This window comes from Sebastes umbrosus, chromosome 3 (assembly GCF_015220745.1).
Source record: "Sebastes umbrosus isolate fSebUmb1 chromosome 3, fSebUmb1.pri, whole genome shotgun sequence".
Lineage (NCBI taxonomy): Eukaryota > Metazoa > Chordata > Actinopteri > Perciformes > Sebastidae > Sebastes > Sebastes umbrosus.
The window spans coordinates 32,007,444-32,134,216 of NC_051271.1; the positions used below are offsets into that span (position 1 = coordinate 32,007,444).

Consider the following 126,773-nt stretch of genomic DNA (forward strand, 5'->3'; position numbering starts at 1 on the left):
TTATTGTGGCTTATCCAAAGGCCGCGGACGTTGCTCCCTCGATGGCAAGCAGGTCGGAAGTTACTAGCACCTCGAGCCATGCTCAAACACTCACCTTAATCTTCAAAGAATGAGGAAAAAAATTAAAACAATAATTTCATTCATGAATAAACAAATCCATTTGGGTGTTCCCACGTCCTCTTCACCTCTGAGTAGCATTATTGTGGCTGATCCAAAGGCCGCGGACGTTGCTCCCTCGATGGAAAGCAGGTCGGAAGTTACTGGCACCTCGAGCCATGCTCAAACACTCACCTTAATCTTCAAAGAATAAGGAAATAAGTAAATAGAACAACATAATTAATAAAAAAACAAACCAATTTGGGTCTTCTAACGTCCTCTTCACCTCTGGTAGCATTATTGTGGCTTATCCAAAGGCCGCGGACGTTGCTCCCTCGATGGCAAGCAGGTCGGAAGTTACTAGCACCTCGAGCCATGCTCAAACACTCACCTTAATCTTCAAAGAATGAGGAAAAAAATTAAAACAATAATTTCATTCATAAATTAACAGATCCATTTGGGTCTTCCCACGTCCTCTTCACCTCTGGGTAGCATTATTGTGGCTTATCCAAAGGCCGCGGACCTTGCTCCCTCGATGGCAAGCAGGTCAGAAGTTACTGGCACCTCGAGCCATGCTCACATGTTCACGATTAATCCTTAATCTTCAAAGAATAAGGAAAAAAAATAAATACAATAACATAAAAAAACAAACCGATTTGGGTCTTCCCATGTCGTCTTCACCTCTGGGTGGCATTATTGTGGCTTACCCAAAGGCCGCGGCCGTTGCTCCCTCGTTGGCAAGCAGGTCGGAAGTTACTAGCACCTCGAGCCATGCTCAAACACTCACCTTAATCTTCAAAGAATGAGGAACAAAATTAAAATAATAATTTCATTCATAAATAAACAAATCCATTTGGGTGTTCCCATGTCCTCTTCACCTCTGGGTAGCATTATTGTGGCTTATCCAAAGGCCGCGGTCGTTGCTCCCTCGATGGCAAGCAGGTCGGAAGTTACTAGCACCTCGAACCATGCTCACATACTCACGATTAATCTTAATCTTCGAAGAATAAGGAAAAAAATGAATACATGAATAAACAAAAAAAAAAATGAAAAAATAAAAAAATGAATACATGAATAAACAAATCCATTTAGGTCTTCCCATGTCCTCTTCACCTCTGGGTAGCATTATTGTGGCTGATCCAAAGGCCGCGGACGTTGCTCCCTCGATGGCAAGCAGGTCGGAAGTTACTAGCACCTCGAGCCATGCTCAAACACTCACCTTAATCTTCAAAGAATGAGGAAAAAAATTAAAACAATAATTTCATTCATAAATTAACAGATCCATTTGGGTCTTCCCACGTCCTCTTCACCTCTGTGTAGCATTATTGTGGCTTATCCAAAGGCCGCGGACGTTGCTCCCTCGATGGCAAGCAGGTCGGAAGTTACTAGCACCTCGAGCCATGCTCACATATTCACGATTAATCCTTAATCTTCAAAGAATGAGGAGAAAAATTAAAACAATAATTTAATATATAAATAAAACAAATCCATTTGGGTCTTCCCATGTCCTCTTCACCTCTGGGTAGCATTATTGTGGCTTATCCAAAAGCCGCGGTCGTTGCTCCCTCGATGGCAAGCAGGTCGGAAGTTACTAGCACCTCGAGCCATGCTCACATACTCAGGATTAATCCTTAATCTTCAAAGAATAAGGAAAAAAAATAAATACAATAACATAAAAAAACAAACCAATTTGTGTCTTCTGACGTCCTTTTCACCTCTGGGTAGCATTATTGTGGCTTATCCGCGGACGTTGCTCCCTCGATGGCAAGCAGGTCGGAAGTTACTAGCACCTCGAGCCATGCTCAAACACTCACCTTAATCTTCAAAGAATGAAGAACAAAATTAAAATAATAATTTCATTCATAAATAAACAAATCCATTTGGGTGTTCCCATGTCCTCTTCACCTCTGGGTAGCATTATTGTGGCTGATCCAAAGGCCGCGGACGTTGCTCCCTCGATGGCAAGCAGGTCAGAAGTTACTAGCACCTCGAGCCATGCTCACATACTCACGATTAATCCTTAATCTTCAAAGAATGAGGAAAAACTTAAAACAATAATTCAATTCATAAATAAATATATCCATTTGGGTTTTCCCACGTCCTCTTCACCTCTGGGTAGCATTATTGTGGCTTATCCAAAGGCCGCGGACGTTGCTCCCTCGATGGCAAGCAGGTCGGAAGTTACTAGCACCTCGAGCCATGCTCACATACTCACGATTAATCCTTAATCTTCGAAGAATGAGGAAAAAAATGAATACAACAAAATAATTCATGAATAAAGAAATCCATTTGGGTCTTCCCACGTCCTCTTCACCTCTGGGTAGCATTATTGTGGCTTATCCAAAGGCCGCGGATGTTGCTCCCTCGATGGCAAGCAGGTCGGAAGTTACTAGCAACTCGAGCAATGCTCAAACACTCACCTTAATCTTCAAAGAATGAGGAAAAAAATTAAAACAATAATTTCATTCATGATTAAACAAATTCATTTTGTTGTTCCCACGTCCTCTTCACCTCTGGGTAGCATTATTGTGGCTGATCCAAAGGCCGCGGACGTTGCTCCCTCGATGGCAAGCAGGTCGGAAGTTACTAGCACCTCGAGCCATGCTCACATACTCACGATTAATCTTAACCTTCAAAGAATGAGGAAAAAAATTAAAACAATAATTTAATACATGAATAAACAAATCCATTTGGGTCTTCCCATGTCCTCTTCACCTCTGGGTAGCATTATTGTGGCTGATCCAAAGGCCGCGGACGTTGCTCCCTCGATGGCAAGCAGGTCAGAAGTTACTAGCACCTCGAGCCATGCTCACATACTCACGATTAATCCTTAATCTTCAAAGAATGAGGAAAAACGTAAAACAATAATTCAATTCATAAATAAATATATCCATTTGGATTTTCCCACGTCCTCTTCACCTCTGGGTAGCATTATTGGGGCTTATCCAAAGGCCGCGGACGTTGCTCCCTCGATGGCAAGTAGGTCGGAAGTTACTAGCACCTCGAGCCATGCTCACATACTCACGATTAATCCTTAATCTTCAAAGAATGAGGAGAAAAATTAAAACAATAATTTAATTTATAAATAAAACAAATCCATTTGGGTCTTCCCATGTCCTCTTCACCTCTGGGTAGCATTATTGTGGCTTATGCAAAAGCCGCGGTCGTTGCTCCCTCGATGGCAAGCAGGTCGGAAGTTACTAGCACCTCGAGCCATGCTCAAACACTCACCTTAATCTTCAAAGAATGAGGAAAAAAATTGAAACAATAATTTCATTCATGAATAAACAAATCCATTTGGGTGTTCCCACAACCTCTTCACCTCTGGGTAGCATTATTGTGGCTGATCCAAAGGCCGCGGACGTTGCTCCCTCGATGGCAAGCAGGTCAGAAGTTACTAGCACCTCGAGCCATGCTCACATACTCACGATTAATCCTTAATCTTCAAAGAATGAGGAAAAACTTAAAACAATAATTCAATTCATAAATAAATATATCCATTTGGGTTTTCCCACGTCCTCTTCACCTCTGGGTAGCATTATTGTGGCTGATCCAAAGGCCGCGGACGTTGCTCCCTCGATGGCAAGCAGGTCAGAAGTTACTAGTACCTTGAGCCATGCTCACATACTCACGATTAATCCTTAATCTTCAAAGAATGAGGAAAAACTTAAAACAATAATTCAATTCATAAATAAATATATCCATTTGGGTTTTCCCACGTCCTCTTCACCTCTGGGTAGCATTATTGTGGCTTATCCAAAGGCCGCGGACGTTGCTCCCTCGATGGCAAGCAGGTCGGAAGTTACTAGCACCTCGAGCCATGCTCACATACTCACGATTAATCCTTAATCTTCAAAGAATGAGGAGAAAAATTAAAACAATAATTTAATTTATAAATAAAACAAATCCATTTGGGTCTTCCCATGTCCTCTTCACCTCTGGGTAGTATTATTGTGGCTTATCCAAAAGCCGCGGTCGTTGCTCCCTCGATGGCAAGCAGGTCGGAAGTTACTAGCACCTCGAGCCATGCTCACATACTCAGGATTAATCCTTAATCTTCAAAGAATAAGGAAAAAAAAAAAATACAATAACATAAAAAAACAAACCAATTTGTGTCTTCTGACATCCTTTTCACCTCTGGGTAGCATTATTGTGGCTTATCCGCGGACGTTGCTCCCTCGATGGCAAGCAGGTCGGAAGTTACTAGCACCTCGAGCCATGCTCAAACACTCACCTTAATCTTCAAAGAATGAGGAACAAAATTAAAATAATAATTTCATTCATGAATAAACAAATCCATTTGGGTGTTCCCATGTCCTCTTCACTTCTGGGTAGCATTATTGGGGCTTATCCAAAGGCCGCGGACGTTGCTCCCTCGATGGCAAGCAGGTCGGAAGTTACTAGCACCTCAAGCCATGCTCACATACTCACGATTAATCCTTAATCTTCAAAGAATGAGGAGAAAAATTAAAACAATAATTTAATTTATAAATAAAACAAATCCATTTGGGTCTTCCCATGTCCTCTTCACCTCTGGGTAGCATTATTGTGGCTTATGCAAAAGCCGCGGTCGTTGCTCCCTCGATGGCAAGCAGGTCGGAAGTTACTAGCACCTCGAGCCATGCTCACATATTCACGATTAATCCTTAATCTTCAAAGAATGAGGAAAAACTTAAAACAATAATTCAATTCATAAATAAATATATCCATTTGGGTTTTCCCACGTCCTCTTCACCTCTGGGTAGCATTATTGTGGCTGATCCAAAGGCCGCGGACGTTGCTCCCTCGATGGCAAGCAGGTCAGAAGTTACTAGCACCTCAAGCCATGCTCACATACTCACGATTAATCCTTAATCTTCAAAGAATGAGGAAAAACTTAAAACAATAATTCAATTCATAAATAAATATATCCATTTGGGTTTTCCCACGTCCTCTTCACCTCTGGGTAGCATTATTGTGGCTTATCCAAAGGCCGCGGACGTTGCTCCCTCGATGGCAAGCAGGTCAGAAGTTACTAGAACCTTGAGCCATGCTCACATACTCACGATTAATCCTTAATCTTCAAAAAATGAGGAAAAACTTAAAACAATAATTCAATTCATAAATAAATATATCCATTTGGGTTTTCCCACGTCCTCTTCACCTCTGGGTAGCATTATTGTGGCTTATCCAAAGGCCGCGGACGTTGCTCCCTCGATGGCAAGCAGGTCGGAAGTTACTAGCACCTCGAGCCATGCTCACATACTCACGATTAATCCTTAATCTTCAAAGAATGAGGAGAAAAATTAAAACAATAATTTAATTTATAAATAAAACAAATCCATTTGGGTCTTCCCATGTCCTCTTCACCTCTGGGTAGTATTATTGTGGCTTATCCAAAAGCCGCGGTCGTTGCTCCCTCGATGGCAAGCAGGTCGGAAGTTACTAGCACCTCGAGCCATGCTCACATACTCAGGATTAATCCTTAATCTTCAAAGAATAAGGAAAAAAAAAAAATACAATAACATAAAAAAACAAACCAATTTGTGTCTTCTGACATCCTTTTCACCTCTGGGTAGCATTATTGTGGCTTATCCGCGGACGTTGCTCCCTCGATGGCAAGCAGGTCGGAAGTTACTAGCACCTCGAGCCATGCTCAAACACTCACCTTAATCTTCAAAGAATGAGGAACAAAATTAAAATAATAATTTCATTCATAAATAAACAAATCCATTTGGGTGTTCCCATGTCCTCTTCACCTCTGGGTAGCATTATTGTGGCTGATCCAAAGGCCGCGGACGTTGCTCCCTCGATGGCAAGCAGGTCGGAAGTTACTAGCACCTCGAGCCATGCTCAAACACTCACCTTAATCTTCAAAGAATGAGAAAAAAAATTAAAACAATAATTTCATTCATGAATAAACAAAGCCATTTGGGTGTTCCCACATCCTCTTCACCTCTGGGTAGCATTATTGTGGCTGATCCAAAGGCCGCGGACGTTGCTCCCTCGATGGCAAGCAGGTCAGAAGTTACTAGCACCTCGAGCCATGCTCACATACTCACGATTAATCCTTAATCTTCAAAGAATGAGGAAAAACTTAAAACAATAATTCAATTCATAAATAAATATATCCATTTGGGTTTTCCCACGTCCTCTCCAACTCTGGGTAGTATTATTGTGGCTTATCCAAAGGCCGCGGATGTTGCTCCCTCGATGGCAAGCAGGTCGGAAGTTACTAGCACCTCGAGCCATGCTCACATACTCACGATTAATCCTTAATCTTCGAAGAATGAGGAAAAAAATGAATACAATAATATAATTCATGAATAAAGAAATCCATTTGGGTCTTCCCACGTCCTCTTCACCTCTGGGTAGCATTATTGTGGCTTATCCAAAGGCCGCGGACTTTGCTCCCTCGATGGCAAGCAGGTCGGAAGTTACTAGCACCTCGAGCAATGCTCAAACACTCACCTTAATCTTCAAAGAATGAGGAAAAAAATTAAAACAATAATTTCATTCATGATTAAACAAATTCATTTTGTTGTTCCCACGTCCTCTTCACCTTTGGGTAGCATTATTGTGGCTGATCCAAAGGCCGCGGACGTTGCTCCCTCGATGGCAAGCAGGTCGGAAGTTACTAGCACCTCGAGCCATGCTCACATACTCACGATTAATCTTAATCTTCAAAGAATGAGGAAAAAAATTAAAACAATAATTTAATACATGAATAAACAAATCCATTTGGGTCTTCCCATGTCCTCTTCACCTCTGGGTAGCATTATTGTGGCTGATCCAAAGGCCGCGGACGTTGCTCCCTCGATGGCAAGCAGGTCAGAAGTTACTAGCACCTCGAGCCATGCTCACATACTCACGATTAATCCTTAATCTTCAAAGAATGAGGAAAAACTTAAAACAATAATTCAATTCATAAATAAATATATCCATTTGGATTTTCCCACGTCCTCTTCACCTCTGGGTAGCATTATTGGGGCTTATCCAAAGGCCGCGGACGTTGCTCCCTCGATGGCAAGCAGGTCGGAAGTTACTAGCACCTCGAGCCATGCTCACATACTCACGATTAATCCTTAATCTTCAAAGAATGAGGAGAAAAATTAAAACAATAATTTAATTTATAAATAAAACAAATCCATTTGGGTCTTCCCATGTCCTCTTCACCTCTGGGTAGCATTATTGTGGCTTATGCAAAAGCCGCGGTCGTTGCTCCCTCGATGGCAAGCAGGTCGGAAGTTACTAGCACCTCGAGCCATGCTCAAACACTCACCTTAATCTTCAAAGAATGAGGAAAAAAATTGAAACAATAATTTCATTCATGAATAAACAAATCCATTTGGGTGTTCCCACAACCTCTTCACCTCTGGGTAGCATTATTGTGGCTGATCCAAAGGCCGCGGACGTTGCTCCCTCGATGGCAAGCAGGTCAGAAGTTACTAGCACCTCGAGCCATGCTCACATACTCACGATTAATCCTTAATCTTCAAAGAATAAGGAAAAACTTAAAACAATAATTCAATTCATAAATAAATATATCCATTTGGGTTTTCCCACGTCCTCTTCACCTCTGGGTAGCATTATTGTGGCTTATCCAAAGGCCGCGGACGTTGCTCCCTCGATGGCAAGCAGGTCAGAAGTTACTAGTACCTTGAGCCATGCTCACATACTCACGATTAATCCTTAATCTTCAAAGAATGAGGAGAAAAATTAAAACAATAATTTAATTTATAAATAAAACAAATCCATTTGGGTCTTCCCACGTCCTCTTCACCTCTGGGTAGCATTATTGTGGCTTATCCGCGGACGTTGCTCCCTCGATGGCAAGCAGGTCGGAAGTTACTAGCACCTCGAGCCATGCTCAAACACTCACCTTAATCTTCAAAGAATGAGGAACAAAATTAAAATAATAATTTCATTCATGAATAAACAAATCCATTTGGGTGTTCCCATGTCCTCTTCACTTCTGGGTAGCATTATTGGGGCTTATCCAAAGGCCGCGGACGTTGCTCCCTCGATGGCAAGCAGGTCGGAAGTTACTAGCACCTCAAGCCATGCTCACATACTCACGATTAATCCTTAATCTTCAAAGAATGAGGAGAAAAATTAAAACAATAATTTAATTTATAAATAAAACAAATCCATTTGGGTCTTCCCATGTCCTCTTCACCTCTGGGTAGCATTATTGTGGCTTATGCAAAAGCCGCGGTCGTTGCTCCCTCGATGGCAAGCAGGTCGGAAGTTACTAGCACCTCGAGCCATGCTCACATATTCACGATTAATCCTTAATCTTCAAAGAATGAGGAAAAACTTAAAACAATAATTCAATTCATAAATAAATATATCCATTTGGGTTTTCCCACGTCCTCTTCACCTCTGGGTAGCATTATTGTGGCTGATCCAAAGGCCGCGGACGTTGCTCCCTCGATGGCAAGCAGGTCAGAAGTTACTAGCACCTCGAGCCATGCTCACATACTCACGATTAATCCTTAATCTTCAAAGAATGAGGAAAAACTTAAAACAATAATTCAATTCATAAATAAATATATCCATTTGGGTTTTCCCACGTCCTCTTCACCTCTGGGTAGCATTATTGTGGCTTATCCAAAGGCCGCGGACGTTGCTCCCTCGATGGCAAGCAGGTCAGAAGTTACTAGTACCTTGAGCCATGCTCACATACTCACGATTAATCCTTAATCTTCAAAGAATGAGGAGAAAAATTAAAACAATAATTTAATTTATAAATAAAACAAATCCATTTGGGTCTTCCCATGTCCTCTTCACCTCTGGGTAGTATTATTGTGGCTTATCCAAAAGCCGCGGTCGTTGCTCCCTCGATGGCAAGCAGGTCGGAAGTTACTAGCACCTCGAGCCATGCTCACATACTCAGGATTAATCCTTAATCTTCAAAGAATAAGGAAAAAAAAAAAATACAATAACATAAAAAAACAAACCAATTTGTGTCTTCTGATATCCTTTTCACCTCTGGGTAGCATTATTGTGGCTTATCCGCGGACGTTGCTCCCTCGATGGCAAGCAGGTCGGAAGTTACTAGCACCTCGAGCCATGCTCAAACACTCACCTTAATCTTCAAAGAATGAGGAACAAAATTAAAATAATAATTTCATTCATGAATAAACAAATCCATTTGGGTGTTCCCATGTCCTCTTCACCTCTGGGTAGCATTATTGTGGCTGATCCAAAGGCCGCGGACGTTGCTCCCTCGATGGCAAGCAGGTCGGAAGTTACTAGCACCTCGAGCCATGCTCAAACACTCACCTTAATCTTCAAAGAATGAGGAAAAAAATTAAAACAATAATTTCATTCATGAATAAACAAATCCATTTGGGTGTTCCCACATCCTCTTCACCTCTGGGTAGCATTATTGTGGCTGATCCAAAGGCCGCGGACGTTGCTCCCTCGATGGCAAGCAGGTCAGAAGTTACTAGCACCTCGAGCCATGCTCACATACTCACGATTAATCCTTAATCTTCAAAGAATGAGGAAAAACTTAAAACAATAATTCAATTCATAAATAAATATATCCATTTGGGTTTTCCCACGTCCTCTTCACCTCTGGGTAGCATTATTGTGGCTGATCCAAAGGCCGCGGACGTTGCTCCCTCGATGGCAAGCAGGTCAGAAGTTACTAGCACCTCGAGCCATGCTCACATACTCACGATTAATCCTTAATCTTCAAAGAATGAGGAAAAAACTTAAAACAATAATTCAATTCATAAATAAATATATCCATTTGGGTTTTCCCACGTCCTCTTCACCTCTGGGTAGCATTATTGTGGCTTATCCAAAGGCCGCGGACGTTGCTCCCTCGATGGCAAGCAGGTCAGAAGTTACTAGTACCTTGAGCCATGCTCACATACTCACGATTAATCCTTAATCTTCAAAGAATGAGGAAAAACTTAAAACAATAATTCAATTCATAAATAAATATATCCATTTGGGTTTTCCCACGTCCTCTTCACCTCTGGGTAGCATTATTGTGGCTTATCCAAAGGCCGCGGACGTTGCTCCCTCGATGGCAAGCAGGTCGGAAGTTACTAGCACCTCGAGCCATGCTCACATACTCACGATTAATCCTTAATCTTCAAAGAATGAGAAGAAAAATTAAAACAATAATTTAATTTATAAATAAAACAAATCCATTTGGGTCTTCCCATGTCCTCTTCACCTCTGGGTAGCATTATTGTGGCTTATCCAAAAGCCGCGGTCGTTGCTCCCTCGATGGCAAGCAGGTCGGAAGTTACTAGCACCTCGAGCCATGCTCACATACTCAGGATTAATCCTTAATCTTCAAAGAATAAGGAAAAAAAAAAAATACAATAACATAAAAAAACAAACCAATTTGTGTCTTCTGACATCCTTTTCACCTCTGGGTAGCATTATTGTGGCTTATCCGCGGACGTTACTCCCTCGATGGCAAGCAGGTCGGAAGTTACTAGCACCTCGAGCCATGCTCAAACACTCACCTTAATCTTCAAAGAATGAGGAACAAAATTAAAATAATAATTTCATTCATGAATAAACAAATCCATTTGGGTGTTCCCATGTCCTCTTCACCTCTGGGTAGCATTATTGTGGCTGATCCAAAGGCCGCGGACGTTGCTCCCTCGATGGCAAGCAGGTCGGAAGTTACTAGCACCTCGAGCCATGCTCAAACACTCACCTTAATCTTCAAAGAATGAGGAAAAAAATTAAAACAATAATTTCATTCATGAATAAACAAATCCATTTGGGTGTTCCCACATCCTCTTCACCTCTGGGTAGCATTATTGTGGCTGATCCAAAGGCCGCGGACGTTGCTCCCTCGATGGCAAGCAGGTCAGAAGTTACTAGCACCTCGAGCCATGCTCACATACTCACGATTAATCCTTAATCTTCAAAGAATGAGGAAAAACTTAAAACAATAATTCAATTCATAAATAAATATATCCATTTGGGTTTTCCCACGTCCTCTTCACCTCTGGGTAGCATTATTGTGGCTGATCCAAAGGCCGCGGACGTTGCTCCCTCGATGGCAAGCAGGTCGGAAGTTACTAGCACCTCGAGCCATGCTCACATACTCACGATTAATCCTTAATCTTCGAAGAATGAGGAAAAAAATGAATACAATAATATAATTCATGAATAAACAAATCCATTTGGGTCTTCCCACGTCCTCTTCACCTCTGTGTAGCATTATTGTGGCTTATCCAAAGGCCGCGGACGTTGCTCCCTCGATGGCAAGCAGGTCAGAAGTTACTAGCACCTCGAGCCATGCTCACATACTCACGATTAATCCTTCATCTTCAAAGAATGAGGAAAAACTTAAAACAATAATTCAATTCATAAATTAATATATCCATTTGGGTTTTCCCACGTCCTCTTCACCTCTGGGTAGCATTATTGTGGCTTATCCAAACGCCGCGGACGTTGCTCCCTCGATGGCAAGCAGGTCGGAAGTTACTAGCACCTCGAGCCATGCTCACATACTCACGATTAATCCTTAATCTTCAAAGAATGAGGAGAAAAATTAAAACAATAATTTAATTTATAAATAAAACAAATCCATTTGGGTCTTCCCATGTCCTCTTCACCTCTGGGTAGCATTATTGTGGCTGATCCAAAGGCCGCGGACGTTGCTCCCTTGATGGCAAGCAGGTCGGAAGTTACTAGCACCTCGAGCCATGCTCACATACTCACGATTAATCCTTAATCTTCAAAGAATGAGGAACAAAATTAAAACAATAATTTTATTCATAAATAAACAAATCCATTTGGGTGTTCCCATGTCCTCTTCACCTCTGGGTAGCATTATTGTGGCTGATCCAAAGGCCGCGGACGTTGCTCCCTCGATGGCAAGCAGGTCGGAAGTTAGTAGCACCTCGAGCCATGCTCAAACACTCACCTTAATCTTCAAAGAATGAGGAAAAAAATTAAAACAATAATTTCATTCATGAATAAACAAATCCATTTGGGTGTTCCCACATCCTCTTCACCTCTGGGTAGCATTATTGTGGCTGATCCAAAGGCCGCGGACGTTGCTCCCTCGATGGCAAGCAGGTCAGAAGTTACTAGCACCTCGAGCCATGCTCACATACTCACGATTAATCCTTAATCTTCAAAGAATGAGGAAAAACTTAAAACAATAATTCAACTCATAAATAAATATATCCATTTGGGTTTTCCCACGTCCTCTTCACCTCTGAGTAGCATTATTGTGGCTTATCCAAAGGCCGCGGACGTTGCTCCCTCGATGGCAAGCAGGTCGGAAGTTACTAGCACCTCGAGCCATGCTCACATACTCACGATTAATCCTTAATCTTCGAAGAATGAGGAAAAAAATGAATATAATAATATAATTCATGAATAAAGAAATCCATTTGGGTCTTCCCACGTCCTCTTCACCTCTGGGTAGCATTATTGTGGCTTATCCGCGGACGTTGCTCCCTCGATGGCAAGCAGGTCGGAAGTTACTAGCACCTCGAGCCATGCTCAAACACTCACCTTAATCTTCAAAGAATGAGGAACAAAATTAAAATAATAATTTCATTCATGAATAAACAAATCCATGTGGGTGTTCCCATGTCCTCTTCACCTCTGGGTAGCATTATTGTGGCTGATCCAAAGGCCGCGGACGTTGCTCCCTCGATGGCAAGCAGGTCGGAAGTTACTAGCACCTCGAGCCATGCTCAAACACTCACCTTAATCTTCAAAGAATGAGGAAAAAAATTAAAACAATAATTTCATTCATGAATAAACAAATCCATTTGGGTGTTCCCACATCCTCTTCACCTCTGGGTAGCATTATTGTGGCTGATCCAAAGGCCGCGGACGTTGCTCCCTCGATGGCAAGCAGGTCAGAAGTTACTAGCACCTCGAGCCATGCTCACATACTCACGATTAATCCTTAATCTTCAAAGAATGAGGAAAAACTTAAAACAATAATTCAATTCATAAATAAATATATCCATTTGGGTTTTCCCACGTCCTCTTCACCTCTGGGTAGCATTATTGTGGCTTATCCAAAGGCCGCGGACGTTGCTCCCTCGATGGCAAGCAGGTCAGAAGTTACTAGTACCTTGAGCCATGCTCACATACTCACGATTAATCCTTAATCTTCAAAGAATGAGGAAAAACTTAAAACAATAATTCAATTCATAAATAAATATATCCATTTGGGTTTTCCCACGTCCTCTTCACCTCTGGGTAGCATTATTGTGGCTTATCCAAAGGCCGCGGACGTTGCTCCCTCGATGGCAAGCAGGTCGGAAGTTACTAGCACCTCGAGCCATGCTCACATACTCACGATTAATCCTTAATCTTCAAAGAATGAGGAGAAAAATTAAAACAATAATTTAATTTATAAATAAAACAAATCCATTTGGGTCTTCCCATGTCCTCTTCACCTCTGGGTAGTATTATTGTGGCTTATCCAAAAGCCGCGGTCGTTGCTCCCTCGATCGCAAGCAGGTCGGAAGTTACTAGCACCTCGAGCCATGCTCACATACTCAGGATTAATCCTTAATCTTCAAAGAATAAGGAAAAAAAAAAAATACAATAACATAAAAAAACAAACCAATTTGTGTCTTCTGACATCCTTTTCACCTCTGTGTAGCATTATTGTGGCTTATCCGCGGACGTTACTCCCTCGATGGCAAGCAGGTCGGAAGTTACTAGCACCTCGAGCCATGCTCAAACACTCACCTTAATCTTCAAAGAATGAGGAACAAAATTAAAATAATAATTTCATTCATGAATAAACAAATCCATTTGGGTGTTCCCATGTCCTCTTCACCTCTGGGTAGCATTATTGTGGCTGATCCAAAGGCCGCGGACGTTGCTCCCTCGATGGCAAGCAGGTCGGAAGTTACTAGCACCTCAAGCCATGCTCAAACACTCACCTTAATCTTCAAAGAATGAGGAAAAAAATTAAAACAATAATTTCATTCATGAATAAACAAATCCATTTGGGTGTTCCCACATCCTCTTCACCTCTGGGTAGCATTATTGTGGCTGATCCAAAGGCCGCGGACGTTGCTCCCTCGATGGCAAGCAGGTCAGAAGTTACTAGCACCTCGAGCCATGCTCACATACTCACGATTAATCCTTAATCTTCAAAGAATGAGGAAAAATTTAAAACAATTATTCAACTCATAATTAAATATATCCATTTGGGTTTTCCCACGTCCTCTTCACCTCTGGGTAGCATTATTGTGGCTTATCCAAAGGCCGCGGACGTTGCTCCCTCGATGGCAAGCAGGTCGGAAGTTACTAGCACCTCGAGCCATGCTCACATACTCACGATTAATCCTTAATCTTCGAAGAATGAGGAAAAAAATGAATACAATAATATAATTCATGAATAAAGAAATCCATTTGGGTCTTCCCACGTCCTCTTCACCTCTGGGAAGCATTATTGTGGCTGATCCAAAGGCCGCGGACGTTGCTCCCTCGATGGCAAGCAGGTCAGAAGTTACTAGCACCTCGAGCCATGCTCACATACTCACGATTAATCCTTAATCTTCAAAGAATGAGGAAAAACTTAAAACAATAATTCAATTCATAAATAAATATATCCATTTGGGTTTTCCCACGTCCTCTTCACCTCTGGGTAGCATTATTGTGGCTTATCCAAAGGCCGCGGACGTTGCTCCCTCGATGGCAAGCAGGTCGGAAGTTACTAGCACCTCGAGCCATGCTCACATACTCACGATTAATCCTTAATCTTCGAAGAATGAGGAAAAAAATTAATACAATAATGTAATTCATGAATAAAGAAATCCATTTGGGTCTTCCCACGTCCTCTTCACCTCTGGGTAGCATTATTGTGGCTTATCCAAAGGCCGCGGACGTTGCTCCCTCGATGGCAAGCAGGTCGGAAGTTACTAGCACCTCGAGCCATGCTCAAACACTCACCTTAATCTTCAAAGGATGAGGAAAAAAATTAAAACAATAATTTCATTCATGATTAAACAAATCCATTTGGGTGTTCCCATGTCCTCTTCACCTCTGGGTAGCATTATTGTGGCTGATCCAAAGGCCGCGGACGTTGCTCCCTCGATGGCAAGCAGGTCGGAAGTTACTAGCACCTCGAGCCATGCTCACATACTCACGATTAATCCTTAATCTTCGAAGAATGAGGAAAAAAATGAATACAATAATATAATTCATGAATAAACAAATCCATTTGGGTCTTCCCACGTCCTCTTCACCTCTGTGTAGCATTATTGTGGCTTATCCAAAGGCCGCGGACGTTGCTCCCTCGATGGCAAGCAGGTCGGAAGTTACTAGCACCTCGAGCCATGCTCACATACTCACGATTAATCCTTAATCTTCGAAGAATGAGGAAAAAAATGAATACAATAATATAATTCATGAATAAAGAAATCCATTTGGGTCTTCCCACGTCCTCTTCACCTCTGGGTAGCATTATTGTGGCTTATCCAAAGGCCGCGGACGTTGCTCCCTCGATGGCAAGCAGGTCAGAAGTTACTAGCACCTTGAGCCATGCTCAAACACTCACCTTAATCTTCAAAAAATGAGGAACAAAATTAAAATAATAATTTCATTCATAAATAAACAAATCCATTTGGGTGTTCCCATGTCCTCTTCACCTCTGGGTAGCATTATTGTGGCTGATCCAAAGGCCGCGGACGTTGCTCCCTCGATGGCAAGCAGGTCAGAAGTTACTAGCACCTCGAGCCATGCTCACATACTCACGATTAATCCTTAATCTTCAAAGAATGAGGAAAAACTTAAAACAATAATTCAACTCATAAATAAATATATCCATTTGGGTTTTCCCACGTCCTCTTCACCTCTGAGTAGCATTATTGTGGCTTATCCAAAGGCCGCGGACGTTGCTCCCTCGATGGCAAGCAGGTCGGAAGTTACTAGCACCTCGAGCCATGCTCACATACTCACGATTAATCCTTAATCTTCGAAGAATGAGGAAAAAAATGAATACAATAATATAATTCATGAATAAAGAAATCCATTTGGGTCTTCCCACGTCCTCTTCACCTCTGGGTAGCATTATTGTGGCTTATCCAAAGGCCGCGGACGTTGCTCCCTCGATGGCAAGCAGGTCGGAAGTTACTAGCACCTCGAGCCATGCTCAAACACTCACCTTAATCTTCAAAAAATGAGGAACAAAATTAAAATAATAATTTCATTCATAAATAAACAAATCCATTTGGGTGTTCCCATGTCCTCTTCACCTCTGGGTAGCATTATTGTGGCTGATCCAAAGGCCGCGGACGTTGCTCCCTCGATGGCAAGCAGGTCGGAAGTTACTAGCACCTCGAGCCATGCTCACATACTCACGATTAATCCTTAATCTTCAAAGAATGAGGAACAAAATTAAAATAATAATTTCATTCATAAATAAACAAATCCATTTGGGTGTTCCCATGTCCTCTTCACCTCTGGGTAGCATTATTGTGGCTGATCCAAAGGCCGCGGACGTTGCTCCCTCGATGGCAAGCAGGTCGGAAGTTACTAGCACCTCGAGCCATGCTCAAACACTCACCTTAATCTTCAAAGAATGAGGAAAAAAATTAAAACAATAATTTCATTCATGAATAAACAAATCCATTTGGGTGTTCCCACATCCTCTTCACCTCTGGGTAGCATTATTGTGGCTGATCCAAAGGCCGCGGACGTTGCTCCCTCGATGGCAAGCAGGTCAGAAGTTACTAGCACCTCGAGCCATGCTCACATACTCACGATTAATCCTTAATCTTCAAAGAATGAGGAAAAAATTTAAAACAATAATTCAATTCATAAATAAATATATCCATTTGGGTTTTCCCACGTCCTCTTCACCTCTGGGTAGCATTATTGTGGCTTATCCAAAGGCCGCGGACGTTGCTCCCTCGATGGCAAGCTGGTCGGAAGTTCCTAGCACCTCGAGCCATGCTCACATACTCACGATTAATCCTTAATCTTCGAAGAATGAGGAAAAAAATGAATACAATAATATAATTCATGAATAAAGAAATCCATTTGGGTCTTCCCACGTCCTCTTCACCTCTGGGTAGCATTATTGTGGCTTATCCAAAGGCCGCGGACGTTGCTCCCTCGATGGCAAGCAGGTCGGAAGTTACTAGCACCTCGAGCCATGCTCAAACACTCACCTTAATCTTCAAAGAATGAGGAAAAAAATTAAAACAATAATTTCATTCATGAATAAACAAAGCCATTTGGGTGTTCCCACATCCTCTTCACCTCTGGGTAGCATTATTGTGGCTGATCCAAAGGCCGCGGACGTTGCTCCCTCGATGGCAAGCAGGTCAGAAGTTACTAGCACCTCGAGCCATGCTCACATACTCACGATTAATCCTTAATCTTCAAAGAATGAGGAAAAACTTAAAACAATAATTCAATTCATAAATAAATATATCGATTTGGGTTTTCCCACGTCCTCTTCACCTCTGGGTAGCATTATTGTGGCTTATCCAAAGGCCGCGGACGTTGCTCCCTCGATGGCAAGCAGGTCGGAAGTTACTAGCACCTCGAGCCATGCTCACATACTCACGATTAATCCTTAATCTTCGAAGAATGAGGAAAAAAAAGAATACAATAATATAATTCATGAATAAAGAAATCCATTTGGGTCTTCCCACGTCCTCTTCACCTCTGGGTAGCATTATTGTGGCTTATCCAAAGGCCGCGGACGTTGCTCCCTCGATGGCAAGCAGGTCGGAAGTTACTAGCACCTCGAGCCATGCTCAAACACTCACCTTAATCTTCAAAGAATGAGGAAAAAAATTAAAACAATAATTTCATTCATGATTAAACAAATCCATTTGGGTGTTCCCACGTCCTCTTCACCTCTGGGTAGCATTATTGTGGCTGATCCAAAGGCCGCGGACGTTGCTCCCTCGATGGCAAGCAGGTCGGAAGTTACTAGCACCTCGAGCCATGCTCACATACTCACGATTAATCTTAATCTTCAAAGAATGAAGAAAAACATTAAAACAATAATTTAATACATGAATAAACAAATCCATTTGGGTCTTCCCATGTCCTCTTCACCTCTGGGTAGCATTATTGTGGCTGATCCAAAGGCCGCGGACGTTGCTCCCTCGATGGCAAGCAGGTCGGAAGTTACTAGCACCTCGAGCCATGCTCACATACTCACGATTAATCCTTAATCTTCGAAGAATGAGGAAAAAAATGAATACAATAATATAATTCATGAATAAACAAATCCATTTGGGTCTTCCTACGTCCTCTTCACCTCTGGGTAGCATTATTGTGGCTTATCCAAAGGCCGCGGACGTTGCTCCCTCGATGGCAAGCAGGTCAGAAGTTACTAGCACCTCGAGCCATGCTCACATACTCACGATTAATCCTTAATCTTCAAAGAATGAGGAAAAACTTAAAACAATAATTCAATTCATAAATAAATATATCCGTTTGGGTTTTCCCACGTCCTCTTCACCTCTGGGTAGCATTATTGTGGCTTATCCAAAGGCCGCGGACGTTGCTCCCTCGATGGCAAGCAGGTCGGAAGTTACTAGCACCTCGAGCCATGCTCACATACTCACGATTAATCCTTAATCTTCGAAGAATGAGGAAAAAAATGAATACAATAATATAATTCATGAATGAAGAAATCCATTTGGGTCTTCCCACGTCCTCTTCACCTCTGGGTAGCATTATTGTGGCTTATCCAAAGGCCGCGGACGTTGCTCCCTCGATGGCAAGCAGGTCGGAAGTTACTAGCACCTCGAGCCATGCTCAAACACTCACCTTAATCTTCAAAGAATGAGGAACAAAATTAAAATAATAATTTCATTCATAAATAAACAAATCCATTTGGGTGTTCCCATGTCCTCTTCACCTCTGGGTAGCATTATTGTGGCTGATCCAAAGGCCGCGGATGTTGCTCCCTCGATGGCAAGCAGGTCGGAAGTTACTAGCACCTCGAGCCATGCTCAAACACTCACCTTAATCTTCAAAGAATGAGGAAAAAAATTAAAACAATAATTTCATTCATGATTAAACAAATCCATTTGGGTGTTCCCACGTCCTCTTCACCTCTGGGTAGCATTATTGTGGCTGATCCAAAGGCCGCGGACGTTGCTCCCTCGATGGCAAGCAGGTCGGAAGTTACTAGCACCTCGAGCCATGCTCACATACTCACGATTAATCTTAATCTTCAAAGAATGAGGAAAAAAATTAAAACAATAATTTAATACATGAATAAACAAATCCATTTGGGTCTTCCCATGTCCTCTTCACCTCTGGGTAGCATTATTGTGGCTGATCCAAAGGCCGCGGACGTTGCTCCCTCGATGGCAAGCAGGTCGGAAGTTACTAGCACCTCGAGCCATGCTCACATACTCACGATTAATCCTTAATCTTCGAAGAATGAGGAAAAACTTAAAACAATAATTCAATTCATAAATAAATATATCCATTTGGGTTTTCCCACGTCCTCTTCACCTCTGGGTAGCATTATTGTGGCTTATCCAAAGGCCGCGGACGTTGCTCCCTCGATGGCAAGCTGGTCGGAAGTTCCTAGCACCTCGAGCCATGCTCACATACTCACGATTAATCCTTAATCTTCGAAGAATGAGGAAAAAAATGAATACAATAATATAATTCATGAATAAAGAAATCCATTTGGGTCTTCCCACGTCCTCTTCACCTCTGGGTAGCATTATTGTGGCTTATCCAAAGGCCGCGGACGTTGCTCCCTCGATGGCAAGCAGGTCGGAAGTTACTAGCACCTCGAGCCATGCTCAAACACTCACCTTAATCTTCAAAGAATGAGGAAAAAAATTAAAACAATAATTTCATTCATGAATAAACAAAGCCATTTGGGTGTTCCCACATCCTCTTCACCTCTGGGTAGCATTATTGTGGCTGATCCAAAGGCCGCGGACGTTGCTCCCTCGATGGCAAGCAGGTCAGAAGTTACTAGCACCTCGAGCCATGCTCACATACTCATGATTAATCCTTAATCTTCAAAGAATGAGGAAAAACTTAAAACAATAATTCAATTCATAAATAAATATATCGATTTGGGTTTTCCCACGTCCTCTTCACCTCTGGGTAGCATTATTGTGGCTTATCCAAAGGCCGCGGACGTTGCTCCCTCGATGGCAAGCAGGTCGGAAGTTACTAGCACCTCGAGCCATGCTCACATACTCACGATTAATCCTTAATCTTCGAAGAATGAGGAAAAAAATGAATACAATAATATAATTCATGAATAAAGAAATCCATTTGGGTCTTCCCACGTCCTCTTCACCTCTGGGTAGCATTATTGTGGCTTATCCAAAGGCCGCGGACGTTGCTCCCTCGATGGCAAGCAGGTCGGAAGTTACTAGCACCTCGAGCCATGCTCAAACACTCACCTTAATCTTCAAAGAATGAGGAAAAAAATTAAAACAATAATTTCATTCATGATTAAACAAATCCATTTGGGTGTTCCCACGTCCTCTTCACCTCTGGGTAGCATTATTGTGGCTGATCCAAAGGCCGCGGACGTTGCTCCCTCGATGGCAAGCAGGTCGGAAGTTACTAGCACCTCGAGCCATGCTCACATACTCACGATTAATCTTAATCTTCAAAGAATGAAGAAAAACATTAAAACAATAATTTAATACATGAATAAACAAATCCATTTGGGTCTTCCCATGTCCTCTTCACCTCTGGGTAGCATTATTGTGGCTGATCCAAAGGCCGCGGACGTTGCTCCCTCGATGGCAAGCAGGTCGGAAGTTACTAGCACCTCGAGCCATGCTCACATACTCACGATTAATCCTTAATCTTCGAAGAATGAGGAAAAAAATGAATACAATAATATAATTCATGAATAAACAAATCCATTTGGGTCTTCCTACGTCCTCTTCACCTCTGGGTAGCATTATTGTGGCTTATCCAAAGGCCGCGGACGTTGCTCCCTCGATGGCAAGCAGGTCAGAAGTTACTAGCACCTCGAGCCATGCTCACATACTCACGATTAATCCTTAATCTTCAAAGAATGAGGAAAAACTTAAAACAATAATTCAATTCATAAATAAATATATCCGTTTGGGTTTTCCCACGTCCTCTTCACCTCTGGGTAGCATTATTGTGGCTTATCCAAAGGCCGCGGACGTTGCTCCCTCGATGGCAAGCAGGTCGGAAGTTACTAGCACCTCGAGCCATGCTCACATACTCACGATTAATCCTTAATCTTCGAAGAATGAGGAAAAAAATGAATACAATAATATAATTCATGAATAAAGAAATCCATTTGGGTCTTCCCACGTCCTCTTCACCTCTGGGTAGCATTATTGTGGCTTATCCAAAGGCCGCGGACGTTGCTCCCTCGATGGCAAGCAGGTCGGAAGTTACTAGCACCTCGAGCCATGCTCAAACACTCACCTTAATCTTCAAAGAATGAGGAACAAAATTAAAATAATAATTTCATTCATAAATAAACAAATCCATTTGGGTGTTCCCATGTCCTCTTCACCTCTGGGTAGCATTATTGTGGCTGATCCAAAGGCCGCGGATGTTGCTCCCTCGATGGCAAGCAGGTCGGAAGTTACTAGCACCTCGAGCCATGCTCAAACACTCACCTTAATCTTCAAAGAATGAGGAAAAAAATTAAAACAATAATTTCATTCATGATTAAACAAATCCATTTGGGTGTTCCCACGTCCTCTTCACCTCTGGGTAGCATTATTGTGGCTGATCCAAAGGCCGCGGACGTTGCTCCCTCGATGGCAAGCAGGTCGGAAGTTACTAGCACCTCGAGCCATGCTCACATACTCACGATTAATCTTAATCTTCAAAGAATGAGGAAAAAAATTAAAACAATAATTTAATACATGAATAAACAAATCCATTTGGGTCTTCCCATGTCCTCTTCACCTCTGGGTAGCATTATTGTGGCTGATCCAAAGGCCGCGGACGTTGCTCCCTCGATGGCAAGCAGGTCGGAAGTTACTAGCACCTCGAGCCATGCTCACATACTCACGATTAATCCTTAATCTTCGAAGAATGAGGAAAAAAATGAATACAATAATATTATTCATGAATAAACAAATCCATTTGGGTCTTCCCACGTCCTCTTCACCTCTGGGTAGCATTATTGTGGCTTATCCAAAGGCCGCGGACGTTGCTCCCTCGATGGCAAGCAGGTCAGAAGTTACTAGCACCTCGAGCCATGCTCACATACTCACGATTAATCCCTAATTTTCAAGGAAACAAATGCACAAAATAATATAATTGATAAAAAAAATAATAGAGTCTTTTCACATCCTCTTCACCTCTGGGTAGCATTATTGTGGACGAAACGGAAAAGAGAAAAGTCTCTGCATGCTGTTTCAGTAGTTGTGAGCTGAAGAACTGATCTGTTCTATCAGAACTCTCTCTGCCACTCTGTGATCCCATGACACAATTGTGTTCCATTGGCACATTCTGTTCTACTTATTTTCAACATGACATCACCGCTTGAAAAGAAATGGAATGAAAACATATTTTCAAAAGGAAACAATAAATTTAATCAAAAGTGTCTCAAAATATGACAAAATGTCCCACAGCTAAATTGTGGATGTAAGACTGCACTTTAGTGACAAAATAGACTTGCATTCATTCATGTACTGAGTATCATTTTAAATAAATGCAGTCACTTTGTACATCATGGGCCTCAAAAGCTGCAGATTTATTGTTTGTCAATTTTTTTGGGGGTAATTTAACTAATTGAAACTAACTTACTTATTGAAGAGTACATATTGTGTATAACAAGTTTTTCCCTATCGTATTGTGTTTTAGTGTCCAGATCGCCATAGAAACCATACATGAGACTGTGGTATTTTAAATGAAAATACAAGTCTATACATTTAATTCAATTTTTTTTTTTTTTTTATTCATGCAATGCTATTATTAGGTTAATATTGCTAATTTAGAATTTACTGCTGTCTGACTGAGGAAACTTTTCACAGCAGTAGCCATCACCACCGCAACCTATGATTGCTGCTAGACAGACAGGTCTATAGCGCCCCCTAACGCATGGAAGGCCATAGTTTGGACAAAGTTGATCCAATATTCATGAAATTTGGTAGGCACATCCACCTCATTATTTCAGACATATTCCTCATTGGGTTTCATTAGCTCCGCTAATGTATTTTATGCATACTTTTACGAACTTCTCCTAGAGTGTTTATCGGATCCGCGTCAAATTTGGGTGGTATAATCCACCCACTACTGTGATGCTAAATTGCGAAAGAATTTTTGATCGCTCGAACGGTGATGTCATACGTCATGTGCAAAGACGCCATTTTGTCACTTTATAGGTATGGAACTTTGCGATACTCCTCCTAGAGGATTCAGGAGATCCATCTCAAAGTCGGGCAGCAGAATCTCAACACCTTCAGGATGATGAGGAAATAGGCCATTGTTCCATTCTATGGCGATATCCTGTTCCGCTAACTATTGATAAACACACAAAGACACCACACATTGAAACTTAACACAGCATTATTTATGTAGACAAAATAATTATACACTATCCTGTAAAGACATGATGCAACAATATACACCTTACACACATAAGGACAGCATGTAAGAAACACTGAACTTGCTACATACCAACAATATTGCCAGCTGTGTTCTGCTGCGCTGCCTGAGATCGACGGTTGGATCTTTTACACAGCATCTGTAAATATATAAGCACAATTGATTAATAACAACAATTTTACCCCCCGAGACAGTTCATTGTACTGATACAGTGACCCAGAGTTGCAAACAACTAAAGCAGTTGGTTTCCAAGTGGGCCAGAACCATAAATGACATGCAAATGACAACACACAGACTCATCTTTGATAGAAGATGTTCCAACACAATACAATTCATCACAATTTGTACTGTTAATAAATAAAAGTAGTAACACAAACTTACCGTAAACCAAAAGGAGCTGCTTGGAAATAAAAGCTGTAGATTCGTCAGAGGTGTCCTGAAAGCTCGATCCAATGTGTTCTACTGTTACCAGCAGATTTACCCACTTGTTAAAAAAAACAAGAGAGTGATTTGATCCTGAGGGTACCAGCCTTATATTTGCCAACATGCAGGTTTCTGTGGGCGTGTCTAAAAACAAGGAGCTAATCACAACACAGGTGGGTTTCTGTGGGCGTCGCCAGCAGCAAGGCACTAACCAACCAAAACACTGTCTTGGGGAAAAAGTTCAAATAGAAATACTACTTAAAAAGTATATAATCTTTTCTTGTTGGTTAATCAGTGATAAAAATAATATGAAAATATGAAAGATATGTATCTTTAGCCACTAATGATGAAACAGAACCATTAACTCTATACTTGTACTATATATACTGTATATATATACTGGAAAAACAAAGTTTGGAAACTTGTGTTTGGTGGATTATTTCTCTGTTGTTACAATGCTAATGGTCATTGTATTTTACATGGTTGGAAAGCCTGTTTATTTACCTTCACAATGATGTCCAACTTGTAAGGATCATGCATTTGTGGGATGAGCAGCACAGCTGATTATGTGGGGAGTGCCCAAGAAAAATTTGCCAAAATGCTCTGCCATTGGTAAACAGTGTATTCTCATAAGGCTACCAGGAAGCCTGCAACGACTGCCCTTCACCGTCAGGCCCATTTGCGCTGGTGTCGACAACACAGACAATGGAACCTGAACATGTGGGGGAATGTCATGTTCAGTGATGAGTTCAGGTTCTGTCTGCCAAAGTTGGATGGCAGGGTCAAAGTATGGAGATGACGTGGAGAACGCTGTGCTGATTGTTGCACCGATGGAGTAACAGCTTTTGGTGGGGGCAGTGTCATGGTGTGGGGGGGAGGTGGGGCATCTACCTCACTGGCAAAACAAGGTTTGTCATCATTGAAGGCCATCTCAATGCAGGGAGATATCAGGATGAGATTCTGCAGCCAGTGGCGATCCCATATCTCCACAATCTGGCACCTAACTTTATCCTCCAAGATGACAACGCTCGCCCCCACAGAGCCAGGGTTATCATAGACTACCTCCACAATGTGGGAGTAGAGAGAATGGAACGGCCTGCCAAGAGTCCACACCTCAACCCAATTCAACACTTGTACGATCAGCTTGGGCGTGCTGTACGTGTTAGAGTGACCGACACAAACACGGTGGCTGACCTGCAACGAATCCTTGTTGAGGAATGGAACGCCATCCCACAGCAACGTGTGACCAGGTTGGTGACCAGCATGAGGAGGAGGTGCCAGGCTGTTGTGGCTGCGTATGGATCTTCCACCGCTACTGAGGCTCCTGACGGTGTATTAAATGAATAAAGTGTAAAATTGCCAATATGTCTTGTTTGTTCCTTGTTACTGATAGAGAGTTCAATCATCCAATACACCAAACAACTCAAATCAAGAGTCAATACCAACAGGAGAATACACTGTTTACCATTGACGGAGCATTTTGGCAAATTTTTCTTGGGCACTCCCCACATAATCAGCTGTGCTGCTCATCCCACAAATGCATGATCCTTACAAGTTGGACATCATTGTGAAGGTAAATAAACAGGCTTTCCAACCATGTAAAATACAATGACCATTAGCATTGTAACAACAGAGAAATAATCCACCAAACACAAGTTTCCAAACTTTGTTTTTCCAGTTTATATACCATACATACTGTATATGATATTTTTACAGGTTTAATTTATAATAGTTTAACTTAGAAGCAATTCATACACTAGATAAGACCTTGGAGTGGAAAATGTAGTGTCATGTAGTGAAAGCACAAATCAAGACAACAACAGTTATTGGAGATTTGCTATTCACATAAAAAGGTTTTGCCTAACACTGAATGTGATAGTATTACATTTATACTTTTTATTGACAATAATTCATATTTACATGCAATTAAGATGAACTGACCTTAACATTCTTATTAACCTTAAAACAACCTTTGTGAAAGCAGACACACAAATCATTTCTACTGCTCTGCCAATTAATGTGTACAAATGTAATCATGATTCAGACTCAGTTTCATGATTTATACAGTATATAATGTTCCATTTTTATAATATTTACATTCACATCTGTATAACATTACACACACATGTTAAAAATAAATATATTTTATATGTTGTTACTAAATCAAACTGTTACTAAACCAAACTGCAAACTATGACACTTGTAATGTCTCATAGTTCTCCTTCACCTGCAGACCTCCTGCACCTCCAAAAACACACGCCCTTCCACAGTCATTGTCTGTATAAATACATAATAAATAAATAAATACATCTAAAACTGGTTAATGGTAAAATAGCTGAATCAGTACCAGTGTTGGTACTTTACACATTCTTGCGCCAGTTAATGGGCCATAGGTGGGTCATCATCATCCAACCCGTTTTGGTACTTCACATCATAGCTCATTGACACATTCTTGCACCAGTTAATGGGCCATAGGTAAGCCATTATCATCGTTTATAGTGAAACCTGTTTAGAGCAATCGATACCTATTGACCATTGACTGTTGCTCTTTCAAGGGGCGTGGCAGTGGTTCATTCTAACAAGTTGGAAAAATTTAGCCCCTTGCTGCGAATTCCCCTACATGTATGAAATTTGGCAGATGTGCCATGATTTAATTGCAATAAACGGAACAAAGTAATGCCGAAGACCATAACAAGACCATGATTTGTAAAAACACAACGCCTGTGTTTTGTCAAGTGTTTCCCGTTAATTATGCCCGCCACACTTTCATAATGTACCAACAATATTTGACACTTCAACAAGGGTGGGGTCATTCGATGGCTGCTAAGTCTGCCCACAGGACAGAGCTGAATGACAACTGCTCGCCCAATGTCGAAGGATCTTATCTGACCTCTCCTAACGCGTTACTACACAATCCAATATTTCTACCCCTGTTGACTAACATGTATCTTTCAAATACATCTCATACATTTTTAGAACCTTTAGTAAATGTTTACAATAAACAAAAAACACAACCACATGACAATTACTTCAAAGAGTAGTTTTTATTTGCAGAACTGACAATTTACAATAAAACACTCTGTTCTAGTGCTAATACTTTAGCAATGACATGCTGTTAAAATTCGGACTATACGCAGCCTATTTTAAATACCAAATGTCAACATTGCGCATAAAGAACTCTCACTCTACCAACTGCAAAAACATTTTTAATCAACTATACATTGTCCAGTCTGCCCCAAATTTCACAAGCTGGATAACAGTCCAGGCCAAAAGACATGTCATGCCATTATAAGTGCAAATCATAGCGCCATCTACAGGAAACTTTGACATGTTTTATAAGAGTCCCGGACTGAAGACATATACATGCCAATATTAAGTTATGGTGATAGCGCCACCTACTGGCAACAAGAAATGGTTGTAGACTGCAACCAACCCTCATAGAAGTGCCTTTAAAGGACGCCCCACATGTTCTCAACAGGTCATTTCCAGCGCCACACGCTCCAAGCAGAAAATAATCTCTAACTGTTGCGTGCAATGTCCGACTTTCATGGGAATGCACGACAGCAGGTACCCCGACGTGCGCGTTCCCCAGACGTGCCCGCGGGGGCGAGGGCCCGTTCATCACTGCTTGCAGCTTTAATTAATGTTATTAATTACACCTGTTTTCACCCTGCAATGACATGCCAAAATGGCTGCTGTGAAAAAGGCATATTATACCAGTTTTAGCTATCCTTCATTGACTACCTATCCATGACAGATCAGACTTTAAATTGTAAATGGACACGCCCCTTCCTTCCTGCCTGATCTCCTTAAACCTTATACTCCAATCAGGAATCTGTGCTCTCAGAATACAGGGCTCCTGTCCGACCCCAGAGTTAAAAGAAGCCAACAGGCCAAAGGGCCTTTTTGAGCAGTTTTTACCGCAAAGACGAGTTTTTGGATGGCCATGTTTGAAGGATAATCTTTTTTTAAATAGTTTCTAATTTACATGAATTTGTTGTATTGAGACATACTAAAACAGAAAACACAAAAAAGTACAGTAAAACAAATGTTTCAAAACCACAAATTCATGTCAATTAAGAACTATTTGGAAATGAAAAATGTAAATCCCCCCCAGCATGTCATTGGCCACACAAACACTCCATATTTTCCATAATACACAAAAACTGTTTTGGCATGGTGCAACCTTCAAGATTCAAGATTCAAGAGTTTTATTTGCCATTTGCACCTAAGTACATTGGAATTCTGAGCAGTTTACACCGAGTCAGATTTAAGAAAGGAAAAAAGGTAGAAAAGGCACAAGGTAATTACAATACAAAATAATTAGCACATTCAACTACAACACGAAAAATAAATAAATAATTAAAATATAAAACGCCCTCAGTGTAGTCAATAAATAAACTAAACTACCCTCTGCATATGGGTGTGCTCCATGACCATGTTAAAAGAACTTCTAACTCTCAAAAATATTTAAAAAAATAAATAATTAATATATTTCAGACAATTACACAGTGGAAGGCAGCATGTTGCATAGCATTACAGTCCATTCAGTTCAGGTGTGCTGTGTGTCAGTAATGGTATGGAGGTGAGGTGTGGGGTATTTGTGTCCCTCTTTAACGTCCTTTGCCACCAGTCTTATTGTAGCTGGGAAGAAGCTGTTGTGAAAGCGTGCTCTGAGAGTGGAGATGCTCTCTGGCCTGTGGTGCCTCAGGTTGTGTCCTGATTCCCTCAACCTGAACAGAGAGTGAGCTGGGTGGTGTCTGTCCCTCAGGATGCTCTGTGCCCTCCTCCTGCAGCGCTGGGTGTATATCATGTCCATGGAGGGGAGGTTAGAGCCAATGATTCTTTCTCCAGTTTTTATGACTTGCTGCAGCGATTTCCTCTCAGCCTGGGTAACGTTCCCAAACCACACCGTGATGCCGCTGGTGAGGATGCTTTCCACCAGTCCTCGGTAAGCCAGGGTGAAGGGCTGACGTCTGATTCCAGCCTTCTTCAGCAGCCTAATGAAGTGCAGCCGCCGCTGAGCTTTCTTCACTGTTTCAGTAGTGTTTTTGGCCCAGCTCAGGTTGTCAGTCAGGTGAAGGCCGAGGAACTTCAAACTGTCAGCCCGCTCCATCTCTGTGTCCTGGATGATGAGAGGCTGCAGATGGGGGGCTCTCCTCCTGAAGTCCACGATGAGTTCTTTTGTTTTTTCTATGTTGAGAACAAAGTCATTGTCCTCTCCATAGCTGATGATTTCTTTGACCTGTTCCCTGTATGCAGACTCGTCCCCACCTTGGATGAGGCCGAGGATGGTTGTGTCATCTGCATACTTAATAATGAGGTTGTTCTTCTCAGTGGAAACATTGTCATGGGTGTATAGTGCAAACAGTTTTGGGCTGAGGCAGCAGCCCTGAGGGGTTCCTGTGCTGACTGTGAGCTCACCAGAGATCTTATCTCCCATCCTCACCCCCTGTGGTCTGTCAATTAGAAAGTCCAAAATCCAGATTGCAGGTGGCTGTTGGGACCCCGAGGTTAGCTAACTTCACAGTCAGCTTCATTGGCCGGATTGTATTAAAGGCGGAGCTGTAATCCAAAAAAAGTATGCGTGCATATGTCCTGTTACTGTCCAAGTGTTGGAGTGTGGAGTGAAGTGCCAGTGCCACTGCGTCATCCACTGACCTGTTTGAGCGGTAAGCGAACTGTAGGGGGTCCAGTGAGTCAGAAATCACTACGTTAATTGATTGAAGAACCAGCTTCTCCAGGCACTTCATGGCCACTGAGGTGAGTGCCACTGGCTTGAAGTCGTTCAATGTATGTGTATCTGCTTTCTTCGGGACCGGTATGATGACAGATGACTTGAAACACCTAGGAACTGTTTCCTGTGTGAGAGAGGTGTTGAAGATGTCTGTGTACACCCCTGCCAACTGTTCAGCATAGGCCCTCAAGACTCTCGGTGACACTGCATCAGGTCCAGCTGCCATGCGTGTGTGTCACCTGTAATGCAGTCTCATCAGGGTTATGGGGGGCTTTTGAGGGGGTGTCTCCATTCAGTCTGTCAAATCTAGCGTAGAAGCTGTTGAGGTTGTCTGGAAGGGTGGTGTCCCGAGCTTCTGTCCTCGTCGTGCTTCTCCTGTAGTTAGTGACAGATTGGATTCCCTGCCACATACTATGTGTGTTGTTATCCAGGTAACAGCTCTCAAGTTTCTGGGAGTACGCCCTCTTTGCAGCTTTTATGGATTTTTGTAGCTAATATCGGGCAATTTTATACTCCACAGTGTCCCCTGACTTAAAAGCTGCACACCGTTTCCTGATCTTCAGACGAACATCTGCATTAACCCAGGGCTTTTGATTGGGAAAGACACGAATAGTCAGGGAGGGAACACACATGGAAGTGCACCAGTCAACATAGCTGCTAACAGTCTCTGTGTACTCATGGATGTTGTCTGTTGCCTCTTTAAAGGTGTTAATGTCTGTGGCCTCCAAGCAGCCTTGTAGCTCTGCCAGCGCATTGTCATTCCACCTTCTGACAGTCCTCACTGTGACAGGGTTAGCTCTTAGCTTTGTGATGTAAATGGGTTGTAGCAGGATAGCCAGGTGGTCAGATTTATCAAAATGAGGCTTGGGGACAGCAATGTAGGCCTTCTTTATGTTGCTGTAGCAACGGTCCAGTGTTTAGTCACCTCGGGTGGAGAAGTTCACAAACTGATGGAGTTTGGGCAGAGTTTTCTTCAGTTCACAGTGATTGAGATCCCCAACAACAACAAGAGCAGCATTTGGATATGTATTCTCATGTCCACTAATCATGTCATGGAGCTCCCTGAGTGCATTGCCCTCGTTGGCTAAGGGAGGGGGGGGGGGGGGGGGCGTAAACAACACTCAGGATGATACACTGCAGTTCTCTTGGTAAATAAAATGGCCTGCATCTTAGTGTAATGTATTCCACATCTGCGGAGCAGGACTGAGATATTATCTCCGCGTCAGTGCACCAAGACTGCTTGACCAGAATCGCCGTTCCCCCCCCCCCCGCGGGTTTTTCCGCAGTCCGCTGCCTTAGACAACCTACCAGTGACTGTCTAGCATATGACTGATTTTTATATGTATTATTTATTTATTTATTTTTACTTGTTACTTTTAACTATTAAAATCCCAGTGACTCTGTTCGCAAAATGCCTATTTGACATAAATATAACTGTCCCAGATGGACTGCAGTGCTGTTCTCCGGCACCTGTCCTCTACAGACCCACTGCCATCTCATTTACGCTCCATTATGTCCCCATTCTCAAGCAGGTGAAGGGAAAAAGGGCAGGCGATGATGATTTTAGAATCGGCCTTCATTTTTTGGTCCTTGAAGAAGATGGAGTGTCACTTGGTCTTGAGTAGCACACTGCTTCACCACACATTTTGGACTTGAACTGTACTTCACCTCTGATGCAATGCAGTCAGGCTTGTACTGGGCCAGTGAGCTTCAAATCATAGCAATACAATGACTATGACTTAATGTAAACCTGTTCAAGGTGAAGCTTTCAATTCTGATATAATGCTGGATAAAGAATAATAGTTAATCATATTTTAATTGTAATATTTTGTGAGTAAAATCTGAATCTGCAACGTAACCAGTAACATTTAGTTAATGTTTTAGGCTACTACAATGTTTTCCTCTGAAGTAGAAGTACTTTGGGGGCCTTTTGTAAGTAATTATAGTTAATAGTAATTATTATATTACATAATTCAATATTTGTCATATCTAAACATCATAATAAATCTTTCTAACTATCTAACTGTTTGGGCCCTTTTAGTTGAGGGCCCCAGGCAGTTGGTAGACAACTACAAACAGTAAAGTCCTGTGTCTTTTTCCTGTGGACATGAGGCTGATAACATTACATTACACCACAACCAGGAGAGTATTACACTGGTGTTTCTGACCATGAGTCTGCTACTTAGGTGTGTGACGCAACTGGGTGTTTCTGCAACTACGAGCATGTTTAAGTCCCAGCAATGAAATGTTGGATTTTGTTCAAATTTGCAGTGCAATGCTTCGTAAATATAAACACAGTATTATATCCTATCTTGACATGAAAATAATTACTAAATAATGTGATTTAATACATTTTATGAGGCATTTTATGGGTCCAAACACCACTTTTCTTTGTGTCCCACAACTGTGGTCTCAATATTGAGATACGTTAAATGAGGTAATTCAATTACAATATGACATTATTTCAAATGGCATTGTTTTATGTACATTACTTTACACCATATACAAATTATTTATTTGTTTACAAATCATTTATATGATTTTTTTCATTAAAATGCGCCTGTCCCACACTTCTGAGTCCTTACCACAACACTGAACAAATGCCATATCAAAAGTTTTATTCAAAGTCAAACAAATCTAGTTTCCATGGAACCAGAAGTTATAGTCAATGAGCACATGGATGACAGGTTGGGCCGCCCACATAGGGGGACCTTCCAGATCAAGAAAAATAAGTTTAAGATCACTTTTTCTTCTCAAGTATTTATTATGTGTCCTTATACCATACAGCTTAGTAATTGTGTACTTGAACTACATTTAAAAATAACTTAATAATACATTTGAATTCATGTATATTAGATGCTAAGAGTCAAAGCTTACCATTTATCTGCAATAGCAACAAAAATGTATTTTCTGCAACATGTCCTTATAGCAACGACTTTAGGTGTTGCGGTAAAGACATTAGACATTAGAATTGCAATATCTGTCATAAACAATAACATATTATATGTTTGTTTGTGTATGAAGACTGACATCTATGGTTATGGTCTACATTTTTCAGGGTGAAGAGCAAATCATTAAATCCACTATTTTTAAGATTTTTTTATATCAATATTTACAATGATGCACAAAGCTTGATAAAAAATAATTTAAATATCTTAAAAATATCATAGAATATAAAAAAGGAAAATGTATAAAATGAACATTATTATTCATATTCACTAAATGTTCTTCACTAAGAACATTTAGTGAAAACAAGTGATGAAAACCATAAAAAATCAACATGTTACAGATTAAAATCTTAACGACTGTATGTCATTTTGTGTACCTGTTTATATGTATTACATATTCTGATGTTAAAAATTAAAATTCATAGAGGTAAACTTTTTTAATTAGAGTCAAAAGGGACCGTAGTTGCAGAAACACCCACCTATGTCATGGCAGGTGTATTGCTGGGTCTAAGAACCCAAAGAAGTGCAGTGTTTGTTTTTTTTGTAAAACTTTTATTGACAAATAGCAAAGTGAACGTAGAACAAATACAATGACATATAATGCCAGGGGATCAATTCATAAAAATGTTATACAGGGAACATAGATTTATGGTTTTGATAGCCTTTCAAATTTTGAATATAAGACTGATGCCATGTATTGTTTGAGTTAATTTTGAAGGATGAAAAACGATGGCTTATGATCGCAAGATTTTGATTTATGAATATGAGATTTTGCAAGTAATAAGATCAAATTAATAGTATAATATTGCTATAGATTTTCTTTGGTGAAAGGGTAAGAAAAGAAGCCAGATAATACATTTTCACAGGAGAGGGAAATGTTTTAATCAAAATATTGGAAAATAAAAGTGCAAATGTGTGGCCAAAAAATACAAGAGTGGGGACAAGACCAAAATAGGTGGTCACATAAATCTTCTGGAACTAGTTGACAAATTGAGCTGTCCACAACAATGTTCTTTTTTACATCTTTGTAGAAATACCTTGGAGGGATAAAAGCGATGAATCATTTTAAAAGTCACTTATTTAAAATCAGAGACACCAGGTCTGATTTTAGGTTATTCCAGTAGGAAACAGCAAAGTTGTTAGTATGAGGGGTTCTCAAGAAAGCTGCACGCCAAGCATTGGACCCATTCTGCAGTATTCAGAAACATGTAGGAGCTGGTGGAAAGCAACCATGTTCTCATAGAGTGCAACAAATATGACGAAGAAAGAAGGGAATTGCTATCAGGAGTAGATGATGGAAATATTATAATGGTGAATCTGCTAGGAAAGACATCTAAGAAAGTACACAATGGAGAGAATTTTATTATTATTATTATTATTATTATTTTATTTTAGTTAGTTATTATTATTATTATTATTATTATAAGTAATTTTATATATTTTTATTTTTATTTTTTCCTTTTACATATTTATTTTTTCCTGCCAATCTACTGATCCACACTCCAGTCCAGCAGGTGGCGGTAATGCACCGATAAGCTGGTTTGCCAACCGCAAATAAACACCAAATAAGAAGAAGAAGAAAAAGAAGAAGAAGAAGAAGAAGAAGAAGAAGAAGAAGAAGGGCCCATTCTGAACAGGCATATCAAGGGGCACTGCAGTATAGCATGTAACCCTGCAGTTGAACAAATATAAATATAGTTATAAACAACTGAACTAATGACTTCAGTTTTATGTAAATGCTTTTATTTTTATTAGACACTACAGTTGTGATAACTTTGACAGTTGTCAAATCTTTAGTTTCATCCATTCCCATCCCTTACTAACATGAACAGGACGTTTTGCAGTGCAGTTTGCGAGCACGAGGGGGGGTTTGGCGATGCCTAGTAGTTGCTCTCCGTGTTACAACATTGAGCTTCACAGAAGTTGAGAAACAGTAGGAACTAGGTTACAGTCAGGTTACAGTCATTGACGTCGAGCAGTTATCAGATGACAGTGATATGGTTTCCCAGCAGAAGCCAGAAGTGGTTTACGTTCTTCTTATGCCTCGGTGATCTAACGTTAGCTTCTCACTTCTGTTCTGCTAGTTTTGTTATGTTAGCAACAAAGTTATTTCCATGTAAAGCCATTCTAGCATTTCACTGTCTGTGAATATCAAGTGTCTAAAGGGAAATGCATTTGATGTTTAAAGTGTAAGTTTCTTAGTAATATTCAATATGTCACTAGGAGGAAGACATGGGAAGATGCTGATGCACAAACACATACATATAAAGTGTATTTTTTTTCACTATTGTTCATTTGTTTGTCACTTCAAAACCGTGATCTGGCTTCAGACTGTAGCACTATAACATTAATTGGACCCAGTCATTAGGTTACTATTGCCATCTAGTGGTCATACAGTATGCATGACCACTAAAATATCTATCCATTTCGATGCCTCTCATCTTTTTTTTCAGGATTGAGTCGGCTTTAATGAGCTTTTAATTTTTAGGAAGCTATATTTCAAGAATACAACTGGTAATAAACTGTTAATTTGACCTGCATTTATGGGAAATGTGGGTAAAATCCTACCTGTAGTGTACCATAGAAGCACAAATTCATGTTTCTGGACAAATTCTTGAGTGTATGTGTATATACCTTTACACTAGCCGTCAGGTACAGAGCTGTTGTGGCAGGTTAAACTGGGCCATTATCTGATGTTTGACTCAAATGATTTTGAAAGAAATGCTTGACTGATTGTTTGAATCAGATCCAGGCTGCTGTCATGATTTATCAGTAAAGTGGTAGGTGTTGTTTGCGTCGAGAATCAGCTAATCCGCTTAATCCGAGTGAAACACTTCCAAAACATGTAAATGTAATCAGCTACCCTGAAATATCGTGCCAATATTGAAAATAGATTAATTTTATGGACTGCCTTTCAGAGACACTCCCTCCATTGCCACCTGAAGTGAACTTGCTGCTGTTTGAGTTCTTGAATGTGTGCACACATCAGTAAACAGATATATGATGATACATAGCTTTTGGTTCATACATCATACTCAATCACAATCACACTTTAGTTTGTCTTTGGATCTGTCTGCCTTAAGTTGTTATAATTCCTATTTCTTGAGTTGCCAGTGCTGAGGGTTCTGTTGCTGGTTGCTGCTGCTGGAGGGACGTCTTTGCAGGCTGGCACAAAGAATGCTGTCCCTGAAGCAGAGCCTTTAAATAAAGGTGGTGGCCAATTGGAAGGTACCAAGTGTCTGCCACATCATGGAGGGGATTGAAAGCTATAGGTTTGAGATTTTCTTTATTTCTTTAGAGTAGAGTGTTGGTCTTTGTTGTTTCAAAAATGGTCTGATCAGCCATTATATGGCTGGGCGATATGGTTTATAAATAATATCTTGATAATTTTAGGCTATATCATGATATACAATATATATCTGACCAATAACCGATAAATTATTGAGAGCATTTCTATTTTAGTCGGCACAGCTTTTCTAGTCTTTACAGCACTGGTTTAGTGGCCCAGGAAACTCTTCTCACCTAATGCTGCTCAGCCAATCTGTGCATTCCCATAAGCATTGTGACTTGCGTCAGTGTGAGATACACACATGTCAGAGGTGAGACGATAGACAACAGTTGGAGGAATAAGTGGCATGCTTTAAAAAGAGAAAAGTAGACAGCGAAAAACAGAGCTTTTTTTTTCACAGTGCAATACAGACCACTGTAGCACCTTTAAAATATGTTGAGTGTAATGGAAAATTACATTGTATGTAGCGATGTCTCTCTATGCAACAGTGGAAAGTTACTGTCTGTGTGCTCTTTGTCTCATGTGGTTGGAAAGTACTGAGTGTTGACTTTTACTGGGACACTGTCTGAGTAAAACAACTCCTTATCTGCGTAAAACAACTCCTTTTCTCACAGTCCCTGTTGTAGATTTCTATATAATCACATTGTAATAATCTCCTGCAGTGCAAGAATAAAATACAACAGAGACATTTCATCTGTTTGAGATCTTTATTTCAACGTTCATTAGGACTCATCTTGGAATATTGACAGAATTTCCATTACATGAGTGACCTGGAAACCTTTGAAGAATACAATCCAAAGATTCTATATAACAGAAAAAATAAATAAAAACTAACTAATAAAATATATATATACATATTGCCTTGCTTATGTAGCATTTGTGTCCTTTTATATGTAGGCTACAAGAGGTAAGATATTATGAAGCAAATTATTTTCTAGCCATGAAACTATAAACACTTACAGTATGCAAAAATAATTAAACTCCCATAAAAGGTCAAAGAAAGTTACACACGTTTGGAAGCACATGCCGCAAAAACCCAAGTTAGTGTGATGATGTAAGAGCACAGAAGGAGGACTAAATTCAGGGGAAAAGCTCTGGGGCTTTGATGGCTGTGACATATTACACTTGTTACCCCTCTGTGCATGTGTGTGTGCCTTTGCCTGCTTAACTACATCAGTGCTTTTTTCCTGGACTTATGTATTCCATATTGATAGTGTCCTACAACACCTGTAGCTACAAGGTATTTACCGTAAAACTGCAATTAATAGCACAGGCTTTAATTTGCTGCAGTCACTGAACTCAACCTCTATGGAACAGGCCTTTGCTCAGCAAAGATGGGAAATACTATCAAATTGTTTTTCAAACCAGTATGAATATTACTTGTAAATAATTAGGCTATCGAATAACACTGAATATAAATTATGAATCATGCATTTGATTTAGCTCCAAGACAGTCAACGGCACTCGTTAAGAAAACAAGCACAGGCCTACCCAACAACATGGAGCAGGACGAGCAAAATTAATATTTCAGCAAACTGTTTGAATTGCAATGTTTCAAAAGACACCCTAACCCCTGTGCGTAATTATTCAATTTCTGTAGTTGCAAAACGAAAGTTTACAGTCATGTCTAATCTGGATAAATGTGTGCTGCACAGTGTAGAATATCGTTGTGATGAGAGAGATAAATGTCTGTGTTCTTTCATGTAAAATACGATCGATGGTAGATAGCCTACAGATGTTGTATCACAAGTTAATCAGAGCGGATCCCAGTTTGCCAGAAGAAAGCTATCTCCTGCGTTCCAGCTGGGTGTAAACAACTCAGACTGTATATTCCACTTACAGGCTGTATTAAAGTATAAACAGGTCTCAAATCGACTTGACATCAGATTAATAACGATATATGATACACATAGACATGACAACAAGAACATTTTGTAAAGGATTTATTGACGTGTGTTTTGACCAGAGATTTTTATGTCTTATATATTTTAACGCAGCCGGTTTATAATATAAAACACATGTATTGAAACGCTCAATCCACGGAGAAATACACACAGCCTGTATTCAGAAACGGCCTTTGAAACATTTCTGTCCATTTGTGATGTCACAAATATACAATATTTAGAACATTTCACAGTTTTAGGTAAACATTCTAAATGTGTTCCAGTTTATTTCCGGTTGCAGTGTTTATGTGAATGACATCAGCTGACAGGAAGTAAACATGAACCCAAACTGTTGCCTAGCAACGCATTTCCGTTGCAGTTCTGTTGAAATGAACAACAGCTGTCAGTGTGTCAGTGTGCCCCTTTAAGGGACAGACTGACACTGGTATAAATTTACTCATGTTCTGTTTAATAGACAAGAAGAAGAGATGGATTTCTCTCCCTGCGTTTAGTCAGAGTAGCTAGGTTTTCTTTTTTTTTTTACTCTAGATCTCTGTATTAGAAGGATTTTTAGGATGCTTTTTTGAGAGTTGACTATTACTATTTTCTTGGAGAATGAGCCGTTCATTGGCTAACATTAGCACACTGACCCATGTGTGAGTGTGTGCGACTGGAGTGTGTTTATGAATGGGAAGGGAGGTTGTTTGTTGCAAGCTCAGCAATCTTTCCAACATGCCCACTCAGCAGCCCTTATCTGGATAAATAAAGATTAAAAACCAACAAGCATAGAGCTCTAACAGTAACTCCTCCTCTGTGTAATAAGTTGATATATTGGTCCCAGCAAACACAGTGTGTCCTGACTATAAATATATAAATGTGTCAGGTATCATCTTGCGCCTGTTATTTAGCAGCCTGTGTGAGAGAGAAAGGTAGTGATGGAGCAGTGGAGTTAGAGAGGGAGGGTGTTGGGAATTGCCCTAAGCTGTGGCGCCCTCGTGCCAGTTTTACTTGACTGAAGCAGACACACACTACCATTATGGCGGATTGAAAGTCCACTGGGCCGTGTAAAGGAGTAATGTGTTAGTTATATGGCCTGGACTGTGAGGGATTTATGCACATGCTAAAGCCGTAAATAATGTAAATGTGTGAATCACTCGTCTGTCCTTGTTTTTATATCATTTTTTTTCAGTTTTAGGCATTAGGGATTTTTTTTTTACATATCCTGCTTGTGCATTGTATGTTTTATTGAATCTAAAAAAACGAAACAAAGGCCAAACCTCTGGATCCCCCTGGCCAAGAGGAATCCATCCTTGCGACTGTAAGCCGCTGAATCTGCAATGTGTTATTCATGAGCGACACGCAGAAATATCTAAAAACGGTGCGGCCTGTTCATGTCTTCTCCTCGTTATTGCTTTCACACCCAAACCTTTCTCTCTTTTCACTGTGACTTGTGCAGCAGAGTGGCCTGCGACATGACTCTCCTCTTAGCGTGATGGCAAATCATAGCCATGTGCAAGCCGATCCAACTGTTAAAAATACTCTTGGCGTGACTATAAAGGCAAGCCCACACACATATGCAATATAACTGAGCACTCTGTATCTGATTGTAGATGATGTAGGATAGTAAGATGAACTGGAGACATTAGCTCCTCTATAGAGGAGTGTCTTTTAACCCTCTAGAACCCACAATAGACCCATTGTTGTTCTTTTACGGAGGGACAGGGGGTCTTTAGGGGGAGATAGCAGGTAAACAGTGTACATCATCTGAAAGCTGGGAACCTGAGGATTAATTGGAGATGTAGATGCAGCACGATGTGTCAAGTTGTTCTAGTCATAAATCAGAAATAAACAAGAATTAATTAATTAGAATATATTGTGAAAGTGTATAAGGATTTAGAACATTATGATAGAAGATGTATATGATGGTCATCCCCATGATCTATTATGACTCATAAGTTTTGCAGCAATTTTTGGGTTGATACCTTTTGTTACACAGATTTGGTGCTAAATTTAACCATTTTTTACTACTCGAGAATTGATGAAAATCATCAATAATCCCTCCAAAATACCAAATTAAGACACCAAGACCTTGAGGAACACCATAGAAAAATCTGTGATTTAATATAAAAAAACTTTTGACATTTGGAGATTTCTGTAAGAATTGCATTTTTCAGCGATTGGATGGCAAGCAGTTCTGTTCTGGAAACTGCTCAGAAACACCCTTATTGTCTTTATAGCTAGGAAAGCCATCCATACTCTGAATGCCCTAAGTCTTTAGTTTGTGGTTGTAAAGTTTCATGAGGCTGTGATTATCCTAGAGGTCACCACAGGTCATTTTATACAGTGAGGTCAAGTTTAAAAACAATGGTCTCACCATATGAAATGTCCACTATCGGGACTAACATCATAACACTTGAACACAATTGGGCTCATTGGATCCACAAGAGTCTCAGCTTTAAAGTCATACCCAATTTATGTAATTCCAAGACTGTTTAGGGACCCTACTGCATGTGATTATCATAAAGTTGGCATGTCTGTAAATGGGAGACTCGTGGGTACCCATAGAACCCATTTTCATTCACTTATCTGGAGGTCAGAGGTCAAGGGACACCTGTGAAAATGGCCATGCCAGTTTTTCCTCGCCAAAAGAGCCGCCTTCACGACAAGCTAACATGACCTGATTGGTACCAATGGATTCCTTAGGTTTTCTAGTTTCACGTGGTATCAGTTGCTGCTACAACCTCTGAAAGACAGTGAAGTCGGCAGGTCTCAGGGGGTTAACAGAACCCATACAATAAGTTTGTGAGTAAATTTTCTCTCAATGGCAGGATGATGCAGAGTTTGACGCTAAGGCTGTTTTCCCCTTCATCTGCTGAAGGGAGAACGTTTCCATGTGTTCACCCTAAATCTCAGTTAAAGAGATATGTAGACAAGCGTGGCCCAGTATGCAACTTACACAATGTGAAGTGGAAACTTGAAACCTCCAATACACATCTACCAAGAATGGACTTTTCAATGAAGGAGACAGATTGTCTCCAGCACTATTGAAATGAACAATATTTCCATACTCATATAGATTTTCAGTGAGGGAGAAGGAATATAGGTGAATTTATGAAATTTTAATTGTCATTTAATTTTTCGTGTGGGGAAAAAACGTATTAGACCCAAATTATTATTCATTATCTGAGGATAAAGATTCTTATTTTTTCAGATGCAATCAAACTGTGGATCAGTGGCTGCTTGTGTGGAATGTTGTGTTCAGTGACGCTTTGGCAGCGTGAGATGCTGTTATGGGGATCAACCAGATTTGTTAATTTTATTAGGATCCCAATTTGATGTTACCAGCGCAACAGCGACACTTCCTAGGGTCCATAAAAAAACAATAATACAATTTCATATGATAATGTAAATCAAAAGTTAGTGAAAGTGATATTACTAGTGCTGTAACGCGTTAACGCAAATTCGTTTTAAGGCCACTAATTTCTTCAATGCATTAATGAAATTTGCGATGTTTAGGTTGTAGTGTTTGCTCAGTTTTAAAGCTATAGAAAAGAAGATACTAACCTGTCGAGAAGGTTCTAAACGTACGCTAAATTTTGGCGAGGAAAAACTGACATGGCCATTTTCAAAGGGGTCCCTTGACCTCTGACCTCCAGATATGTGAATGAAAATAGGTTCAATGGTTACCCACTAGTCTCCCCTTTACAAACATGCCCACTTTATGATGATCACATGCAGTTTGGGGCAAGTCATAGTCAAGTCAGCACACTGACACACTGACAGCTGTTGTTGCCTGTTGGGCTGCAGTTTGCCATGTTATGATTTGAGCATATTTTTTTATGTTAAATGCAGTACCTGTGAGGGTTTCTGGACAATATTTGTCATTGTTTTGTGTTGTAAATTGATTTCCAATGATAAATATATACATACATTTGCTTAAAGCAAGTATATTTGCCCACTCCCATGTTGAGAAGAGTATTAAATACTTGACACATCTCCCTTTAAGCTACATTTTGAGCAGATAAAAAATGTAAGATTCATTTGTTATTAATCGTGATTAACTATGGACAATCATACGATTAATCGCAATTAAATATTTGAATCGATTGACAGCCTTAAACATTACATATACATGCATATGCACATAGGCTACTGAATACATTACACTGCATATAAAACTTAGGTATAGCCTAAATAAAAAAAACTCTGACTTTTTGCAGCACCAGTTTTTTATTACATGTTGTATTTTGCGCTTCTTTTTTTTAATTCCATTTCCCGTGCTTATTTCCCACAGAGCAACGGACATAAGTCCCTTATTCCCTCTCTCATTATAAAATGTGTTCACAGTTTGCACTCATGCTTCTATCTTCAAACTCGGCTCATTTTGAGTGAACTTGTGTCTAAACAATCAGCTCTCTTTCTTCTCTGTATTGTTCAAGTTTGGGTTCGCTTAGTGTCACGAAAAGTAAAGTAGGCTATCAAAGCACCACTGGCAGAAACAGAGGCCATCCAGAGCAGACTGGCAGCTGAACTGAACATCAGTTCAAGCCGTGACGCGGATCTTTTCCACTCCGGTCCGAAGCTCAAGGCTCACACACACACACACCTCTCTCCTCTCTCCTCTCGCTACTCCTCCTGGCTTCACCTCCGGGCAACACGGACTTCCATGGAACATCGTCCCTTCCCTCTTCATGGACTTTAACTGCGAGTAATCACCCCTAAGGTAACAAACGCACAAGACGCGTCTCGTCAGTGCGCCCTCTCCACTTTCTGCAACTGCAGCCAATATCTTTACGAACTGGAACTTGTCTGCGCTGCGTCAGAGGAGAGCGAATTTAACGCAGGTGGAGGTTTAATCCAACAGAAGGAGAAGTTAAATGAGGATTTGTTTTTTGGGACGACAAACAACAACAACCTTGCACTCATTTGGACTGCTGGATCTGGATCACCGTGGCTGGTTTGTGGCTGATGGGCAGCCCAGCTCCTCTAGTACTCGGCTATACAAATAAAATACCAACATGTTGACTTCGACAAATAAACGTTTTCTACAAATAACCTGTTTATTATATTAGAGAATTTTCTTCTTTCGTATATTTTTTTCGCTGCTGAATATTCCGGCAACAAGACGACCAACCAACCGGACCAGGTGCGCGTCAAACCAGCGCAGAGAAGAGAAGCGAAGAGAAGCGAAGGGAGTTGTAACAAAGAAGGCTGAAACTGTATCACGACAGAATACACTATTGACATTCAAGGTACTTCTTTTTTTTCTGGAGGAAAATATAACAAAAGCAGCAAGTTTGTCCGGAGAAGTAGAGAGGAGATGACTGCCAACAGCGTCCTCCTGCTCTTCATTCTCTCTCTCACAAGTGAGTTCTTCCATATTCTTTATACATTTGACTAAAGTATTGATGTGTGTTGTATTTAAGGGTACAGTAATGGCGTTTTCTGCGCTGTGACTAAGACATTAAGACGCTGTCCATGGTGCTGATGTACACACAACTTTTGCCATCATGCAAAAATCTGTCAAAAAGATGATTACAAATAAACAGTCTCTCTCTCTCTCTCTCTCTCTTTCTCTCTCTCCCTCCCTTCACCCCCTCCACACACGCACACACACGCACACAGAGAGAGAGAGAGAGGAAGTTGAGTTAATTCGGTCTAAGTGAGCTGCAGAAGAGATAACACACCCATAGATGAATACATGTAGTGTCCTGTGTGATCATGCACAGGTCACATTAACCATATTTGTGCTCAAAGATTATAAGTCTTTGTCATATATACTGTATATTTGTATTCTGGGGGTTCCCTTTGCAGAGGGTGGTTTAGTTTATTTATTGACTACACTGAGGGCGTTTTATGTTTTAATAATTTATTTATTTATTGTGTTGAGTTGAATGTGCTACCTATTTTGTGCCTTTTCTACCTTTTTTCTTTTCTTAAAGCTGACTGTGTGAACTGCCTCAGAATTCCAATGTACTTATATACTCATTAGGTGCAAATGGCAAATACAATTCTTGAATCTTGAATCTTTAAGTAATATAATAAGGAAAAATGCCACAACTTTTGTTCTGATTGGTCAACATTTTTGACATTTAGAATGGACACACTTTGAGCAAGTATATGTAACAGTACAACTTTGACATTTGTTTTATATCGTGTGAAAAATCACATTTTATTAACAGTCAAAATTAGGATTTTTGAAAAACGCCAACATTGTGTTTATTAAATGTTTTCCATATGACTTTTTTTACGTTGCCTATGTGTGCATATCATTGATATTCAACTTGTTATGAGTTCATAGATTACAAATACTTGATGGTGCTCCTTGTAGTTTCTGAGATACAGTCATTTTCTTATCATACTATACAGTATCTAGTCTTTGGGCACATTTAACTACTGTTTTTTCCTAAAATATAATGGAGTCTATTCCAAAAACAGTAGTGTCATGAACCCAAAGACTACATATAGTATGATAAGAAAAACTCACTTTTCAAACAAACGGTATGAACATTTATTCATATTTGTGCTTAGGCAAGCCCAGAAAAAACACTAAAAATGTCAGTTGTGGGCACAAATGGGTTAAAGGTGGCATTCATTTGATATTGACTTTTAATCAAATTCTGAGCAATATTCCACATGTCTTTGCTGTCAGTGGTTCATTAAATCTTTCTGTGAGAAATCTTCAAGCAGGTAGACTGAATGAATTGCTGCATTTTTTTGGCATGTATACGTCATTACTCGTTAAATTTTTACAGCACTAACTGCTGTAATATGTGTCACTTTAAATAAACAGGTGGGGCTTCAGTGTAGCCTACTGGAAATATTCCTTTATACAAGCAGTGCTAACCTCCTTCTCTATAGCGCTACCAAAGAGACATCTTGTCATTGTCTATCAGTGTAGCTAGGTGGGCCATTCTTAGACAATTTGACTCTAGGGAGCATACAAGGCAGTGACCTTGTCTATCTCTTTTTTTTCTCCATTCAATTATTCATTTGACCATTTATATCTCTGTGATGGTTAAATGCTATTTCAGTTGCGTTGCAGTTGCCCTTATATAAACATAAAGAAATGTAAGAAAAATAGAAATAAAGGAGTATGTAACATACGTAATACTACAACATTGTACATAATGCTACAGTATAAACACAATATATGTAAAGAAATATAAATAAGTAATACAATTATAAATGAGAATATAAGAAATATGAAATACGTACAAATATTTGCATTAACACGTGCAATATATAACAAATAACCACAGTGCAAAAAAAGTAAATACAAAATCCTTAGATGCTAGATGCTATTTAAACTCCTCTCCACATGCCAGGAATATCATTGTGGTGGAAAACCACTAAATCACATTCTTTTATTGAAGTGACATTACGTTGACTTCATTTCTTAACAGAAACAGCCACATTTGAACGTGCCAAAGGATATCACAGTCAACATGAAATAACCCATCGTGACATGACCTCAGTGTCCTTGAAAGTAGGCACATCACTGAGTGTAGCTTAGCCGCACCCTGTGCTTATTGTTGTTGTTGTTTTTTATCATATTATTCCTGTAAATGGTATAACAACATACACCGTTTTCAATAATTGTTCATGTTGCCTTGGAAAGCATTGTAGAAATGATCTTATTCAACCTGTCTTACCTATATTTGTATTAATCTGTGACATCTGATTTACATTGTTGTTTATACTAAAGAAAGAGACACAGACTCAGAGGACCCCCGTGTATCCCAAAAGAGGAGGGTGTGTTATTTCTTTGACAACAACGTTTTTTAATCAAAAGCAGCAACTTTTGCCTCACAGACGGGGTTTTAAAAACTGTGTGTAGTATTTTTAAAATTCTTGTAAGTAAAAGCAGATGGGCTCTGAATAATTTACAGAAGGCTATTTTATACCAACCGCCAAGAAAGCACCATCTCCTGTCTTTTATGCAGAACACTTTGATGTCTCCACCACTGTCCTTGAAGAATAGCTTCCTTTTAGTAACCTGACCTTGATTCAGGTTTTCTTCTATGGAGTTTTGACTTCTGCATCTTTTTCTGTATTAGCTCGTAAACTCGGCTTTAGATTTAGCTCGTAGGCTGGACTTATGTTTCCATAGGACAAAATTAACGAGACGGAAAAAAAAAATCTGAGCCATCAATGGTCGTATCTGCTCTACAAAAACAAGTGGACTCTAACAAAGATCAGGTATGACAGGCAAACATAGTCAGGCATTATTCTGTAAAATCCATCAAGGCAAAGATACCCTGAAATCTAGGTTTGAATTATTTAAACGATGTAATACACCAAGTAGGCACATAGCACTTTGCTGTGTCTTCCGCCATGTTGTTGTAAGTGTTTGTATTTCCCTGAAGGCCTGAAGACTTGACCAAACCTTGGCTAGGCAATGATGTTTGGCACCATTCCGTAGTCACAACATCTGTGTTTTAACTGAAGCTATCATGAAATATATAGAGATTGAAAAACACATCAGTCCCAATATAATAAACAATTCTATCAATTTTATATATCGAAGTCTGTTTACAGGTCTTGGGAAGGTCTATTAACCCTTTTGTGGCTCCAGAGGGAGCTGTGTGAAATCTGATAAATTGTAAGATGTGTCACTTGAGTTCAGCGTCGGTCGGGTCCGAAGACTGCAAGTTTGAAACAAGACTTGTTCAAAACCGAGTATATGGCTGGACCGTGTGTGGTCAGTCTGTGAATTTGTGTCTAAATTGTCACACAAATAGTCAGTGGTCATGTCTATAATGTTAAATCCAGCAGTACATGTCCACCAGGTCCGGCGAGGACACTAGGGGACGCGCTGCTCCACTCAACTGGCCGTTCAAGCGGTGACGTACCGTATCGTTGAACGCACCTGATTGGTCGCTGGTTTTCTGCTTGCCATTTCAAACAGGAAACAACATGGTGGCCTGCTCGTAAACTTTCTGTTATTCCGTCTAAATAATCCACCAAAATCTACTTCTGAAAACATTTTAAGTTAGAAATAGGCCATGCCACTGTTGAATCTCATTTCATTTAAGAACTAGATCACCTAGTTTGACAGCTTGGTCCAAGTTTCGTGAGACGGACGCGTCACGCTGGACAGGCTCATTTGCATAAAGGACTGTTTCCCGCCTTTTCATTTTGAAAGAGTAACAGCCAACAGGAAAATCGAACACTCGGCCGACCAATCGTGTAACTTCATCACTCAGTCAAACACTCATTCATTCACTCAGTCACTCATTGACAGACTTTTGCGTTTGTAGATCTAGCCCTCTGCGGTTTATGACTGAACTGACCTGCAGGTGGTCAAGTTGCATTGTGATTAAGAAGAATGCATGGAATAAAAGAGATAGTAAAAGCGATGTCTCTGGTTCTGCTGCATCAACTTTGATACTTTTTTTTACTGTCCATCGTGAGTTGGATAATATTATAGGAGTGCAATGCTCAATTAGTTGAGTACTCGTAAAAGTAATAGCTATTACCTCAGCTGGAATTACTCATGCATACATTAAAAAAGTATGTGGTCCAATAAATCTCAGAAAAGTTAGCTGGGACCAGCTGCCAGGCGACATGCAGAGACTCCAGGAAGCTACTGCTCCTGGCCAAGAAATAGTCATATTATCCCCCAAAACCAGCAAATTTTCATTTATACTAATAAGTTAAACAAACAAGATACTGTATATCGTGGTAATCTGTTAGCGTTAGAGGTATGGTAGGTGGATTTTGTTACCTTCAGATAGAGCCAGGCTAACTCTTCTTCTGTTTCCAGTCTTTATGCTTAGCTAAGCTGCTGTTGGCTCCTGCTACATATTTACTATACAGACATGAGAGTATTTATCTTCTCATCTAACGCTCAGCAATGAAGCAAATAAGCGTATTTCTCAAAATGTCGAGCACTTCCTTTTAAGCAACTACAACAAACATTTTTATTTTGTGTTGATTTTGGCGACCCCTGTGGACAAAGGCGGTAGTGTTTCCATGAGCACCACCGCCTCATGTCGTAAAGATCTTGATCTGGCTAGCGCGTGCAATTGATTTAGAAGCGAGTGAAAGAAAGATGCAACTTATTTTTAATACCATGTTTCTTTTTTAAACAGCTGTAGGATGCAAACGATGAGGTAGTGTATCTATTTGTGGCTATGTAAGATTGAAACTGTAATATGACGATGGTGAAACAAAGTAAACTTTGTTTTAGCCACCAGCATATATTGATGTACAACCACGTCTCATATATAAGATATGAAGAGATAAGAGGAGGAAGAAGGCCAATTCAGGTTTGGTTTTGATTCCTTTCAAATCCAGCAATTCACTCCATCTGTTGTATTACTGACCAAGGTTGACTCTTGTTTTCGCCCATGCTTTATCACTATCTCTTTTAGCTTTTTTTGTTCAATTCTTTTCTTTTTCTTTTGCCAGCCTCAGTATCAGCCATAACCACAAAATATAAAGTCAAAGGGCTGGCAGCAAAACATATTTTAGCCACCTAAAAGAAAGGCTCACCTAAAAAAATTCCATATCGGTTTAAGTGTACACTATATTCAGAATATTGTCACTTGTTTACCTTGCCGTCAGACAGCCCTTTCTGACCTGGAACTGAAAGTGTTACATCGATCTATGCTCTCCCCAAAGCCACAAGACTCCATTGAAAAAAATCTGTATTTTTAACCTCATAGAACATGGGGGTTGCTAAACAAACAAACTAACTGATCGAGGCAGCGGTAGACCAACAACTCCTATGTCCTGTGAGGTAAGATTACTGTTTTTTTCAATGGAGTCTGGTTGCTTTGGCGAGAGCATAGATAACGGCTAAATATCGCCGCTTTTTGGCCGCATAATGTTTGCATTCTGTGTCAAAGTATTCATGACAAAAACAACAGTTGAAAAAAATATATTGATGTGCGAATTACACAAATAGACTACTGAGGTTCTTACTTTATTGTAAGTCATTTATTCTCTGAAGTTAAATTTAACTGTAAAGTGAAGTTCCATTAAGTTCTAATTGATTCCCTTGCCTCTCTTGCTTTCAAGTAGCTGAAAACTCTGGTGTTCACAGTGACATGGAAACTTGAAGCAGCAGGGTGCTGTTGTAAAAAGGAGAACACCCATGCTCATTCAGCCTTCCCTTCATGTAATCTTACAAAAACAGACAATTCATGTGGCACAGAGGGGGTGAAGCATTCCAGATATTAAACGCTCTCTGCACTGTTGTCAGTTTGTTTGACAATGTAGACATAATGGCTGTGGAAGAGTGGGTAAAAAAACATTGTGCTTCTGACTTATTCATACGATCACTTTTACGTAACCAATAATTTAGGGCTGAGGAAACACAAAGCTTCAGGGTTCCTCTCACAGGGACGGATGCATGACTGGATTTTTGTTTGTTCTTTTGCTCTAAAACCCTGCAGTAAAGTGTGAGATGTGCGTCTTGCAGTCTCACACACTCACATTTTAAAGAGAACACGTTAATGCCCTCTGGTAAATTTACTTTATTTACAGCCAACTTGTTTATTGTTCATCATTTATGGTGACACTGGACTGAAGACATACTGTGATAGAGAGGACATCACGCTAGGAACTGCAACACACATGCACACATTATGTTTGACATGTCAAACCCAAAAATCAATTCATAAATGTGACATTTTTGTATTCAATGTTACAATGAAAGGGAGACACGCTCCCCTAAACAAATACAGAGCAGTAAAGCATGCAAGTGTACCCGCACTGCTGATTTGAAATGGTTTTAAAGCACTTTAAAAATAAAATGTTTTCCTGGTGTGTAGGCAGCAGGGCAGAGAATGCAGAAGAGCGGCTGGTGAACTACCTGTTGGGTCCAGAGCGCTACAACAAACTGATCAGACCAGCCGTCAACAAGAGCCAACAGGTCACCATCTCCATACAGGTGTCTCTGTCACAGCTCATCAGTGTAGTAAGTATGTTTAAATACAAAAATGTAAAAGAAAGATACTGTTTTCTGTATACCTGATAAATGACTTGACCCCATACTTCTACACAAAGATGCTCAACATTTGAATTGTATTTGATTTTAACTGGTTACATGCCAAGTCACTTTGTATTTAAGCAGTTTTCAAGAACATTTTAAGAAGTATTTAATAATTGTGAAGCCGTAAGAGAAGGGGTTATCTTCCTAAACCGGAGCTAAACTGCGTCAGAGTCATAGACTGTATATAAGAAGTGGAGGTAGTCACCGTGATGTCATCCATTGGTTTGTGGACTGCTGTTTTGGAGCCTCGAGTTCGGCGTTTTGGTCGTCGCCATCTTGGTATTTGGCTGTCGCCCTCTTGGTTTTTTGCAACCAGAAGTGACACGAGAGGGCGGAGCTAAGTACAACCATGCGCTGAATTAGACATTTTTAGGCGACCAAAAAGGTTCTAATTACCTTTTATCAACTGAAAACACACTGTGAAAGGGTTAAAGTTTTTAAGACAAAAAAATGGACAACTCCCAGACCGGACAACGCCGTGGTAGCAACCTGTCAATCAGAAGGTAGCCATGCCCTAAAGCATCCCCTGCTTTATGGTCTATTTGACTCTAAATGGGACCATCATTTACTAAATGAACATCATGCTGTATTGAAGAAGACTTGAAACTAGAGATTGAGACCATAAACTCATGTTTACAATGTTTACTGAGGTAATAAATCAAGTGAGAAGTAGGCTCATTTTCTGATAGACTTCTATACTATCAGACTTCTTTTTGCAACCAGAGGAGTCGCCCCCTGCTGGCTATTAGACAGAATGTAAGTTTAAGGCACTAAGGTATTGGCTTCACCTCTCAAACCTGGAGGTAGCCCACTACTTGTAACATGTAGTAACATTTTATACTTAAAAATGTAGTGTCATGGTCCTCATTAAAGGTGCTCCATACGATATCCAGAACATTAATATAGCATCAAACAACTATTTGCTATGTAAAGATATAGAGGAATAATGTCTACCTAAGCAGAGAATGAAATCGCTCTCCCTCTGTATGGGTTGTAATCCAAGCTTCTCCTTGCTTCGTTTACATAGCTGGGACAGCCATGGATGCTTTTAGTGCATGTTCGTGCATGTGAGCGCGTCCCACTGGCTAGCTCATGGCTGCCGCTCTGCACTGCTCTCATACGATGGTTACAACTGATAACGCCATCCTGACAGACGGTACCGTGGTGGGAGCGTAGCACCCACCCTCCGGTTCCCCCCCCACGTTAACACTGTTAGCTCTGTCAGCAGGTAGTCACTGGACCAATCATACATATTTAACATCTGTAATTAATGTAAATTTGACAATTTATAATGTGTTCTATTCTCTGAACTTTTGACCGCACGTATTTACTCAGGGTGTACACTGAAACTTATGCTTGATAAAATACATTTCAGCTCTGTATGAAGTCTACCTTTGTGACATTTGTGAAGGTGTTGGAAGGGATGCTATTTTGCCCCGAAATGTTTATGCTATTGCGTCCACTCCCTTAAGGTCTGCTTTGATATTTGGATTTGACATTTAGTGTGTTGTGCTAAACCCACTGCCAGTAGACAGCATTATAATAATTCAACCATTTATAAGTAAGGTGAAATGTTATTGAAATAATCCTCGTTGTATGACAAGCTGACTATTGTTTTCTTATAGAATGAGAGGGAACAGATAATGACGACCAACTTGTGGCTGTTTCAGGTACAGTACAGTATTTCTAACTGCCCAATGCACGTACAGTGTTAAATACAGTATGTGTTTGTCAGTAAGGGAGTTTATAAACTCTCTCTCTATGCAGGAGTGGAATGATTACAGGCTGAGATGGGACCCAGAGAAGTACGAAGGCATTAAGAAACTACGAATACCATCCAAACACATCTGGCTTCCTGATATAGTGCTCTACAACAAGTAAGTATGTGCATGTCATCCCACCATATTTGATTTAGGTTCAGCCTTTCAAAAACAACAGTTTCACCGTTACTCTCCCGCACGCACCTGTAACGGGGCGGTTTAGCAGCAATCCAACAGCACCATAAATTACATTTATATAAATATACTGTAGATAATAATGAAGGCAGTGGGAGATGAGGACAGACCAGTGTGTATGGCAGCTGACAGTACGAGACCCAACAAATTAAGAAGACCTTTAGAAACATTACATCCCAGTCACGTCAATAAACAAAGTACTATATATATATATATGTATATATATATATAGCAACACAGTCTCACGGCAGTTCATGAAATAGTCACGAAATTTTATCAATTTGATTCTTGTACATAGACACAAATTTCCCTATTTTTTTCATGACGCTCAGCATGACTTTCAACAACATAGTTTTTGTGCGTTTTCCTACAAATGTCCAGCAACACGTGACTCACTTAAATAAAACGACTTGGTTAGGTTTAGGAATAGATTGATTTGCTTAGGCATCAAACTACTTATTTAGGTTTAGGAAAAAATCGAGTTTTGGGTTAAAAATAACTCCAGTTGTGCTGTAACTTAAGTACGGACGTTACGTGACAAATAAATCAACTTTGACTTGTGGATTCACATGGGACACAAACACCAGTCTCCTGTATGAGCGTCCTGTGTTTTTTCCATCCACCCTGAACTCCTCCCTACTCGGCGTTCGCCGCTCTCTATATTGCCCGGTTCACGATTACAAGTCATCACGAAAAAAAAATTGAAATTCATGTCTATGTACACAAGTCAATACATTAAGTTTTGTGACTATTTCATGAACTGCTGTGCGACTGGGCTGTATATAATTAATGTCATCTGAAGAAATAGATTATTATTTTACTACTTTTTTTTCCTCCAAAGGGGGGAATGACAGGAAAAGTTTGAGAACCACTGGTGTAATGAAAGAATGCAACTACATGTACAGCCTGTTTGTATGTGTGTGTGGATATTAGCGGATTACAGTATGGAATTAATGGAGTTACAATGATCATTCTACAGTAATAAGAGCTTTTCCAACAGGGTGTTACAAGCAGAAAATCTGATGCTAAAATAAGCAGGTTTTTCTATGGGGATTTTGTAATTAAAATGTTATGCATTTGCTCTCTTCCAAGCCCTGGTTTTTGCTGAGGTGAAGGGGATTAGTGAGTGCTTAATCAATGTCTGCTTTTAATATGACTTCAGACAATCATGGGAGAGAGTTTGGGTTTGTCTGATTATTATTATTACAGTGAAGGGAAAAAAAAAATCTACAGTGCTTCCTCAAAAGTTAGCTGCCTTCAAATATGTCTTAATTGCAATCCATCCTCTTTCTAATGTTCCATCTCACCCACAACCTCTCACAGTGCTGATGGCGTGTACGAGGTTTCCTTCTATTGCAATGCTGTGGTCTCCAACACAGGAGACATCTTCTGGCTTCCCCCGGCCATCTACAAGTCGGCCTGCGCCATCGAGGTGCAGAACTTCCCCTTCGACCAACAGAACTGCACCCTCAAGTTCCGCTCCTGGACCTACGACTACACAGAAGTGGATCTAATCCTCACGAGCGACTTTGCCAGCCGTGACGACTTCACGCCAAGCGGAGAGTGGGACATCGTCTCGCTCCCGGCGCGCAAAAACGAAGACCCCCATGACATCACCTACCTGGATATCACCTATGATTTTGTGATCAAGAGGAAGCCGCTGTTTTACACCATTAACCTGATCATCCCGTGTGTGCTGATCACGTCGCTGGCCATCCTGGTGTTCTACCTGCCGTCAGATTGCGGGGAGAAGATGACGCTGTGTATCTCAGTGCTGCTGGCACTCACTGTGTTCCTGCTGCTGATATCAAAGATAGTGCCACCCACCTCTCTCGCAGTGCCACTCATAGGTCAGTCATATTTATGTGTGTCTATGTGCATCTGTATGTAGTTAGGGGTGTGAACCATTACCTACAGATGAGGCGACTGTGGCTCAGAGGTAGAGCAGGTCATCCAGCAATCGAAAGGTCGGTGGAAGTATCCTTGACTCATAGGTCATTCATATTTATGTCCCGAAGGCTGTGCCGTCGGGGTGTGAATGAGTATTTAGATTTGATCCTGATGGAAATGGCAGCCTTTGCCATCAGTGTATGAATGGGTGTGCGAATGGGTGAATGCCGACATGTAGTGTAAAGCGCTTTGAGTGGTCGAAAGACTAGAAAAGCGCTATATAAGTGCAAGGCCATTTACCATTTACCATTACAGATGAGTCATGTCAGATGAGAATTAAATCAATTGGAAAAACCTCCAAACAAATGTAAAATATCTCAAGATCTCAGCTATGCTCCAATACAATTTTAGTAAGTAACTTTTTGATTTCTTTATCGAAGACACTGTTTAAGATGTTAAGACCAGAACCAAACATAATAAACATATCCTTCAGTGAGATTTTGCTTAAAGAAACCAATATTGTTAAGCTATTATCAGTGGTGATTTTGACTGCTTTTTGGGGTGCTTAATCACCCCTAAATAATGTTCCAAAGTTAGGCAAAATTTCGGTGAGGGGAAAACTGGCATGGTCAATTTCAAAGGGGTCCCTTGATCTCTGACCTCAAGATATGTGAATGAAAATGGGTTCAATCTCATCTTTTCTCTCTTTAAGGTAAATACTTGATGTTCACCATGGTGCTGGTCACTTTCGCCACTGTGACCTCGGTCTGCGTCCTCAATGTGCATCACCGCTCCCCATCCACCCACCACATGCCCGACTGGGTCAAACGCTTCTTCTTAGTCCGCCTCCCCACCTTCCTCTTCATGAGGCGTCCAGGCTCTTCCAATGTCCATGATAAACTCCGCAGGAAGTACGCCAACCGGAGTACCGTCGGGAAAAACAATTCCCAGAGCGGCACCGGCAAGAGGCAGTATTCCAACATCGGACTCGGTGGGGTCCGAACAGATGCCGACTCTTTCTACGTGAATGAAGACTTGGCACGCAAGTTTTGCTGGAAGGTGGACGATATCCCAGATGGGGGCGGCGGGTTTTCAGACTTCCGGAAGCCTTTGGCTGTTCAGTGGGATGCAGATGTGGAGGAGGCAGTGGATGGAGTGAGATACATCGCTGAACACATGAAGACAGAAGACTACGATGAACGGGTGAGGAGATAAAGCCATGGTTAAAGGAATAAATAAGTGATGATGAGCAGGAAGAGATAGGATCAAAGGATGAAAGAAAGGGAAGACAGAATATATTATTGGGAAGAATGAGGGAAGAAAAGAACTTTAAAAACAGATTATGGAGATGGATGATGACAAAGATGCAACAGGGAGGAATAAGGAGATTTGCACAAGAAATGAAGAGGTTATCAGGGCCAGATAAGACACGAAACATGCCATGTCTTAAATCATTCAGTGTTTGCTTTTGTTCTTCTGTGACATGTTTCCAACCTGTCAACCATCGAATTCTTTCTGAAAATATCAGATAACCTCAAAAAGCCCTCGTACAAACACAAACTGACTGACTAACCCCAGATTTGTGGCTCTGGGCTTCTAAACTTCCACCAAACTCCCACACTTAATAAATATTACAAACAAGATTTGCAGTTTTAATTGCTCATGGCGAATTCTTCATTAAAGCTGCCTCTCTTCCTTTCGACTGCAGTGCAGTTAAAATTATACCCTGATATGCATTTGATGTCCTAGAAGCTTCATAGACGCAGCAGCAGTTAATACAACACTGCTTCTAATCATTAATGCTAAGCTAAAAGAGTTAGCTCCTTGTTTTGGTTAAAAACGCAGTCACCGGCTGACTTTATGGTCTCCAGCTGACTTGTATTAAAACGAGAACCCAATAACAGTGGTCTTAAATGTGCACTTGATGGCTGCATATGATATTGTTCTAAAAGATTGAAGATAAAGCTAGATGTCCCAGGCAATAAGAAGCAATGGAAATAAAGTGGCAGCATTGTTCTTACATTGCAGTGGTTAGTCTTAGAATTATGCGTATGATAAGGGAAAATGTAATATCAATAACCCTGTCTGACTGCTTAGCTTACATGGTTGCTCGTATTTTTTTCTTTTAATATTACAAGAGACAATTTCAGAATTAGGACTAACCGATGTGTTTAGCAAACATGAGGCTGTCTCATGGTAATGTTGGCTGGGGCTGCTGCAGTTTAAACATTCAGGACAGAGCTTCTAACATTACGTTAAACTCTGACAGCAACCAGAACCGGCTTTCAGACAGTGGGGAAACAACACCTAGTTGATGTTGCTGTAACGGGTCTTTTATATTTTACATCAAACTAAATCCAACTAAAGTTGTTTAGATGAGCGATTCTCGAGAAAGCTTCAAGCCTTGGACCTGGGAAGAAATGCTAGGTTACTACTGTGGGTAGGAAGCTATTTACTGTGCAGTTGCTAAGCTATCATTGGATGGTCACAGTTTGGGGGAAGGGTCTAGCAAACGATCAATTGTAAAATAGGTGGATTGTGAGCACACAAACCTTTAGAGACCCCTCACCGAACTCATGTTTTTCTTACCCAATGACTTAATATATGGTGTTTCCCTGAAGGTCTGTTCCTAAACGCACATGGGCCTATAGTTTATAGTCATGATTTGATCTGTGTCAATGACCTGTAATAGTCTAAACTGGTTGGTTTGGTTCCAGATCATTCAAGACTGGAAGTACGTAGCCATGGTGATAGACCGTCTGTTCCTGTGGATCTTCATCCTGGTGTGTGTGGTGGGAACTCTGGGGCTCTTCATGCAGCCGCTGTTCCAAAGCTATAACACACCCAATGCTGATGACACAGAGTGAGTCACATACACACTGAAACACACTTTAATATACATCGCAACACACCTCTTACAGTAAGTTGGCAAAGATTGTCATTTAATTGTCAAAAATGTAAAAAGAAAGATACTGTTTTCTGTATACCTGACCCCATGCTTCTACACAAAGATGCTCAACATTTGTATTGTATTTGATTTTAATTGGTAGCATGCCAAGTCACTTTGTATTTAAGCAGTTTTTAAGAATATTTTAATAAGTATTTAATAATTGTGAAGCCGTAAGAGAAAGCGTTATCTTCCTAAACTGGAGCTAAACTGCGTCAGAGTCATAGACTGTATATAAGAAGTGGAGGTAGTCACCGTGACGTCACCCATTGGTTTGTGGACTGCTGTTTTGGAGCCTCGAGTTCGGCGTTTTGGTCATCGCCATCTTAGTATTTGGCCGTCGCCCTCTTGGTTTTTTGAAACCCGAAGTGACACGAGAAGGTGGAGCTAAGTACAACCGAACGCTGAAGTAGACATTTTTAGGCGACCAAAAAGGTTCTAATTACCTTTCATCAACTGAAAACACACTGTGAAAGGGTTAAAGTTTTTAAGACAAAAAAATTGACAACTCTCAGACCGCACAACGCTATGGTAGCAACCTGTCAATCACAAGGTAGCCACTCTCTAAATCATACCCCGCTTTATGGTCTATTTGACTCTAAATGGGACCATAATTTACTAAATGAACATCAATCTTTATTGAAGAAGACTTGAAACTAGCGATTGAGACCATAAACTCATGTTTACAATGTTTACTGAGGTAATAAATCAAGTGAGAAGTAGGCTCATTTTCTCATAGACTTCTATACTATCAGACCTCTTTATGCAACTAGAGGAGTCGCCCCCTGCTGGCTATTAGAAAGAATGCAAGTTTAAGGCACTTCCACATTGGCTTCACTCAGACCCGCTGGCCACTGGTCAACTCCCAGCAAAGTGGATGAGATAATGGCGGGTTTTCAACCTTTATTGTTGCCTGATTGCTGATGCAGATTAATTGGTCCTTGGTTGTGATACAGTATGGTGGAATCATAAAACATCTTGTCATTTATGATAAATGATTGTTTATGGCAGCCTAAATCAGATGAAAAAGTGTTGATTATTGCTTTGACATTTTACAGTTTGTTTTCACCCTCTAACAATTTGCTGACAATTGCAGGAATTGATAAGAACCAGAATCAATGTGCAAAATCAGAAGTGATAATGTCTAAACTATAGAGTGCTACAGGAATGAGTCCTAAAACCAGGAAATGAGTTCGCATTTTAGCACTTCCAGTTCCCTCGTCTGGAAATCAATGGGTCTTTTCAATGGGTTTTTAGTTAGACGCCTGAAATAAGGTCTGTGGTTAACACAAGCTGAAGAGATTTTAACGTTTTGTTCTATGACATAAAATACATTAATAAATACCCCACTTGTGAATTTTGAAGCCTTTATGTGTCTTAAAAAACAATTGGCTAAATGAGACCAAAACGTCATCACGCCGACTCGTCCGCCTTTACAGCCTCATTGTGTACACTTGCGCTCATGCGACCGTGGTGTAGTTTCTTCATAGCCTAACATTAGCTTTTTACTTCTGGCGGTTCCATTTACACTTCAAGAAATCATAGAAGTGGTGTTCATTTGTGGAGATTATCTTGCTGAACAAAATGTGTATCATAAGCGTGTGTTTGCCACAGAGCTTATTTTCAGCAACAATCCAAAAATCAATGGAAAAATCCAATTGTTTTTTTTGTCGAGGGAACCAGGGCAATGCTAACTTCCTGGTTGACCTACAAAAATACTTCAACCCTGTAGTAGTTATTTCTGGTCATGCTAACTAAAAAAATCTCTTCAAACATTTCCTGGGTGCTTTTTGCAGAATACAATATATCTTTGTTTCTCTTTCTATTTACTATTTTGTGTTTTTCTTTTCATAGGTATGGAGATTTCTAGGATTTCTGTGACATGAGATAGAAAAACCGACGAATATTCATCTCTCGTTTAACTGTAACTTAGAAGCTGCACAGGTCTGGCTCTGATCGGTCTTTGCTGGTTGGATCTGATACCAGCCTAATCAATGCAGCCAGCTACATTGGTTGCGTTTGCAACAGTGGAACTCAAATAAAAAATCATACTGGGACACTTTTTTTTTTTTTTTAAACTGCATGGCTTCTATTTCTGATGGACTACGCCTCCATCCATGCTCCGCCATCATCACAGGCATGGCAATCTTGATTTACTTTTTATAACTCAAAATCTGTGCAACGTCTAACAAGATGACATTGTCATGGAGCCAAGATGGTGCCTGTGCACAGTTTCTGACACAACATACAAGACAGTTGCGGACTATTCTCCCAAGAACAACCACAAACCACAAAAAATGCTGGTAATTTGTTGTCTTTGTTTCATTTTGGACTGTCTGTGCTGCGGATGGAACAGTTGGAGCTCTTATGTGAAATGGAGGCACAAAGGTTCATTACACATAACAGCGACTATAAGACCACCAGGTCTTCTCTCCTCAGCAGCACCACTGGTGTGAACAAAAAGAAGAAGAAATTATACCATTTGTTCTTGTTGGAACAGTACAATGGACCATAATTTCTCCTTTTTCAAACCAAGCTTTCTTGTAACAACGCAAGGACAACTTGTCCTATCCACTTTTTCTCTTCATGAAAATATTAATGCATCATCTCTCTTGCTATGTCCTTTTCCATGTTCTGCTTCAGAGCTTTGTGCCTCATATCCAGCATCCACCTCCCAAGCACTGTTGTAATCCTTAATGCATTGTCTTATTTTGAAGAATGTGTATTCTCTTCTTGCTTTCTCTCTCACATGTTTGGTTATTCTCCCATTTTATCTCTTTTGTGTTCCATATCATATCACACACAGTGTTAAGAATAAATATGACACTGACTGTACTGTATTACATGTTGAATAAAAAGCTCTGTATTTTATGTGTTTGGCCAGTGCTGTTCCCTCAGTCACATGTTCTCCATGGTTTCTTCCTCACATCTTGTCTCTTTATTACTTAAGGCCCTGACACATTGACATTCAGCATGTTGAATCGGTGGCGGAGCTCGTCAGTGAGAGAAATCCGTCTGATTGGCTGTTCAGCTTAAGCGAATCAGTGCACGAAAAGAGAAATGGAAGTGAAGAAAGCAAGCCAATGAGTAAAGTCAAGAGGACACACACAGAAGGCTCTTGTCATTCTTCATTTTCATCTCATCTCATCATTCTAATACACAGATATTTTCACATATACATGGCCAACTGGAATGAAGCTACAGTAAGTGGTGAGTGAGAGTGGAGTTTCATGTACGTATCATAACCATATATCCGCCGTCCTCTGTCTTCCGGTTTCCCTTTTTGAATGACGAATACAGACAGAGTTATTTCATCTCACGCAGACGCAGAACGTACGTGGTAGTTGGCCGTCGGCTGTAGTCTTTGCGGTGTGTTCGAGTGCAACCTTTTGGCCAAGACAAAGGCGACGTGAGGCGATTCAACGCTCGGCCTTCGTTGTCGCTAGTTCGTTGATGTTGAGTTGGTGTGTCTGGGCCTTTAAAGGACCTGACCCACCAGGTGATTTGTTACTAGGGCAATCAAAGTTAACTCGATAATAACGCATTTGCACAAATTAATTTTAACAGTACTAATTTCTTTAACACATTAACGCAAATTGCGATTTTTTATGTTGTAGCGGGCTCAGTTTTAAAGCTAGAATGAAGATACTGGCATCATATGAAACTAGAAAACCATGTCATACTAGTTTGCCGTGAAGGAGGATATATAACGCTCTGAACTTATGTTAAATTTTGATGAAGAAAAGCTGGCATGGTCATTTTTAAAGGGGTACCTTGACCTCTGACTTCAAGAAATGTGGACGAAATGGGTTCTAAAATTTATAAACTAAATATTTTATAATTCACAAAAAATTATGAAATAACATCAATTATAGCGTTACTAATAATTAGTAAACTTTATTAATTATTTCATTGTTTGTTAACAGTAAAATATTAACTAAGTTTGATTAATTATCAATTTACCATTTATAAATGATGGTTATTAAAAAGTGTTACCATTATATTTATATATTTTTTTCATACATTATTTTGTCGTCACAGAATTTTTTTAAAAATATATTTTTTTTAAATTTAATTTTATATTTTGCACACCCTTTTTGACATAGAGCATCATTTTACAAGATCAGAATCTTTTAGACCTTGCCCTCATGTTACACCCAAAGGCGAGTCTATGTGCTATATAGCACACAATTCAGCTGTCTGGCCAGACTCACTCTGAGCTGAACACTGACAGCAGGAGCTCTGCACTTGAGGGTAAATATAGTTGAACCACTCTCTCAGTAAGAGAGAGGAGGGGAGAAACTATTAGTGGAAGAGAAATCATTTTATTGCTTTTGTGGACGGGATAACTGACATTGTTAAAAGACTCGGCTGAGTCCTGACAGGACGGGATAAAAGGAGGTGCTCAGTACTCAGAAGGGGGCAGACGGGGTTGGCAGAAAGCAGCACAAGTATTTTTATACTTTTCAAAAGTCGGTATAATGACACTAATGTGTCATGTGCTTTATCTGGATGACCTCAAATACATTTTTAACTTTTTCCCAAACTTGTTTTCATCATGTGTTGATCAAACAGCATCGGCAGACAAGCAGTTGTGTGTGTTTTGCGCGTGTGTGTGAGGTCTTGTGAAGAATGTATGTGTTGCTTTGAAGTACATATCCAGACAGCATGCATTTGTCCTGTTTAAAAATGTATTAACGTTGGTCTGCATTACTGGTGAGTTAAAATGAGCCACAGGAACAATGTATGGATATGTTTTTGTTTTGCGAGAGTGCGCACACACACACACACACACACACACAAAACCCCCTTTTAAGCCTTTCCACTGGTCAGTGGATCTATATCTGAAGTGGAAAGAAGGTTGAATCCACATGCAGGGTCACATCCTGTTAATGGACATTCTGGTTATTATGTGTCTATGTGTGCGTACGAGAAAGCATCCTTCCTCAGTCTGACAGAAGGGGAAATGTGCTCGACAGCACTAATGCGCTTTTCTTCCATTGGAGGCGTGTGTGTGTGTGTGTGTCCGTGTATTTGCGAGTGCATGTGCCCAAATTTGTGAAGTCCATCTGCCAACGAAAAGGTGATATCAGGTGAAAATAACATCACCCTCCAACTGTCAGCAGCCTCCGAAGACAGAGCACACTGTTACTTTTTATGTACTACTGCTGAATGAACACGCACACACATAATACACTATGATTTAACTGGCCCAAATCCTTTATCTCAGCAAAAGTGAAGCACTGATTCCTGAAGTCAGCACATCAGCAAAAATACTGTGAGCCTCTGCTGCGGTGGACAGCTATCGACAAAACGCATATTTACTGTGCCCCATCTGGTTTGCGTGTGTGTGTGTGGGTGGCTGATATTTACCAGGTGTCCCACCCTATCAATATGAGGTCGACTGGAGCATAAAGGTGACAGATGTGACGTTAGTGTGTCTGGCAGAAAGGCAGAAGAGGTCAGAGCAGGCCAGCTGTCATACTGTAGTATTACATTGTTTAATGTAATGTTGTGTGCAACTTAGCCAATACATCAGAAACACATTACCAAGCTGGCCCTTGGATTATCATAGGCTATTTTATCCATGAGTACGACAAAAAAGGTAACAAAATATGCAAGTAAATCTGTAACTACATATTTTTCACAAGAAAATGTGTTAAAATCATATGTGCAATTCATATAAGGAGAATACTGTTGGCTGTAAATGCTTGATTGCCATTCTGTATTGCTGTAAGTCGGAAAACAGTAAGAATTTATGAATGCCTTTAAAACTCACTCGTAAAGAAATGAGGCTTGCAAATCAGTCACTTAAACAATGCAAATCATTATTTAGTATATATTTGTAAAATATGAGCAATAGTTTAACACTGTGATTCCCAACCAGGAGTAATTGTAACCTTACCCCAGCGTGTACCTCTGTGCAACGATTGTGGAATAGCTCAACAAAGGAAAATGATAGAGGAATTATGATTTGATTAAACAAATGTATAGAATAAACAGGTTCCTCTATGGCCTCCGGTGCTCCTAATAACATCTGCAAGATTTCAACGTGCCCAAAGGAAAACAACCAATCAGAGCAGAGGATTCTCTAATGCAGCTGTAAATCTAAACAGTACACTGAAATATGATTCTGAAAACATTTGAGGAGAGAAATAAGCATTACAGTAACTGAATCTTGATTCATATTTAATCAGCGCTGCCTAGTTTGACCGTTTGATCAGAGTTTGACTTTCACGGTGATATTTTGCAAATGCCATTAAGAGCACAGGAGGACACAGAGGGTCGTGATTTTTCCACAGATTATCTGTCTCATGCACTACTTGTCAGGATATATGACAGTTTTATAAAAATAACTTTGTATTATATTTGCTCAAAGTTACCAACTGCAGCTTTAAGTGTTATGTGCGAAACTAACAACAACAATAAGCTAACTTGAGTCACTGCATTAATTTCTCTTCCTACTGTGACTCTGATTTCTGAATGGTGTCACCGTTTTTCACAGAGCAGCACTTTTCCAGGACACTGCTTTTTAACTGATCTCTCTCCATCACTCCTTCCCCTTGTACACTCGCCCATCTGATCTCTGCTGCAGCATTAATTTAAGTGAACCCAGCTTTTCAGATCAGCAGTTTTTGTCCAACACACACATGTAGGCTACGCACTGAGCCTTTTATCCATTTGTTAAGGTACAGTAGCTGTGGTGACTGAAGTGCATTTGCCACTTTGTCAATGGCTATATCTCCCGGTGAATATCCAGCATGCTGTCACGCAATAACGCAAACTGCTTTCAAATTCCAATGATTAGCTCTGTGGAAAATAAAGCACTGGTATAAGCCAAATATTACCTGAAGGGGTCATGACTAGACATGGGCAGCTTAAAGGGATAGTTGGGGTGTTTTGAAGTGGGGTTGTATGAGGTACTTATCCATAGTCAGTAGATGACGGTCGGCACTTCCCCAGTTTGGAGAAACAGAGGGCACGGATCCAAAGTAATATACTGCTGTGGACGGGGCTGGCTGCAAAATGTATTTTAGCCACCTAAATGAAAGGCCCACCTAAAAAAATCAATATCAGTTTAAGTGTACGCTATATTTAGAATAGTTTCACTAGTTTACCTTGCCGGGAGACAGCTAAACAGTCTATGTTTCTGACAGGGAACTGAAGTTGTTATTTCTACTCTCGCCAAAGCAACCAGACTCTGTGAGGTATTAATTTGACCTCACAGAACACGGGGGTTGCTGGTCTACCGCTGCCTCAGTTGGTTAGTCTGTTTTTTTGTTATTGTGTGACATTGGATAGTTTGGATTCACCAAAGTCACAAGTCACAACAAACACAAGACATTCATCCAGGAGACCACTGTTCGTATCCGTGCATTAAGTTTCAACTTTCACGTCACAATCAGATGTTCGTTCGTGTCTCGTGTTCACAACGTTCAGTTTCATTTTCACTGTATAAACGTAGTAGTTTTAAGCCCAACCATGTATTTTTTTCCTAAACCTAACTAAACGGTCTTGTTGCCTAATCCTAAAGGAACACCAACGGGCGTGACAAAGTGTCGGTATGTGACGAGTTAGTATATGTTTCATTGTTTCATTTGCCTTAAAAGAATAGTTGAAGGAATATGCTTTTAGCCTTCTTGCCAAGAGTTAGATGAGAAGGGCGATAGGCTACCACTCATGTCTGTGTGTTGAATATGAAGCTACAGCTTGGGGACGGCTAGCATAGCTTAGCATAAGAGCGAAAGCGGGGGGAAACAGCTAGCTCGGCTCAGTCTGAAGGTACGCAACCTCTCGTAAAACAACAACGTGTCGATTTGTGTACAGATGGAACAAACAAGATAAAACGTGTTGATTAGTGATCTTTATTGGTGGTGGTGGACAGATTTTGTTACCTCTGGACAGAGCCAAGCTAGCCGTTTTTCCCCGTTTCCAGTCTAAGCTAAGCTAACCACCTGGCTGTAGCTTCATATTTAACGGACAAACATCGAGAGTGGTATTGATCTTCTCATTGGCATGAAAGTGAATAAGCGTAATTCCCAAAATGTCGAACTATTCCTAGTATTCCCTATTATTTTAACTTGAACAATAATCTTAAGCAAAGCCGTTATTATCAACTTATCTTATGTAGGCATCCAACTTATGCTATTGTCAAATAATGCAACACAATCTCACAGTTCGTGAAATAGTCACGAAATTTAATTTATTTGATTCGTGTACATAGACATGAATTTCCCTTTATTTTCATGACGCTCAGCACGGCTTTCAACACCGTATTTTTACTACTTAGTTAGGTTTAGGAATAGATCGACTTGGTTAGGCTTAGGCAACAAAAGTTAAGTTTAGGAAAAGATTGCGATTTGGGTTAAAATAACACTGTACATGGCGTAACTTAAGTACGGAAGTTACGTGACAAAAACTACTTTGTTAGCTTAAGGAAAACATCGCAGTTTGGTTTAGAATAACTCCGGAAGTGGCGTAATTTAAATACGGAAGTTACGTGAGAAACAAATCAACTTTGACTTGTGGTTTCACACGGAACACGAATACCGGTCTCATTGGCGAAAATCCAGTGTTCTTTGACCCACCTATCCAACCCGACCTCATCCCCACGCAAGCGTTCGCTGCTCTCTATACTTTCAGGTTCACAAATACATTTTGTGACTATTTCACGAACTGCTGTGCGACTGGGCTTGATAATTTTTATTTTTCTCATACGAACCACCACTTAATGGATATTCCGCCATGGAAATAATCTCCAGTACTCACTTTTAACTTTCTTCTTATCAACATGACAGGATGCCTCAAACCACACAACAGCCATCAGATTTACTGTATATTCTCATCCCTGTGATGTTTGCCAGTGTTAACAGAGGTCTGCATCGTGGTGGATAATCCGGCTCCCTGCGTTGCTAAAGTTTCCTAAGGTTGCTCTCTTAAATAAGCACGGTTTGTCAGGCACCCCTGCAGTCATCCAGAGGGCTCGTTCTGCTCCGTCTACCCGCGCTGGGGCCCGAGGGCGGAAACACTACTGCTCCTTCACTCACACTCCACCAAACCTGGACACGTGCCAGGCTGCATCTCCGTGGCCCATTCCTTCTTTGTCTTCCCTTTTATTAACCTCTCCTTCCCCTCGTTCTTATCCTCCTCCTCCTCTCTCTGTTTCTGCTCTTCCATTCCCTTACTCCCCCCGCCCCCTTTTCAGTCTGTTGTAAATTGCGTGTGGAGAAATGGAAACTAAAAATACGCCAGTGATAAACCCAATTATCTGTCCTTTTTCACGCTACACGCCCAAATAGCTTAGAACATGTGACAGGCTGTGCGCCAGATACCAGCCTTCAGTGTGCATTCCTGTGTGTTTGTGCGCCTGCACCTGAGCTGAGTGAAGTAATCTAACAGCTTCAACTCACCGCTCTTACCAGCGTGGAACTACAAATCAACTGACCGCAGCATTCACGCTCGCTGTAAGAAATTGAAATTGATTTTTGATACAATTATTATTTTGGACTAGAGAAGTTTTGTATATTCTTCAGTGTGAAAAAGCCAAGATAAAGTTGTGCCAGTGCAGCAATAGGCTACTCCCTGATGACCCTGCAGTATTTTACTTTCTGAGTTTTCGCTGTGTCTTTGTGGCTCCTCTAGATATTGCCTGCTAAGCATGATGGCTTAAGTCAGCTTGTCCCACAGGATAACCCACTTTCAGGAGCACACAATATTTGATCGCTGTGCGCGTCTGCTTGCATTTGTGTGTGTGTTCGGCCTGAAGATGACCAGAAAGGACACCAGCACAGAAACTCCGCACTGAGAAATAAATTCAAGACGGCCCGGCTTTTCCATCCTATGAACAACTTTGAATATTTAAAAGACTTATCCTTTCAGATATTTCACAGTCCGCGCAGCACTGATGCACTGTACTTGGCAGCTGAGTTTTAACTTTGGCTTTTCAGTTCCTTTCGGATAGCCAAACCATGTAGAAACATCCCCAGTGTTGACAGTACATTTGGTCTCTAATTATACTCCCCTTCCCCTTCTGCCGCCACAACGATGAATAAAAGATATCCAGCTCTGCAGACAGTAATGAGTGCGATGCTCTTAGACAGCACTTATGATGTACTAACAGAGGTTTGAGCTTGTTTAAGTATTCCTCTTGCCTGTGGCTCGAGTACGTATACGAGTGTCAGATACTCCTTCCCTCGCTATCACAAGCTGTAAGAGTCAAAGTATTGCCAGACTGGTGAGCTGCCGCATTTATTTCAGATTCATACCCATCAGTTTACAATCCCTGACTTGCAATCTCCTCGCGCTGAGACCTGTGGAGCTCAGTGATTTGCATGGCCGCGAGTGTGTGCGTGTGGAGACTATCATAAGCCACATATGGGGGAAAGAGTTCAGGACTTTAAAGTAGTAATCTGGGAGTTTTTATATATAATTTGGGGCACAAATTGGTGTCCCCAATTTGATTTAGCGCAGTTATAGTCAGCATAAACTAACCCCAATGTGGACTACATGCACCAGACCATATGACATTTACCGTCCCAGAGGAAATTAGTTTTGCAAGACCAGCGTGTGTGTGTTTCTGTGTGCATGTTCACTTTTGACTCCAGTGTAAATACCTGCTGCTGACGTAAATCATCCCTATGTACGTAGGTGTACTGCACACCCCGGTGTGTAAAAAGCTACACAACAGTACACTCACATCCTGCAGCTATAGATCTGCGTGGGCAGAGTCAATCAAATTATTGCTTACCTTAATCAGACAAATGAACAGATGTGTTTGTGTAGGTGTGTGTATGTGCTCCTCCACCTGCATGCATCAGTATGTGTGTGCATTAAGCTGATAATCCTTCGTTCAAGAACAAGATTGCATCTGTTGGCAGACCTCGTGTGATTTTATGTCGACAACCAGATGTGTTGATATAATTTATTTAAGTGCTGAGGCTGCTTCTCTTGGTCTGAATATACACTTAGCCTAATGCTTTTATTATTATTATTATTTTTTTAAATTGCTTGAGTAAAAAGCATTATAGAAAAGACTGCTTTCAGGTAAAGACTTTAGATTCAATGGCTGCGATTAAGCCATTTATTACATTAATATGGTGTTTTGTTCCCCATACACAAACATTTGGGACAGGAGAAGCCAGGGATTGCCCGTCTCCCTCTACAGTTAATGACCAACCTGCTCGGCCATTTGAGCTACAGCCACCCAATAACATTTTGTGATTGAATGCATTATCCCCTGAGACCTGCACTTCAGTTTTATAGCTTGAGTGAAGGCACAGATATATATGAAACTAGAAAACCCCAAGGAGTACCTCTATAGGTACCAACCATCATGCTAACTTGTCGGGAAGGAGGGTCAGTAATGCTCCAAAGTTAGGCTTGATTTTGGCGAGGAAAAACTGTCATGGCCATTTTCAAAGGGGTCTCTTGACCTCTGACCTCAAGATATCTGAATGAAAATGGTTTCTATGGGTACCCACGAGTCTAAACTTTACAGACATGTCCACTTTATGTTAATCACATGCAGTTCAGTAAGGGCCACTTTGGTCAAAGAAAAACTTTATTTCCATTTGCAGTAATATATGCAGTATATTTGGCAGTATGACTCTGTTCTGGGACCTCCCTGCCCATCCATGCGCATACGTGGGAGCATAAAGCAAAGAGAGCACACCAGCACACCGCAGCAGCAAAGACCCCCCTGGGTGCAGAACAGAGACAGAAATGACATTGATTAAGTCAGACACCGTATTACGAGGCACTGGTGGGGTGGATGTGGGTTGCGAGCGGCTTGTAGAGGAAGCAGCAAGGGTAGGCAGGCTGAGGCAGCTTAAATAAGGCGCCCTGTATGAGATTTGCCAGTGAATGCATAGAGGGGAATCAGCTGATGCATCACCACCAAATCCGTGTAATAACCCCAAAATTGCTGCAACAACTTATGAGACATAATGGAGCATGGGAATAACCCTCATATACTTCCATCACAATGTTCTAAGCTCTTATACACTTTCACTATATATTTTAATTAATTAATCAATTAATTAATTAATTAATGTTTATTTCCGATTACTAGACTAAAACAGCTTGACACACAGTGCTGAGCTGCACTTCAAATTTATCTTCAGGTTCCCAGCTTTCAGATGACGTACACCACTTCTATTTGACATCTACTGTTGACCTGCTATCTCCCCCTAAAAGAGACAAAAACTGGTCTATTGTGGGTCTCAGAGGGTTAAAGGAACAATATGTAACACTGACAGCTGGCGTTTAAAATGGGAAACAGCAGTCCAAATTCGAAACATTGGAGCCGTGGCCTGTCCGCTTCACATCGAGGAGATGCCCAATTACACACACATAACAAGACAGAGCTAAGCAGAGTGCAGAGGAAATGACTAGATATGGACAACAGGCCTGGCCATAAGAGCAAGTCATTGTTGATGGGAAAGATGTATTGATTTTTGTTTTTTAAAAGCTCTAAGCTCTTTTTATGACATCACAATTATGGGATGCGTGCAATAATCCTGACCTACTTTTTGTTTTCAGAACCTAAGAAAACCTTTTGGGGGGCGCAGCTTTAAGCACTAAAAGTAGAACTGTCAAAATTGTATCACATTTTCTGCTGATTCTGATTTAGTGCATGTATTGTATTGTCATGATATGCTTCATTTATGTTATGCACTGCATCAGGGTGCAGCCATTTGTAGAACAGACTGTTGTTTGGTGAGTCTGACTGGTGTGATTTCCTGGGTGCAGCAGCCCTGAACCTCTCCATTCTGCTCTGCCCATACTGCAACCCTGACCTCTTTACTCTACCACCACTCTTATTTCTTTTCTCACCATAAAAGGAAGACATGATATCCACCTCACCGCCTCCTGGAAGCTTCCAGAAGCCTCTGATCACCTCCGCTCCATTAAACCCCACCTCGGTGAGACGATCATGCCAGCGAGAATAAAAAAGGCCATCCAGATTTCATTACGCAGGGTTGAAAATAAAAGCACTTCTCTCGGGGTCAGGGGATGTGGCGCAGATATGTGGATGTGAATAATTCAGGTTGGTCTAAAAGTTCTGGCGAGGGAGATAGATATTTTTATCTGTTGTGTCTCACTTGAGGCAGAAAGATGGCACCAGTGTACGTTGTATGAATTAGAGCAGATGGGGGAAGCATGTTGAAGGTATGTGAGGTGAAAGGTGACGGAGAGCATGGAAGGAAAGATTGAGCAAGTAGGGTAAATCAAGTAAAACAAGAGGACTGAGAGGAAAAGAAAAGCACGGAAAGGAGGACGGAGATTGATAATAAAGAAAGTTGGTGTGTCGCTGCGATGACGCCTGAAAGCAGAGGAAGTGCAAATGGAGAGATGATGCGGCGGAGAGAAAAGAGGATGACACTAATGGCTTTTGGGCTCGGTGCATCCAGCTTTTACGGAAAACATGAATTAAACATCGCCATGGGGCAGAGCAGCAGCACAGGCCACGGTGTGTCACGCTAAACAGTCCTGGCAGAAACATTGATTCTCACCTAGTTCCTCCTCTGAACCGCTCCACTAATAAGACTGGCGAAGACAAGCGTGTCATGACGCCACACTGTGAGCTCAGCACATGTCAGATGGCGACACCAGCGACAGCAAAAACACATTATCCTGCTTACTCTGTTTCTCTTCATCTGTCCTTTTTATGCGGCGCTTGTCTGCGAGGATTAGACTTGGTAAAGTCCTTCCAATAGCTAAATAAGGAAGTGACAGAGAGAAATGCACAATGTTTTGATGGTTTTACTTGTGTTGAAATGAAGGGATACTGATTGTTGTGACAACACTCAGACATTGTTGTGAAAGTTGCTTGTGTTTGTCCTGGGTGATATAGCCCGGGGGTGAAGGGGAGATCCTGGCATAAAGTGTGTGTACATGTGTGTGTCTGTATAAGAACCAGTGTACACACTTACATATGCTTATGTATATTTATATCCCACATGCCACATCTGGTAGAGTTTCACCAGAGGCGAAAACACCACCTTGTTTCACTTAAATATCATAATTGCAATGTTGTAATTGTTTCATCCTACTGCAGTGTTTTCATTATCGTGGTAATTCATTTAAAAAGATAATATTAAATTAAACTAAATTGAATATGATTATAATGGGAGTATTGGATGGGTGGCACTGTGGCTCACTGATTTGTTGGTGTTGGTGGATTTTTAATATACTACATAAGGGGATGTTGATAAAAATCGTATCAACAGGACACAATTTGAAGAGATTATAGGTCACTTAAAGGTCCAGTATGTAGAATTTAGGGCATTTTATTGGCAGAAATGGAATATAATATCCATAACTATGTTGTCATTAGTGTATAATCACCTGAAACTAAGAATCGTTGTGTTTTCGTGAGCTTAGAACGAGCTCTTCATATCTACATAGGGAGCAGATCCTTTCCATGAAGTCCGCCATGTTGCTCCGCCATGTTTCTACAGTAGCCCAGAACGGACAAATCAAACACTGGCTCTGGAGAGAGCCTTTCACGTTTTTATGTTACCTGAAGGCCACCTTAATTCTCTGATACGCCTGGAAAGGGAGGGGTGAGAGGATGGGTATTAAGTTGGTTGCAACCGGCAACCTCACCGCTAGATGCCACTAAATCCTACACACCGCTCCTTTAACGAAACAGGTCAATATACTGAAACATCTACAGTGCATTTTCAAGATCTAATAAAAATAAATTAGTAGGAATGGATGGATACTTAAAGGCAGGGTCGGTGATCCTGAGAAACTAGCACTGAGTGCACTAGATTTTTAAAAATGATCCATTGATTGTTATCGAAAAAAAACAAGCCCAGTGTTGCCAGCTCTTTTCCAATGAAAGCAGCACTAGCTCCAAAGGTCCCTAAATGTACACTATAGCTAGCAGCTTGTGTAAGACTCTGGTGATGCGCAATGAGTAAAGAGTGCATGCAAATAAGCGGGCCAAATGAAGCGATTGGACAGAATTATTACAGTCCTGCGATAGCCACAGATACCATATATATACAGTATATATTTTTTTTGTCAGATTGTTTGATTTATTGATTGTTGTCAGGATGTAATGAGAATTTCAACTAATGCAACAAAAAATATTTCTACATTTTTTTTTTTTACCAACCCTGCCTTTAACAGGCCTACTGGTCAAAGGCCCAGTGACCCCTAGGGGGGGGTCAGGGAGTCCCAACACCTCTGATTGAAGTGACTGTTTTAGCATTTCTCTTTTGAAAGTCACAGTCTGTAGTAGTGTAGTAGTGTCTGTGCCCAGTGGCCTATTATGGTCTGATTGTCTGCCACTGCTGGTATAAGAACAATTAAAACAAAATGGAACAATAAAATAATTCATGAAGTTAAACAGAACTTGTTGGGTTGTGATGACAAGACAAGAGTTCACCACATGAAGCCAAACTACCATTTCCAATTCATCATGTCAACAGAAATATGCCCGTGTGTGTGTCACTCTCTCTCTCTCTCTCTCTCTCTCTCTCTCTCTCTCTCCCAGGTCACATCCTCCCAGTTGTTGTGTCTCGTTCACATTCTACCCACCCACTGATGAAGGTTTTTGTGCCGGCTCGGTTCAGTTCAGCTCAGCTAAGCATTACTGCCTTAATTACTTTGTTTGATGACGTCAAACCAAGCGTGGCAAATCTCGGGCTAAAATTAAAACATAATCAGCGCAATCTGGAGGCACCTGGGGAGCATGTAACCATAATACTGTACGAGCAGTAGCGCTTCCCAATGAGACAGAAACGATGCTGCTTCGGAGCAGCTGAACTTTCCTCCTCAGCTCAGCACAGCGCGGTGCTGCAGTTCAGTGGCGGGGGAAAGACACAGCATGCCGAAAACACTCTATAATCTGGGATTTAGCAACGCAAACAGTCTGAAGTGATGCAAAGATTGCGCTTTACCCCATCAGTTTACACTGACATAATGTTTTTCAAAATCAGAATGTAAAAGAATGGTGTAAAATGCTAACAATATATGAAAACAATCCTTCTAAATAAAGTAGGTGCACGTTAAGGACGCAGCTGAGTTCAGCACCATGGACAGCTCTCTGTCGCTGAAAGCCAGTGGCGCTGTCCGTGGTGCTGAAATCAATGCTTTTGCTGTCTCCACACACGTCATTCAGTCCTGCATTTATCATCACACCAAAACTTTCTACCAGCTGGAGATCTGGGTATAAAAGCGGAGAGACTGCCTACATGTAATTAAGTCAGACATTATCTTTTTATTATTATTGTGATTATTGACCTCATTTGGCACACACAAATGAAGCTGCATTTGAGTGTGATGATTTTACGCGATATTTCCTCTGTTTAAACCTAAAGAAAACTACACCATGATGAATGCAACACTTGCTTTTAGTTACTAGACACCAGTGCCAAGCATTCTCTCCTGGATATAGGCTTTAATGTGTTTATAGATGCATTTTCTCTCTTCCAGTCATCCACGGAATGAAATGACGCCTATTATCCTACAGAGCAAAGTGTTTCCCTCCCCGTGTGGAGTCCGTATGGATGCGCCAGAGGGGAGCTTTTTGCGCTCATAGGAGGGAGGGACGAACCAAGTCAAGTTCGGATCAGATCAGGAAGGAAGAAAGGAAGGAAGGAGCGCACCGGCACAACGAGACAGACGGCACCAGGGGAGAGACGCGCGTTTTTTTTTTTGTGCCATTACGCATTATTATTATTTTCTTTTTGCTCGCATCGATTGAACCGACAGAGTTTCCTTCAGGAAAGAAAGTGAAGAGGATCCTCAAGCGACACGGGGGGAGTGATGCAGCCGGCGGAGAGATGGAGTTTGCTGCTTCTTCTCGTGGGTTTGATGGCGCAAGGTAAGTGGGATTTATATCCAAGGTAGGCGCACATATAATGTAGATTTGATGCTTTCGGATGAATAATATGAGATGATAAGGTGTGTGAGGTCTGCGCGTCAGTGCCTGGAGTAACTTGGAGATTGTATGATGGTTCAATTAGACGCTTTTCAATAACTTTGTCTCAATCTTTCAGTGGAGTGGAGTTTCTGTACCGTGCGTAAAAGCCAAAGTAGTGCAGCAGCCGTTAGAGCTATTAGAGCATCGATCAGTCTCTTAACTTTTTCAGTTTCATTATAGTTTTGAAAATGAAATAACAGTCGTTAAAAAAGCGTCCAAAGTTATTTCAAATGTTTCCCTCTCTTTCTCTCGACATGAAAGTGTCTTAATCCTCATCCATGACTTGGTTTCGTGTTAACTAGGCCACAACAAAATGAAATGCGGAAGAAATCCGGAAAAATGAATTTTGATGAATGCAAATGTTGTTTTGTTGAGTCGTGATTTCAGGAAACCAAAACAGATTAGAATTTGTTTACCGGATCTGTTTCCCTGTTGTCGGCTGGTGAGAGAGAGAGAGTGTAGGGTTATACAGGGCCTGTGCCAACATTGTATTATTCAGACAGAGCAGAGGGCAGATAGGCGGGTATCAGGCAGACAGGGAAGATTGGCCGTCTGCAGGCATCTGATAATAACCTCTCTCATTGCCATGCGCGTCTTTGGAAAGGTCTGATAACCTTATTTTGTTTTCCCCCCAATTAGGCTGTGATTAAAAGTTGTGTTGACTCTGTATTAGTGTGTTTGCTCCTGTTCTTCTTTGTGAAAAGATAGAAGTATATTTTTAGAGCTTTAGAGTGAGGATGAGAGGGATAGAGGGAGAAAGAAGAGATTAATAGAAGGAAGGAGGACAGACAGGGAGGAATGAAGGAAGGAAGGAAGGAAGGAAGGAAGGAAGGGACAGGGGGAGAAAGACCAGATTAATGGGAGGGAGGAGGAAAGGTAGGGGGGAGGGGGGAGGAAGGAAGGAAAGGATGGAGGGAAAGATGAGAGGGATAGAGGGAGAAAGAAGAGATTAATAGAAGGAAGGAGGACAGACAGGGAGGAATAAAGGAAGGAAGGAAGGAAGGCAGGAAGGAAGGAAGGAAGAAAGGAAGGAAGAAAGGAAGGAAGAAAGGGACAGGGGGAGAATGACCAGATTAATAGAAGGAAGGAGGACAGACGGGGAGGAATGAAGGAACGGAAGGAAGTAAGGAATAAAGGGACAGGGGGAGAAAGACAGGATTAATGGGAGGATGGAGGACAGGGAGGGGGAGCAAGGAAGGAAGGAGGAGGGAAGAGAGAGAGGGATAAAGGGAGTAAGAAAAGATTAATAAGAGGAAGGAGGACAGGCAGTGGAGAGGGGAGGAAGGGAAGAAGGGAGGAAGGAAGGAAGGAAGGAAGGAAAAGAGGGACAAAGGGAGAAAGCAAAGATTAATGGGAGGAAGGTGGACAGGCAGGGGGAGGTGGGAGGATGGAAAGGAAGGGGGAAGGATGAGAGGGATAGAGGGAGAAGACAAGATTTATGGAAGGAAAGAGGACAGACAGGGGGAGGAAAGAAGGAGGGAAGGAAGGAGGGAAGGATGAGAGAGCTAGAGGGAGAAAGAAAAGATTAATAGAAGGAAGGAGGACAGACGGGGAGGAATAAAGGAAGGAAGGAAGAAGGATACAGGGAAAGAAAGACAAGATTAATGGGAGGAAGGAGGACAGACAGGGGGAGCAAGGAAGGAAGGAGGAGGGAAGGGAGAGAGGGATAGAGGGAGTAAGAAAAGATTAATAAGAGGAAGGAGGACAGGCAGTGGAGGGGGGAGGAAGGGAGGAAGGGAGGAAGGAAGGAAGGAAGGAAGGAAAAGAGGGACGAAGGGAGAAAGCAACGATTAATGGGAGGAAGGTGGACAGGCAGGGGGAGGGGGGAGGATGGAAAGGAAGGGGGAAGGATGAGAGGGATAGAGGGAGAAGACAAGATTTATGGAAGGAAAGAGGACAGACAGGGGGAGGAAGGAAGGAGGGAAGGAAGGAGGGAAGGATGAGAGAGATAGAGGGAGAAAGAAAAAATTAAAGGAAGGAAGGAGGACAGGCGATGGGAGGGGGGAAGGAAGAAAGGAAGGAAGGAAAGGAAGGAATAGAGAAGGAAGGAGGGATTTGGTATTATTGAAATGCACCCAGACTTAATCAGTGACCGCAGCTGAGGCGTAGAGCCTGGATGTGACCCGGAGCCACTCTGTGGAAGAGATGCAGGGACGGTAATTATGCCGCGGCATTTCAAAGCAGGAACGTAAACATTTGCTCCAAGGGCACAAATAGCAGCTATCTGATCTATGCAAGGTGGCAGAGAGGCTCTTTTATGGTTTATCAGGCACCACAACACATACTTCATTCCATGCATGACCCTGTTGGCTCCGAGGTGTCTGAGTGTGCGTGTCTATGCGTGTGTGTGTGTGTGTGTGTGTGTGTGTGTGTTTCTCTCACCCTCTTGTTCTCTGCATTTTCAGAAGCCAAGTTTGTACTTAAATCATTTGTAAGTGTTTGTGGAAAAGTCGTGAACCCGAGTCTCAATCTGCACATGTAAGTGTGTACTCAGACACAAAACTAAAGACAAAGAGCCTTCTGGGAAGTAAGTGGAACCATCTTGAGGTTACTGGTATTGACTGGGTGGTCAGCTTGCTGGACTGTAGCTGATATCTTCCAAACATTTACTCCGCTGCGGAGGACTTCTTTGTGTGATGAAGTTTGGAGTGGTATGTTTAATTTAGATTTTCAAATTTCAGAGTAACCAATTGTTTCACATCATTATAAATTCAAGTGCTCTCACAAATCTGATCATTTTACAAATTCACAAATCTGAGACCACTTCCAAATTTGAGTACACTTACAATTCTAAGACGTTTTACATAATCACAAATCTGAGCACACATTCACAGATCACTTCATAAATTTAAGACTACTTACAAATGTACTGCTTACTTTTAAAGGTGTTTTTACACAATCACAAGATAAGCAACCCAAACTGGCATTAATACATGTATTTTGTAAGAAATGTAAAGTCGCTATAGGGTTACTTTTTCAGCACAACATCGACATAATGAGGAAGCATTTATATTGAATATAATGGTAATACTGACCTTATGGGAAAAATGTTACATTCTTCAAATCTTTGTTTTGCCTGCAGTATCCACTAATGGCAACTAAAACATGATTCACAATTTTCTGGTTATGTTCAGGCCAACCAAAGCACCTGGTTAATGTTAAAGAAAGACCATAATCTTGGTTAAAGTGTGAAAAAAATGAACGCTGATTTTAACCACAAATTCGTTTTAATTTAAACCTAACATGCTGGACATTAACTGTCAGGGTTGTAAAACTCCTGTGCTTTGTACCTCCTCCCATGACCTCTGTGCAATAGGGATGTCACATTTCTGGTTTATTCGGCCAGTAAAAACTATGTTTGGAGAAGTCATTCTAGATCAGTGGTTCCCAACTTGGGGTTTGGGGCCCCCTCAGGGGGGAGCCAAAGATCACAGGGGGTGTGCCAGGATTTGTCTGCTCGGAGGTTGTTAAAATTAGATTTGCACATGTATAACTAAAATCATAATAACACACTTACTGGATTATTTATACAAAAGTTTGTATATAAAACTATTTAAAAAGATATATTTTTGCTACTTTGTAGGCCACATTCTGATTAAACCCAGTATTTCTTGCAGGTAAAGATCAGACTAATATTATTAGTATTATACTATTTGTAGAATTAGATTCCAGTGGTGGTTGTGCAGGATTGTTTCCGACTCGTGTGATTCAAACATTTCCAATAACTCCAGAGCATTGTCATGTCCTAAAGTCATTGGAAAAAGATTAATGTAATCATTTCTAAAACATGTTTTAATCTAACAAAATATTCTATTTCAATCCATATTTGTTGCCGTTTAGCTGACGAGTTTTATTCATTAAAGAAAGTTGATTTAATAAAATATAGTAATTTAATAATACAGTGAAACATCTTATTCATTTTGAGGGTTTTGTTGAAGGAAGGATTTGTAAATTGGTTAGCACTGTCGCCACACAGCAAGAGGGTCGCAGGTTCAAACCCGGCTTGGTGGCCCTTCTGTGTGGAGTTTGCATGTTCTCCCCGTGTTAGCGTGGGATTTCTCCAGGTTCTCTGGCTTCCTCCCACAGTCCAAAGACATACAGGTTAGGTTCATTGTTGACTCTAACTGAATACAATCAACCATTACCCACACCAGAACTGTGACATCACATCCTTTTTTGGGGTGGAATTTTGGCGAACACAAGGCTAATGTGACCTTAAGCTACAATTTTAGCCTCATACACATCTGCACATGCACATAGAGGTCCTTAGTGCCTTCAAAATACATGAAAAGACAAAGAGTGAATAGCTTGTACACATACATACAGTATATTTGTCGCTTCTGGTGGTTTCAAAATGTGCTACTACTAATGTGTTACCTCAGCCTGTAGGTATATTCATGATGCTGTCCCTTGTTTTCAAATAGAAGCAGCTCTCGTAATGCGCTTTGAATGCATGACTGATGATCCGGTCAGTGAACTGTGGTGATGTGTGTGTGTGTAGCTGCGTGGTAACAAGGCTTATATCACAGTAACATTTATAGAGCAGAACACAGAGCAGAGGGGGCGTGGCTAAACACAAACTGAGTCACACATAAATGTGTCGAGAACACCTCACACTGCAGTACTCGCTTCACAGAGGTGTTTTCCTGAAACACCCAACATATCATTAGATTTCACCGGTTTATCTGAACGCATTACGTTTGGAGGGTCTTCTTCACTTCCACAATACACACACACGGTGTCAGTCAACAGCAAAGAGATATTTGAATAATTTTTTGAACATACATGCCAACACGTTTTACTGGTTTCAACACTTTTCATAATAGCATATTTAGTGTACCATAATATGTGTACTATCCCAAAGTAGACACATTGTCAACGCCCAATTCTTCTCACTCTGTCTCATCTCAAGGTTAAGATGACATTTCCTGAACCCCAGAGAGAAGGCTATAGCCACTTCAGGGTCTCATTTGCACCCAATCACTACAAAAATGTACATTTATGGATGAGAAAGCCACTGTTGAGATATTGAACTCCAAAGGTCTTACAGCACATGAAACACATTCAAATTCATGTAACCCACTTTTTGGGGAACGCGCCTTGAGGGGAAAGATGTGCAATTCCTATTTGATCTGCTCATTTTGAACATGGAAAGAAATTTAATTTTCTTTGTGTGTGAAAAATGTGTGAGTGCGCAGATACGTGTGCGGTCTTCTGTGAATGTCATGAGGCTTTTAATAGCACCGTATTACACCTATATTAGTGCTTATATCTGCTGGAAAAAAAAAAAGACAGAATGAAAGAAAAGAAAAATGAAAGGAAGTTGTTTTGATGAGGAAGAGCATTCTGCTGTCACATGCATCGCATCTTTTTCCTGTTCCATTTACTGGACAGTCCTATCCCTGCTCCACTATCCTATCTTCCCTGGCTCTTTGCACCTGTCTCCACACTTTCCCACTCACAAATCTCTCAGGTTCTTTTGCTGTCATCAGCTTTCCACTTCATCTTACCCAGTTTTATCTCTGTCTTTTCTGCCGTCTCTCTCCCTCTCTCTTCTCCCCCCCCACCAACCCCTTTAATCTCTGTCAGTTGACTTCAGCTCATTTCAACTCAGCTTTATTGGCACAAAAGGAAAACAAACAGCACGAGCATTTCAGCTCATCGTAAAGAAGCCATTACTCTTTCATACAGTGATTACCATACAAGTATTGTGCATGATGGAGATGTAAAAGTAAAAATGCACTTTCTCCTTTACCCCCGTCTCTTTTTCCTCCCTCTCTTCCTCTCTCTCTCTCCTTTAAAAGCATTTGCATGCTCAGGGGAGAATGAAGGCTAAATGGCTCTCTAACAGTATCCTCTCATAAAATGGTCTCTTCTTCTCCATCACTCAGTATCTGTCCTTCACCCTCTCCCCTTTCCCTCTTCCTTTCCTTCTCCTCACACTCGCTCTTCATCAAAGTCCTCATTTTTTCTACAGTATGCAAGTTGACCTCCGACCCTCTTGTCTTGGGTGCATTAAATATCTCACGGGATCTATATTTTAACTAACTTGCTTTCTAAGTGGTTTTTGACAGATTCCGCACAGCTATTTGAATAATTGATACTGTACGTTTGAGTAACTGTACATGCTCCTGAGTTTACCGTAATCACAAACTCCTCTTCTTTCCACTATCATAAGCTGCAGCTGGCTTATTTATTGTTTTCTGCGCTTTGTTTTAAAAGATTGAAAAGATAAGCTCAACTAAACACTATACAGTAATGTCAAAAGACATATCAGACTGCTTCTCATGTTTGAATTATCATTATGTTTGGACAGAGGTAGTCAGTAAGCATGTTTATGTTTATGCAGTGGTCAGGAAGGAAACACTGGCAGGACACAGCTTTTACATGCTTGACATTACAGACATAGTACAAAATTAGTTGCTAAAATTATAACCATATGACTCTAAACTTCTAATCCATATAAAACACGACTTACAGTAATGACAGATGCTGATCAGGAGCCAGTCGCACCAGCTGTTCTTCAAATTAATCCTAGTTATGAAGTGAGTGTGTAAGTGGAGATTTACGCATCACTAAATTAAAGCAGGTAACTTGCACCATATAAACAAGTTCTTACGTCGAGATTAGTTGTTACTAAATATTTAACTTCCCGGTGTATCTGTTGCTTAGCTAACAGAATCACCTGACAAAACTAGCGTTAGCTTGCTGATATATGCCACAGGTAATAGGAAATATGGTCGACACATCTGACCTGACACTTTATCAAAATTCTGTTTAATGAAGATGTAAACCCAGAGATTTTTAAATGAAATTTCACAAACATAACACAATTGTCACAAAAGACAGTCTGATATTTAGTCGCAGGAAAATGACAGGTGTAAATAATAAAATAATGATGGCGGAATTCCACTTAAACCTGCAGTAGGCACAATATTGTTGGCATCATTGGGCAAAAATTCCATAATAACTTTTCAGCATATTGTAATTCAAGTGTTCTGAGAGAAAACTAGACTTCTGCACCTCCTCATGGCTCTGTTTTCAGGCCTTAAAATATGTACCCCGTGACGGGAGACTTTGGCCAATCATAGATCATTTCAGAGAGAGAGCGTTCCTATTGGCTGTTCATTCAGCGGAGGCAGCTGTCAATCAATAACAAACTCCGATCAAACGGTCAAACTAGGCAGCGCTGATCAAATATGAATCAATATTCTGTTATTGTAATGCCTATAAAATGTTTTCAAAAACATCTTGTAGTGTACTGTTTAGCTGTAAAATGGGAAAGTTTGCTCTGGCTGGTGGGCGGTGCTTGGTATTTCCTCAACTGATCTCAACATGGCTGCCGGGTCACAAACTTTCTAATTTTACAGTTAGACAGTACACTACAAGATGTTACTGAAAACATTTGAGGCAAGAAATAGGCATTACAGTAACAGAATATTGATTCATATTGGATCAGCGCTGCCTAGTTTGACCTTTTTTTTTTGTGATTGACAGCTGCTCAGAGACGGCAATCTCCAGCTCGGCTCTGATTGGTTGTTTTCCTCTGGTCTGTGAAATCTTGCAGATGCCATCAGGAGCACTATAGGAGGAGGCAGAGGATTTCACAGATTACTTGTCTCGTCCACTACTGTCAGGATATATGACAGTTTTATAAAAATAACTTCTTTTTTTTAATTATAGTTCAGTTTTAACCAAGGTCTTGTAATAAATAATTATTTTTCAGTTCAGTTCATGTTGCTTCTGAATTTGGGTCCACCTGCCTGCTTAACCGTGACAAAACTGGCGAGTGAGATTGGTAGAGTAATAATTAGAAAACACGGAGAGAGAGAGAGAGAGAGAGAGAGAGGAAATGTGACAAATTCAGATAAAAGTGGGTAGAACCCGTGGCTCATTTTCTGTCATAATTGGTTCTTTTCATGATTTTCAAAGTGAAATGCATCTGACCATGTTAAATGTGTGTGTGCACATGTGTGTGTGTGTGTGTGTGTGTGTGTGTGTGTGTGTGTGTGTCCTGTTCTGATCAAAGAGCTGGTTTAGTCAGTGGACTTGAGAGAAGCTCTGCCTTTTAATTATGCCAACAAGTAGAAGAAGCACCATGACAGTAGTCCACCATTAGTCCATCTCGTCTTTTCTTTTACCTTCTAATTAAAGTGACCTTTCTTTCATCCTTCCTTCCTCTCTTCCATTCTATTTTATTTCTTGTTCAAAAATACTACTGTCAACATTGTGTGTTGGAATATTTCCTTTTTTTGCCAAACATGGATCAGATGCCGTTGTTGTCTTCATGAACAGGGTTATCTCTAGCCTTTGAGGAAAGGATCTTGATGTAATAGGGTCAGCAGTGTTTCATCATTAGGATTTCAAGGCCTTCTCTAAAAAAGTCCATTTTAATTAAGATAATTTTCTCTCATCTATCCCAAATTCAGTTTGGCTGGTTTTAGTCAAATGATAGTATTTAAAAACAGCTTTGGGGGAAACAACAGAAATACCTCAGGGCAAACTCTGCTGGTGTTTTTGAGATGACATAAGTTCTGCAAAGTACTTAATAGTAGACATCATCTTTGTCTTACTGCTGCCTGTATAGAGTGCTCCAGGGATGACGTGTTTTTGTAGGCCAACCAGGAAGTTAACATCGCCCTGGTTCTCTCGACAAAAAGCCAATGTGATTTTTCCATTGGGTTTTGGATTATTGCAGAAAATAAGCTCTGTGGCAAACACATTTGATACTTACATGTTCTGTTCTGTAAAATAATCTTCACAAAAGAACACCACTTTTATAATTTTTGAAGTGTAAATGAAATTGGCAAAAGTAAAAAGCTAACGTTAGGCTATAAACGAACTGCACCACGGTCACATGAGTGTGAGTATACACAACGAGGCAGTAAAGGTGGACGAGTCGGCGTGATGGCGTTTAGTATTTTCATTTTGCCACTTTTTAAGACACATAAAGGCTTCAAAATTCACGAGTGGGATATTTACTGACGTATTTTATATAACAAAATGTTAAAATCTCTTCAGCTTGTGTTAATCACAGACCTTATTTCAGGTATCTAACTAAAAAACCCATTAAAAAAAAAACCTGACTTCCAGACGAGGGAACCGGAAGTGCTAAAATACTAACTCATTTCCGTATTTCAGGACTCCTGTACCTCCCTATTTCTTTGTATCTTTCTAGGATCAGACCTTAGGGGGCTCAGACCCTAATGACAGTGTGACATGTCAAGTCAAGGGCATTGTTTTCAATTCAACATTTGGGGGGGACACATATCAAGCGGTGGGCCTGGGGGTCCTCCCCCAGGACAAACACTTAATTTCCTGCATTCTGGTGAATTTTTATGTACCAATTTCTGCCTTTTTCTACATGAAGTTATGGTGGAAATGTCTTTATGTCTTGAGATGAGAGGTCAAGGGACCTCTTTGAAAATTGCCAGTTTTCCCTCACCAAAATGTTTGCCTAAATTTGGAGCATTATTTATTATTTAGTTTTCTAGTTTCATGTGATACCAATACCTTCCCTTACGACTGATCCGCTACAGCCTCTTCAAGACAGTAATGTCGGCCGGGATCACCGGCAATCCCACAGGTCTCAGAGGGTTTCAGAATTATTTTTTTGGGTTGCTGAGATGAAATTTAGGTAAGCTTGAGCACCCTTAAAACAGTCTTAAATCGACAATTGCGTGATTCCTCTCTAATCCAGCCTTCTCCTGCACCCTCTCCTCTATCCAACAACCTTGAGAGCTGCTCAGCAGAGAAGAATGTGATATTGATCTAGGAGATATTTATAGAGGGTAATGGGGAGTGAGCAGGGTTTCCGCGTGAGAACTAGGAGCACTGGGGGGGTCTTGAAGGAGGAGGAGCGGGTGATCACCTTCACAAACGGTAGCAGTTTTTCATTGTTGTGACTCAGTTGGCCTCAAGGCAGCAAACTGTGTGGGGAACTTACAACTCGTCGCTTTGATACGGTTGACTTTGAAAACGTTCGTGGCTTACACAACCAACACACGCCGGTAAAGTGAGAGTTTCATTTAAAGTTTTAATCCTACAGATTTCAGTCCCGGGTGATTTGGCAACATCTGAGGTTACCATGGTAACATAAAGTGTGGTTTAATACTACAGATCACAGTGCAGCCAAACAAACTCACTTGTTTTAATAAAGAAGTCGTCAATAATTGCCCTTTTTCCATCATACCATGAGCAACCATGATTTGATTTCATACTGCACATGGCACGAGTAGTTCTCCATACAACAGCAGAGCACAGTAAATTGGTAGCAGCTGTGGCTATTCTTTATTGTTTCATTACTGTTTCATATAATATTTGACCCGCTATCAAAAAGTTGCAGAAAATGATCGGTGTCTTGTATTATAAATGCATTTTTTAATTTTTTTTATAAACGATTGTGGACACCACAAACTGGATGTATAATGCTTTTAATGTGAAGCATCGGCAGCAGAAGATGTTTGGTTAGCATTAGCAGTAACTTAATATAGCTCTGTTGTATGATATGTTCCGAAAAAGTTATTCTACCTTTTTCGTTCGTTTCCCGATGAATGTCCAGCAACACGTGGCAATTTCGTCTCATTACATGCATACAGTCTTTTCAAAATAAATTTCCGTCTACACAGGAAATGACTTCCTTAAGTTTAGGCAATAAAACTACTTTGTTAGGTTTAGGAAAAGATCATGGTTTGGCTTAAAATAACTCTAAAAGTGGCATAACATAAGTACGTAATTTACGTGACAAATAAATCAACTTTGACTTCTGGTTTCACACGGGACACGAACGCTGATCTCCTTGGTGAATGTCCGGTATTTTTTGACCCACCCATCCACCCTGACCTCCTCCCTACGCGGCGTTCGCTACTCTTTATATTTCCTGGTTCACGATTACGTTGATTACACACAAATTGATTTCTTGGGATATACATGTACATGGATTACAGTGCTTTACTTTTCATAGGTAGGCCTGTAGCTACAAACAGTGTATGAGACTAGCCTGTAAGAGTGTGAACAGTAAAGGCTGATATCAATGAGATTAAATTTCAAACAGTAACACCGTTTCCTGTAAATCCCTCGTACGTAGGAAGGTAATTTAAACTGGGGTGGGAATGACTGCAACTAAAAGTGAAAAATGACTACATAAAGAGGTAATTACTTACTGTTAATATACTGAATGGCTATTGGTGACAAAAGGCTGACCATTAATAGTATCAAAAATGGAGTTTGATCATCTTAAGGATTACTTTAAATTAATTCACTTTTGATTTAGAGTCAATTTTGGATAAATTTAGCAACTATGGGACGTGTTCTGAATTTGCTACAGTTGGAGAGAGTGCAATGTTTCAGTAACGCTAAGGATATCGGAAAATAAATGGGAATACAGAATGGGGAAAAACACCATCGGAACCAGCAGCTCGTCTCGCAACTCGATTCCTCACCTGCACTGGAAAAAAACAAAAAACTTTCAACACTTTATCTCCTGTCCTCAGGCTACAGTCTTCAACTCCTCTGCACTAAGTTAAAATAGCTTGCCGTGCATTTTTCACTTGGTAGACATGCTGATGTTGTACCTCAGGCCTTCCAGGCTCCTTCCTGGATAATTAGTAAATAAGGCCCTTCATATTTTAGATATGTATATAGCACTTAAGCCGCAGTCCAACCAACCTAAATTTAGGTAGTAAATTGTGAACTCATACAGGATGAATCCCCTCAGCTGCCAGCACCTTCCTAGAGAAGAAGACATGCTTGTCACTCTGATCTATGTCTATTTAGATTTATTTTTTTATTTGAGCTTAAATGAAACTCTATTCTAGGATATCTTGGATATAGTAATATACCACCTGCCCATAACACTACCTAAATAAGCAGACAGCATTATTCTTGGGGCTTTTAAAGTGATACTCCTACTGCAAGTGGATTGCAGTGGTGCTCAATTCATTTAATGAATTCGGTTTCCAGTCATGACAAAGACTGTTTGGACTAAAATGAAGCAGTGAACCAATGATCCTAAAGGAAATTAGAATAAAAGACCATATATGATTACCCATATATCGTTCAGAGTGGACATGGCTGCTTTGTGCTTCCTTACATGACAATTTTCAATGCTGTGAGCGGCCCAATCCCACAAAGAAATACCCTAAAAGTTAACTCATGTCACAGACTTGTTCAAAGCAGACTTTTAATTCGGATGATCTAAGCAGAGGAGCTATAATCCTCAGAGACTTTTATACAGACGATTCATCTACAAACTCAAAAGACTTATTGATGATGTGACATTGCATCAAAACTGGAAGAGGCTGATGTCTATTTTTCTCACAGTTCTGTGATTGAAAATCTATGACTTCTTAGAGAAGATTATATTTCTACTGAAATTGTTGCATTTTTTTTTACTTCTTTTTCTTTAAGTCACTTCCTTTCTTCTTGTTCACATTCACTCATCCAGTCACTGATCACTCTGTCTGCCCCTCTCCTCTTTGTCACTCCCCTCTCCCTTTCTGTCTGTCCAGACTGCTTTTCATCCAAGGCAGAGGACCGGCTCTTCAGGAAACTGTTCAGAAGATATAACCAGTTTATCAGACCAGTGGAGAATGTCTCTGATCCCGTCACTGTGGAGTTTGAGGTCTCCATCTCGCAGCTGGTCAAAGTTGTAAGCTTTACACCCAAACACGCACACAGTAGATATTCTAATCATAACACAAAGCTTGTTAAGACTCATGATGCCAAAGGTGTTTTAAGCACCTTTCTACATTCATTTCATACCAACCTGGTCTCACTCCCAACTCCTCAAATACCGCAAATTGGGCAGCGCCCCTCGACATCGGAAACCGACATCACGTGACTCGCCGGTATCATCAGCCACGTGAGTCACGTGAGTCGTTAGTATCGTCAGTCCCATTAGTCACGTGAGTCATATGAGTCGTTAGTATCGTCAGTCCCGTGAGTCCTTAGTCGCGTGAGTCATTACTATCGTCAGTCCTGTGAGTTGTTAATATTGTCAGTCCTGTGAGGCACGTGAGTCGTTAATATTGTTAGTCGCGTGAGTCATGTGAGTCATTATTCCCATGAGTCGTTAGTATCGTCAGCCCCGTGAGTCACGTGAGTCATATGAGTCGTTAGTATTGTCAGTCCCGTGAGTCCCGTGAGTCGTTAGTCGCGTGAGTCGTTAGTATCGTCAGTATCGTCAATCCTGTAAGTCGTTAGTCACATGAGTCATTAGTATCATCAGTCCTGCGAGTCACGTGAGTTATTAATCACATGAGTCGTTACTATCGTCAGTCCTGTGAGTTGTTAATATCGTCAGTCCTGTGAGGCTTGGAGTCATTAGTATCGTCAGTCCCGTAAGTCGCTAGTCACATGTGGCGTTTGTCACGTGAGTCGTTAGTATCGTTAGTCCCGTGAGTTACATGAATCGCTAGTCAGTGAAGTTAATGTCAACCACGACCGTTGCTTAACACTAATTAAGTGGTTGTGTTGCCTAAACCTAACTTCCTGTGAAAACGGAAGTTTATTTTGAAAGGACACTATGCATGTAATGAGTGTTTATTGACACCATGTCCCTGTTCCGTCCAAAATTAACGCAAGAGGGGTACCCCCTGCATCGGTCTCCGATGCCGAGGGGCACTGACCAAGCGGAGATATCTGACAAGTTGGGGGGGTGAGAATGTGTGGTTCATACCTTTCTGTGTATGTCTCGTTTATAAGTGTGTGTGAGCAAAGGTGAATATAACCATGTTGTTTCACTAATAACGTCCTCTCAACAGTATATAAGAGTCTGTGTGAATTGAGAGCCGTCTTCATATGAGCATCTTGATCATATTTCCTACCTTTTGATACAGAAAAAGCAGCAGATAAGCTGCGGAACAAGAGAAGCGAAAGCAGAAAGTGAATGCAGTCTTTATTTAGTCTGTTCAATTTCACGGATTCCAAAAATGTCACACAGTGCTGTTATACGCTGCTGTTTTGCTTTGGCAATGTTAAGTTTCATGCGGGTGGGGGGATGGTTGGGGTTGTTGCTGCATATCCCCCGGTGAAAATAGGTTTTCAGCTCAGAATGGAAATCCTCAGATTAGGAGAAAATTGCCTGCAGGAGCCTTTTTCAAACTGGACTGATATGTAGCTATATCGGCTTGCTCGGCAAGGTGAGATTAATCTAAAGGTGAGTGTGTGGATGTGTCACAATATGTGTGTGTGTCAGTGCACACATTTTCACGTATATCTGCTCGTATGTGGCTGATGCATTTCTGTGTGTGGTTCATGTGGAATTCTTTGAATCACAGGAGTGCAAATCAAAGTGAATAGGGGTCACAGAGAGAGGTGGAGAGGAAGTGACATCTGTAACCTCTCCATCTATTATTAACTTACTCACAGTCGACCTTTTCAGTCAATCAACTCCAGCTCTAGAGGACAAAGATTAGAGGACGAATTCCATTTCTTTTTTTTTGAAAATGCTGTCAATCAAACTGTTAAATTCTTGTGTCTGATACAAAGGTCATTAGACTTTGATGTAAAAATACTAAGTAAGTAATAATGTTATATCTTCACTAGCATTCAATCAATGTTTCCCTTTTCCATATTATCTTAAAGGTACAATACACTCAGACACACACACACACACACACCGTACTGGTAGCTAATTTCTCTTCCTTCTCCTTCTTGTCTCTGCAGGATGAAGTGAATCAGATCATGGAAACAAATTTATGGCTCAGACATGTGAGTACATTCATACACACACAAACACACACCCACACACACATGTAGTGTTTCCATCACTTTAGAGGACATTACATTGAGTTACATTCATTTCCTGAAGACTTTCCTTTACCCTAACCATAACTGCTACTTGCCTAATCCTAACCTTTTCCATAACCTTAAAACCATGCCTTCACTCTAATATGTAATGATTTACGTTATGGGGACGTGCATTTTGTCTCCAAAAGAAAGGCAAGTCCCCACAATGTGACTGTGTGAACAGATTTATGTCCCTACAACATGAGTAATATACAATCAATTAGGTGATTGAGAGTCATAAATTCTTGTTGTGACTTGGCCGAGAGACGCGACAGACTACACGTCGGTCCCCGACAGACGACGTGCGTGATGTCATCAGGGGGGAAGCTGCTATAGTTGCTTCATAGACATATACACGCCTTACTCACCGGGTTGCTGAAGAGCCTCTCCTATTTCATGTCAGCTTCACATACACACACACACCATATCCATCGCACACAACCTTTATTAACTATTTCAGTGACCTGACCCCCTCTTGGGGTCTACAGAGACAGAGGTAAGTGAAGACTGAGGAGGGGTCATGTATGTTATCACATACCTATACATACTAAGCAGACATCAATATGAGATGCCACACTCTGCTTCTCCCCCTGCTGTGTTCATGTGTGTGTGTGTGTGTGGATGTCATACATCACTGAAATGTTAAACACGTCAAAAAGAAAGAAGATGAGACAAGTGAACAAGAAAACAAGGATGTCTCAGATAGACATTTGAATGCAATTAGCTATTGATCAATGGTAGCATTATGGTCAGTCACGCTCTGTCTCTCTGCAGATCTATAGCCAAGGAGGCTGAACTCCTGACCTCCTACAGCAAGCTATTCTCCCAAATAACACATTTCGTCTCTGTCCTACAAACTGCTACTTTCCTGCTACCGCTTTAATTCTTTTCTTTTTTTCCTCCTTCCTTTTCATCGTACTAAATCTGTATTTCTCTTTGAAAAACAAAAGAGTATAATTTAAGCTGCAGTTTATAGTAAGCATTAAAGAAATTGTCCTTTTTAAATCAATGACTAATTGCGGCCGAACAGCTGTTGGATGCTGATGCAATTCAATGGTGGATACGATGATACTGTGATCTCTGAGCTCTCGAATTAAAATGCATTGAAAGGCCTGTAAAGGCGGATCGTATTTGTTGTTTGTAATGGCTGAGCTGTTTATTTATAACAAGGCACCACTAATGAGAAGCTGTGTCAACACCACAGTCACTGATAAAGACTTTGAATCGCAGCCATTGGGTTTATAGTGTTTGCCATTTTAGAAAGCCCCCCCTTGATGAATTTATTACATCTGTTCTGCAGTAACACTGCAGGGGATTCCTTCTGTAACAGCATACAGAGTTTCTAAATGTGCTCACTTCAGGCTCCATTGACTACTTTTATGAAAGACATAAGCAAAGTTAATTTCAAACAGTACTAAATACTGTACAACTGCAGACAGCCGTTGTATATGATGTGAACTCTGTGGATCTGGGTGCTCGCAACACAGAGGAGGCAGAACGTAAGAATAATTTCTCTGCCTCCTTGCTCTAATTATGAAGAATATTTTTTTCTATATTTTCTATTTCTGCTCTTTATCCTGTATCCTCTTTTATTCCATGTCTGTTATTTCTGTTTGTTTTGTCATTTTACTTCTTCTTTTATCCCTCATAAGCCCGTCAATACTGATCATGTACGCTAAGGGACTGTATGAAAATTACTGGGGTGGGGAGGAGGGCTGAACCTCATGTTTTATTATTTTTTTAAGAATTGCAGGGTCATAATTGTATTAATAAAAAAAGACAATTAAATGTTGTTAGGAAATTAAATAAATACAAGTATGAATATCTCTACCTAAATTAAATTAATAAGAAGGCAATATACATAAATAAAAAATGTGATATATATGTATGTATGTATAAAAATAAATTAGTACACAGGAAATAAACAACTTATGATTGGTTGTTCTATTTCTCAGCAGAGATTCAGACAAAAGCTCACGAGTCAGGCCCTCTCACCATGGTATCTCAAAGTAATAAATTATATAGTATTGGTGCAACTTGTTTCACTATTTATAACTGAGAGAGGCAAAATATCTTTAAGGACGGAACATGACAAAATCAAAAATAAATCAATGAATAAATAAAGGACTCAATAAATAAATAAATGTCATTAAATGTAGCAAAAATAATATAAAAAATACTTGTAGCCATTAATTAATTGATAAAATGTGTCATGAATTGATATTTCTTCTTTATTATTTTATCCTTGTATCAATTCCCTATTTAATTATGCTTCATTAATTTTCCCTTTTATTTATTTATTTATTTATGTATTTCTTTTATTCATTTTAAATGTATTTCTTTATTTTTGCATTTATTATTTATTTATTTATTTGTGCTTTATTTTGTATTCATTTGTGCATTTATTTATATATATATATATATATATATATATATATATATATATGTATATATATACAGTATATATTATTCCTGCACAGTTTTCCCTTTGCATTTCACCCCTTATTTATTGCTCCAAACATATTTTTTTCTGTATACATTTCTTTACTGATTTCTTTTTACATTTCTTTATGCATTTCTGCCTCATTATGCCAGAAACGCACCACGCATGTCAATAATAATATTAATATTAATATTAATAATAATGCCCTTTTGCTCCGCTTCCCCAATATTTTTGAACAGTCCCTAACTGAGTCTGTACCAAAAATCTGTTTAAGTTTATTCATTTGTAAAAAACTCATTGTCACTTTGTTGATTGTTGTTACATTTAACAAAAATGACTCACTGTATGTTATTGTCATTGCTGTCATGATCATAGAAAGTAAATGTAAAACAATTTATATGTTGTAAACAATAATCCATACACCTCGACCTATCAGGAATTACATCTCCAGCCAATCATGTTGTAAAGTCCCTGGAAAGATAAATGAAAAAGTCAGTGTAGCATGAAGTGGTTAATTAAACAGCTCCCAGGTCATAACTGGATATTAATCCGCTTTGCTAATGAATGCATTCATCTCGAATGACGTGCAAATAGCCAAGACTAATGGCTCTACGGCTCATGAAATGTTACCTGCAGGTATGTTGACAGAATAGCAAGTGAATGCAGTCAGTGTCTGTCAGTGAGCTATTTACTCATACTATTTACCCTTCTCTCTGAGCTGCTCCTTATTCAGATGTATTGTGGATGTGTTATTATTTACTTACTGAAGCATTGTGGCTCTATTACCAGGAGGAACTGCATCAAACAAATACATGTTGGCTTGATTTTCTGTGAAAAAGCACTCATGTTTCTGTCGATAAACATTAGATTTCTTTGCAACATTATCCTGATTTGGCTTCACATTAAAACATCAAAGGAAGTTCTGCCTCCAGTATGAATATGCATTTCAAAATATCCTCATGAAGGAGAATGTCTCCAGTGACTAATACTGTCTGCAGTGTACAATGCAAAATACAAAACAGATGGTTGGCTCCCCAACACGCTCTCAATGTTTTCTTTTCTTCGCTTTCAGATTTGGAATGACTACAAGCTGCGATGGATACCAATGGAGTTCGACGGGATTGAATTCATTAGAGTTCCATCAAACAAAATCTGGAGACCCGACATTGTGCTCTACAACAAGTGAGACTGTCACCATCATTACCATTATCATTATCATTAGCTTGTTCACTCTTATTGCAATCATTATTAGATTTGAGATACCAGAAAAATAGCAGCATTAACTTAATATCAACTTAAAACAACTTTTGTTCACGTTTTCCTGACAAGTGACCTTGCGAATACTGACTGACTGACTGTAATACTGTTGTTTGTAGCATCATAGTATACTGCTGAAAATCCCCTTAAAAGGTCCAATGTGTAGGATTTCAGGGGATCTATTAGCAAAAACGGAATATCAAATTCACGACTATTTTTTCATTAGTGTATAATCACCCGAAACTAAAATCATTGTGTTTTCGTTACCTTAGAATGAACCCTTCATATCTACATAGGGAGCGGGTCCTCTTCATGGAGTCCGTCATGGTTATGGCTAGAAAGGACCTGTCTTGTGTAAAGCTCTCGTGAGAGTTTGTATGTGTTCGCGAGAGTCTGGTTCATGTATTTACCTTCAGCAGGCATTCTGTACCTCTACACTTGTAGGAAGGTTGCATTTGCAGTTCTATTTGACATTTTTACATGCTAATTTAAATGCAGTGTGTAATTTGTTTTAGATTAAGGTTCTAGTTGTGTAATGAAATCATGAAGCAAGTTCAAGATTGAGGTTAACTTTTATTATCTTAATTTTCATTTCATTTTATTGTCATTTTGTGTTGATTTTGGCGGTCCCTACAGACAAAATCGGTAGTGTTTCCGAGCACCAGAGTCCCTTTAGAAAACCACATTTTTTTACTGCATCAGGGTCTGACAGTCTGCCCCGCACAGTCCTTGTTCTGGTTCTCCAGTTCCTCTCTTCCCTCCAGCGGGCCCAGCAGTATGGCCTGGGCCTCCAGCAGCATAAAGTCTGTGTTGGCTACCTGAGGGGACCGGTGGAGCAGCGAGGTGAAGTTCGGCTCTTGGCCGGGAGGAGGAGCCGCTTCTGCCAGGCGCCGAACTCTCCACCTCCCACCGAAGCTTCGACTGCGACTGGGTCTGATCTGGCTGGTCGCTGCCAGCGGCCCCGCTGAAGTGATCTGCAGGAGTTTCTAGTGAACCTGCATGATTTCGTCTGTTTACAACATTATTACAACAGTCTTCTCCCCCCATAAAGGGCATCCGATCCCTTCCGAGTTGTTTTCCGGAGTTGTTCCGATTACAGCGAGAACGTGACGTCATATTTACACAGGACGGATCCTTTCTAGCCATAACCGTCTGTGATTTTGCTCCGCCATGTTTCTACAGTAGCCCAGAATGGACAAACCAAACACTGGCTCTAGAGAGGGCCTTTCATGTTTTTACGTTACCTGAAGGCCACCGTAGCTCTCTGACACACTTGGAAAGGGAGGAGTGAGTTGAGGGGTATTCAGTTGATTGCAATCTGCAACCTCGCCAAAAGATGCCACTAAATCCTACACACTTGACCTTTAAGGAAAGGTCAGGGGGGAAAGTGTCTGGCTTTAACACCAGAGAGTTTCTCTCAGTTCTCTGGAGTTTTTTTTTAACTTCTTTCAGCCGCAACTTACTGCTTTGGTTCACTTTCACAGCTCTCAGCAACCTTGTTTCCAGCAGGCAGCTGTTTTCAGCAAAAAAAAAAAAAGCTCTGATAAATCCACTGTATGTCACCTATTCTGCACCAAACGGTAGACAGACACAGCTAGTGACTAGCTGGGGAACATAGTGGAGCATTTAGCAACAAAAAAAAATGATATTGGGTTTACATTGTTAATTGTAAGCCAGTTGCATCGCATACTGGCGCTAAAGGGTGCCTTGTGTGGCATAATTGAACGCCAACGGTATTTGATGCCCTTGGAATGACAACAGGCTGAAATATTACATCAATGTCCAAATTCCTTGTAGCCCGAATGTCTTTTATACCTCTTGCTGCTGCACCGTGCAACAGACTGTACTGTAATTATACTGAAATATGTCAATGTGATAGTGTAATGTTCAGGGTCAGTTTGTGCTCTGTTCTAGTCTTTCAAAACCATTTCTACTTACAATAGGCAATTTTGTATTTCACAATAACGTGTAATTCAGTTTCATTGTCCTCTGTCTTTTAATCCTAATCCTCTCTTTCTTACCTCCATAACCTCACGTTTTTATCTTCTCCCCTCTCTTTTGTTCCTCGCTTTCATTTTCTCCTCGCCTTTCTTCTCATTGTTTGACGTCTCTGCCTCCCTCTAACCTTTGTGTCCTATTCAAAACCCACTTATGCTTGTATCATATCTTCTCATATCCTCTCCATGGGACTGCTTCTGCTTGATGACACACACATATACACACACACACATATACACGTCATATACAGTGCTGTAGGGGATTTCCTGGTGGAGGATAAGACCAAGGCTCTGCTGAAGTTTGATGGTACCATCACCTGGGTTCCTCCAGCCATTTTCAAATCCTCCTGCCCCATGGACATCACCTACTTCCCCTTCGACTATCAGAACTGCTCCATGAAGTTTGGCTCCTGGACCTATGACAAAGCCAAGATTGACCTGGTACTTATTGGGTCTAAGGTCAGTGTTTGTGACTGTGTCTAAGTCTGGCGTAACTATCAACTATTTACCAATTCCATTCTTTCTTTCTGTTCTACCCACAAGAAAAGCACTGCATACACCCATCCATTTAGATACTGCATGCATTTACTGTATGGATCATTATTTTTGTTTTTTATTAAAGGGTAACTCCACCGAATTTACACACAAAGGTCAGATTACAGCACTACTCAGTCTGTGAAAACAGTTATACAATGTCTTCTGTAACTCTGGAGGGAGCTTTCTTATTTATTTATTTTACCTTTATTTAACCAGATAAGTCAATTGTGAACCAATTCTCATTTACAATGATGACCTGGCCAAGAGAAGAGGCAGCGACAGAAGGCAAGTCAACATTAGACCCTAGATACAACCAGTGCAATAAAACGACATTAGAAAAATTAAAACATCACAATATATACAGCATATACAGTACAACAATAGAGATCTACGTATGTACTGTGTTCCAGAGAATTCAAAAAGCAGGTGCAGTGATCAGAAACTATCGCTTGTGATGAGTCATTGAAAGTGTGGCAATTTAGCATCTTTTGCAACTCGTTCCAGTCACTAGGAGCGGCAAACTGGACTGAGTGACAACCAAAGGAGGTGCGGACTTTAGGAGCTGTCTAAAGTCTGAGAAAATACCCCTGATGATGTCATGGTGATGTCGTTATAGGGTTACCATGAGTAAGAAAAAACCCTGCGTCATAGACTTGGGGCATGGAGTTTGAAAGAAGTGGTATTTAGGGAGCAAGGAGGATCTAGTGAAAGATGTTACTGAGTTGCATTATGGGATCTGTAGGATCCAGCGTTTATTGAAGCTTGACCCGTTTCAATCATTCTTTTTACATATTTTTTTTCAGAAGAATTAAATGATCGAAATTTAAATTTTAAAGTAAGATTTGGAACACAACCCTTTTTAAGTTTTAACAATTTGGCGTTTTTGCTTACCTACATCGGTGGCTGCACTTGCATTTTCACCTAATTTTCCTCTTCACTTCCTATTACTGTAAGATTTTCTGTAAGACTTGTAAACATCGCAAGATGGCCTTATTTACTGTAAACTATAGTGATCAGCTTCTCTTTGTAGCAACTTATAGTATAGTATTGAATGAGACCCCAGAAACGTAAAATACTACTATCTTGCAGCAACTTATAGTATAGTATTGTAGGTGCATGCTGACATGAAACCACAGGTGAAAATCAGTTTTAATTTGTTTTGCTCATTCTAACAAATCCATATTCATCAGGTAAAAACCAATACCATGAGCCTTGTACAGTATGTATTGTACTGGCAGGTGCCTTTTTAAGAATGGTAAGTTAACCTTTAATGTTGTTCTAGTATTAAATTACTGCATGATTTGATTTAAAGATCTTTATCTGTCACCTAGGTGAACCTGAAAGACTTCTGGGAGAGCGGCGAATGGGAAATCATTGACGCTCCGGGCTACAAGCATGACATCAAGTACAACTGTTGTGAGGAGATCTACCCAGACATCACCTACTCCTTCTACATTCGGCGCCTGCCACTCTTCTACACCATCAACCTCATCATCCCCTGCCTCCTCATCTCTTTCCTCACAGTGCTGGTTTTCTATCTCCCGTCCGACTGTGGAGAGAAGGTCACGCTCTGTATCTCCGTCCTGCTCTCCCTCACTGTGTTCCTGCTCGTTATCACCGAGACCATCCCCTCCACGTCGCTGGTCATCCCGCTCATTGGAGAGTACCTGCTCTTTACAATGATCTTCGTCACACTCAGCATCGTCATCACCGTGTTCGTGCTCAACGTACACTACCGCACGCCAATGACCCACACTATGCCGGATTGGGTGCGCTCGGTGTTTCTCAAAGTGCTGCCGAGGATTATGCTGATGCGGAGACCGATTGACGAAGACAGCAAGGCTGGGGGGTTGGACAGCAGTGGGGAGGCAGGAGGAGCTGGAGGGGGAGGAGGAGGCGGAGGAGGGAAAGGAGGGAAGAAAAGAAAGAATAGCTTAATGCAGGTAAGACGTCCCCATCCCAAAACATCTAGTCCACTTGAGCAAGGCTCTGAAACCAAGTGTCATGTCTGGACCTGTTATATAAACCACAGACATTTTGGGGCACTACCACACTAGGCACAGTTCAGACAGCTAACAATTACTGTATGTTATTGAATATTCCACATTTTCAGACAGTCTCTCCTGGAGAGCCTTTATCGTTTTGCAATCAGTTGTCCACATGAAAAGACAAAATTAGTTGAGAATAAAGAAAGAGAGCTACAGAGAAGTTCCAACCCTGACTCCTGTCTCACCTCCACACAGCTGGCCAATCATGGCGTGAAGTGGGTGTGAATGTCCAGTAGACTGGCCCATTAAGAATCCATAATCTACACCATATTGTACATCTACATGTTTAAAGTCAGTTTACTTCCACAGCTATCAAATGTTTGAGAGCTTCTATCAATGCAACACATTCTCACTCCCAACTCGTCAAATCCGGCCGCTTGGTCAGTGCCCCTCAGAGTTCAAAGACCGACGCATGGGGTACCCCTCTTGTGTTACTTTTTGACAGACCAGGGCCAGTGTGTCAATATACACTTGTTACATGCGTAGTGTCATTTCAAAAGAAACAGGAAGGTTTTCACAGGAAGTTAGGTTTAGGTTCACGAAACTAACAAGACTGACGATAGTAATGACTCACGTAACTCACGGGACTGGCGATACCGACGAGTCACGTGACTAATGACTCACCTGACAAAATAAATCAACTTTATTTTTAGTTTCACATGGGACACGAACACCGGTCTCGTGGTTGAAAGTCTTGTGTTTGTTTAACCCATCCACCACCGCTCCCGCCCATCCTTGGCAGACTTTCACGCTATTAATACTACATCACTTTCTCCGACCGTCAAATGGGTTTACACTGGAGTTAGTTGAAAGCCTGGTTCGTCACATACCGTCACTTAAAGGTGCCTCCGTGTGTCGCTTTCTGATGCCGAGGGGCGCTGACCAATCGGCAGTATTTGACGAGTTGGGAGTGAGACCGGGTTGATTGATGATAATGAGGAGGCAGGTGGGCTTCGACTAGTACACTATAGCTTTGACTTAATTCTGCAGCTGCAACCCTGAAAGACATCAAGTGTGTTTCAGCTGTGGGACAGGGAACAATCATACTGGTCATTGATTTTGAGCAGTGAAGAGCAGCTACTGTAGGGGAAGCAACTGAACCGTGTCCTATAGTAATACTCAAAACATATTTCTGTATAAAATATATTCCTCCTTCTGGGATGCAAACCTTGGATTACCTCCACCAACAAGTGTTTCTAACCATTCGATAGCCTGCTTGTCAGACCACACAACAGTCTTACATCTTCGAGTGCTCTTCTAAAAAACCCTTTGGGATCTAGCTACTCACTTCCTGCATGTACTGCCAGGTGAATCCACTAAAAAAACTTTTCTCTACTGGTAAAGAATTTGAACAAAGTTCGCACACACAATGTATCTACAGTGTGATCCAATATGTTCTTTATGATCAACACTGAGAGTGATGTATCTTCTGTGGTGATGCAGTTGAAGATGTTTGAAGAGAAACTCCGCCGACACTGTCTTAGTTGTATAACAAATTTATTACAATAAGTTCAGTATTGTAAACAAGTAACAAGTTACTTGGAGAGCCTCCAGCCGAATAATGAGAGAACTCTCCCGAACGTATACAGACAGCTCCTTAAATACCGAGCTTGTTCTGGTCAAACCCTTAGTTTCCTCATATGGTTTTAGGAGAGGGACAAATAAAAATAGAAACACCTCTCTTTTGCCACCATATGTCTCTTCAACTCTGACCCAGGCCTCCCAGGACCCTGCTGACTTAGCATTTGGTATATCTTTACCATGACCAGATGTCTCTTCAACTCTGACCCAGCTCTAAATCAGGAAGGCCCAAACAACAACTAACATTCCAATATACTCTCCTAATACAAACCATCTATATAAATATGCTGCATCTAACAGCAGACACCTCAAGAGCTCAGAGGAAGCACTTGAACTAAAAGTTTTACCCCCCAAAACACTGGAAAAAGTATCTCCTTCATATCACCTTGTTAAAGTTGCACCTGCTGTACAGATGTATCCCAGAAATACCAATGTTTTAGATGAAATTATTACCTGAGAATGTTGACTCTGAGTTGAAGCAGAATGTGAAACTTAATCCGAACTCTGGTTGTGATCCCCAGCAGGTCGGAGGAGGCTCCCTTAACTGTCTCGAGTTCGGGGATAGTAAGTTCTCGTCCGTGGAGGGCTGCACTGGGAAGAAATGCCCTTGCCCCTGCCAGCATGGGAATGAGGCCCCAGAAACGCCAGACATGGGGAAGATAACACGTCAGCTGAGTCCACAGAGCATCAACACGGTGGTGGCCTTTTCTGTGGTGTCGCCTGAGATCAAGCAGGCCATCGAGAGTGTCAAGTACATCGCTGAGAACATGAGGAGTCGCAACAAGGCCAAAGAAGTGAGCTGTTCTTATTTTCACTGGATTTGATCACTCTGAATATCAATGTATCATAAGCAAAATAGATCAAATGCAATGCAGGCTTTTCATCAAGAGTTCAAGTGTTCAATTGTACTCCAACAAACACAAAGTATTTTTTTTTTAGCTTACGTTTACTATCAGATTCATACTGTGTAAGCAAAGTAAAAACATAAAATTCAACAATGAATGAACAAAGGGAAAATAATGCTGTTTTCCCTACAAAAAGGTGCAAGTAAATATGGTAAAATAATTGATAATTATTCAAGCAATGCTTCATGTTGTCCATAATGATTACAATACAAATGTTTTTAAATGTGAATAAGCTTTAGTAGATACTTTAAATGAATAATAGGAGGGAGACGAATTGAAAGGTAAAGTCAAGAAAAAGAAAATCCAAACTTAAATTAAATACACTAAAATGCAGGTTTTAATCATGGAGATTGGTAGAATGAGGATTACTACCAGACAGGTGGCATGGTGTGATATTTGTAAAAAAAACAAAACAGCACCAGATTGTGTCCTACTCAGGAGAGAGGAAACCTCCACAACTACTAGACTACTAGAGTCGTTTCTTTGGGAAATATTCAGTTCCAATTTTCCAAATATCTAGCTCTTGTTTCTACGGAGTTTAAATACACTTTGGTTCCCGGTTTATTACAACAGGTTTTCAAAGTGTGGTCCAGGGACCCCCAAGGGTCCTTGAAGGGGTTCCAGGGGTTTCCCAGCAAAAAGGGGAATACTATATTTTCACCATAAATCTATCCATTAGTAACAAAATGACAGAATGTTTGACTATTATACTCTGTAATAAAACATCTAAAAGCAAAGATCCTATCAGATGGGGGTCCATAGTATAATTTGTGTCAGTTTAGGGGCCCTTGACGTGAACATTTTTTGGAACCTGTGTATTACAACAGTGGTTTTATTTTTATGCTTTTGGCTATATCAGTAATATTAACATTGCACTTATCAGGCTATTAGCTGAGATCTATAGGAACATCACTAAAAGAAGTCAACACAAGCAGACAGATAATTGGCCTTTTTCATGGCAGACATGTTGACTGGTCATAACAAGAAAAGCACAGATAATTCATAACTCTGTTCCAATCAGTTTCCCAGTCAGCCAGCCAGCATGCACCATAACAGGACTCTGAAACTGAAGCAGCTAAATGGAATTTAGCCATCATTTGATTTCATTTTTTTATACCTGTTATGACTTGTCGTAATATCTGCTGAGAAAAAGGTCTATGAGACAGATTTAAAAAAAAAAAGTCTTGGGTTAGTCAAATTTATTTAGAAGACAAAACAAAGACAAACTAAAATTATTACTCAGACTGTGTGTTGTAAACATACATCACAGCTTACAGACCATTTTTCTGATTCAATTTGGACCCACTGTACTAGCCCCTTTCCTGTTCCATGAGGGATTATTATTGACGTCAGTTTTAAAGTGGTTTAGATAATGGGGCTAAACTATTGGCCTTTTTACAACCTGTTTTACCGCTCATCTGTCTTGCCTTGTCAGACTTCATTGATAAAATACATAGTACAATGTCATAATAAAGGATAGAAATAATGGCAAACTGCAAAAATATGACCCAACTTGTAATTGCTCAGAATTATGGAAGACATAAGGTCCGTCAGGGGCCCCAAGGGCAATCACACAAGACAGCCTTCATTGCATCGTCCCATAAAGACAAAGCCCGAGTCGCTCTTGCCAACCCTCTTGATTTTCCCAGGAGACTCCCTTTTTTCATTGCCCTCTGCCGGTGTCCTCCCGGGGTCACAATTCTCCCTCATTTCTCCAGATGTATGGCAATTTTTCACACATTTTTTCCCTTTTGTCATCTCAATATGTTTCTGGCACTATACAGTGTATACAGTGTCTATAAACCATAAGCCCTACTGTTTCCACCTGGACAGCAATAGAGCTACACCAAATGTCTTTTCCCGGCAGAAGAGAACTGCTCGCAACACAGCCACACGGTTTGAGCTGTACTCGCCACACATCACAGCATCACAGCATCGCAGCAAAGCCGGCATGGCGTGACGCAAGCCTTTGGAAATAACAGGTTTCAGAGCGCAGTGGTGCTGTAGTCTCATTGTGTCTGAAAGGACCTTCAGTGAGTGATGGAAGGAGAGGGAAATGAAGAGTAATAAGAGAAAGAAATACTCAAAAAATGAATGAATGAATGAATGAAAACTGATGAATATTAGCCTAGTTTATAGCCTACCAGAGATTCACACAAGTTCATGTCAGAGAGGCAAATTATTCAGTTTTCTTTCCTGAGAATTAAAAGTAAAATTAAAAGTAGGCCTATTTAACGAAAAATTATGTTTTAGTGTACTTATTTGTTATTTTCATTCTTTAAAAGTCACCAGAATGCAGGAAACAAAGTCTCTGAAACTCAAAGTTTTGAAATCCTCCCTATTTTTGAGATCTCACAGTTGGCAAGTATGGCTCTAGTTACTGTATTGTTTGTGTTGGATTTAACGCCAACAACAATAATATGCTCATTATGCAGTCTAACTGTAAATCCAATTTGACTATTTTGAGCCTTACCATTTTAGGAAATACAGAACATTTGGATCAAGTCACAAAGGAAATATAATATTCCTGTTTCTAAAACAAAAAACCTAGAGCCACTCATAGAAAGGAAACACACAGCGAGCGTATCGATGCATAATGTATTTATGCAAAAACACTCTAAGCAACGCCGGCCTGGGAGAGCTGTACTGTGATTCTGGGCAGCATTGTTGCAGATCCTAACCTGTTCCATAAGTTAACAATAAGTTGGAACCAAATCATTTCAGATGTGAGTGCAGAGCTCTCCCTCCTCTCTCTCTTTCTCTCTGTTATGAATACAGTGGGTGAAATCTCCCGATGGGAAGAAGCAGCCTTTGATATGCAAAACTCGTGGCTCAATCAGCTTTGTCAAAACACCTGTCCTTTCTTTTGACGCTGTGGTTTGAATGTGATTATCATAGACATTTCCTCCAGTGTAAATAATGTATCAGTTTTCTGTCGGCTTCCAAGAAATGTCCAACTCTTTTTTTTCTCTTCCTCTTTTTTGTGTCTTTTCTTCTTTCCATCCTTGCTATGCAATCCTCACCTCACCTCATCGACTCCCACAAACCTGCCACCCGCTGAGATTGTGAATCACCTGTTTCCTCTCTCTGCGCACCTCCCCTCACCTGCTTTAAAAAAAATCTCATCACTTTTCATCTTTCATTTGTCACCACTGGCACTTTCCTCTGTCTTCTCACACTTGTTGTGTCCCCTCCCTCGCTCACAGGTGGAGGATGACTGGAAGTACGTTGCCATGGTGATCGACAGAATCTTCCTTTGGGTGTTTGTGACCGTGTGCGTCCTGGGAACCGTGGGCCTCTTCCTCCAGCCTCTTTGTGGCTTTGTCTCATAACTGCTAACCGATCAGGGATCACCGTCGCCCTGTGTCGACCAATCCTGAACAAGTGACTAACTCTCAGTTCTCAGTTGACCAATCAGAATACAGACTTTTGAGTGCTAAAGCACTATTTGGTGTGCTGGTTTTGCTTCTTGTCTTTTGCAGAGAGCAGTAATATGGAAACATTGAAGTTGAGGAAAAAAAAGCGTTTTTCAGACGGGCTGGTAAACAACAGATACAAAGGTTATGATGCCTTAATTGTATGCCTTTAAGACTGCTTATTTCACCAAACAATAATTGCCATAGAACCTACACAATACTTAAAAAGACATAATCTTCACAGAAACAAGGGGATATCTACAAAGTGTGTTCTTTCAGCATTTCTGACCATTTGCACAAGTTCAAGAAAATAAACTTTATTTTAATTATTTATAATTCATAGTTCACAGGAATTAAATGTATCTCTGTTTTGCAAGGTTTGTCAGTATGTGTGACAACAGGCCCAGAGATTACTGAACAGTGCAGTTACTGTAGCCTAGCCAGCAATACAAAGCAGTTACTGTGGTTTGTTGTTTTGTTTAGCTCCGTTTGTAGCAAATTTTACACTTAAATTGTTTGTATGGCATAATGGAGAGGTCCTAACTGAATTTTGACAAAATGTTTAGTTACTGTATTTTAGCCTTGTAGTGTTGATCCCTGCATCGTTTTAAAGAGATATATTCAAGTTTTTCTGGGATCAAAACTTAGCACATCCAGTAGTCCTTCAGGACTGGAACCAGAGAATTAACATCCAACAGATGTTAGCGAACTGGGAACTCTCCACATCCAGTAGACGTGACACAAACTCTCTAACACACTGAATTCAACCCTGCAGCAGCCAACTCTCCCCCCATTGAGCTGACTGATGACTGTCATACCGGCTCCCCATTCTGATTCATCAAGCTGCTCACCGTCAGAGCCGATCGCGCTCACCGCTTTTTGTGTCGTTTACGATTAGAGTTCAGAAATTCTGGCGCACCTGGCAGCGCTTTTAACAAATAAGGGCAGGCTGTTCTTTTTTTTTTGTAATTAGAAAACCATGTGTTTATAAATGTTCTCTCTGATTAATGTTCCACGAGGTAATTGGTTGGCCTGGTAAATATTGGATTAAACGGTACTTGATTAGTTTCTCCTGAAATAGCATTTCATCTATTAATTCACGAGAGGATTCTATGATCCAATTCCATGGCTATTAATTTAATCTTTTTTTTTTTTCTTGTCACTTTTGATTAAGTTTACTATAAGGAGCAAACATACAATGCACGAAACATGCATGACAGAATTTTTATTGCTTGGACCACAAATATGTCGTTCGATTACATCACTATAAAGGTACTGCTTAATATATTCAATTTCATTTATTTATTTATACGTTTTGGTTATATGATGAAGAAATGCAAAACTCATGCTGAAGGGAGCAAACATGTTTGTACAAGTGATCTTTGCCTTTTTTTTGTCTTTGAAATTAAATAAATGCAATATTTGTTCAAATAAAGTAAATAGCATTTGCTGCTAGACGTTTTAATATATGCCACTGAAAAAAAACTACCCTGTGAAGGACTTTAAACATTTTACACGCACACATGTACACATACACAATGACACAGGAGGATTGCTTTGATATTTCTGTTGCCATTATGCACAAAAACAGCCACCAGAGGTATAATTAAGCCTCCAGTTGCAACGTCTAATTAAAATCTAGACCCGTTAGTGCCATTCAGACATAATTTTAGTGTTAAGATAAAATGCATCATTATGCATGACATTGCCACATAATCACATTTATCTATCAGAGGATCGGCCTCTCAGCTGTAGAGTACATGTACAAAGATAAGTTGCAGTGGCAGAGTCAGTTGCTGTAGGTTGCAATGAGTCAGTAATTCTTGCGTATAAAAAAAAGCCACTCCTGGATTTTGCTTCAGAATATTTTCATTGGGACTGCATGTGCTATAGTATCTTCAAGCTCTCTCTCCTTATCTACAAATTACATCGTACTGTATACAACCATTTCACAGAATATACTACCTGGCCGAAGACATCCACATATTTTTGTATACTTTTGGTGTGAGGCCTACAAACTAGACCCAAGTCAAACCGGTTAGTAAAAACCTGAACTGGGTAGACCCGGCCTAACCTTGCAGGGGTCAAAAAGACAAGCAGTAGACACCCTCCACGGCACACTCCCTCCTTCACACCCTCAGGAACATGTAGGTGAAGCTGTTCAATGCGTCTGATGGGGGCAGTGTGTTCAACAATATGGTAATGCATGAACTGGGCAAAGCAGATGTAACTTTGCCTCCCTGTACCCCACATGGAGTGGAAGCCAAAAAGCATCCAGCTGTTTCAACCTCGACCGGAAAGAACTCCTTAAGTTCTTGGGAACAAAGGAGAGATTTGGTCTGGTAGCCCCACTGCGGTCACCATGAAGCAGCAAGCAATTGGGGTGCATTGACAGGGCAGTTAGTTCACACACTCTCTTAGCTGAGGTCAGTGTAAGCAGCAAAGCTGTCTTGAATGACAACGCATTCAGAGAAGAGTGCTCAAAGGGACCTTTAACCAAGGCCTCGATCACCAATGGCAGTTCTCACTGTGGGGAGGAGGAACTCATCACTGGGCGTTGTCTCCTGACCCCCTGCAAGAACCGCTTCAGAAGAGGGTGGCCTCTTGCAAAGCGTGGTTTATATGTGAATTATTGTGCATACTTTTTGTAGGTATAGCTATGAACAGTGTATGAGAATAGCCTCCCCAACTTCTGACCTCACTAATGCCCTTGCATCTGAATGAAAGCAAATCTCTGTGGCCAGGTTCCTTCCCAAATGAGTTGAGCCTGTTATAGTTGCAGATTATATATTATGGTTTTGGAATGGGATTTTCAATAATCACACATAATGTAACACAATTGTAATGTTCAGGCCTTCACATTCTTCTGCGTGTAGTATGTCAACCCGCTTGCACGAAAAGGCATATATGCCACGATAATGCACAAGGCGCTTAGCGTGCAATACGTACGCCTTTCTTGATTTCCTTGTGTCATTGGTACACCATGTATCCTGTACTGACATGATATAAAAAGCAAGAAAGACCGCTTATAGTGGGTGGGGGGTGGATGGGTCCAACAAATACCAGACTTTTAACCAGGAGACCCGTGTTCGAGACAGTTGTTGACCGGTGTTTTGTTTTATAAGTTACGTTTGTGAAGTTTGTCATGTGACGATTGTTGTCACATGTGTTTTATTAATGTTTGTGATGTGTTTTCTGTTGTACGTTGTTTCCGTACGTGTTTTACTTATTTTAAGCCCAACAATGACGATGATATTTTCCCTACCCTAACTAAGTGGTTTTCTTGTCTAAACCTAAGTTAGTGGTTTTCTTGCCTAAACCTAACTGCGTGGCGTACAAATGACAGGCGAAAAGGCTAAAATGCATACTCATTCCCCGCAAAATGTCCATGTAATGTTGTGGTATTTATAAGCCTTCCCGTAAGACCATGTCGAGTATGTCTTACAGATTTTTTTTTTACATTTTTCAACTGTAAATTTCTTTGTTACCAATATAAAGATTGTGTTAAAACATTGAAAGTTGAAAGCAAACATATAGTAGACACCCATCCACCACCGTGATCTTCACACGCTTTATGAATTCCTGCATTGATGCCGAAAATTTGACATAAATCTTTAATGCAGAATAGATGTATATGAACATAATTCATGGGAGACATGGCTGCACACACACAGACTAGGAAGAGATCAGAGAGCGGTTTGACTCACTGGATAATCTCTTCTATGGTAAGTTATGGTGCCATCAGAGCATGAAACACATGGCTGTAGCCTAGAGGCTGGAGAGGCCTCAGTGATGCAGTAACTATAGAGAGCAGAGACAGCTAACAGGGACATGGAGGCTGGTCTAGAAGAGAACACACTAGACATGCAGGGTGGGACTAAATGCTACTTTACACAACTAATTGTTGCCCAGCGGATATAGACTTAATAAAAACATCCAAATTAAAAGGCTTTTCCTGTTTTTACATTCTGCATGGACACAGTTAACATAGAAATATTAGAGATATCATCTGTTATTGGCTGAACAGCCTTCAGACAGTTACAGTAATATTGTTTCAATAACATAACTGTGTTACAAGGCTGTTAAAGTCCTGCTGTTGTTAATTATTTATAAGGGGGTTCATTTGTTTCTGTGTGTACAATGTACAGTGTGAATATAGATGATGGATTAAGAACTGGCAAATAGTCTTCACCAAGCAATACAAATTCCATACAAACAATTTAACACTCTGTGCTTGTTAAATTAAAAGAGAGGCTTTGCTTCCGGGGGCACGGTGCGACCGCAGGCCCAGTGCTTCACGATGGTGGTTTGTTTGTTACCTCTGCCAGGGCCGAAGGCCTAGGAAGGAGGTTATGTTTTCACCAGCGTTGGTTTGTTGGTTTGTCCGTTTGCAGGATTACTCCAAAAGTCAAAGATGGATTTGAATGAAATTTTTTGGAGGTTTGGGGTGTGGCACAATGAACAATCCATTAGATTTTGGTTGCGATCCGGACCATGATCCAGCTTCGGGAATTTTCTTTAATAACTCCACTCAGCCTGTGTATTAACACCACAGGCTTTAAGACAACTCTCGCCTTCTGCCAGCTTTCCTCATCAAACACGTGACATTACAGTTTACTTCGACCAAGGAACACTTGGTGATTGTTGCAAAGAGTGAGACGATGCTTTAGGTGGGTTTTATTTTGTTTCTGACCACTTCCACTGATGTGATTTTACGATGCTCCACTATGCTGCTTTGCTATGTACCGCTCATACATGATTCATTCATCATTATTTTAGTCTTGTCTAGCATTTGCATGTGTCTGATCTTGAGAGTATGCCCTAATACGTGACTTCACAATGTTTGGATTGTGATTTACATTGCGCTGCTACTGCTTTTGGCGAGTGGTGTCTCAACCAGTGGACATGACACCGCTGTAGTTACCTACACCAGAGATCAGCTGTTGACACTTCAAGCTCAAGTCAGGAATTTCAAACACCACATTCCAATGGACTGTATAGAGATCTTGAGACACACATGGCGGAGAAAAACACAGGGAAACGAAAATAAAGCCAATATGTTCAAGAGGGAGAGTGCACGAGAGATTGAGAAGACTGCTCCAAATTTCCTCTCCCTACCATTGCACTGTGAAATGTGCAATCTCTTAACAACAAAATTAAGGAGTTAACTAGCGAGACTGACCCATGAAACACACTTCAAACTGTGTAATCTCCTCTGCCTAACATAGACATGGCCAGAACAGCTTGTTCTCATTCCCAGGGCGTCAATTACCCGATGCTTTGTCACGGCCATCGGTGTTAGATACCGACGCACAAGGCCCCTCTGTATTATATTCCACCTGTTTTGATTAATAATCAGCCTGTTGAAACTGTATATGTTGTATATATACTGTTTATGTACTGTATATGGACATAGCCTAGAGATATTATAAGAAAATATAAATAAGAAATATGTATGACAACAGTGCAAATAATGCTGAAAAATATGATCTATCATCAAGTGTGTAGTAATATAAAAAAAGAATATTTGTTTAAATGTACTGCATAAATAAATTCAGTGTTAATGCCGGAGTAAACCAGATTATTGCACAGCTGAAATATTTCACTAAATTATTGTAGGCTACTGTTAAGTCAGTATTTCGCAGTTGAAGATATAATAAATTATGGGGTTCTATGTTGATAGGGATGAAAAATAGTATATCATTATTTGTAGGCCTATAAGTATACAACACTTTACAATCTAATGAACATGTCTACCGTTTTCTAGACTAGACAAGGGTATATTTGATCCTAAATATAATCTATTTACTTTAAGTTGATAACGTTTCTATGACAACAAAGTAGAATAAATTAAATATCTATCTTAGTTTGAGCATTTTCCGAGTAAATGTTTGTACCGGTAGTCGCACGGGACTTAGATTGTTCCATGACTAACACAAAACGGCGTTGCATGTCATCAGTAAGGGCAGCTGGTTAAGTCGGCATCGATGCAGGCTCGCTATTTTGAGGGTTATACAACCCACTTCCAGTCATCGTATAGTATGTCAAAAAAGGTGAAAAAAGTCATAATATAGTATGTCGAAAGTTTTTTAAAAAGTCATACTATAGTATGTCGAAAAAAATGAAAAAAAGTCATAGTATAGTACATAAAAAAAAAGAAAAAAGTCATACTATAGTATGTCGAAAAACATGATAAAAAAGTCATAGTATATTATGTTGAATAAAATCAAAATAGTCATAGTAAAGTATGTCAAAAAAAAGAAAAAAAAAAGTCATACTATAGTTATCGAAAAAAGTAATGAAAAGACATAGTATAGTATGTCGAAAAAAATGATAAAAAGTCATAGTATAATATATCAAAAAGTAATGGTAATTCATATTATAGTATGTTGTAAAAAGTCAAAGTATAGTATGTAAAGAAAAATGAAAAAAGTCATATTATAATATGACGAAAAAAATGAAAAAAAGTCAAAGTATAGTATGTCGAAAAAAGTAATGAAAAAGACATTATAGTATGTTGAAAAAAAGTCATCGTATAGTATGTCAAAAAAGGTGAAAAAAGTCACACTATAGTATGTCGAAAAAAGTGATAAAAAGGTCATAGTATAATATGTTGAAAAAAGTAATGGAAATTCATATTATAGTATGTTGGAAAATAGTCATAGTATACTATATCAAAAAAAGTGAAAAAAGTCATCGTATAGTATGAAGAAAAAAAAAAGTCATATTACAATATGTCGAAAAAGTAATGGAAATTCATATTATAGTATGTTGTAAAAGTCATAGTATAGTATGTCAAAAAAAGTGAAAAAAGTCATAGTATAGTATGTCGAAAGAAGTAATGAAAGTCATATTATAGTATGTTGAAAAAAGTGGGAAAAAAAGTCATTGTATAGTATGTTGAAAAAAGTAATGAAAAAGTCATATTCATAGGCCTCCGTCGGTCAGGGTGTGACCATGGTTGCCACATCCTACGGATCTGGCTGTCTGGTACGGCGTTTCTTGTGACTGAAAAGCCCTATGCGAGAGTGTCAGTCTCGATCACAGAGGTCGCATCTGTGTGTGGTTTCTGGTCTGCCTGCGTTGCTGCGTTCTTTCCTGCGGGCCCTCTTGTCTGCCGCTGCGTCCTTCAGTTTTTGCTCCCCTGTCATGAGGTGTTGGTGCAAGGTGCTTCTCCACCTTGTGCGGACAACCGCAAGAGCCTCCCAGGACTTGGTGTCGATGTCTAGGGCCTTCATGTCTCGCTTGCAGACATCTTTGAAGCGCAGGTGGGGGCGGCCTGTTGTTCTGCTCCCAGTTGCCAGTTCTCCATAGAGGAGGTCTTTGGGGATGCGACCATCCTCCATGCAACAGACGTGGCCCAGACAGCGCAGCATGTGCTGTCTGAGCTGAGTGTGCATGCTGGTGAGTGAATGAAAAAGTCATAGTATAGAATGTCAAAAAAAGTGATAAAAAAGTGATACTATGACTTTTCTTTGCATTTTTTTGACATACTAACTATACAATGTCTTTTTGTTGTTTTTTTCTACATACAATGCTGTAATTTTTTTGTTTGTTTTTTCGACATACTATACCATGACTTTTTTTCGACATACTGTACTATGAATTTTTTATTGGTTTAACATACTACTGTAAACTATGACTTTTTTTTTTTTTTTTTTTAATACTAAACTATGACTTTTTTTTTTTAGATATTATTCTATTCCTTCTTTTTCAACTTACTATACTATGACTTTTTTTGACAGACTATACTATAACTTTTTTATTTTTTGGACATACGATACTACTACTTTTTTTCGACTTGCTATACAATAATATTTTTGCATTCTTTTTGACATACTATATTATGACTTTTTTATTTTTACGAAATACTATACCATGACTTTGTTTTTGACATACTTTACTGTGACTTTCTTTATTTTTTCCACACATACAATATTATGATTTTTTTCCCACATACTATATTTTGACTTTTTTATTTTTTCGACATATTATACTATGATTTCTTTTCGACTTACTATGCTAAGACTTTTTAATAAACATTTTCGACATAACATAATATGACTTTTTTGACATACTATACAATAACTTTTTTATTTTTTCAACATACTATACTCTGAGTTTTTTTTCTGACAAACCATACTATGACTTTTTTTTGACACACTATACTATAACTTATTTATTTTTTCGACATACTATACTATTACATTTTTTATTTTTTCAAAATACTATGACTTAATGAGCAACTCCCACTCAAATTTTATAGAGTAGGTAACGATTACTTTAAAAAAAAGAAGAAAAGCGAATAATAATTTAACTGCTACTGAACCAAAAAAAAAAGATTTCTTCAACTCTCTGAGGCCCGCAATCCCGACGGACCTAACTGTCTTTCAGAGGCTCTAGCAGGTTCAGTTTTAGAGCTAGAGTAAAGCTACAGAAGAGAAGGAGGTTAAATAACACTAAAAAGTTGGGCTAAATTTTGGAAAAATTGTCATGGTCATTTTCAAAGGGGTCCTTCGACCTCTGACCTCTGACCTCCAGATACCGGAATGAAAATGTGTTCTATGGGTACCAACGAGTCTCCCCTTTACGGACATGCCAACCTTTATGATAATCACATGCAGTTTGGGGCAAGTCATAGTGAAGTCAGCACACTGACAGCTGTTGTTTGCCATGTTATGATTTGAGCATGTTTTTGTTATACTGAATGTGAATTGTTATTTTGTTTAATAAAGAAAGAAAGTAGAGTTAAGTATCCAACTAGTGTAAAATAACATGAAAATCAATGGAGCAAAACAACCATGTGCTTGGTTCAGTGTGAGTGGTGTAATATTTATACACGTAATACATTTCTTTATTCTGCCAACGATTTACAATAACGATTCTATTTGATGAAGAGTTTGCGGAGGGTGAATGAGAAAGTATGTTTGATAAAATGAGGGAAAGGAATGATGACAGTGTGGAAAATTGTTTTAAATGTCTTCATTTTAGCATTGCAATAAAACAAGTATACAAATGTATGACCCCAAATTGTGTTATCTGTAGCTCTGGTGCTCTCAGGGAGATTGCTCACACTGATATAGGAACTGACAGAGAGTGTAAAACAGCTGAGCATCGGTTTTACGTAAATTCATTTTGAATGGTTGGTTTAATTTTGTAAACACTGGAGTAAAGTGGTATTGAGAGCTGTGATGGAGCCAGAAATGACTCATCTCCACTCAAGAACAAACACACTTTATGAAAGCTCTGAAATTGTTTCTTTTAAGAACACACACACACACACACACATACACATACAACACGTACAATCCTAATGCAGTCAAGATAAAGATATAAAATCGTCACTTTTTCTTTTATTAATCCTGTGTTGCTGTTGGAGGTCACGTGTATTGAAACGTGCACACCGAAAACATAGAAAAGGTGTTTTTATGTGTGCAAATCCTTTCCTTACTTTTTTCAGCTGTACTTATGAGGGCGTTTCTGACTTTCCCTTTTTGAGAAATGCTTTTTTCTTGTGGGATATCGGAGGAGGAAGAGGTAGAGGAAAAGAAGAAAGACATAGATGCGGTCCACAGCAACAGAGAGGTGTTTCTTTGATGGCTGGCGGAGGCAGGAAATCACAAGATTTAATGTTCGATGTTAAACTGAGCAACTCTCACAGGCACACTTCAGACAGAACAGTGGGAGGGAGATGTACAACACTGCATATGCTGGCAATGGTATTGTGATTTCACTGCAAAAATATATTAGCCGGTATGGCTGTTGCTTCCAAATGACATTCCCACGTATAAACGAGTAAATGTATACTGAACAACAATGTAACAATTTTAGGGATAAAATAATTTCTAAGACAAAAACAGATATCTGGCACTTTGGAACTAAGTAGTTGGACAAATTCTAGCTGCACCAATCAATATGTTTATATTAACAGTTATATAAAATAATTATGTCTAATGTGAAAGAGGTCCTACGCATGACCCGCTCTGTGACAGTTACAATGTCATTCAGTGTTAAACACAAGGCGAGATAAGGCATCTCAAAGGCTATACTGTAGGATATAAGGTTCACAAGTCTGCCTACGTAAACACACCTCAATATAAAATGTCACACAAATATGCCATGGACAGGGCTTGCACACAAGCAGCAAACAACAGACACAGTTTTGTGCACACTTCAGCCTCAGATTCTGAGATCACAAGCTCATGCTGGCAGTTACCAACACCTTGACTAATGAATCAACAGTATTCGGTTCCATAGACCTAATGTTATATGAATGAGCACCTTTTGCAATTTCTGAGACCACTGTTTCCATCAGCAACGAGGAAAAAGTAACATAATGTCATCCAGCTTTCAACTGCAGAGAAAGACCACTGCAAATGGCACCAAGACCATGTATAATTCAGACATCTGAGCCTCTTTTTCCTACAAGAATCTCTACTCAACAACTCAATTTAACCAATTTCTATTGCTCTTCTTTTCTGAACACAAAGGGACACATTGCATAAATGAAAATGTCCTTTTTTTTTATATAATGTGGCACCCAGCTCCCTTGCCTTGTTTAAACGTTGGGGCTGTCAAACAATTGAAATATTGAATCAATATTAATCCCAAATTTATTGCAAATTTTTTATCTTTTCAAAATGTACCTTAACGGGAGATTTGTCAAGTTTTTAATCCTCCTATCAACATGGGCAAATATGCTTGCTTTATGCAAATGTATGTATATATTTATTATTGGAAATCAATTAACAATGCAAAACAAATATTGTCCAGAAACCCTCACAGGTACTGCATTTAGCATAAAAAATATGCTCAAATCAACTGCAGCCCAACAGGCAACAACAGCTGTCAGTGTGTCAGTGTGCTGACTTGACTATGACTTGCCCCAAACTGCATGTGATTATCATAAAGTGGACATGTATGTAAAGGGGAGACTCGTGGGTACCCATAGAACCCATTTAACGTGTTATTATTGTGTTGACAGCTCTATTCAACATACTGACACTTAACTCTCAAATGAAAAAAAACAAAAACATCTGGAAACAAGAGAACGTGCACTGTGATTCTCAAAGATTGAAACTTGGACTGAATGAGCTGTTGAGATCTGTTTTGTGTGTGCTTCTCTAAAGTAGCTTCGTCTAACTGCCTACCAGCCTGTCAACTCTATTTACTGCTCTATTCATGGTTTTAGTATGTTGTCTTGGGTCATCGAATATTCAGAACTCCTGATTTGAACCCTTTTGGCATGTGAGTGCTTGCCTTGGGATCAAACACAAGTTTGTGCTTGTGTCCCATAGGGTCCCATAGGCAGACCCACTACATCTCAGGTCACTTGTTTTCTCCGCCTACCTCTGTGACTTTTATCATCTCTTTCTGTGCATCCAACAACATCGAGAGGATGGTGGGACGAATCAGTTGGGTTAGTTGTTTTCCCTTAACTCAGCAGTCCAACTCTTAACCCATAAGGCTCTTTCTGGGTCACCAGGGAAATGTCAAGTCTTCGAGAATGTATTCCCACTGTACATGTACAGTACATAGTGGCAGGATGTTTGTATCACAGGTGCATTTGTGTGTGAAAAACACTATGTGTACAGTTCAGCACTATTGCCAGACAGGCGCATGGAACTAACAAGGAAGAGGCCGCATGTCTCTCAATAATTCATGAAAGTTTTGAGACCCCACGGTACCAAGCCAACCAAGTCCTTCTCTCACAATTCATCCTATTACTGAGTAGATTCAAACTGAGGGCTAAATTAATTCTACAATGACAAACTTACTGTATAATGACCTCCGTTGAACGGTTTATTACAACTTGTGTATTTTTGTTTCATCCATCATTTCTCGTAATAATGATAAAACTGTAATAAACCAAGTTACTCACTGAGGTCTGAGAATGTGGCAACATCACTGAAAAGAAATCTGATGATGCAAAGAAACATGAGCAGTCGGGCAATCATGCAGGTTTGAAACAAACTTCCATGTTAGCCATTTTGGAAGAGGACACAAAGGTGCACAATCCAACCTCCAGGTTCATAGTTGTGTGTACACAAATTTTTCTTGTGCAAATGAGAGATTATGTTAGAAATCTTGGGTATGCTTTCTTTCCATTTAACCTCCTAAACGCTGCTTTCCCAGCAACAAGCTCTGGATCAATGAGGACATTGAAGCCCTGTTGAACAGGAAGAAGAGGACTTTCATGGTCTGGAAGTCAATGTTTTTTTTTTAATGGGTATTTAGGGAACACAAGCGTTAGAGATTTCAACGTTTTGTTCTACGATATAAAATGCGTCAGTAGATACCCCTGTTAAGGTGACCAAAGTGGCAAGGGCTGGAGACTCTGCACATTTAGACAACGGACGTGAGGTAACCGGAATTAGGGAGAGAGACAGGAATTTACACCGAAAAGGACTTTATTTGAGACGACTTTCCCCTTTAACCTCAACAAGTGGTTTATCTGCATTAATACATCAACAAAGGGAGATGCATGACATAAACCAGCATTGGACATGCATCTAATCAATCGTCTTAATTATCAAAGCAGGTCAGATAATACTTGAACAAACGATAAAGATGATCCAGTGACACATAGGCAGTCTAAGGTGAACACAAAGGCATGAAGAACAACTCACTTTAGAAGACACACTTGATGTAGACAGAGGAACAGTCTGGCTGGTAGCATGCAGGACAAACAGAAATGTTATTCTCCCCTCCAGTTACAGGAGCAGTGATTGTCTTCTGATTTGACTCACCTGTGCCTAGTTGACTCTGAACAGCACAGGTGAGCCATGTGGCTCCTCTCAGAGCTCATCAGGATAAAGGCGGACATGAAACACTTTCTAACATTGCCGCCCCGAAAACTGCGTGCAGTTTTGAACCACAATTCATGTCCTCCGCCCCATAAGGAGCATATTTAAAGTGACGGTGTCAGGAGGATGACCATATGGGCGGAGGCGGGATCCCTCTAGAGGACGACAACGGTGACAGAGGCGACGGGACCCCTTGGGAGGACGACCATGGTGACAGAGGCCGGACCCCTCAGGAAGACGACCACGGTGGTGGCGGCGGGACCCCACTGGGGGCAACCATGGTGACGGACGCCGGACCCCTCGGCAAGATGACCATGGTGGCGGCTGTGGGACGTCTCTGGAGGACGACAACGGTGGCGGCGGGACCCCTCTGGAGGACGACCACAGTGACAGAGGCTGCTTGACTGCGGCATGAGCGTCATCTTTTATCTTGACAACCTCATCGTCAAGGCCAAGTCCAAAGAATGGGCTATCTTCCGCACAGCCCAAGTGATCTTCCACCTAACCAAGTTGGGGTTCGCGATCAACTGGAAGAAGAGCGACACCCTGCCACACCAACAGGTGGAGTTTCTGGGGGTCTGTGTTCCACTCTGTTGGAACACAGACGAATGGCCATGCAGCAGGCAGCTGGCAAACTGTGGCAAGGTGTGACGGTGACGGCATTGTCCATCATGCAGCCGCTGGGGTTCATGGCAGCTGCTTACCCAGTGGTGCCGCTGGCGCTGCTGCACATGTGTCGTCTGTAGAGGTGGTTTGCCAGCCTCCGCTTAGATGCCAAGAAGCAGCGCTTGGTTTCCACTCCCCCCTCTCCTCGATAGAGGATGATCTACGCTACAGGGGGTCCCCACAACACCTGTTGAAGGGAACGCCGCTGGGACAAGTGACCTCCTACATCACGGTGTTCACAGATGCGTCCCTGATTGAGTGTAGAAAACATCAAAACAGTTTAAGATCAATTTACTTAGTCACCCACGCTACTCATTTATTAAAGTGCTCTCCATATCACTGATATTAAAAAGTCATTTCAGGGAAGTCACGTGATCAACATTATGATCTGACACACTAAGACAACGGGAATGACATATTCATCCTGTCTATAGTCCTCGATGATGACTCAGTGTGGTGCCACAAACTGAGAACACTGTGACATCATAATGGATCTTTAATGACCCACCCATTAGAAAATCTTGTTAAAGACCCCTCGCTAAGAGCTCGTCAGAGAACAGCAGTGGGCGGCAACAGATACGTTTTTGTAATAACATAGTGATCCCTCTTTGAGTATCAATCCTTTTCTTATACATTTTAGAAGTTTTGCACTCAAAATCTACTAGTCGAGCTATGGAATGAAAAGCAGCATTCACTAACGTCCCCGCTACACAGTTTCAGCTTCAATCATCTCCTCCGCTGAGATTTGCCAGGCACACTTATACAGAGCAAAGTCTGATTTCCCAAAAGTATTCATCACAGCCGGTCTATTAGCTTAACGGAACAAAGATTGTTAATGCTACATATTTAATTTTAATTCCCAGCGTGGCAGACAGTGTAATAGTTGATAAACTGTTATGATATGAGCCCATTTGTAAATATTTGAAGATCCAGTGACAGAAATTCATGATAAATCAAATGCAAGGCTTGAAAGAATCGTTACGAATCAGAGCACTAGATATTTCAGTGTGGATACAGTGATACCACAAGTACAATGTGTGTGTGTGTGTGTGTGTGAGCATATTAGAGAAAAATATTCCATATTAAGGCGGGCTGGGTGAATCATTATTCTTTGATAACTGCCACAGCTATACCCCCAGGATACTGTAGACGCTTCAGATACTGGCCTGTTCCAGGGTGGTAATATACAGTAGATCACAGGGTTTGTGTGTGTGTGTGTGTGTGTGTGTGTGCGTGGGTTCATATGTGTGTGTGACAAAGGAAGAGCTTACAAGAGGTTGTATGGTGACAGAGAAACACTACAGTCCCAATGAGTCAGATCTGGAAGTCTCTGCATCTTTGTGACAGCTTAACTTGAAGATTTTTGTGTATGCGTCTAGGTGTGTGTGTGTGTGTGTGTGTGTGTGTGTGTGTGTGATGCAGTAAGTCGAGGGAGTAAAATAAGGAAGAGAGAAAGAGTCTGATTGAGTCATACCTTTAACTCTCAGTCCAGAACATTTTTGTGACAACTTCAATGGTAGAGAAGCAGGAGGAATGTGTACATCTGTGTGTGTAGGGGTGTGTGTGCAGATGGTGCATGAGTGCATGTATCAAGGTACGCAGCATCCACGAGTGCAGTCGGTGAGTTGCACTGAGTCAGATCTCTGTCTCTCTATCAGAATATTTTTGTGGCAGCTTCAGTAGAAAAGAGGCAGAGAGGTAGAATGGAAATGACAGACTTGGTTTTACTTAATGCCAACTCCTGTCCTTCCTATGTGTGTGTGTGTGTGTGTGCGTGTGTGTGCGTGTGTGTGTGTGTGTGCGTGTGTGTGTATGTGTGCGTGTATTCAGTTACTGTGTATTTGCTTGTGCGATCTTGTGATGCCTTCTTTTTTTCACTGAAAGGTCCTTCAGACAACAAACAAAATGTTCGACAAACAAAATGTCAGTTCAGCTTTAAATGTGTCACTGCGGGCAACAGAGCTGATGTTGCATGACTGACAATGAAATGATGACTTTCACTATTAATAACTTCACTTGTACTGAATCCGCCCTTCAGACCAACAGAGCTGGGAACAACTTGACACATTTTGTTTTTGGCTAAATCATTTAAAAACTAATTGAGCTAGATTAATTATGTTTTTATTAGGGCCGTCAATCAAAATATTTAATCACGATGAATTGCACATTTTTTATCTGTACCTTAAAGGGAGATTTGTCAAGCATTTAATACTCCTATCAACATGGGAGTGGGCAAATATGCTTGCTTTATGCAAATGTATTTATACATTTATTATTGGAAATCAATTAGCAACACAAAACAATGACAAATATTGTCCAGAAACCCTCACAGGTACTGCATTTAGCATAAAAAATATGCTCAAATCATAACATGGCAAAGTGTGCTGACTTGACTATGACTTGCCCCAAACTGCATGTGATTATTATAAAGTGGGCATGTCTGTAAAGGGGAGACTCGTGGGTACCCAGAGAACCCATTTTCATTCACAAATCTTGAGGTCAGAGGTCAAGGGACTCCTTTGAAAATGATCATGCCAGTTTTTCCTCGCCAAAATTTAGCGTAAGTGTGGAGCGTTATTTAGCCTTCTTCGCAACAAGCCAGTATGACATGGCTGGTACCAATGGATTCCTTAGGTTTTTCATGTGGTATATTCACTCTAGCTTTAAAACTAAGCCCTTTACAACCTCCAAAATATCAATTACATAATGCGTTAAAGACACGTTATAATCGCATTATTTTCGACAGCCCTAGTTTTTATAAAAGCAACATAAACACAACATGACTGTGCTTAAAACGACCATGTTTGTACAGTTAAAATGACACTGAACGTTGTGAACACGGGACATGAACATGAACAGCTGATTGTAATGTGACGCAAGGGACACGAACAGTGGCCTACTGGATGAAAGCCCTGTGTTTGTTGGACCCATCCACCTCCCCTCCCCCCTGCCCTGTGTGTCTCTTACACTTTTTTAACTACGTCACCACAGCACTTTCCCTGAGTGTTTAATATTGACGTGGATGGGTTTACATTGTAGTTAATGGAAAGCCCGGTGCGTCTCATACCGACGCTGAAGGGTGCCTTATGCGTCGATATCTAACGCAAACGGCCTTGACAAAGCATCCCTATTTGACGCCCTGGGAATGACAACGGACTGTAATGTTAGTGTAAGTCTCCAGGGAATTATTGTAAGTAGATACAATTACCTCCCTAAGGGCCAAATACAAGCTTGTGTATGTGTGATGGTCTTCACTTCCCTTTTCTGTCTGTCCCTCTTGCCTTTCAGCATGAACTGGTGTACTAATGAAGGCAACATGTCCTCTTCTCTCTCTCTATCCATTTCTCTCAGTGTGTGAGAGAAACACTCCCCTCCCCACTCCCCCTTCATGTGGCCCCAGCATGTGCTGGGCAGCGGGCCCTGCAGGATCTTTCTTGCTTTTCCGTATCATTGATAATCGACCGGCTCGGGGAACAGAGGAGTGGAATGGCAGAGCGAATTTTACCCTGCCGCTGCAGCTGCTCCTGGCTGCCACGGCAACTGGGGCAGAAAATCAGACTTATCGCTTTGTCATAATCAGCAACGGATCGCAGTTTCCGATCTCCCCGACCCCCTGTGTCTCTCTGCCCGCTTTTCTTTTTTTTTTCATCTGCCACTTCTTGTCTGTTCTGATTTTCATTTGATGACTTTATCTTTCTCAGGTGTGATTTTGCACGGTGTGTGTTTTACTCTCTGTTTTCCTCCTCTCTCTCTCACTTTCTTGCCTCCTAAGCGTCTGAGCCATGCTGTTAGTGTGTATGTGTGTGTGTGTGTGTGCATGTGCAAACATACGTGCACCAGCTCTTACAGAGAGCTCTTCACCCTGAACCTTCCATTAGCACTACAGAACTTCGTCAGCGCTTCCTCCTGGGAGTCTAACAACAGAGCAGCATAGAGCAACATGTTTGAGAGCATGTTTTCATACTCTTTCACAAACCCGTTCTAACCTCCTATAGTCTGGCAACACAATGTGAACTAAATACAAACAAGGGACTTCTGTTCTGTCCTCCAAACCTTCATATTGTGGTATATATTTAGAGACTATGTATTAAAAGTCTGAGACCAGAGAAGTCCCCATTTACCTGCACTATAACACACAACCTGTACACAAGCAAAGGTTATTAAATAACCTTTGCAATAAGGTTAATTCACGATTAATAAAATAAAACGAATGAGGAACTAACTGCTAGTGAACCATTAGTTAATGAGAAACTCCCAATCAAATTTATAGAGTAGGTAATGATAGTTAATGATTACTTGATAAAAAAACAAAAACAAAACGACTTCGGATTTAACTGTTAGTGAACCATTAGTTAATGAGTCAAATTTGATTAGTTCAAGATTATTTAATGATCACTTGCTTAAAAAATGACTGAAGATCTAATTGCTAGTGAACCATTAGCTGATGAGTAACACCCAATCAAATTTGATAGAGTAGGTAATAATTAGTTAATGATAACTCAATAAAAAAAACAAATGAGTAACTAACTGCTAGTGAACCATTAGTTAATGATTCCAGCTCAAATTTGATAGAGTAGCTAATGATTATAAAACAAGTGAGGAGCGAATCAGGACAGACTTGATGATTATCGTTAATGATTACTTCTCTAATATTTCTTAATGGAGGACTCTACAGTAGATAATGATGAGTTACTAAAACAGACTGGGAGATCCTATATATATATCTCATTAAGTTTGGATTTGTTTTGGATCTAATCAATTCTCTTTGAAATCTCCAACTCATTCTTAATTAGGCTGTGGTCCTCATTCCCTCTGTAGTCCACATCCCACCCTTTCTCTCCCTCTCTCTCTCTCTCTCTCTCTCTTTGTCGCCGTCTAAGACGACCAGACTGAGAGGAAGATTTAGCTTTATTCTCCTGGGAGCTGCTCCTTTCTAGAGACGCTGGTCACTCAGCCATACTGGATCAGTGCTGGTGGACGAGTCTTCGCACCGGCATTTCATTGTCACCCTCTGTTCAAGTGAATGCTTGGATGCACTGTTTTCCTCGTGTGTGTGTGTGAAGTAAATGATGTTGTGGAAACACTCTTGAGGTGAAGAAGAAGAATAAGAAACCTTCCAACTGTTATATAAAATATGAGTACATAAGTATAAAAAGGAGGGACAGGAGGAGGAGGGAGGGAGGGAAGGATAATAACGTTACACAACATCAGTATGACAAATGACAGCAGCTGAAGTCCCAGGTATGAGCTCAGCTGCAGCAGGGATTCCCGGTCTGAATCATGTCAGCTTTCTTTAAATCTCCTTGTGTGAAATTTAGCTGCTTATATGCTTATAATACGGCAATGCAGATGCAGTCTCTTGAGTTATCAGGCTAAAGCACCATAACATTACCGGTGTGTCTATTTTCAAATTCATTCTCCAGCACCTGACCTCGAACCATAAAGGGATAATCAAGCTATTTAGCATTTCACTTCCATAAAGGACAAAGAATAAAAGGACTTGCAAATGACCAGTTTTGAAAAAAGCAATCTCAGCAGAGTATGAAATATCCTGTATTGTATTTTCTATATGGGTCAAGCTCCAGAACCCCTGGATCCTACATTTGCCACAACACAACTCACCCTTCATTACGCCCACCTTGTATGATATATACTGTATGTATATAAACATTATAAATGTGTAGTCTTCAAGCCCAAACTGAGATAACCCTGATGACATCGCCATGGTAATCTTCTTTAGAGAGCTCTGTTTTCACATGCTGAGTAGTGTTCTTCATGACGGGTAGAGTGATCTTACTTTGTAAAAATTGGTGGAGTCAACCTTTAATTAACATTAATCCTCACATTCTATAGTCAAAACGGCCTCTCTTCCGTTGCTCTGAGGGGTTTAAACTGAAATGGGTTCTCACAAAGATAGATGTACAGGGACACATGTGTACACAGCCACAGGCGAATGCTCCTATTTCAACCGTAGTTTACCTTTCTGTTTGGATTGAAAAGGTCACTGAACACACACTGAAGCGTGACTGTTTAAATGGTAGTGGTGGGAACAACCGTAGTTTGATAAAGAGCACGGAGACATTCAGTTTCAGTTCATTCTGTTAGTTGGTTTTCCTGTGTATGTGTGTGGGTAGTACGGGCCTTTATGTTGTTGCATTAAGCATTGGTCTATTGAGGTAAGCTGAAAGGGAAAGCTGCAATTCTACAGTGACGGAGTTAATCAACAAGATAACGTTGCATTAGATTACCATACATCCACATTCTTCAACAAAAACATGGCACTTATTTAGGGCTGTCCTCGACCAAAGACATTACTAGTTGACTAACACTCATACAACTTTGTCGACTAATCGATTAGTTGTTTTAAAAGGGACCTATTATTTTGTGCTTTTCCCTTTCCTTTAGTGCGTTATACACTGTAGTTTTTTGTGCATGTTATGAAGCAAAAGTTACAAAGCCCAAAGTCCACGTCAAAGGGAGTTACTCTCCCCCACAGAAACACTGCCCCTGAGCTGCTTGAAACACTTCGCTTGAAGTTTTGCCTTTTCTTTCATTACGTGGTGATGTCACCAAGTAACACACTTTACCTAGCAGCTAGTTTGGCACGCCCTCTAACAAAGCTAGTTAGAGCGGAGCTGGAGCGGAGCCTGAAGAATTTGGTTCGGTTGAACAGTGGGCCAGCAGACAGAAGGTGAAAAGAGGTGCTGCAGCACAGCCGGTATGAGAAAAGTAAAGCGTTTTTTGAATATTAAAGCATCTATACACAGTAAAAACACAAAATACAAGTATGCACCTGAAAAAAAGCACAACAGGTCCTTTTTTGGAAAAAGGTCATTAAGCATGAAAAAAGCATAATAATCAACTAAAGAAATCTTATTCAACTATAAGACCAAAACGACCCATTAGTCGACTAATCGACTAAGAGGGTGCAGCCCTATACACTTATTCAATGCATTGCAATAAGGGGACAAATACAGTAATACTGGAAAATCACACAGATGTGAAAAGTGGATCACATGGTGCTCTCTGCTACACTCAATTACTCTTTTTCCTCCTCGAAGAGAAAGAAAAGGGATATAAAATGGAAATAAAAACTGAGGGTAAACACATCAGAAAGCTATTATGAAGCAGGAGAAAGAAAGAAAGAAAGAAAGACTTGTGTCTTCCAAAATACTCAAGAGTTTTGGCAAGTCTGTCCAAAAGATGGGGCTTTTCACATCTCTTTTATAATTACAGCACAGATTGCTCCCCCGACCCCCTGCCCTCAGCTCTGATGACCTTAATGTGAACTCATTTTCTTAATTAACAAGGATTGGAAGTGGAATGAGACTAATTACTGAAGTAGTCTGCAACTTAAAGACCATCCAGAATCTACATTTACCTCCAGCGTCGGATAACAAGACTGAAACACTCGCTGTCAGTTTGTGTGCACTGACACAGAAGCAGCATAGTCGGTTTGGGCATTAGATAAGCAGGGAGGTCGTGCCTTCTTGATACATGATGTGTGTGTGTGTGTGAGTGTTTGTCTCTGTATGTGTGTGTGTGTGTGAGACAGATAGGCTGAGCAATAGCAGAGCTGCGATCAGACAGCATTTAATGAGATTCAAAGCCAATATAAGCAGCCATGTGCCCTGCATGTGTGCAGCAAAGAATTATGTGTTCATGTCGATGATGGATGAACCATCAGGTCCCATGCGTTTGTTTGCGTGTTTGTGCGTGGGTGCAGAATGATTCACCTTGCAGTTCTTCCTTCCAGCTGCTGTTAGCTCAAAATTAATTACGAGAGAGAGAGAGAGAGAGAGAGAGAGAGAGAGAGAGAGAGAAAGAGAGAGAGTCCATCTCCTTCACTGGCTCGCCACGAGTTCTTTACGAGTTGACTTACTGCTTATTTGATTGCCAGAATAAATGACACAAGCAAATGAATCCGAGCTCTCTGCTCTCTGTCAGATGCTCTGGCTGTCGGACCTTTGCGCCTCCATAAATCCACTCCCATTCTTCACACTCTATCACTTCTCTGCTAGATGTCTTTTACACGGTGACACAATGATGCGTTTTATATCACATGCGAGGAAAATAACGCCGCAAGGCCTATTGTGAAGCCTGATTATATTCATGTCGGTCGTATATTTTCTCTCTGTTCCACCACCATTAAAGCAGCAGTAGGCAAGATTGGAGCAAATATGATTAAAAAAAGTTATTTTTAGCAGTGCATCAGACAGGTTATCTGAAAAAGAAATCATGTGCCTCTTTGTCATCTGGTTTCCTTCAGTGCTCCTAATGGCATCTACAAGATTTCACAGACCAGAGGAAAACAACCAATCAGAGCTGAGCTGGAGCCTTGGAGCCTCTCTCTGAGCAGCTGTCAAATGGTCAAACTAGGCAGAACTTAATCAATATTCTGTAACTGTAATGTCTATTTCTCGCATAATTTTTTTTCAGAAACATCTTGTAGTGTGCTGTTTAGCTGTAAAATGAGAAGGCTTGTGACCCGGCCGCTATGTTAAGATCAGTTGAGGAAATACCAAGCACCGTCCACCAGCTGGAGCAAACTCTCTCATTTTACAGCTAGACAGTACACTACAAAATGTTTCTGAAAATATTTTAAGCGACAAATTACAGCAGTAACAGAATATTAATTAATATTTGATCAGCGCTGCCTTGTTTGACCAGTTTGCATGTGATTGACAGCTGCCTCCGTTGAATGAACAGCCAATAGCCTGAAAACAGAGCCATGAGGAGGTGCAGAAGTCTAGCTCAGAACACTTGACTTACAATATGCTGGAAGATAATTATGAAATTTTTTGCCCAATGATGCCAAAAACATTCTGCCTACTGCAGGTTTAACACGTAACAGAAGTGCACTAAACTGGAGGAGATGCATATTTCTTAATTTCCCAACAGTGTATGAAAACTCTCTGCGAGATCAATAACTGGATCACCTCATCCGCTCGGCTTGTACAGCAGGTAATTAGATAGATTGTGCTACAGTAAGTGCTCATCCTCGCCACTTCTCCTTTTATCAGAGAAAGGTGATAGCTTTGGAATAACAACTTACGTGAAATAAAAGCACGACCAGCTCGAGCCTTGTGGGCTCCCTTGTACTGGAATCAGGCTCTTATCAGGGTCCATGATGCCCACATACAGTAAGGGTTCTAATCAGATTTGGTGTCAGGATGTGATGTGGCACAGTGTATTGTTCCAGTCATCTGGGATCCTTTCTTCACTCCAGAACAGTGTCCTTATACCATTAGCATGGATTCAGTTTCGCTTTGAAACATTCTTTGTGCTTAAGGCCTCGCCCATAGCCTCCTGTGACAAATAAAGAGATTATGGCGTGCCATGTATGGTATGACGTGGCATGGCATGACATGGCATGGTATGATAAGTGTGTAGCTGAATGAATAAAGCATCAAATTGCACTCTGATGATTTACGATAATGTGCTCACTGCCTATAAAGCAGTGTGATGGGTTTCTGAGAGGAAACTTACAGGTCACTGCTTCCTGAAAGATGATCTTCAGCCGTTCATCATAAACTAAAGTGCTTCACAACATCGATGAGTGTTGCTTATAAAGTAAAGTGGTAAACCCTGTAGTTCAGCGCAATCCTTATGTAACAACTTGAGTTGGACCTTTGATGAAGATTTGATTTCGGTCATATTAAGGTGTGCAGTTTTGAGCACCACTTGTGTTGTGTGGCGTAAAAACGTATTTTCTCCCGGATTACACTCACAGTTTAAAAGACGTGATTAATGTTGTTAATTGAAACAAAACATAAAAAAAACGCAACAAAACTACTTGATTAAGTTTAGTAAAGTATCTGATCATTCCAATACACGGATATTTTCACAAAGACATGGCCGTCTAGAATGAAGCTAAGCGGTGAGTGAGAGTGGTGTGAAAATGGTCGGCAAACGCTGCTTTGTTTCATGTACGTATCATAACACCCGTCAATGATGCTGAATCAGAAGTGCAACTGACCTGAAATTTGAACTCGAGAGGATAGTACACGAGTGAGCTTTAAACCCTGGTATTATATTACTCTTTAAAAAAATACCTGGAAGTATTAGGTCAATATGTGGCAAGCCATTTCTTCATGTATTTATTCTTTGGCATCTCCTTACTGTAAACAAAAAAAAAACCACGAGTCTCCCCTTTACAGACATGCCCACTTTAATCACATGCAGTTTTTGGGCAAGTCACAGTCAAGCCAGCACACTGACACACTGACAGCTGTTGTTGCCTTTTGGGCTGCAGTTTGTCATGTTATGATTTGAGCATACTTTTTATTAATGCTGAATGCAGTACCTGTGAGGGTTTCTGGACAATATCTGTCATTGTTTTGTGTTGTTAATTGATTTCCACTAATAAATCATACATTTGTAGCGGGTTCAGTTTTAAAGCTAGACTGAATATACTGGTATCATGTGAAACTACAAAAACTCAGGAATCCATTGGTACCAACCAGGTCATACTCACTTGTCGCAAGTAGGCTAAATAACGCTCCAAACATGCGCTAAATTTTGGTGAGGAAAAACTGGCATGGCCATTTTCAAAAGGGTTCCCTTGACCTCTGACCTCAAGATATGTGAATGAAAATGGGTTCTATGGGTACCCATGAGTCTCCCCTTTACAGACATGCCCACTTTATGATAATCACACGCCATTCTGGGCAAGTCATAGTCAAGTCAGCACACTGACACA

At 40.5% G+C, this 126,773-nt stretch overlaps 2 protein-coding genes and 5 long non-coding RNA genes across 7 annotated transcripts; 3 read left to right on the forward strand and 4 right to left on the reverse strand.

The window, feature by feature from the left end:
• Positions 1 to 766: 766 nt before the first annotated feature.
• LOC119485858 lies at positions 767 to 4,572 on the reverse strand. The gene is made up of 3 exons (XR_005206379.1): positions 4,331 to 4,572; positions 3,909 to 3,940; positions 767 to 859 (listed from the first exon to the last, which is right to left on the reverse strand). It is a non-coding gene; the product is annotated as an uncharacterized LOC119485858 (long non-coding RNA).
• Positions 4,573 to 12,398: 7,826 nt separating this feature from the next.
• LOC119485865 lies at positions 12,399 to 12,922 on the reverse strand. The gene is made up of 2 exons (XR_005206390.1): positions 12,877 to 12,922; positions 12,399 to 12,489 (listed from the first exon to the last, which is right to left on the reverse strand). It is a non-coding gene; the product is annotated as an uncharacterized LOC119485865 (long non-coding RNA).
• A 1,425-nt stretch (positions 12,923 to 14,347) lies between these two features.
• Positions 14,348 to 14,801, reverse strand: LOC119485864. The gene is made up of 2 exons (XR_005206389.1): positions 14,690 to 14,801; positions 14,348 to 14,485 (listed from the first exon to the last, which is right to left on the reverse strand). It is a non-coding gene; the product is annotated as an uncharacterized LOC119485864 (long non-coding RNA).
• A 643-nt stretch (positions 14,802 to 15,444) lies between these two features.
• On the reverse strand, positions 15,445 to 16,862 carry LOC119485861. Its single transcript, XR_005206384.1, has 2 exons — positions 16,789 to 16,862; positions 15,445 to 15,583 (listed from the first exon to the last, which is right to left on the reverse strand). It is a non-coding gene; the product is annotated as an uncharacterized LOC119485861 (long non-coding RNA).
• Positions 15,461 to 16,213, forward strand: LOC119485860. The gene is made up of 2 exons (XR_005206383.1): positions 15,461 to 15,565; positions 15,967 to 16,213. It is a non-coding gene; the product is annotated as an uncharacterized LOC119485860 (long non-coding RNA).
• Positions 16,863 to 42,380: 25,518 nt separating the features above from the next.
• On the forward strand, positions 42,381 to 59,557 carry chrnb5a (cholinergic receptor, nicotinic, beta 5a). The gene is made up of 8 exons (XM_037765645.1): positions 42,381 to 43,256; positions 49,674 to 49,819; positions 51,520 to 51,564; positions 51,662 to 51,771; positions 53,173 to 53,699; positions 54,452 to 54,942; positions 56,457 to 56,602; positions 58,541 to 59,557. The coding sequence occupies exons 1-8, from the start codon at positions 43,211 to 43,213 to the stop codon at positions 58,554 to 58,556; spliced, it is 1,527 nt and encodes a 508-aa protein (XP_037621573.1). The 5' UTR covers positions 42,381 to 43,210; the 3' UTR covers positions 58,557 to 59,557.
• A 13,615-nt stretch (positions 59,558 to 73,172) lies between these two features.
• On the forward strand, positions 73,173 to 104,034 carry chrna6 (cholinergic receptor, nicotinic, alpha 6). Its single transcript, XM_037765643.1, has 8 exons — positions 73,173 to 73,526; positions 86,135 to 86,274; positions 88,293 to 88,337; positions 91,931 to 92,040; positions 94,364 to 94,571; positions 95,981 to 96,592; positions 98,800 to 99,072; positions 102,390 to 104,034. The coding sequence occupies exons 1-8, from the start codon at positions 73,469 to 73,471 to the stop codon at positions 102,513 to 102,515; spliced, it is 1,572 nt and encodes a 523-aa protein (XP_037621571.1). The 5' UTR covers positions 73,173 to 73,468; the 3' UTR covers positions 102,516 to 104,034.
• The last annotated feature ends 22,739 nt before the right edge of the window (positions 104,035 to 126,773 follow it).

Excerpts from the sequence above, each read along its gene's own strand:
- chrnb5a (XM_037765645.1), top strand. The coding sequence starts at position 43,211 with ATGACTGCCAACAGCGTCCTCCTGCTCTTCATTCTCTCTCTCACAA. Across the intron at positions 51,565-51,661 it reads CCAACTTGTGGCTGTTTCAG|GAGTGGAATGATTACAGGCT; the intron begins GTACAGTACAGT and ends CTCTCTATGCAG. Across the intron at positions 51,772-53,172 it reads GATATAGTGCTCTACAACAA|TGCTGATGGCGTGTACGAGG; the intron begins GTAAGTATGTGC and ends AACCTCTCACAG.
- chrna6 (XM_037765643.1), top strand. The coding sequence starts at position 73,469 with ATGCAGCCGGCGGAGAGATGGAGTTTGCTGCTTCTTCTCGTGGGTTTG. Across the intron at positions 92,041-94,363 it reads GACATTGTGCTCTACAACAA|TGCTGTAGGGGATTTCCTGG; the intron begins GTGAGACTGTCA and ends CGTCATATACAG. Across the intron at positions 94,572-95,980 it reads TGGTACTTATTGGGTCTAAG|GTGAACCTGAAAGACTTCTG; the intron begins GTCAGTGTTTGT and ends TCTGTCACCTAG.